This window comes from Morchella sextelata (genome assembly GCF_020137385.1).
Source record: "Morchella sextelata strain SCLS chromosome Unknown scls_8, whole genome shotgun sequence".
NCBI lineage: Eukaryota > Fungi > Ascomycota > Pezizomycetes > Pezizales > Morchellaceae > Morchella > Morchella sextelata.
In genome coordinates this window covers 1,294,397-1,414,468 of record NW_025408623.1, presented here as the reverse complement: position 1 = coordinate 1,414,468, position 120,072 = coordinate 1,294,397, and the positions used below count along the sequence as shown (strand labels likewise).

The 120,072-nt window shown below is 48.4% G+C and overlaps 27 protein-coding genes across 27 annotated transcripts; 14 read left to right on the top strand and 13 right to left on the bottom strand.

The window, feature by feature from the left end:
• Positions 1 to 1,664: 1,664 nt before the first annotated feature.
• H6S33_012579 (uncharacterized protein) lies at positions 1,665 to 4,089 on the bottom strand (the record flags this gene model as incomplete). The annotated part of the gene is made up of 3 exons (XM_044843945.1): positions 1,665 to 2,084; positions 2,141 to 3,058; positions 3,160 to 4,089. The coding sequence occupies 3 exons, from the start codon at positions 4,087 to 4,089 to the stop codon at positions 1,665 to 1,667; spliced, it is 2,268 nt and encodes a 755-aa protein (XP_044695228.1).
• A 2,237-nt stretch (positions 4,090 to 6,326) lies between these two features.
• H6S33_012578 (uncharacterized protein) lies at positions 6,327 to 8,241 on the top strand (the record flags this gene model as incomplete). The annotated part of the gene is made up of 3 exons (XM_044843944.1): positions 6,327 to 7,004; positions 7,068 to 7,191; positions 7,298 to 8,241. 3 exons carry the CDS (start codon positions 6,327 to 6,329, stop codon positions 8,239 to 8,241), a joined length of 1,746 nt encoding a protein of 581 aa, XP_044695227.1.
• Positions 8,242 to 10,903: 2,662 nt separating this feature from the next.
• Positions 10,904 to 11,765, top strand: H6S33_012577 (uncharacterized protein; the record flags this gene model as incomplete). The annotated part of the gene is made up of 2 exons (XM_044843943.1): positions 10,904 to 11,387; positions 11,464 to 11,765. The coding sequence occupies 2 exons, from the start codon at positions 10,904 to 10,906 to the stop codon at positions 11,763 to 11,765; spliced, it is 786 nt and encodes a 261-aa protein (XP_044695226.1).
• A 421-nt stretch (positions 11,766 to 12,186) lies between these two features.
• Positions 12,187 to 12,663, bottom strand: H6S33_012576 (uncharacterized protein; the record flags this gene model as incomplete). The annotated part of the gene is made up of 1 exon (XM_044843942.1): positions 12,187 to 12,663. The coding sequence occupies one exon, from the start codon at positions 12,661 to 12,663 to the stop codon at positions 12,187 to 12,189; it is 477 nt and encodes a 158-aa protein (XP_044695225.1).
• A 2,313-nt stretch (positions 12,664 to 14,976) lies between these two features.
• Positions 14,977 to 15,732, bottom strand: H6S33_012575 (uncharacterized protein; the record flags this gene model as incomplete). The annotated part of the gene is made up of 1 exon (XM_044843941.1): positions 14,977 to 15,732. One exon carries the CDS (start codon positions 15,730 to 15,732, stop codon positions 14,977 to 14,979), a length of 756 nt encoding a protein of 251 aa, XP_044695224.1.
• A 4,699-nt stretch (positions 15,733 to 20,431) lies between these two features.
• Positions 20,432 to 22,246, bottom strand: H6S33_012574 (uncharacterized protein; the record flags this gene model as incomplete). The annotated part of the gene is made up of 5 exons (XM_044843940.1): positions 20,432 to 20,916; positions 20,983 to 21,407; positions 21,457 to 21,557; positions 21,611 to 21,690; positions 21,778 to 22,246. The coding sequence occupies 5 exons, from the start codon at positions 22,244 to 22,246 to the stop codon at positions 20,432 to 20,434; spliced, it is 1,560 nt and encodes a 519-aa protein (XP_044695223.1).
• A 6,899-nt stretch (positions 22,247 to 29,145) lies between these two features.
• Positions 29,146 to 30,502, bottom strand: H6S33_012573 (uncharacterized protein; the record flags this gene model as incomplete). The annotated part of the gene is made up of 2 exons (XM_044843939.1): positions 29,146 to 30,321; positions 30,377 to 30,502. 2 exons carry the CDS (start codon positions 30,500 to 30,502, stop codon positions 29,146 to 29,148), a joined length of 1,302 nt encoding a protein of 433 aa, XP_044695222.1.
• A 421-nt stretch (positions 30,503 to 30,923) lies between these two features.
• On the top strand, positions 30,924 to 31,544 carry H6S33_012572 (uncharacterized protein; the record flags this gene model as incomplete). The annotated part of the gene is made up of 1 exon (XM_044843938.1): positions 30,924 to 31,544. The coding sequence occupies one exon, from the start codon at positions 30,924 to 30,926 to the stop codon at positions 31,542 to 31,544; it is 621 nt and encodes a 206-aa protein (XP_044695221.1).
• Positions 31,545 to 34,244: 2,700 nt separating this feature from the next.
• H6S33_012571 (uncharacterized protein) lies at positions 34,245 to 36,436 on the bottom strand (the record flags this gene model as incomplete). The annotated part of the gene is made up of 5 exons (XM_044843936.1): positions 34,245 to 35,097; positions 35,158 to 35,288; positions 35,364 to 35,567; positions 35,632 to 36,164; positions 36,256 to 36,436. 5 exons carry the CDS (start codon positions 36,434 to 36,436, stop codon positions 34,245 to 34,247), a joined length of 1,902 nt encoding a protein of 633 aa, XP_044695220.1.
• A 327-nt stretch (positions 36,437 to 36,763) lies between these two features.
• On the top strand, positions 36,764 to 38,044 carry H6S33_012570 (uncharacterized protein; the record flags this gene model as incomplete). Its single annotated transcript, XM_044843935.1, has 1 exon — positions 36,764 to 38,044. One exon carries the CDS (start codon positions 36,764 to 36,766, stop codon positions 38,042 to 38,044), a length of 1,281 nt encoding a protein of 426 aa, XP_044695219.1.
• Positions 38,045 to 39,348: 1,304 nt separating this feature from the next.
• On the top strand, positions 39,349 to 39,916 carry H6S33_012569 (uncharacterized protein; the record flags this gene model as incomplete). The annotated part of the gene is made up of 3 exons (XM_044843934.1): positions 39,349 to 39,357; positions 39,418 to 39,705; positions 39,773 to 39,916. The coding sequence occupies 3 exons, from the start codon at positions 39,349 to 39,351 to the stop codon at positions 39,914 to 39,916; spliced, it is 441 nt and encodes a 146-aa protein (XP_044695218.1).
• An 840-nt stretch (positions 39,917 to 40,756) lies between these two features.
• On the top strand, positions 40,757 to 42,259 carry H6S33_012568 (uncharacterized protein; the record flags this gene model as incomplete). The annotated part of the gene is made up of 4 exons (XM_044843933.1): positions 40,757 to 40,850; positions 40,917 to 41,221; positions 41,286 to 42,031; positions 42,082 to 42,259. 4 exons carry the CDS (start codon positions 40,757 to 40,759, stop codon positions 42,257 to 42,259), a joined length of 1,323 nt encoding a protein of 440 aa, XP_044695217.1.
• A 1,386-nt stretch (positions 42,260 to 43,645) lies between these two features.
• On the bottom strand, positions 43,646 to 44,693 carry H6S33_012567 (uncharacterized protein; the record flags this gene model as incomplete). The annotated part of the gene is made up of 3 exons (XM_044843932.1): positions 43,646 to 44,118; positions 44,219 to 44,336; positions 44,460 to 44,693. 3 exons carry the CDS (start codon positions 44,691 to 44,693, stop codon positions 43,646 to 43,648), a joined length of 825 nt encoding a protein of 274 aa, XP_044695216.1.
• Positions 44,694 to 49,095: 4,402 nt separating this feature from the next.
• H6S33_012566 (uncharacterized protein) lies at positions 49,096 to 51,374 on the bottom strand (the record flags this gene model as incomplete). The annotated part of the gene is made up of 4 exons (XM_044843931.1): positions 49,096 to 49,384; positions 49,445 to 50,875; positions 50,969 to 51,068; positions 51,248 to 51,374. The coding sequence occupies 4 exons, from the start codon at positions 51,372 to 51,374 to the stop codon at positions 49,096 to 49,098; spliced, it is 1,947 nt and encodes a 648-aa protein (XP_044695215.1).
• A 7,671-nt stretch (positions 51,375 to 59,045) lies between these two features.
• Positions 59,046 to 60,405, top strand: H6S33_012565 (uncharacterized protein; the record flags this gene model as incomplete). The annotated part of the gene is made up of 3 exons (XM_044843930.1): positions 59,046 to 59,586; positions 59,668 to 60,133; positions 60,195 to 60,405. 3 exons carry the CDS (start codon positions 59,046 to 59,048, stop codon positions 60,403 to 60,405), a joined length of 1,218 nt encoding a protein of 405 aa, XP_044695214.1.
• A 3,108-nt stretch (positions 60,406 to 63,513) lies between these two features.
• Positions 63,514 to 64,100, bottom strand: H6S33_012564 (uncharacterized protein; the record flags this gene model as incomplete). The annotated part of the gene is made up of 3 exons (XM_044843929.1): positions 63,514 to 63,572; positions 63,649 to 63,737; positions 63,817 to 64,100. 3 exons carry the CDS (start codon positions 64,098 to 64,100, stop codon positions 63,514 to 63,516), a joined length of 432 nt encoding a protein of 143 aa, XP_044695213.1.
• Positions 64,101 to 69,396: 5,296 nt separating this feature from the next.
• On the top strand, positions 69,397 to 72,982 carry H6S33_012563 (uncharacterized protein; the record flags this gene model as incomplete). The annotated part of the gene is made up of 6 exons (XM_044843928.1): positions 69,397 to 69,697; positions 69,766 to 69,901; positions 69,970 to 70,187; positions 70,271 to 70,489; positions 70,563 to 71,701; positions 71,816 to 72,982. 6 exons carry the CDS (start codon positions 69,397 to 69,399, stop codon positions 72,980 to 72,982), a joined length of 3,180 nt encoding a protein of 1,059 aa, XP_044695212.1.
• Positions 72,983 to 75,308: 2,326 nt separating this feature from the next.
• H6S33_012562 (uncharacterized protein) lies at positions 75,309 to 78,108 on the bottom strand (the record flags this gene model as incomplete). The annotated part of the gene is made up of 2 exons (XM_044843927.1): positions 75,309 to 77,887; positions 77,952 to 78,108. 2 exons carry the CDS (start codon positions 78,106 to 78,108, stop codon positions 75,309 to 75,311), a joined length of 2,736 nt encoding a protein of 911 aa, XP_044695211.1.
• A 980-nt stretch (positions 78,109 to 79,088) lies between these two features.
• H6S33_012561 (uncharacterized protein) lies at positions 79,089 to 84,327 on the top strand (the record flags this gene model as incomplete). The annotated part of the gene is made up of 4 exons (XM_044843925.1): positions 79,089 to 79,394; positions 79,465 to 79,564; positions 79,627 to 81,785; positions 81,841 to 84,327. The coding sequence occupies 4 exons, from the start codon at positions 79,089 to 79,091 to the stop codon at positions 84,325 to 84,327; spliced, it is 5,052 nt and encodes a 1,683-aa protein (XP_044695210.1).
• Positions 84,328 to 86,176: 1,849 nt separating this feature from the next.
• On the top strand, positions 86,177 to 86,877 carry H6S33_012560 (uncharacterized protein; the record flags this gene model as incomplete). The annotated part of the gene is made up of 4 exons (XM_044843924.1): positions 86,177 to 86,186; positions 86,310 to 86,446; positions 86,506 to 86,694; positions 86,782 to 86,877. The coding sequence occupies 4 exons, from the start codon at positions 86,177 to 86,179 to the stop codon at positions 86,875 to 86,877; spliced, it is 432 nt and encodes a 143-aa protein (XP_044695209.1).
• Positions 86,878 to 90,830: 3,953 nt separating this feature from the next.
• H6S33_012559 (uncharacterized protein) lies at positions 90,831 to 91,524 on the bottom strand (the record flags this gene model as incomplete). The annotated part of the gene is made up of 4 exons (XM_044843923.1): positions 90,831 to 91,004; positions 91,080 to 91,250; positions 91,319 to 91,404; positions 91,476 to 91,524. The coding sequence occupies 4 exons, from the start codon at positions 91,522 to 91,524 to the stop codon at positions 90,831 to 90,833; spliced, it is 480 nt and encodes a 159-aa protein (XP_044695208.1).
• A 2,190-nt stretch (positions 91,525 to 93,714) lies between these two features.
• Positions 93,715 to 94,206, top strand: H6S33_012558 (uncharacterized protein; the record flags this gene model as incomplete). The annotated part of the gene is made up of 1 exon (XM_044843922.1): positions 93,715 to 94,206. One exon carries the CDS (start codon positions 93,715 to 93,717, stop codon positions 94,204 to 94,206), a length of 492 nt encoding a protein of 163 aa, XP_044695207.1.
• A 2,980-nt stretch (positions 94,207 to 97,186) lies between these two features.
• H6S33_012557 (uncharacterized protein) lies at positions 97,187 to 97,564 on the top strand (the record flags this gene model as incomplete). The annotated part of the gene is made up of 1 exon (XM_044843921.1): positions 97,187 to 97,564. The coding sequence occupies one exon, from the start codon at positions 97,187 to 97,189 to the stop codon at positions 97,562 to 97,564; it is 378 nt and encodes a 125-aa protein (XP_044695206.1).
• Positions 97,565 to 100,841: 3,277 nt separating this feature from the next.
• Positions 100,842 to 106,123, bottom strand: H6S33_012556 (uncharacterized protein; the record flags this gene model as incomplete). The annotated part of the gene is made up of 8 exons (XM_044843920.1): positions 100,842 to 101,034; positions 101,089 to 101,333; positions 101,391 to 101,557; positions 101,609 to 103,087; positions 103,137 to 104,943; positions 104,994 to 105,449; positions 105,502 to 105,750; positions 105,815 to 106,123. 8 exons carry the CDS (start codon positions 106,121 to 106,123, stop codon positions 100,842 to 100,844), a joined length of 4,905 nt encoding a protein of 1,634 aa, XP_044695205.1.
• Positions 106,124 to 108,434: 2,311 nt separating this feature from the next.
• Positions 108,435 to 109,921, bottom strand: H6S33_012555 (uncharacterized protein; the record flags this gene model as incomplete). Its single annotated transcript, XM_044843919.1, has 5 exons — positions 108,435 to 108,504; positions 108,559 to 108,882; positions 108,953 to 109,496; positions 109,561 to 109,826; positions 109,878 to 109,921. The coding sequence occupies 5 exons, from the start codon at positions 109,919 to 109,921 to the stop codon at positions 108,435 to 108,437; spliced, it is 1,248 nt and encodes a 415-aa protein (XP_044695204.1).
• Positions 109,922 to 111,942: 2,021 nt separating this feature from the next.
• H6S33_012554 (uncharacterized protein) lies at positions 111,943 to 113,841 on the top strand (the record flags this gene model as incomplete). The annotated part of the gene is made up of 5 exons (XM_044843918.1): positions 111,943 to 112,352; positions 112,482 to 112,611; positions 112,688 to 112,865; positions 112,950 to 113,143; positions 113,209 to 113,841. The coding sequence occupies 5 exons, from the start codon at positions 111,943 to 111,945 to the stop codon at positions 113,839 to 113,841; spliced, it is 1,545 nt and encodes a 514-aa protein (XP_044695203.1).
• A 450-nt stretch (positions 113,842 to 114,291) lies between these two features.
• H6S33_012553 (uncharacterized protein) lies at positions 114,292 to 119,396 on the top strand (the record flags this gene model as incomplete). Its single annotated transcript, XM_044843917.1, has 5 exons — positions 114,292 to 114,363; positions 115,406 to 117,205; positions 117,259 to 118,117; positions 118,178 to 118,275; positions 118,329 to 119,396. The coding sequence occupies 5 exons, from the start codon at positions 114,292 to 114,294 to the stop codon at positions 119,394 to 119,396; spliced, it is 3,897 nt and encodes a 1,298-aa protein (XP_044695202.1).
• Between the last annotated feature and the right edge of the window lie 676 nt (positions 119,397 to 120,072).

Here is a 120,072-nt window from a genome sequence, read left to right as displayed (position 1 = left end):
AGATGTTATAATTAATAGTAGCTGTGGGGTTAATGGTTGATGACAACGGTGGGTTGGTGGTTATGGGCCCAGTCACCCATAAGGCTACCGAACAAGCTCCCCAGTAGTTCTATTCCGGATTTTAGTTCATATGTTTCAGCCGCTATATACAGATATCGATCGTATTTGCCCATAAAGATACGTCTATTAGTGGGGTATTAGCTAATCTACCAGGACAGAGACCTTCGTTCTGAGGGAGGGAGATGAGGACTGCTTCCGGTGAATTTCAGCGGGGGCTCGCCATTTATCTCCTCATACCTGACTCGTTGTGCATGTGCAATTATGTGCTTAGCAGTAGTTAGTTGACTTGTTCTGTTTACACTTACCGACAGAAAGTGGAGATTCAAGATTGCGGGTTTACACCTTGGGGAGAGGCGGGTTGGTGGTGAAGTGACTCTTCTTGTTTGGTTAGGCGAGCAGTTGGGCAGCTCTTAGTTGTGGTGGGGGTTTGGGGGGAGAGGGGGGCGAAAGCGGAGCTGATATTTGGCTTAACTCCTCTTCGGTGTCCTTTTCGGTGATCGTTTTAGGCAGCTTATATTTCCTCCCTACATAATCCGGTCCCAGTTTGCAAGTGTAGTCTATGAGGCATGTCATCAGTATCACCCTTCCGTAGTAAACATGGCACCAACAAACATACCTCGATTCCGGTTCACCTATTGGCCCTTCAAGAGCCACTACAGTGCTACCCAGCTAGGCGGGTAGGTAAAGCACTTGCAAACACAGCAAGAATACTAGCCTCACGACCATGTGTTTGAACGGGTCACATTTAGCTTTGAACGGCGAGCGACTGTACCAGGTCAAAAACCTGGTTGCGACGCCCTATTTGCTTGTGTTTGCCAGTGCCTTGTCAAGTTACCGTGGTTGATATTTACTGCGGGTGCGTAGATTGAGGTCGTGGGTAAATACTTCCTTTCGTCTTCATCTATGGTGTTGTTGGTAGTTAATGGGAATGGTGGTGGGTGGGAGAGGGGAGAGGGGAGAGGGGAGACAGGTTGTAGTTACATTGACAGCCGTTCCCTGCCACCCCGCCCTCATCGAAGAGGCATCACAGAACATCACTCGAGTGCCAAGAAACCACATCACATTGACAATGGGCTAGCTTGGCAACATTCGAAAAGGACAAGTGGGACACAAGAGGAAACCTAGGAGTGAGAGGATAGGGCATAAACGACAGCCAGCGTGAGACGATAGACGGAGATCAGGAGTTGATGGATGAAGGAAGAGGCGATAAATTGATGAAGATGAAATAGAAGCAAGGGTTAGTGGGGTGGGGAAAAAAAGACAAAAAGGGTGCTTAAACACGTAAATAGATAGCTAAAATAAAGCTTTCCAGCAGAACGAATTAGAGGGCAATTTACAAAGAAACTGGGGACACGTGCATGAACAGTCGTAGAACCATGAATCATGGGCAAAGATTTGTCATTTAAGTTTAGGTGACATCATATGATTCCTCTGCTATATCACGATCGAGCGTATCCCAACCCCATTTAAGTAAATTTCATATCCGTTGACGATATACTCATAGATTCACCTTAGCACATCACACTTCTCAAGAGTAGGGAATCTTAAATTAATCATCCAAGCTAACTATCATTCAAGCATTACACGACTATCCCGTCTACCCACTACCTCTCCAGCACGTCTTCAAAAATACCTCTACATGGCACTCTACTTCCCAACTTCGCGCACATCAAGAATGCACCGCTCAACTTCCTATGCAAACTATATGTCTCCTCCGGCGGGGGGGTCAACCGCTCCTTGATCATCAGTGGAATAAACTCCCTCACCCTGTCCGTCACTGTCTGGTCCCTGAAATCATAGATCTCGGGCGCGGTGTGGCTAAACGGTTCTGCCAGGGTCAGGATCGACCCAACGTGGGCATTTAGCATGGCCTCGGACTCGAAGCCAGTCAAGTATCCCAGATCCTTTGAAAGCTCCGTGACAGCAGCAGTGTCGTTGCGGGCCGCAGAGGTGAGGAGAGAGCAGTATGTGTCCACAAATGGAGCATCGAAAGCGCGAGAAGCACCAAAGTCGAGGAGTTCAATCTGGAAGGTGTGTTAGTGGAAACGACCGGGAAGGCGGGATAGTGTGAGAAATCGACCTTTCTATCCTTTGCGTTCCAGAGGAAGTTTGTCCAGTTTGGATCCGTCTGCATGAACTTGAAGTCTTTCACTTCCCTGAAGCACAGCTTCAATACCTGTGTGCCGATGAAATCTCTCTCCTCCTGGCTCAGGTCGTTCATAATCTTTGTCACGCCCACACCCCACATCCGCTCCATACACAAAACTTGCGGGCCGCATGCCTCGTCAATGACCTTTGGTACACGGAAAACGTCTGTGTCATCTTTCAGCAGCTCGGCAAACCGCTTTGCACATTCTCCTTCACGCACATAATCACACTCCCACCCAAGCTCTAGCCGTGCATTTGCAATGGTCTTATCAAGATACAAGCCCTTTGGCAGCAGTCTCGACGCAGTCAGGAGCACAGCAAGATTGGAAAGATCACTGGATATACTATCAGCCACTCCCGGATACTGTATCTTGACTGCAACGGGCATCCCCGTGCTGGCAAGAGTGGCAGCATGGACCTGCCCAATAGACGCAGCAGCCATAGGCACCTCATTGAACTCGGCAAACAACTCTCTCCAATTCGGGCCCAGGTTTGCAGTAAGAACCTGGTTCCTCTGGGAGGCAGGCATGTAATCTGCACTGTCCTGCACCCGAGTAAGGACCTCGTGAATGGCAGGCGGTAGCATTTTGTCCTGGAACGACATCATTTGCCCGAGCTTTAGCGCGGCCCCACGCATTCGGGAGAGTTTCTTGACCAGACGTTCAACATTGGCGGGCGACATCATGACGCCGCTGCCACTGGAGGAGTCGCTGAGGCCTGTAGCACGCTTGATGGTTTCGGTTGCGGCGCCCCAGGCCATACCGGTTGCGAGGCCGCCATAGTGGAAGAGACGGCCAATGCGGGAGGAGGGCACACGGGAGGCGTTCATTTGGAAGGCAGCGGTTTCAGGCTGTTGCGTGAGGGAAATGTTAACTTGACCATGTTTTTACAAGGGTGTGGACATCGATCGAAGGGCTAGTAAAGAGAACCACACATTTGAGATGAACTTGCCTGCTTCTCAGTGATGGGTTTGGCACTCTCTTCGGCATCTCTCGCTAGCTCTGCAGCTAGGTTTGCTGTCTCTGCATCTGTTGCCTTCAAATCGGAGGCAGCATCAGCAGCGACTGGGTGAGAGGAGATGGAGTCCTTGACATAGAAAGTGTCTTGATCCCTCCCCTCTGTCAAAGGAGTGTTATCCTTCGGTGTCTCTGCCACCGTTGGCTTCAATTCCTCTGTACTCTTGGCTGGCGTTTGTGCCACTATCTTCCTTGCCCTTCTGCTGTGAAACAGCTCGCTGCTCAAATCTTGCACCTCTCCTTCCTTCTTCCCTGGTGTTTCATAAAACACATCGCCATCAATACCCGCTCCCGTCACCGGCTGTGCGCCCTCCGTCATTCTCGGAATCTTCTTCCTTGGCAGGTTACTCAGTACACTGGACACCCTAGCTTGGCGAAGATAGAACACATCGTTCCCCGTATCGTCCACCGAGTCTTCCGCCGTCATCTCAGGGATCGACGACTCGGACGCATGCTGCAGCCGCTTTGCATCCTCCGGGGATAGGTGGTGCCTCGGCGTCGGCGGTGTAGATGCTAGCGGCGAATCAGCGGGCGGTATCGTACCGTCGGGGAGCGGGTTTGAGGCAGCCTGTTTCTGGGTAACTTTGAGCGAGCCTACTGGCTCGGGATCGACGACTGTGGCGGCGCCGGGGGTGTAGAAATGGTCCTGCTCTATTCCCTCTTCTTTTGGTGCTGCAGCTGTGGCAGAGGCGGCCTGTTGTCGAGCATTCTGAACCACGGGGGGCTTGTATCGTAGGGTCTTGAAGATGCTGGAGGAGGTGGTGTAGATTTGGAGCTGCTGGCTCCGGAGGGCGAAATGGCGCTGGGCGATTGCGGAGGAAACGTTGGCCAGAGCGATCAGGTCCACGAGGCGTCGGCCCGCCATTGTCGGAGCTTGTATCTGTATTTTTTTTTCTTTCTGGATAAATGGGATGGGGTATCGTGAGTTTGGGAGAATTGGGTTTGTTGGACTCAATTGCGGGGTTTGGGCGGCGTAGACGCTGTCTGGCTTTCGGAAGGGTTGTCAGTTGTCTAAGACAGGTTTGATGTCTTGAAGCGCCGCTGTAGATACTATGTAACTTATGACGGAATTCACTGATAGGTTGCAATTGCTGGGCGGTGATCGACAAGGGTAAGGTCAATATATGGCGAAGCTACATGTTGAATCAATCAAAACCATCTGTAGGCATCCCTCACTTATATTTACAGGCATAAATTGCATGTAGAAAGAGTCTATTTTCAATTGCAATTCATGATAGTTAATTTGTCCTTGGGCCATATATGTATCCCTTCGTCTGGCAAAAAATGCTGCCCACCCCCCAAAAAGCAAATTTTATGTGGCTTTACTAACAGATCCCGTTATCTCTCTTATCAAATAATAGATCTCCCATACAAATCTGATTCCTGTGTTATAGGGTGGGCAGCATTGCCAGACGAAGGGATAGCCGTTTCACTCACATGGGAAATGTCGGATGAGACAGCATGACCCTGCACTTACCCGGTCATTCGCCATTGACCCATGCCAGGTTCGCCGTTGACTTGGCGGAGAGAAAGCTAGAGGACGAGTGATGAGTTGTGAGTTGTGTTTGTGATTTTCCCGAATCCCACATACATACATCCGCCATTAATTCGATTCATCAGGGCCCGTGACTTTACTCTATCAATAACAACGGCCGGCCTCTTGGATTCAGATACGGCACATACATCTCTAGAGTAGGCACTCTATCTATCCACCCCACCCCACCCCACCACCCGAGTACCTAGTATAGTAGCACATCGTATAACGTACCTGAGCGGGTCGGGAGTCCCTGCAGATCAATCAAGCAGCGCAGCTGAGCTGAGCTGAGCTGAGCTACATAGAAGCAGAACAACATCCCCCCCCCCCCCCCCCCGCCCACCCCGCCTATGAAAACTTATGATCGGAGAATGGAAAAGGCACGTGTTACAGAGTGAATGGCATACTGGCTATGGGCAGCACTGTATGGTTTCCTCTTTTTTTTTTTTTTTTTTCGCTCGGTTTTTTTTCCTGCCCTTTACGATCCCGGTGCCATGGATCGTACCCGTATCGGCGTGAAAAAAAACTATGATGTGACTGTGCAGGTAGGTAGGCCAATGGGGGATTTTTCTGCCCTGGTTGGACTCTCCTCTTTGCCTACCTAGCTAGTTACTCGAGCTGGGTATGCTCTAGCTACATAGCTGATCATGACCTATATGCTAATACATCTGACAGCTCGATATCCGCAGTACTACATGTATGTAGCTTGTATCCTGACCACGACTACCCATAGCATAGCTACCTACCCAGAGGCCCGGAAACACAATCCCAGAGCTCGCAATGCCGATGCTACCTAGGGGTATGCGTCGTTTCAAGAGCTCGAGCTAGGGCCATCTCTAAAAATGAAATGCTCCCGCGAGAAAGCAGCTGTCATCGATTCGGATGAGCTGTTTCCACAGAGCTCCCGGGAAAGGTGCTGCTGCCCCAGGTCGTGCCACGCAGGAAGATCGAGGGGGATTAAACGGTGGCCACTCATGCCCTGTGCTTGGCGCTGTTATGATGGGGGGACGATGGGCCATGGGGGGAGGGATGCTTGTGGCCAATTATGACGGGGGGAGGGGACAGATGTGTTTGTGGACTCGCGCGCCTACGGGGTGGTGAGTGGAGGAGCGGACTTTTCATGGGGCGTGTGGGTGGGTGGATGCTTGCCTGCCTGGCCTGGGTTTGGAGCGGAGTGAAACTGATCTGATCAGATCAGATCTAGCTCTCTGGGGTCTGTGGTGCTGTGGTTCGTGGTCTGTGTTTTTCTGTGTCTCTGCGTCTCCAGCTGTGTTTATGGCTGGTCTGTCTGTGTCTGTGCTTGCTTGCTTGCTTGCTGGGGGGATGATTAGAAAAGAGTACAAGTGGTAGAATATAAAATACCAGCACTGCCCTGCCTGCCCTGCCCCTCCCACACTTGTCTCCGGTTTCTCTGTTCTGTTCTATTCTATTTATTTATTCTGCATTCTTATCCAGCTCTCTTATTCCTCCTCTCTCACTAAACAAAACAAAACCAGAACGTCTCCATAAACCGAAACAAAGGCTTGTTGTGGTGGTCGGTTGCCTTATAACTATTAACACCCCCCACAATGCCCTTCATCCCCAACACCCCCGAGTCGCTGTCGACGCTCCTCTCCCGCGTCGACTCCAACACCTGCAGCGGCGTCACCAACGCCGGCAAGCCCTGCACGCGCACGCTCAAGACCACCCCCGGCAGCACAACCCCCACCGCGGGCATCGTCGCCACAATCGCAAACACCCGCGTCTTCTTCTGCGAGGCGCACAAGGTCCAATCGCAGAATGTGGCCCTCCGCCACACGGCCTCGTTCGCGCGCCGCCGCGAGCGCATCGGCCGCGGCTCCATGGACACGTTTATCGAGCAGGTCGAGGTGCTCGTCGGCGCGCCCGGCGGCGGCGCGACGACAAAGACGAGGATAACGGCGAAGACGAAGAAGGTCAAGGGCAAGGACGACCCGTTTGCGCAGCAGCAGCAGCAGGCGCCCGCGCCGCAGGTGCGCCCGCCGAGTCCGCCGGGGAGTCATGCGCGGCCGCCGCGGAAGGAGAAGAGGAAGCAGAGTCTGCTGAGGAGGCTGCTGTGCTTCTGTTTTGGGAATGACGACGGCGATGATGATGATGTCGAGTATGGGTTGAGCGCGGGGAAGAAGCAGACGGAGGCGGAGCTGAGGGCCGCCGCGGCGGGTGTGGTTGAGGGGGGTGGAAATGGGAATGTGAGGCCCGCGAGAACGCAGGCTGCGAAGGATTCAAAGGTCTTGTTTGAAACTACGCCGCCGACACCTCCCTTGCCTAAGATGTATCCTGACCGGAAACAGGTTTCGAGCGCGATGGCGAAGAACGGGAAGGCGGCCACTGCTGCGACCGGTGGACCGCCTGGACGGACGCCCGCGAGTGATTTTGATTACACGCCGGTCTTTGATCCGAATAGCACTGTAAATCGTGAGTTTCGCACTGCTCTCTTTCTCCCTCTCTCTCTCCCGGAAATGATTGATATGCTGGGAATGATATGACTGGAAATGATACTGACTCGATATAACACAAACAGCATTCTTCTCCTACATCCCGCCCTCGCTCTCGCCCAAAGGCCAAGCCCGCCTGCAGCAAGAGCTCTCCAAGCCCTTCTCCGACGGCGACGAGCCCGGCTATATCTACATCTTCTGGCTCACCAACTCTCCGCTCTCGCCCAGCAGCACCCCGGGCGCGCCCGGCGCCACCGCCGCCGCATCCGCCCTGCACCGCATCGCCTCGGGCCCGGGCCAAAAGCCGCGCATCCTGCTCAAGATCGGGCGCGCCAACAACGTGCAGCGCCGCCTACACGAGTGGTCGACGCAGTGCGGCTACAACCTCAGCCTGGTCCGCTTCTACCCGCACGTGTCTGCGACCGCCACGCCCACCGCCACGCCCACCGCCACGCCGCTCGCAGAGCAGGTCGGCAAGAAGGTGCCCAACTCGCACAGGATCGAGCATCTGATCCATCTGGAGCTGCGCGACTACCTGGAGAACCCCGAGATACAGTGCTCCGCGTGCGGGAAGACGCACAAGGAGTGGTTCAGCGTCGAGGCGTCGCGCGAGGGCCTGATGGCCATTGATGCGGTCGTTAAGAAGTGGATGGACTATGGCGAGCGCAGCGGGATGGTGACGGGCGTGAATGCTGGGGTGGCGCCGATGGTGCCGAAGAAGGGGGGGAGTCCGGGCGCGAAGGCGAAGAAGACGGCGGCGAGGCCGGATCTGCAGGCGGCGCCGGTGGGGCCGAAGAAGACGGGTGGGAGTGGGGGGTTGACGCCGGCGTCGGCGGCGGCGGCGGCGGGGAGTGGTGGCAGGGGGAAGAGTCCGGGGAGGGGAAAGAGTCCCGGGAGAGCGAGGGGGAAGAGTCCGGGCAAGGTTGGGGGCGCGAGTCCCGCGAGGAAGAGGGCCGGGAGGGATCAGAGTTATGTGGATGATGATGGGGATAGTGATGGCGAGGAGCCGTATGTGCCGGATAGTGACTAGGTGGGTTCCTCTTTCTCCTTCCCTTTCTTCCTCCTTTTCTTCTTTTCTTCTTCTTTTCTTTGTTGGGCCTCGGCGGTTGGACCTGTGTGTTGGGTTGGTTGTAGATGGACCTGCTTTTTCTTCCTTTGGAACTTTTGTTTATGACGTACGGATTAATGATGCCTTGTGTTGTGATTGTCGATGACGGTCTTACGTTCGTTTTATACCCCCTGATACCCTTTCTTTTGTTGTATGATTATTATTATAAGTAGTGTTGTGTAGATAGTTACATGCATACATAGAACGTAGTCCCGCCACGAGCTGGGCCTTTGAAGCGGTTTGACTTTGTGTTTCTTGCGATTTCTTGAGTAGTGTTTGTGCGTGAATTCGGATGCCAAAGATGGTGTGAGATCGTCCGGCCGAGAACCTTCCAGAAAATAAAGTCCCGCAAGAAGAGACCCATGAGCCGTGATGCCAATCTCCCCGGTTGGTGCAGCAGAGCAGGAAACAATCAATCCTTCTTCCTAGATGTGCAGCCTCTCATGCACGATATTTGGCGGGACGTTAACTACATACATGTATAGCCGTCGGTTGTTGTGAGGGGTCTGAGGAAGGAATCGATGTGCGGACGTGAAGAAATACAGCTACATAGTCAGCACATGCGCCCAAATAACGAGCAGGAATTTCCGGTAATTGGCGTGGGTATGTCAGTGTAAGATTCCCAGCGATTGGTCCCCGTCTACCTTTTTTTTATGTAGGTAGACTTGATGTGCATAATATGGTAATCACCAGATATCACTCGACACTCTAGATTCACCAACCACCCAGGACGCGCCCAAAAAAAAAAAAAAAAACAAGGTCCACCCCCAATAAAGCCCTAACCCGTAAGAAGACCTTGGGTGGACAGAATACCTTAAGCTCCAGAAGCTAGCAATAAATCTACCATACTATAAAAGAATATGGTCTGAAAAAGTTTTGCTAAACCCTAATCCTACATCCGGCCCTGACCATGGGGGGGGGGGGGGGACATTGTTCAAGCTCCGGTTACGGGCCAGAGATCTGATCGATACCACATTTAACCTACGGGTAATAAGCTCCAGAAAAAAATGTCAATAAATTTAAACACAAAAAGTCTTGCCGAAGAATATGCTTTTCAGGGGAGTTAGTGCCCATTTATTACACACAACGCCGGTATAGACTCCCACCCCTCGGGGTTGAACCCATGACCTAGTGATGGTCATGGGGACTCAACCCACTCGGTGTCCTCCGTTGACGAGGCGTCTACCACTAGACCACGCTCGCCCACACGATTGTCGGTGGCCCGGAAGTAATATTTAAGGGAGCGAGGGCAAAGTGAGCTAGCTAGGGGAAGTCCTAACCCTGCAATCACAATCTACCACGACGTACATCATGTCCCACTGGCGACCCTCTTGTGAACAGTAAGAATACAAAAAGTCCTGTAGAGTATTTTCATACTGTACTGGACTCCCACCCCGGGTTTGAACCCATGACCTCCTGCAGCTGTCATGGGCTTAAACGCTCGGTGTTCCTCCTTGACGAGCCGTCTACTAGCTAGACCACGCTCGCCCACACGACTTTTAGTGCGCTGGAAGTGGTACTTAAGGAGGTGAGGAGAAGGTGTGATGAGGATACCTACATAACCGGTACCCTGGAAATCTATCATGTCTTCGAGGTACGTCGTGGCCCATCAACCTCTTGTCTACATATAGTCGGGCATGATTTCTACACGCCCGCGCCCTCGTTAGAAGGAGTACAGTCACTGTATTCGATAGCATTGTGGACCCATCGTATCGATGGGGGTTCATTTTGAGTCCTCTCCCTGGACTTTTTTTCCTTTGCCCCCTCCCCTCCCTCCTCCCCTCCCACTGTTCCCCTAGCTTCTCTCTACACACGGCTGTCTTCTTTAAGAGCACCTCTTTCCTCACTCTTGTTGGATAATAGATAGAGTATGCTCTGGATATGGATCTGCGAGTTCTCTAATTTCACGACTTCATGCCGGGGGTGGCTCGTTTCTAGCGTGCGTACGATATGGGACAGTATTGTTCTTTATTCCATAGGCTATCTTCACAGCTAGCTAATTTTAGTTCAATCTACTTTTACCTGGGAAAACACCTGCTCCTATGCCGTCGACTTATGAAGATTGTGCACGGGAACTTCTTTCCAGTTGTATATAGCCGATTTCGAGTCCACATATCTCTGGATCCCGTGGATATTTCCTTACTCCTGATGGCCAGAGTACAGTTAGGGTTAGATATCCCAGACTTGATGACATAGTGCTGCCCTGTTCACTATGTCTGTGACCGTTACTGGAGTGCTAGCTTGAATCTCGACGGCATATCCGTCCGAGTGATAGTCTATGCAGATATGCAGCTCCCAACACAAACGCAAACCGCACCCGCAAAGTAAGCCCTACACCAAGTCAGCACCAAAAACCACATAGTCCCCATCTCTCCTCTCTCCCCTTCTCCCGTCGCCCCAATACCTAGTCCACAACCCTAACCCACCACAAGAAACCCCACAACTAAAGAAAACTCTTGGCACCCCACCTCCCCCCAAAAACCCCACAAAGATCATTACCACCCGCTACAGCCCCAGCAGTACAGCCCCCAACCCTCCAATTCCGCCCACAACCCACAAGCCTCCGCCCCGCGAGACCCCCAAAATGACCAAATTCCGCGGCTGCATCGACATCCACCGCGGCGTCGTCAAACAGATCGTCGGCGGCACCCTCTCCGACGCCTCCCCCTCCACCCTCAAAACCAACTACACCTCCCCTCACCCGGCCAGCCACTACGCGCACCTCTACCGCACGCACGGCGTCGCGGGCTGCCACGTGATCCTGCTCGGCGCCGGGTGCGACGAGGCGGCGGCGAGCGCGCTCGCGGCCTGGCCGGGCGCGCTGCAGGTCGGCGGCGGCGTGAACGGCGGGAATGCGGCGGCGTGGGTGGAGAGGGGTGCGGCAATGGTTATTGTGACGTCGTGGCTGTTCCCGGAGGGACGGTTCTCGCTGCAGAGGTTGGAGGAGGTGGTGGCGGCGGTGGGGAGGGGGAGGGTTGTGGTGGATTTGTCGTGTCGGAGGAGGGAGGGACGGTGGGTGGTTGCTATGAATAGGTGGCAGACTATGACGGATATGGAGGTTAATAAAGGTATTTCTACCCTCTTGTTTTGTTGCTTGTTGGTGGTGGCTGTTGGGGTGGGGTGCTGATGGGCGCGGTGGGGTAGAAACACTCGATATGTTGTCCAACTACTGCGCCGAGTTCTTGATCCATGCGGCGGACGTCGAGGGCCTGTGTAAGGGCATTGACGAGGAGCTCGTGGAGGCGCTGGGGAAGTGGGTGACGATCCCGACGACGTACGCCGGGGGAGCGTATAACATTGCGGACCTGGAGACGGTGGAGAGGTTGTCGGGCGGGAAGGTGGATCTGACGTATGGGAGTGCGCTGGATATCTTTGGTGGGGAGAAGGTCAAGTTTGAGGACTGCGTGGAGTGGAATCGCAAGAAGGACGCGGAGGTGGCGGTGTAGATGGGTTTTTTTGTTTAAATAAAGTGTTTTTGTTTATTATAGATGGAATGGAATGGAAATGGCATTGGTCTGGTAGTAATTGGGTGGGCTACTAATTGGCTGGGCCACCAATATAATGGCGTGTGGGCTACTAATCATTACGGTTTGGCTACTACTAATCATTGCGGTCGGGCTACTAATAATTAACCAAGATTCGGCTACGAGTGATGTGCGGTGCGGTTGGCTGAGACTACATGCTACTGAATCATTGGCTTCAACGAGTGATATGTGTGATTCCTCATGATGCAAGTTCCTGGTCCTGCTATGTGCCTATGCTCAATCCCTCCATCTAGTACCGCCTCGGAATCTCCCAATTATTAACCCCCCACCACCACCGTCTCACTCTCGCTACACCCCCCAATCAGTCAGCCCACCCACTCAATTAACCACTCCCCACTCCCTCCCCCCAACACCCCGCCCCCGTAAAAAAACAAAGAATGAACTCACCTCCCACCCCCGCGCCCGCAAACTTCGCCCCCCGATTCCACGCCCTAAAGCCCATCACAAACAGATTATACCCCACGCCCTGCAGCATGGGCATCAGGCACTGGTCCTTGAGCGTGATGAGGGCAATCTTCCACCACACGCCCTCGGCCGCCGCAATGCTCGCTAGGTAGCTCTGCTCGAAGCGGAGGTCCGGCAGCGTCGGCAGCCGGCTTGCTGGCGGCTCGTCGATGAGCGAGGGGGAGATGGAGGCGGCGTCGTCGTCGCCGTCGTCATCGTCGTCGTCGATGGAGTCGTGGCCGACGGCGAGCTTGGGGGGGGAGTCGGCGGAGGTGGGGGGCGCGGTGGAGGGCGTGGACGTGAGGTGCGTGTCTTGGGCGAGGGTTTGGGCGGCGAGGGGGGCGATGTCGGCCATGGCTGTTTTGGTGGAAGCTCGTAGCTGGTGAGGTACGTAGTGGGGGGAGTTTGAGATTGCTAACAGCCTAACTAACGAGAGTACCTCTCTTGCAGGGCAGACGGGGGAGACAGAGCGACGTCCGTTACACCAATCATCGACCACCGCCAAGGCTCCACATGCCGGCCACGTGAGAGAGAGGGTCTGTGTGCGTGCGCCTGGCTGCTGCCCTGCTAGCCAAATTCCCCTCCCCTCCCTCCCCCCCCCCCAAACCCCCGGTCCCAACCCAACACGCTGGGTTCCGGAAGCTACGCTGCTTACTGGGGTCAACCTCGTAATCTCCAGCATTTTATGTAGGTAATATGCAGAGGGGCCCGTGAGAGACCTTTTGATCTGAATTTGATGGCCGTTTCATTTCACGATTTGGGCGTGGTCCTGTAATCTCAATCTCCGAGGTAATAATTACTGCCAGATTGCGGTTTTGAGGTTTGAGATTGGGGTTGGGGTTTGGGTTTGGGTTGGGGTGCGGTGGGGATTGGAGTTTGGGGATTGAGGATTGGGGATTGGGTGAGGTGGAATGTACTACTGCTGATGATGGGTACAGGTACAGGTACAGGTGGTAGAGTAGGTGCAATGTAGGTAGTAGGTAGAGCACGAAGACATATACGTAGGTAGAGCTACACAATCCTACCTACCTACGACTGTAGAACAGACTGTAATAGTACTCTATCGCAGTGCGCCATACCACCACCGTACCACTCTACAGATACACTACACTACAGCTAGATACACGACAACTACACCCATCCCATCATATCTCTCTCCGGCCCTATATCTCTCCCCCAACCCATCGCAGCTCAACCCGCTATCTCGTACACCCCCCCGTCCTCAAAACGGCTTTCCATTGCACCATGCGCTGCACATACCCGCCCCATTGCATTACATATACGAGCTAGATGATCGAAAATAAAAAAAAGCGTTAACTGCCCGGTTCATCCGTTATCGAGTGTGACATGCAGCTTATTTACTCGAGGTGTGGTGGTGGTGGTGAGGTGAGCATAAGCTCGAGGGTCGTATTGATTTCTCTGAGTAGAGTAGGGTTGAGTAGAGTAGGCCGAGTGATCGAGCAAGCAAGCAAGCAAAGCTTCCCCCCAAAGCCCCCCACCCCAAAGCTCCCAAAACCAAACCAACAAACCACCCCCACAAACGCAGCAAACACGCTAGCCGCTTCGTCATAGCCAATTCCCAAAAAAACCCAAACCAAATCCCACCAAACGATCATTCCCCGAGCGCAGTACCGGCCGGCGCACACCCAACATCCACATACCGCAGATCCCATTTCCAGCAATATCAAAACTTAAGATAACTGAGACACGCCTCTTTTTTTCACGCGCGCGGACGGATCCGATCTATTTGCCGTCCTACATACATACATACATACACACATACACACAATATCCCACGCGCTAGAAAAAGGAAAGAAAAACGCAAGCTGCACGACTCAATTCTCCGGACGAAACATTCTGGTAAGCCCGCAGGCAGGCAGGCAGGCAGGCAGGCAGGTAAGAGGAGTGGGGTCCGTGCCGTGTGGTTCTGGTTACGAGAGATCACTGGTAATTTGTACTCTATTTCTATTATTGATATAGGTATCCGTTACGACGTGCGTGCATGCATACAACGTGGAATCACAGCTGGCTGGTAGAATAAGACGTAGCAATGTCATAGAATCCGTAGTATGGTGGATATGATAAGGTTTTAACTTAACTACATACACATCTTTCCTTCCCTTCGCTTTTCCCTATCTCCCCCTCTCGCCCTAGCTAGATCTCTCCCGGATCCTATCCCCCCCCCGTTCCACAAAAAATATGCTGTACAAGAATGAATATATCCGAGAAAACCGTCATGATAAAAACAGGAATTGCGCTACATCAGTAATAGTACAGTACACCACACATCACACACACGCTCTAAAAAGCAAGGAAAGAAAAAAAAAAGGGAAGGACAAGATAGGATAGGTTTTGTGTGGAAACACCATGCCAGTTGATAGTAGGTCATGGTCTGTTTTCCGACAGATCGTTGAAAGTAAAAAAAATGGTTAGTAATGACAAGAAAATGAAAATACATAAAGCCCACACATACACAAAAAAACCGGTGTTCAAGAGAAAGTAAAAAAAAGGGTAAAGCAGATACATGAAGATAAAACCTAGAAAATAAAAACCCAACCGTTTTTTTTTTCTGACAAAAAATGTTACACCAGTAAAAGTAAGGAAAATCCAAGAGTCCGAAAGTCCGAGAGAAAAAATAGACAGAAAATGGACAAGAACGCGAAACGATTTAAACCCGCCTCCTCTTCTTATCCTTCAATCCCACCTTCCGTGATGAGATCAATCCCTCCCATCGCTTTCCGATGCTCTTCGCATCTTTTCGTCCCCCTAGGCTCTTTGCACACTCCTCCCAGTCGTTCTTTGATAGGTTTAGTTTGCTCAGTACCATCTCCACCAGTAGCTTGTCCTCGTCTACCGACCACTCAGCATCGCTTGACTCGTCCTCTTTTGATACCCGAAGGTTTCGGTTTGGTGGTGATGGCGGTGTCGTGAGCCTTACGCGTTTATTCCTGGGTGTTGTGAATGGGTCTTGGAACTCGTGGTCTGAGTCATCACTCTCCAAGCTTTTCATGCACGTATTCTCGTCAGACAGAATCGGGAATGCCACATCTCTGGCTCTCTTATTCTTTCCTGCAATTGGCGTTCTTGGTGCCGGCCTTCGCGGTGTGCTTGGTGCGAGTTGTGCTTGCTGCTTCCGCTTCTGGACGCTATTCTTCTTGGGGGGTGTTGCAGCGACAGGTGGTGGTGGAGGCGGAGGTGTTGAGAATCGGTCAACCGACAGGGCCTTCTGCAATCGTCTGCATGTTTGAAAAAGGCCTGCAGGCGCGCTCGCAATGAAGGAAGGTGCCTCCTCTAGAGGCGGGGAACGATATGATGAGGACGATATTGCTGCCTGCTGTACGTGTCGCGACGAACGACGAAGAGGACTGGCGAGGGATTGAGTAGTTGCGCGGTACTCGCAAGGAATTGCACTTGGAAGAAGCATGATAGGCTGTTCGATTGTTTGGTTGAGAGTGTGGGGGAAGCGAGGTTATTGTGAGTTATCGAGAGCGATTGAGTATGGGGGCGGCGAGTTATATGATCTTCCTTGCAGGACAAGCAAATCGGTAAAAACACGACGTGCAAGACAGGTATGTATGTGTTTATGTATGGGTGAGGAAGACGCGGTCGTAGCGGGGACGCGGTGCAAGGGGGAAGAGAGATGATGATGTGGAGTCGCGTTGTTTATACAGTATTGATCCGGATTATCTTTTGAGGTCGTGTTTCCAGGAGGCTGGAGAGAGATTGTAAGAAGAAAAAAAACGGTTTGTTGATTATTATAGTGAGCAGGGGGAAAGAAGGAAAAGTAAAAATGAAGGTGGCGGATTGGGGGGGGTGGTTGTGTGTGTGTGTGGGCGTGTGTGTGTGGGTTTGGGGGAGAGGGAGGGGGGGTGGTTGTTTCTTCTTAGAATGGGGGATAGACCAAACAGCCAGCCGGACGGACCAGAGACGTGCTGCTACCTACGTGCTTGTGCGGGTATGTGGTAATAGAATCAATCTGCGGTGGTGGGAGATTGTTATGAATATGGAAATCTCTCAAGGGGGGGGGGCCGTGACATGGCAGATGACTGCGCAGAACCAGGGTCAGGGCCAGGGCAAGGGACATGGGTGTACGTGGCGCCTTTCCCGTTCAGGGCTTCTTGGTTGTTCCTCGCATCTCTTCCCCTCAGGTGTGTAACGCTGTGAGTCCCGTTCTGGTAAGGTGCTCAGTCCGCTTTCGACTCAGAATGTCTGCTTTAGTCCTTTTGAGACATGGCCAACTTTGTCTCTCTCAGTCTCGCTGCACCCACTACGGAAAAGCGCCAATGCCCTAAATAGGAGATTTGCCCTGCATCCTCCCTGTCGTGTACCTGTCAACCTCTGCAGGGTGCAGAAAACCTTGCGGGACCGACCAAACGAGACGAGCGAGGCACAAATATATCTGCCTTCGTTCCCCCCCGCCACAAAACTATCCAAAAATGACTCGCAGTTTCCCCTCCCCATTCTGTCGGTAGGCAATGGATAGAACGCGATAAGAGATTTGGCACATCTCCCTCATCTCGACGAATTGTTTATATAAACGAGTCCCTAAGATTGGCCCGTGTTCGGCTACGGGTTGTTTGTTCCACGAGATTCCCCAAAGGTACGACGTTAGAATAGGGTACATCCACAACAACAACAATTCCGAATAGGTCTCATGCTGAGAGAGAGGGCCCTGCTTTCCCTCTTCGGTATCTCGTCTCGCCTTGTCACTTCACTCGCTCGGTATTGCCTGGCAGAACGGTTGGTGGTGGTTGTGGGAATTTCGTTTTGTTTGTTTAATTTCGTCGATTGAAATTTGAAATCTGAGGGGAAACATCGAATGTTCCGATAACCCACTGGGATCTGCAGCACCCGTTCTCTGCATGACATACACACCAAGTTGGCCCGTTCGGAGCCCACTCCGAAACCGACTTTCTATATTTGTCCCCATGTCGTTTCGTTTCAAACGTAAGCCTCAAAGCCAAAGCGTTACACAAAACATGCGTGTCGTGGAAACCTCCAGTCTCTATATATAATTGAATAAAACAGACAAACGTGGAGTGTTGGTAGTGGAGAACACATCTGTCCCGTCTTTCAAGTTGATTCTCATATGTGTAAATCTCCGTACCCTTGACTATCTGCTGGCAGGTTGGGATCGAGCAGATATAGGTAGACGAGATGTCTGATCAGCAACGCACGTAGCAACAAGCAATCCAAGTCCAGGGTTCCATGACAAATTTGTAGATGGGGAAGCATGAAGATGCATGCACTGATGACGCTGGAGCCGTAAAACCGAACGTTAGATATATTTGTCCAAACCATCCCCGCAAAATCGATTAGTCGTTGAGATCTCAACGTCATCTCTGCGGGGGGTTAATCCATCCGCCTACGAGATTGCTGTGGGAGGCTGTACTGTCCTTATGATAAAACGTTGAGTTAGTCTGACTCTGAACAAAGAAAAAAGCCAGGAGAATAAGCTGATTGGCTTTGAAAGTGGGAGATTTGTAACAGTTGACACCTGTTGTGATCTCTATCAACACCACTCATTTCCACTAGCGCCTGGCTAACGTACACCCCATGCCGTATCGCTGATGAGGATACGTCAGTGCCGTCGTTATTTTCTAGAGTCAAGCTTTTCTCGCTCATCTAACGCACTCGCTTAGTGTTGATCCCGAAGGTATACCCACACACCAAGCGATCATGGGGTATCACTCGTTTTCATGTTTGTTTTGACAACAACGGATTTCACGCGTGACGCGCCACTGGCGATCATCATCTGTCCGACCTTTTAGGTTTACCAAGAAGCGGGGTTAGGTTCGGGTTTCAGCACTAAAATCTTAGTTTTAACTAGGTCCGTATGTACCTGCATGAACCTAGCTGAAACGGGAATGGTGGTGAGTTTCTTTCGCTAAAAGACGCCGCTCCCAAAAGTTTAGATAAGAGTGATTATTAAATTTACCCTTGGTTTTATTTTATGCAACCTCTTATCACCTCCTAGTCCTCTCTCAAGATCGAGCTCGCGCTCCCATGGGTGATTATTGCTCACTAGGCTGGATAATCGGCCTCTGGGTAAAGGTTTTCCATGGTGTCGACTAGTTGTAAGGGATCTATACCTCGATACTTTGTTCTTACAGCATCTCCTTTGTCATGACGTTGTGAAGGGCGGGGAAGATAAACTGCAGTGATGTTTAATTAAAGTGGGGAATCTCGATCTCGGGTTAAGAGTTCGTATATGTCTAACGAGTTTACGGAATGTCTCTACAACTTGAACGATAGTAAGTCACGGCCATATATATTCATTTGACTGGCCGGGGGGGGTTGGCAGCTTCAACATTAGGCTCGCTCCATAATACCAGAGATTTCAACCATGACGATCGCGAGCAGGTTCTCTCCTCAATCTCTCTGAGACAATAAGCGGAGCTCCTCTTTGCGGTAGACATGAAACTCTATATGCGCAAACCCTGCACTCAGAGTGGCCGGGTATGATTACATAGTAATCGATAATCAATTGGATCACAGTCGATCACTCGCTATAATGTGTCTATGAGCGGACGGGTGAAATTTCGAGTAGGCCCTCATCGGGACTGGGGAGTCTGACCCCGGTGTGTGAAATCACAAACTCAAATGGCTATAGTATCGATAGTCATCTCGAAGGTTGGTCGTGGAGTAATACTACTCACTGTTTTTTTTTTTAAAAAAATAATATCCTTGGTAGTTTTGGACTACTCCTTCCCCCCTCTTGTGTATTGAGCCGAGGGGAGAGGCATTGTGTCGCCGCTACATTACTCCCAGTTTTAAAGAGTGTCTATCTATACTATAGACCTATAGCTATGGCTTAAAAGCCTTGAAATCGGCTACATATAGCTAGGGACCCGCCGGGAAAGGTTCCGTTGATCTCTATAAAATGGCATAGCGGCAGGAACGATTCCTCGAGCTCTCTTCAACTTGCATATATATACTGAGAGGATTACTAAGTATCAACAAACCTAAGTCGTCGGGTTATAACCCGGTCAAGAGTTATTATTGCAAGGGTGTCACTTTTATATCCGAGGCACCTCGGCGCAGTTAAGCGATCCGCGGAACTGGCTGCTTCAGGATCTTCGTATCTGCTGGTACATACATATTTTGAATCCAGTTATTATGCCTGTTGCTATATGGGCGGCGGTTTTTTTTGCGGCGAGAACTGGAGGTGAGAGCCCGTTTCGGCAGCTTTATTATAGGTGCTTCCTAGTGGGCTAGCTACCTGGGTAGATAGCCTATGAAATAAAGTACAATACTGTCCCATATTGTACGCACGCTAGAAGCAAGCTAGCTCTAGTAGTCTTGAAAGCAGAGTATTCCTCAGATCCAGATCCGGAGCATACATACAATTAATGAAGTAATCAATAAATCAAAAGATTAGAGCATACATATACTCTATCGATTACCCATTCCTTCCGCCTACACTGCACCGTCCTTCCACACTCCTTCCATTCCAGAAGCACGCACACGCGCTCCCCGGTATTGCGGGAAATCATGCATGATTCAGATACAGTCGTAATTTCCCGGGAAAGCAAGATGTAATACCGGATGGCAGGGGTATCCTGGAATGCTTCTGGAATGACGGCACTATATGTGAAGCACGTTTATAAAGAAGACAGTGGGAATGTGTTGCGATTTGACCTGACGTGACGCGACGTGACAGGTGTGTGGGGAGCGGCTGTGGGGTGCGGTTGTGGGGTAGTGGCGGGGGCGGGGGTGTAGGGAGAGTGATATTTCATGATCCGCTTTTTTTTCTTCTTTTATTTTAAGGAAGGAATATTCACTGCGTATTGGGTGTTTGAGTTGTCGTATATACCACTAAGGACGTTAGGTGTTCTTTGCGGACCTGAGGGCGGTGTTAGAGTCATCTTTGAGGGTTTAATATTGGGCGTTAATGCAGCGAGAGTGGGATACGTATATATTACCATCACCACCGCCATCACCACCGCTATCACCACCGCCATCACCATCGCCATTATTATCGCCATCGCTATTACTATCACATAAAGATTTCAGCAGAAAAGAAATTCGTTTATTACTTAATATGCATCTATCATATAGTTACTGGATGCCGAAATTACGATTTTAATACAAAAGAAAACAAAGCATGCAAGAAGCAGTTACTACCCCTTGCTGGTCTTATTTCGACCGTTATAATCATCCTCACCATCGTCATCCTCACCATCGTCATCCTCACCATCAGTATTCTCACCATCAGTGCCCTCATCATCTTCATACTCCTCCCAGCCATCACCGTAATGCTTGTCCTGCATCCTTACCACAAACACGCCCCTCTCAATGGTATTGATCACAATCCAGCCGCTCTCAAACAATGCATAGCTACTCCACGTACCCACAAACTCGATCACCCCACCGATTGCATCATCTTCGGGGTATACATCGAAGAAGCCGACCTCCTGGACACCGGCACCTGTAGGGTGCTCTGGAATACTCGATACATCCAGGACACGCAGCCCGGCTCCGTAGTTGGACTGGAATGCGAAGCCGTTCTTGATGTACTGGTTGTGGTCGATGGAGCGTGTGTCGGACTTGTAGTAACCCGTCTGCAGGGGTCTTTCGAGGGAGGAGATATTCCAGATAAAGGTTACTATATTACAGCCAGCGTTAATATAAAAAATTCGATAGTAGACTCAAGGGGGAGTAATGGACATACCTGGAAGTCCATCTGCCGCTAGGCCAGACTCTTCGAACTCATCATACTCGTCGTCCATCAACAAAAACTCCTGCCATTCAGTGTCCAGTAACGCTCCTTGATGGGTGTACATTGCGCCCTCGTACGAAGTTCTGGAGATAATGCTCGAATTCTTCTTGTCGGTCACGTCATAGATCGTGAGTGTGTCCTCGTTGTATCCGTAACAGATATCGTGGCCAAGATATTTTGTGTCGGGGCCCTTATACTCGAGGCACTGAGCATCATGGACGTAGCCGTCCTGTGAAGCACAGCCTGGGCTGGTGGGGTGGGTGGGATCGGATAGATCGATGAAGATGAGTCCGGATGCACAGGTGGAGTTGCGAGGGCGGGCGCCAACACTTACGGCATATCCGAAGTCCTCGTTGATGACAATGTTGTGGGACGCACTATCTGAGGGTTAGAAACGGTTTGAATAGTGGAAAGGAGAGATCTTACCCAAGCGGCAGGTCTGTGAACATTCCTGTGACATCTGTCTCGGGGTCAAAGACTTTTGGTGATGTGCAGGGCTCGTCCCTGGAAGGCTTAAGCTCAATAAGCTGGGCTATATGTCAGTATAATTTTTGACGGTTGGTTTGCTTGTCAAGCCCACCTTTTTCAAGTCGAAAATCTGGACACCGTGGTATTCTGCCTCCGAGCCAATGATCGCATAATGCTTCAGCACACGAATTTCTACAAGTTCAACCAATATTAGCAAAAGAAAATCAAAAAATCAAAAAATCAAAAAAAAAAATAGGGGTCCAATTCCCCAATACATACCCCTCCAAATTATGGGATCACTCCCCTTCGTATTTGGCAACCTCCCGATATAATCCAACGCCCCGTCCTCAGTCACTTCAGCGAAGGCTGCACCATCGGCCTGTCCAATTATAATAAATTCTCTACCGTCGTCCGAGGTCCATCCCCACGAGCTACTACCCTCGCCTGTCGCGCTACCAAGCTCGACATGAGGGACAAAGTATCTTAGGTCAATATTATTGCACCTAAAAGTGGTGTTGATCCCAGAACCTGCATACCCGTCGACGCAAGGCGTGTAGGTGTCGATCTTTGGGTATATTGAAGAATTGAATAAACCTTCAGCCCGTGATTTGTCGAAACTGGTGTTCTTGTTCTTCATAATGGTGCGGTGGACGTCACCGGAGACATATTTGGCCTGGCGGGCTGGGTTGCTGATTTCTTTGCCAAGTACGGCGGTGAAAAAGAGGAAGGATAAGGAGAGGAGCTTCATTTTGGGGATTGGAAAGAGAGAGCACGGAATGGGGCTGTACTGGTTGGGGAGAATTCTCGAGGGAGAGGATGAAGTTTATATATGTGTGCAGAAGGAGGGAGTGTGGGTGCTCAGTTGGGAATTTGTGTATTGGTAGTAGGCGAGTAACTACCAAGCCCCATAGGAAGGATCCAAAGAATATTTTTCTTAAGCACCAGAGGAAGGAAAACAGTGTCTTTCTTGGGTTACATGCCCACAGCCTAAGCAATGCATAACTTGAAGTTGCGCATCTCCGAATAAGTAATCTAGTAATACAATAGGGGGGAATACTTGGACAGCCCACACTTCCCCCATCGGAGCAAACGCCGAAAAAAAGGCTATAAACGAGTCCTATCGACTACATGCACGAATACTCTACAGCACCAGCTCTGCCTACCGAATGCTGTTTTGGTTCTCACAGACGTGTAAAGTGCAATATCATCAGCCCTATCGGATGTTATGAAAAAGTAGCTGCAATATGGCGGAACAGATGCATATGTGAGTACCTACTCGCGACAGGCATGAAGTACCCGAATATGCAGCTGCAAGTTTTTGGTGTATTTTTGACTTCTACTCCAATGGAAATTGCAGATTAGGACGTGCATTTTCGGGTACTTGTTACCTGCTGCGAGTACATGTACTCTAGAGTTTGTAATAGTTCGAGACTAAATCCACACATGGGCCAATTATATCCAGTTATGACAATCTTAAAATAGCTTGCATATTTGTTCGCAGAGGTTGCATACTAAACTAAACCCCTGTTGGCCAATAGTAACTACGCCCCAGGATCGTCGCCAAGGCTGAACCGATAGGTCGGTAGAGTAGTACTTTAATTGAACCTCCCGTGTCGTGTTAGAAAGGCAGTGTATGGTACCTAGATCGAGTGCCGCGGCCAAGCTTCCGGCCAGGCTGTATTTGTGGAATGAGGCCTAACTAAGAAGGGATCTAATGTGCTTAAAGTAGGTACATGTATGTACTCTAGTTCTAGTCTAAGCATTTTATTTTCTCTTGCCTCCTATGCTAGTACATACACTTCAAAGCCTCATTCTCCTATACGCTGCGCATGGCGAGCTGCGTGGATTCGTGGACTCATGGGGATGACAGCAATGCTTATGTCTGGCTAAGCTGATCTACTAATCTTTATCGTACGCAAGGTGGCAGCTATCATTGGAGCTTGACATCAAGGGACCATCGATCTGGGAACTTCTGGAGCCGGAGCTTCAACCGGCTGGTAATGACGATTTCTGCAACAGCGTGAAGGTGTTCGCGATGGCCCCCACTCATTGATCTCACTTGGCACTGATGCAAGATCATGACGGCTACTGCAGGAGGGAGGAAGAAAGGAAGGAGGGAAAGAAGGCTGCGGAAATGTCTTCTGAGACTCAATCAGATGTAGGGATGATTGCGTTCTTGATTGGGATCAAACCTACTCCATCCTCGATTTCCTGGGTACCGTAAACCTGAGAAACTTCGTTGCGATGCAGCAGGGATATTCTACACCAAAACTTGCAGATTGACGTTCAAAGACTGCCTCTGGTTGGCCTATACCCCTGCTGTCTCGCAACGAATATTCTCAGATTTTGCGGTATAACTCGCCGCCTTGGGCTGTAAGTTCGAGACCTAGGTATAAACTTTGTAGCCTTGGCTACCTATTCTACCCACGTACTTACCCGTTGGTTAAAGTTCTTCCGTATTTCTTTTCGCAACATCCGCTGTGTGATCACGGGATTGGGCAGGTTCTGGTAGAATGCCAGCACAATGTATGTCTTTAGGAACAGCGGCGGACGTGTTTACATCGGTGCTGCGGCCCAGATCCATGACTGGGCTGTGGATTGCTAGTACGTACCTATTAGGGGTGTGCCACCTCGCGACCGCGAGTTGTTGCATTATGAGTATCTATGGGTATTAAATATTGATATTGATGGAGGAGACTCCTTCCACCTTCCCCCCTTTCCCGCCCCTCTACTTCCCACCATCTCCACCGCCCTTCCGCTGCCCTCTATCCCCCCCCCCCTCCCCAACCGCTCTCACCCTCCTCCACTGCTTCGTTAGATTATTTAATTAGATATATTATTTAATTATATAGGCCTTTTTAAATTTTATTATGTGCGCCGCAGATACAGAGTTCCGTCAGTATCATTGAGTATCATTGATTTTGCAGCGTGGTTATTTAATTAGATTTATTATTTAATTATATGGCCTTTTTAATCCAGTATCATTGATTTTTGGTGGGATGCGCTGGTTGCTACGCAGAGGTCAGAGTCAGGGTCAGGGTTCAACCGAGCGCGAAAAGACTGTATCGTAGTACATATTAGATGGGAAATCATGCCTAGCTTTGGACTAGGTCTCAAGATTTTAAACCCCCGCGGCATCCTCTTCCTTTGTTAACCAGAAATGCTGGTCATATTATATTAATACGAACTTTAACAAGGCACTATTACGAACTTAAAGTATTCAAAGTGCATAAACGTGGAACTTTGTAGCCTGCTAGCAGAGAGTTTACGCTGTTTAGAGGTTTGGTGAGATGTCTATCTGTCTTGTATGCCTTGTTCACAGAGTGAGAGTCCTCGAGCATCACTGATCAGAAAGTAGGTGGTAGATTACGCATTTTCTGATCTGCATGCTTTGAATACTTTACTCGATAGAGTTTCCTTGATGTGCAATGGCATATCTATTAATCTGCAGCTGTAACAGTTCTCATTAGCTATCATGTTACTATACCATATTCACACCAAACTACGTACATCAATGGGATATATTTGTGGCCGCAGTCATTATATTTCCATAGAACAAAAATCCCCAGATGTCAGCTGTGAAACCACCTGCATTAATATCTAGCTACCTACCACTGCATGGTCCACCATAAATCTAATCCGAGACATACCTAAATCATCTCCCAAGCACCGCTCATCATCACGATGGGGGAACAAAACATACATAAAGACACACGTGAGACTAACACGCAGCTAAGCTTTCTCCCAAGACAACTAAGACAGCCCCAACTGCTACGGACAGCTCTGTAGCACCGGTACCGTTAGTTTAGAGTATCCAGAAACAAGCTTCTATCACATGACCGGTTGTAACGGACCGAGAATGTGTAATTAAGTTAAGGAGGCGCAACTGTAGATGGAAGGAGGCTGTAGTTGGGATATCTGGGGCAATAAAGGATGAGAGATGATGGATGGTGGATGGGATGGATTGGTGTTGGTGAGGCATGTATCGTGGGTTAGAGTGGGATGTTTTGTGCCCCTCCATGATTGTTGCAGAGGATATACATGTGCAGTAATTGAGGTCCCGTCATGGACACATAAAGTATCTATACTTGATGATTCCTGGTGGAGCTCATCCTCTATTTTGGTCGGTGGGGCTACAGTTACCCCATAAGCGTTCACACAGAAGTATTGATAATTCAAGAAGAATTATTATAGGGATTTTCCATCTATTACATAAGACGTAGTATATACCCTAATCAGAAGTGTACTTATAGTAGTCAGAAATAATTGCACATAACGAGCCGTAGCCGAGTGATTAAGGACACACCGTGTGGGAGATCGGATTTGCATTATACCGTTAGGTTGCAGGTTCAGCCGCGCCCGGGGGGTGGAAGTAGAGGAATTGTTACCTGTACTTTTTGTTCTTTTTTTGGAGAATTTTCTGGGCGATTGTTTTACGGCTAGATCTTTTTTTTTGTGAGCTTTAAGAAAGCTTTCAATTGGGGTGGTGGTGGGAGGGTTTTTCTACGACGATTGTGGGGCTAATCTGTTGAACATTTGCTACTTGTTATTTGTACTGTCAAGCCAACGAGTTCAGTGTTAATAATACGTGTTTTGTTACAACGTCTTTATCACTATAAAACGAGCTTATTCCTTCTACTCTTGTAATAACAATCATACGATACGATTCTCTCCAGTCTCTGATAAACTGCACTCTGAATAACATGCTCTAATCTTGATCTTGTAATTAAACGTCCAAGTAACGTTTTTTTTTGAAGATTTGGTTTTCGCCCTTTCGATGGTTTCACTGCATGCAGCTGGCGCCTAGCTATCGGCGGTTCATCCGGGAGCCGTGCCATTGACAACCCTATGTGACACTGTAAATCTTTTCTTTTTCTTTTACTCTTTAATATTTTCTTACATAGTAACAACGCCACGATATTTTACACTTGGTATCTGGGAGTTACGAACACCAACGCACATACATACTCTCTAAAGAATGAGATGTGATTTCAATCTCCACTCTCACTAAAGATATAATAGTCGAACCACGAACACCGCTGGACGCAGAGAACTGTAGCTACGCATGCCGGTACGTCCTCCACTTCCTACTCGTATTTTCCTGACGTTTTTTAGACTGGACTGCATGCATGGTATGCAACAACGGCCTGGTTTTACAAACGTCAGGAAACTACGAGTAAAGATATATCAACTGCATACATCTAGCTAGAGGTCGAGATTATCAAACCACGGGCATTGGAGGACGCAGTCTCGTGCTCATAGATACTATTACGTCTTTGGTGTGGTCTTTTGAAGTGTAGGATTATTTGTGGTAAAATAATATCCAGCCACCACTAACACCACCGAGCAGATACCAAGTGGGTCTAGGACTGGGGGCGAGACATGTAGACAGAACGTAACTGCACATACTGTACTACATCCCAGCCCGTACTTCCAATTCCACCCTCTAACCACCCGGGGAGCTACGATCTCTCCATCAACAAGGACCCCCAACCCTTCAGCCTACATCGATATCCACCACCAAGGTACTCTACTCGGAGTCTACCTAGCCTAGCCAGCCTAGGGTTCGCCCCCGCACCCTGTAACCTCTCTCCCGCCCCCTCACTTTTCCTGCACTTTGCAGGTCCCATTCCACTCTGCACGGCTCAGCTGGCTGTTTGTGCACTTTGCGAACGTACATACAGTACACTCGCTCACCTGGTGACGGTGGATCCTGTCTGATGGTTGTGTTTGCAGTAGTTTAGTCTTGGCTTCCCAAAGTTAACTCTACTATTGGCCTCAAATCCTTGGCTGCCATCAGACAGGACCACCTTCACATACACACATAAACCAACCGCTTGTTTACCCAGTGAGTGGAGAATCAGATCTTGCCACCGAAAAACGGGTGAAAAATGCACTTCCGGAGACGGCCCCGCAGTTGTTTATTAATTGGTCATTGGTGTCTCAGTTGCTGTTGTGGGTTTGGGTTGTGGGGTTAGTCAGCACATGGGGCGCGAGTGAGGGACTGTGATTGTGGTGCGAAGGTGATGCTTGACAGCGCTCAAATACCCCCAAGTATCACAATAAAGTACAGACCTTAGATTAATATCTCTCTACTATGTAGAAGAATTAATTTTGCGGTACATAGCTGCGTAAAATATACACCTACCAGGCAAAAAGTTAGAAAATTACAAAGGAATAGTAGCTAGCAAATTACTTGAAAAAAAGTGCACACACATGTAAGCTGACTGGAGGCACTACTACGAAGAGCACCTTCATGTAATCTCCAACTACCAACTCCTATAGCGGGTAGGAATCACTCCTGCAGCGGGTGGAATCACGCCTGCAGCGGGTGGTGGAATTACTGTTGTTGTCCCTTCCAAGCTCCCACCCAGATCACTGAATACATGGAATTTAACAAGGCCGGGTCTCCCGCGCTGGCTAATTCCGTAGCCATTTAATTAATTAATCGATTAACTGATTGGTAGAGTATGTTTAATTGAGCTTGGCTTAAGCCGTGGACCTAGGCCTCCTGAGCTGGAGTGCTGACTATCATTTTGCCTGGGGAAGGGTAGCTCTAGATATAGGTGCGTGTTTGTGAGAGATTGATGATGATCGAAATAGTTGGTAAGGAGAGCTGGTAGTACTACCGACCCGGGCCCCCCCGCTGAAAGAGTCGGCGTTTGATGCCACAGCCAGCCAGCTTAAGGGATAGTTTCATTAGGGGTATGCTGAAAGCACTAACCAGATGGCAATCAACCATAAGGTGTGGGCGGGCGTAGGGAAATAATCTACACTCTGTTTAACATACAGCGGCCACGAAGATCTTCTACAGCCCCCCCCCCCCCCCCCCCTCGCCTCACCTCGTCGGAAATTAAATAGTATATACACTCTGTTCGGCATACACCACGAAGGTCTTCTACAGCTCACCTCACCTCACCTCAGCTCACCTCACCTCGCCTCAGCTCACTTCACTCCACCTCGCCTCAGCCTATCCCAATTGACACCACAACGGTAGGCCAACGCGTACGAGCACCCCGCTATGGCCACTCCACGCCGAGTCACGGTATGTCACTCGCCACCAACACACTCACACACACACACACACACACATTGACTGATTGATTGATCGATAATACTCTAGAGTACACACACACATACAAAATCCACGTCTCTCTCACCCCCCCCCCCCCCCCCCACATTGTAGACCCATCACCCGTCACCCCGTCGCTATAACAATATAAATGCAATGGCAACTAACTGCTAACCGGCCCACTACTAACTGCTGGCCACTGCTACTAAGCTGTGGATATCTATTTGCCAGCCGTGTAAAGAATAAGAAGAAGAGGGGGAATGATGGCCATGGGGGTTGGGTTGGGTTGGGTTGGGTTGGGTTGGGTTGGGTTATGGAGGAGTACCCGTACCGCGGCGGACCGGGAGAATAAAAAAAACAAAAAAAAACAGAACAGGTATAGAAACGAAGCAAAGATAAAGCGAAAGAGAAGCAGCAAGGCAAAATCAAAGTGAAGTGAAGCTATGGCCTATGCTCCCCACTACTAAAAAAAGGACTATCTAAACCACCAACCAAAAACACAAAAACAAAAAAAAAGCCAACCCACACCCCCAACTCCACAAAATAGAAAAACCCCAATAAAACCCCACACACACCTACTTCCGCTTCACCAGCGGCGTCGCCACCCCCCTCCCCACCCTCGGCGTCCCCACCCACCCCTCCCCCCTTCCCGCCAAACTACTCCACAGCCTCCTCCCCGCCGGCGTCAACCCCGCCCCTCCTGGCGTCTCCCCCCCCTCGCCCCTCCGCGGCGTCACCGCCCTCCCCACGGGCCGCTTATTCTTCGCCACCCGATCCACCATGCGATGGTGCAACAGCTCCCTCCTCGGCGTCGGCGCAATCTTGAACGGCGCCGGCGCCCCCGCCCCGCCTTCCCCCTCCGTCAGCGCCGCGATCGACCCCCACGTCAGCGGCGGCGCCCCAAGCTCGCTGGGGCTCGGCGACGGCGCGTCCTTGACGAAGCTGTAGCCATTGACACGGGGCGTGTCGGCGCCGCCGAAGCCGCTCTCTGACGCCAGCGGCCTTGGGCGGCCCGCGATTGCGTCGCGCACCGAGGAGAAACTGGGACTTTGCGGCGGCGCGGGGAGCGGCGGCGGCGGCATGCGCGTGTTTGCATAGACGACCGTTTTCGGCGGCAGGTCTTTCTGCGTGTCTGCGGGGGGCGGCGGGGGAGGTGAGTCGGGCCCGTCGGGGGCGAACATGAGTGTGTTTCGCGGCGCGGCTTTCCACGTGTTTGGGACGGCTTTGCGGTCGTCTTTCCAGGCGATTGATTTTGTGGGCCCGCCGTTAGCGGCTTCGGTGGCGGCGAGGTGCTGGAGGCGCTTTGCTTCGGCGGTTGCGCGGAAGCCGGGGATGCGGTTGCCGGCCCAGAGGAAGGCGTAGGCGTTGCGCTTCTTTTCGTTTTGCGCGTCGAGGAGGGTGTTGAAGGAGGCGTTGTCCTCGGAGGTGTATTTGGCCTGGAAGGCGTCGAGGGAGAGGTGCTTCTCGTATGGTTCTGGAGCGGCGGCGGTGGGGGTGGTGGTGGTGGTGGAGGAGGAGGAGGAGGCGGGGGCCATGGGGTTGCTTTTCAGGGGCGTGTCGGAGGGGCGGGTGTGCAGTGGGGTGGAGAAGGAGGTGCCGCGGCGCAGGCGCGGGGTGGTCATGACTTCGGTGAGGCGGCGGGAGGCTTCGGCGATGCGGGAGGGGTCGTGGGAGGCGAGGGCGGAGAGGTATTCTTGCTGGTGCTTGGTCTCGAGGAGGCCCGGGAAGAAGTCGCGCGCGATGATCTCGGACTGGAGGGGGGATGTTAGCTAGAGGTGATGGAGCGGTGGGGGGAGGGGCACGTACAAGGGCGTCGGTGTAGGTGTCTTCGTCGAGCACCTTTGGGGGCCGTTTGATCCGCTTCGCGGGCGGCGGGGGCGGCATGAGCTCCATGTCGGCCTTGCGCGTGAGGGCCTGCGAGCTGGAGGCCATTGTGGGCGGGGTGAGTGGGGGCTGGCGGGTGTTTGTGGAGCTGTGTGGTGGTGAGAGTTCTTCTTCTTCTTCTGTGGTGGTGGAGAGAGGTGCAGTTGATGTTGTTGGAGGAGAGTTGAAGCTGTGCTGCATCAAAGTTGCCCGTGCAGTCCAAAAGAGGCTGAGCAAACCCTGGCCCTGGCCCTGCGTCGTGACAAAGCTGCAGGCGCCACAGCCACAGCCACCGCGAGCTGCACAAGTGTCCTCTCCGCCGCCATCACACTCAGCCCGCGAGAACCGCTCAGAGCATCCACAAACCTCAGAGCATCACAAACTCTACAGCACCCTCCACCCTCAGCCCTCAAACCAGTAAATACACCTCCCATTAAACCTCCACCTCCAAACAAACAAACAAACAACCCCCCCCCACAAAGCACTCACCATGGCCGCCACCGCCCCCACAGCCCCCGGCACCTTCCTCCTCCTCCCCATCACCATGGACGAAAAGACCAAGGACGTCACGGCCCTCTCCCACTCGGACCCCGCGCTCGACCGCGAGCTCGAGGCCCTCAACGCGCTGCACCGCGCCCTCAAGCAGCCCGGCATCACCGACGGCGTCCCGCCGCCGCCCGTCCCCGTCCACCCGCAGCGCACCGCAATGATCGAGAAGATGCGCAACACCGGCAACGCCGCCTTCCGCAAGCAGGACTACAAGGGCGCCATCGACATGTACTCGCACGCCATCCTGATGGCGCTCACGCGCCCCGGCTGGGAGCCTGCCCCGCTGCTGCGCGATGAGCTCCAGCAGCTGTATTCGAACCGCGCGCAGGCGTATATTGGGATGAGCAGCTGGCCCGAGGGGCTGGCGGATGCGTGCTGTAGTATTGATTTTAAGAAGGCCGGGAATCAGAAGGCGCATTGGAGGAAGTGCAAGTGTCTGAAGGAGATGGGAAGGTGGGAGGAGGCGAGGGATGGGCTGGAGTATGGGCTGGAGTTTGGCAGTGATCCGGAGTTGAGTAATATGTTGAAGGAGGTGAGGGAGATGCTGGAGAGGAGGAAGTAGTGGTGGAGGGGGTTGTAGTATTTTTTTTTCTTTTTCTTTCTTTCTCTTTCTAGCTTCTTTTTTCGCTTTTGTTCTTGTGTATTTGTGGGCTTGATCATGTCGACGTGAGGGGTGCTGCTTCTTCTTTCCTGAGTAGATTTTTACGGGAGAAAGGTGTTTACTTCTAATGATATAAAAAAAAGGGCGTTTTCTTTTTCACTACTACAATTCGGTGATCTTGGAACTATGATGGTAGAGAGGCAAAGATACATATGTATACTTATACTTACCGTAAAATACGTGGAGGAAAATATATTCCTGTTATCCGCATAGTAATCGTATCGTTATCAATATGGGCTTGACTAAAGATACCGATATCTGGCTGTTCGGTTTGGGGCGAGAGGTCAATTGCAAAGATACATGTACTAAAGCTCCCTCGACTCTTTGCTGGAGAGTTAATAGTGAGCTGGGCCCGGGAGCTTGGAATTAGGGGGATGTAAATCAATGCTCTGTGATAATACTAGGAGTCTCAGTCACGTATCGTAGGAGGACTAGCATCGATTGAGCGCTATGTGATTTCTCTGGAACAGGTACGTCGGTGTATTGAGTTATCTCGGCCCTCAACTAAGAATAACGGTAGGACGGCGAAGGCCTAATGACATTCCCACTCGAGGTTACGTATCAAACAGAGCACGGCTATTGTCAGCTGTATCATACATTTCTATCTGCTTCTAGGCCAATATGTCGACTCCAGCATACCCTACAGCATTGTATCCATCGACAATTGGTCAAACACCTCGAGCTCGAGGCATCGTAGTATAAGGGTAATGCGTAGTTACAAGAAGGCGGGGTATTTGTTTCTGCTCAGCTAACATATGGAGGTCGTTAATTGAGCTCTGGGTAGCTTACTCTGGGGCAGATGGGTTATCGTGCAGGGTTTGTTACAGGTATGCAATTGAGGCTATCCCAGGCTTCAACTGAGCTCTCGCCCGGTGCATGGTTTCTCTAGCTAGAGTACCGTAGCTGTTGATTCATAGTATCTGTCACGGGTATGCTAGACTAGATATTGCGTTATCCCAGGCTTCAATTGAGCTCTCGCTCGATACTTAGATATATATCGATAGATTACCAGTAGCTACATGTAGATTACTGTCTCGTCCCAAGTAGATATCACACAGTCGACGTCCATTGCTCACCCACCTACATCCCCAGGAGCAGACAAATCCCACGATGTTTCTATTTATAGCCCACCCATTACTCTAGACTCTCCACTCTAGAGTCCAAAACAGCTAGCCAGGGGATCCAAATATCAAAGACCGCGCGCGCCGAGCCCAGGCAGCCTATGCTCACCTCAACGCACGCCCTACGAATCTCCAAGAAACGAGCGCGAGGGTGCAAGTTGTGTGTGTTTCGAGGCGATTGGCCAAGGGCAAAGACGTCACACCACAGGCGATTTTTTTACCCCACACTTTGCGGGCCAATTTACAGGATTTGCGATTATTTTTTTGAGGTCACGAAGAATGGGCATCACAGAAGAACAGCACAGAAGAGTACAGAAGAACAGAAAATCACCAGAGAACAGTAGAAGTTGCAAAAAAAAAAAAAACCTTAATTGTGATGACAGACTGTTTTCCCCGACGTAAAAAAAAAATAGTAAAAAAACACCCATCTTTCCCCAAACCCCCGCTTTTTTTTTTTCTCCATTCCTATTGCCCCACCGAAAGAAAGAAAAAAAAAACAACCAATTTTTCCATCAAAACCTCCAGCTCCCAATTGGCGAGGAAGTCATCGACATCGTTGTAGTAGTAGTGTTTTCGTCGGCGTGCAAAATCGTGAGGGAGAAACCGCTCAGAGGGAAAAGGTCAGACCGATGCCGGATCGGAGTGAGAGCGAGTCATTTATTTGCTATTTTTTCGCCAATGACGTTAGTTATGATAAACTAGAATAGAAGAATAATTGATGATGATGAAAAACTTACCTTCTCGCTCTAGTCTTTCTTCTCTTTCGCTTGAGTCTCCTGACTCTCTTCTTCCTCCACTTTGCTCTCATGTTGTCGAGTTTCTGAAAGCGTGTGTGGTGGGGTTTTGTTTGTAGTTGGGTGGGGAAAAAGGGAGGGGAGGAGCCGGCAGCACCTAAATACTCTTTTCTTTGTGCTGCCCTTCGTTTCTGCCAAGTCTCCGCGCACACAGTGAAGTGGGGTTGGTGGAAGCAGGGCTTGCCCTAACCGCCCTGGGCTGTTTTTCGTTGATATGGGCCCCCGGGGGGGGGGGGGGGGGAGCGAAGTGACGGCTGCTACGCACAGGGGGGTGCAAAGCAGTCCGGTAGAGTATTGTTGTACCTAGGGCAGAGATGCAGTCTACCTACTATCTGATAAGATAATCGTTTGGCTGGGGATGATCAATTTGATGCCTTGCGGTACGTAATTGTGGGAGCAAACGATTTTGTGGGACTCTGAGCAGGAATTGGATAGAGACGACGCCTATTTTTGTTTTTATTTTATCTTATTTACTTGAGCATCATAGATTACATATATCTCAAGGCCTACAATAGCGATTCAATTCGATCCCAGGGCTATGTATCGCAATTCCTACAGCACAGCCCTTCACTGAAAATCACTCGTGCTCACCTCACTCTCACCACATCAACTAGCAACATCTCATATATTTCAACCGACTCAACCAACGAAACTACACCCAACTAGTACGTAACTTTATGATGTACTCAATAAAAGAACCTACTCCTAATAGTCTCCTCACCACCCTCCCTCAACTCTCTCATCCTCTGCTCCCGCCTAGCCTCCACCTCCCTCGAGAGCTCCATAGCACTCCTCAACCTCCCATCTCCCGCAGCCGCATCATGTAGCTCGTCCTCCTCCGCTGTATACAGCGCATTGTCACGCCACTCATCCTCCTCTCCATCTTGGGTCTCGTCGGTGCTCTCAAACCCTGGGCTGAGATGATGTGGACTACCGGGCGTAAACTGGTCAAATAGGAGCTCTGGAACATCAGACATTTCCTCTTCTTCTATAGCTACTTCACCACTACCTACCCCCGCCCTTTCAAGACGGGCAAGAGAGCTTCCAGGCTCAAACCCAAAATGACTCGGCGTGAAGCTGCTGTTACCTCTTGCAGCACGAGCATGGCTCTGCGCGGGATTGAAGTTCTGTAATGGGACAGTGATTTCCTCCTCTGCGGGGATAGAGCGTCTTCTATACCAGTCCCCAACAGCACGGCTATAGACTTCTTCAAGCTCTTTTGCGTGCCTACCTAGCCAATTGTGCTTCTTTGCCTGCTCCAGCGTCATTCGTTTCCTGGGGTCAACGCAGATTAGGGACCTGATAAAGTCCTTCGCCTCGCCGCTGACATCTCTCCACTCGACGCCAGTTTCCAGACGCCGAAGGTCGCCAGAACGAGCTTTAGCAAGGACTGCATCAGGCGGGAGCGTAGGACCGCTCTCGGCGCCAAAGGGGGAGTAGCCAGAAAGTAGGACGTAGACAACGATACCTAAAGACCAGAGGTCGACTGCATGCGAGTATCCACTACTGACCATGCCTCTGGTTGGCGGGATGACTTCACTGATTGTTTTATTCGTTCAGTGGAAGGAGGTAGAGAGGTTAGTTTAGGGGGTTACTGACGGGGCTAGATACTCCAGGGTGCCGACTGCACTTGTCATTCTCGTGGCGGGGGTGAAGAAGCGGGCGGAGCCAAAATCGGTCAAGACGACTCGTGAGCCGGCTACGTTGCTGGTGCAGAGAATGTTGTCGGGCTTTTAGTTTTTATATGTGAGTGATTAACCGTGATCTAGAGGGTCCGCGGGGGGGGGGGGGGGGGGGGGGTGCACCTTGAGATCTCTGTGGACAATTCCCTTTGAGTGCAAATACTCTAGCGCCTTCAGGATCTGCCACACAACAGGCATGGCCTCAATCTCATCAAGGCAGAGCTTCTGCCCAAGATGCGAGAATAGATCTCCACCCGTAATGAGCTCTTCAAAGATGTAGATTCTAGAGCTCGTAGAGAACGCTTTATGGATGCTCATAATATTGGGCTAAACCCATTTGACTCAATCAATCAGCCATACCAACGAGAGAAAGGTCCAAAGTGGGACTCACATGGCTCAAGCTTCTCAAGACCTCTACCTCCCTCATATACATCTCCCTCAACCTAGCCCAATTCTTCTTCTTCCCACCCTTCGCATCCGGCCTCAGCTCCATAACCTTACACGCAACCTGTCTATGCGTCTTCACATCCCACGCCATATACACCCTCCCATACCCACCTGCGCCTAGGATTCTACTCGAGAGCTCATACGAGTTTGCAAATGCCCGTTTCTCACCTTCGGCAATGATGTCCTCGGGGGCAATTTCACCAAGCACTTGACTAAACCTAAAGCACGCAGCATTCCTGATGTCGATTCTATCACCGTTGCTCAGGAGGACGCTATTACCCTTGCCGATGAGACGGCCGTTGAGGAAGGTGCCGTTGAGGGAGAGGTCCTCGCAGTAGATCAGGGGCTCGTAGCGGGACTCGAAGATGACGGAGTAGATGCGGATGTGGGTGTTTGAGCAGGAGGGGTGGGGGACTTTGAAGTTACAGAGGGATTGACGGCCGATCAGGGTGTCTTCGCCGGGAAAAATGTGGATCACTGTGGAGCGTTATTTTTTTTTATTTCTATGTATGTAGTAGAGATGTGATAGTAGAAATGTGATAGTTGTGCATAAGGAGAAGAAGCTAACCGGAGCTCTTTCCGTCAGCCATTGAGGCCACCAAGGACGCTATGATGCCAGAGTCAATGGCATCATCTTTGATACTTGCAAAGGGGCTCATGAAGTCTTCGGCTCTGGGATCCTGTGTGGGTAGAGCACTAGAGGACGCCTTCTCGGGCTGCCTGTCTTTTTTCCACGCCGTGGCGGTCATCGGGAGGCTTCGAACGGGAAACGAAGAAAATTCACCAAAAGCACTCACGAATGACGATATCTCAAACCAGACGTCTTGTTTCACGCTCCCGAGCTAGCATTCATGCAGGGTCAAAAAGCACAGGCCAGCATTACACAAGATCTCACTCGCCCGCTAGCCATACATGTAGTCATGTGACGTGACGTGCGGCTCCCCGACCAGGCGACCGACCAGGCGATTGACCAGGGGGCGATCCAACGGCATTCTCCATGAAACCCAAACCCGCCGAATTAACCTTCCCCCCCCCCCCACATATCCACAGACACACCCAAAACGACACCTGAAACGATGAACATCCCCGGCGAAAGGTTTACAATCCCGCTCGAGAGCGACTCGGAAGATGAGTCACCGCGCGGGCCTCCTCCTCCGCAGCTTAATGCGGGCCTCGGCTTCATCAGAGATATCGTCGAGAAGCCCGTCTCGTCGGCTCCAACTGCCCCAGTCCTGCCACCAAACGCCACATCGACCGGTTTCCCGGCGCACAAGAAGAGGGGCCCGTCAAAGTTCCGGCAGCGTGCACAGCAGGATCTTGAAGCACAGAGGCGGAGACAGGCAGCAGCCCCCCCGCCACCGCCGCCACCACCACCACCACCTGCATCTGCATCTGCATCTGCACGGGGTGGAGCTTCGCAGGATGAGCTTACGGAGCGGCAACGGATCAGCGATGAGAATGACCAGAGGATTGCAGCCATGAGCGCCGAGGAGATTGACGAGGAGCGGCAGGAGCTTCTCAAAGGGCTCTCGCCGGCGCTGATCGAGCGCCTGCTGAAGAAGTCGACCCTGAACCACGGCGCCGTCCACGGCTCCTTCAACGACGAAACAGAGGCGACGCAGGAACCCCAACCCCAACCCCAATCCGAGACCCCCAAACCTGCTCCCTCATCCAAGAAAGTGAGCTTCGACCCCACGCCCGCCACTGCACCCCCAGCGCCTACTGTAACAGGCATCGGCGAAGACGCCCTCCCCCCACCCACCCACGTGCACTTCCCGCGGCCCCCCACCTCAAAGGACAACGACGACCTCGACCCCAGCGACCCCGAGTTCTTCACCCAGCTGCACACCAAATACTTCCCGTCCCTTCCCGCCGACCCCTCCAAGCTCGCATGGATGAACGCGCCGACCGCCGCCGAGGACCTCTCCTACCACCCGTCGCAGACGGACCTCCCCGTCTCTGCCCTGCGTTTCGACTTCCGCGGGGACCTGCTGCCGCCGCGCAAGTCCAGGGAGCTCCCGGCGAACTTGGGGCTGCACCACCATGCGGATGCGCCGAATGCGGCGGGGTACACGGTCCCCGAGCTGGCGCGGCTGGCGAGGAGTGCGTTCCCGACGCAGAGGTGCATGGCGATGCAGATGCTGGGAAGGATCCTGTATAAGCTGGGGATGGGCCACTATGGCGTGGAGGATATCACGCAGGGGCTGTGGAGGTGCATGGAGGAGGGGAGGGTCATTGCGGGGTTGGAGGAGGCCGCGGCTGGCAGGCAGGGGGGCCATCTGAGTGTTAAGGCGTATGCGACGGATGCGTTGTGGCTTTGGCAGAAGGGGGGTGGGCATAGGTGGAAGGCTGAGTAGAGTGTAGTGAGGGCAATTGACGTATACCTGACTGCAGAATAGGGGAGTTGTGTAGTCCCGCGGATTTGATTGGTTTTGAAGGCGCTTTGTTCCTAACTATCTACAGTTTCCGGTAGAATTATTGCGAAAGTGGGTTCCCCGTGACCCGATAGTCCTATTGGCCCTTAAAAGATTTTTGCTATGAGCACAGACCAACAAAATCCACTCTTTTAGCTCTGACTTTCGCAATAATTCTACCGGAAACTGTACTGCGTGTGATATTCAGTTGGTCACTCTTAAAAGTGTTTCGTGATTCGGAATAATTTTTTTAATCTATATAATTACCTGCATGAATGCCCTTTGAAATGTCCCTATGACCTGGGAGGAAAGATTATGTCCCCAAAAAGACCAAATTATTATAAGTAAGAAATATACAAAGAGACCATTCTAGATACGTCTACTCTAGACATACACATAATTTAAGCCCTTCTGGCGAAATATGCAACAAGTACTCTAGCTAAGAAACCGCTACCTGTACAGCCAACCAGGACCCATTTCCTCTACTACATGTAGGTCATGACTATGGTCACTTTTAAAAGTTAGATCTTCTCGAGTCTCTTACCCATCCCCTACTTGCAGCAAGCTGCTCACCAGGTTGGGGGCGAGCCTAGATCTTCTCTCATAAAGCGCTTATTTCGATGATGCCATCCAGCCAAACCAGCTATGTTTTCATATCTCTATAGCCCGCAGGGATTCACGAACCGTCACTCGACCACCACAAGAACCCACAAGAACCCACAACCTCACCTCCAACCCTCAAATACCAAGTTCCCAAAGATACCTTCCCCCCCTCTACAGTATTCGGTAGAATTATTGCGAAAGTCAGAACTAAAAGAGTGGGTTTCTTGGTCCGTGTTCACTGCAAAAATTCCTTTAAGGGCCAATGGGACTATCGGGTCACGGAAAACCCACTTTCGCATTAATTCTACCAGAATCTGTACCTCAATCTCCCTGTACCCCCACCTCACCCCTACTCGCTTGAGTTAAAAAAAAAAAATCACCCCATGAACCCACCCCCACAAAACCCATGAACCCACCACACTGCAGGGTTAGGGTTCTAGTCACATGGCAAAATTTCCGCGCGCCCCACGAACAATGAGATCATACCGATCTTTCCTCCCTCCCGGCCCCCTCCCCCCCAACCACCCATTGCCGCGCCCCAACCCAAAACTCCCCTCCCACGCCCGCAAATTCCCCAGCAACTCAATTCACGACGCTCAAAAAAAAACCCGAGTGACCATAGAGACTACCTACCTGCCTCTGCAATGTCCGCCGTACGCCCCCTCTCACCCTCACCCATCTAGACGCTGCGCAGGTACTAACAGCACCGCTAGAAAACACTCCTGCACAAACAGTACCGCACGCTCGCCGAGCTGTGGCCCACGGACCCGCTGCGCCCCAACCTGTCCCTGCAGACGCTTCTCCAGCAGCGCATCGCGCGCCAGTTCGTCCAGGCGGTTGAAGGCGACGAGGCCATTCCCACACAGAACCACTCGGGCCCTGCTACGACGGGGAGTGGGAGTGCGGGGGAGGGGCGGCCCGTGGTCAAGTTTGATGAGGGTAGGGCGGCGAGGGAGATCAATGCGTTGGGGAGCTTGTTGGAGGATCGGTATCGGAAGAAGGTATGTGTTGCTTTTGAGGGGGGAGGATGGGTGAGGAGAGGGCTAATGAGGGGGTGTGTGGGGGTAGTATCCGGTGTCGGATAGGATCTTGAAGCCGAGGGGGAATCCGGAGTATTATGACAACCTGATAAAGGAGCTTGAACAGGCGCCGGGAAGGTCGTGGTGGGAGACGAAGTTGAATGCCTGGAAGGGGTATGTCAGGATGAAGTAGGTTTTGCTATCCCGGTTCCCCAGCTAGTTAATTGATTGGTTGGGGGGGTTGTAAATATTACTGCTGCTGTGTTTTTGATCGCTGCTCTTTTGATACATACATACTTTTCGCTGTGGTTTTTTTTTTTTTGTAGATATGTAATGGGAACGTGTGGGCAGATGGTGCTGCTGAAGTGAGGATATTACTCTTTGGGAATTACTAGTGTGGTTTGCAGTGTTATTAAGGATACGATACCTAGTGCGAGTGTTTTACGGTTGCTGTACTCTGGTATCAATGATTTTTACACCGTATTTGGCACTGATTAGTAGATGCTCCCCAAATGACGTGCTATGTGGTCACTGCCTGACTCTGACAGACCCGCGAATTGTGGCTCGCTAGCTAGCGAGACCTCCGAGCCTGCCAAGCAACTGTGTTTCTATCAACCCTCAATCAGTGTTGGGCATACGGGCTAGTAGCTATAGTGAATAGGTCTGAGTGATGTCTTATGATCCGACAAAACTACCAGAAACCAGAAACCAGAAACCAGAAACCAGAAATACAACCATACCGATCCATAATAACAATCCAATGGCTAATTGAGATTTACCAATGTCCTTAGACCTCGATTCCGACACTCCTAGGTACTACTACTAACTAGTACCGGGGATTCCAGAGCCAAGATTTTAGGACATCCGTGTGTCCCCCCCCACCACAATGCGGCTCAAGTGCATCTGCAAGGGTAGGTAAATTTTTCCCCCACAAGCAACAAAAAAAGCCATCCTCGAAAACCTCAACACCACGCTGCTCTTCCTCTGATACCCAATTCACCACCACCCGCCCACACATCAAATCACCATCACAATGTCCTCAGACAAAAAGCGCAAACGGTCCTCCACCGTCCTCCCCGACATCAAGATCACCACCGCACCCACCACCGACACCCCCCCCATCGTTGGTAAATCACACCACCCCCCCCCCCCCAAAAAAAGTCCAGCCAGTAGCTAACCCACCCCCCTCACAGCCACCACCCACGGCATCACCCTCCCCCCCACCCTCCCTTTCACCCCCTACGCCCGCACCATCACAAACAGCACCAAAAAGGCGCGCAAGTCCGAGCACCTCCTCCACGGCTCCACCCAGCGAATCGACTACGAGGGCCGCGAGCTCCCAGAAGACTCCGACTACCACCGCTACTACGTCGGCATCTTCGACCCCGCCACAAACACTGTTGAGCTGCATGCCGCGCCCAAACTCCACTTCTCGCGCACAATCAAGGCGCACGCTGAGCGCGACCGCGAGATTGACGGGAAGGGCATTGTGCTGAACGTATATTTTCTGCTGTACCTACACTCAATGCCAGGCTAGTACTGAAATACATGGTGCAATGTAGAATGAAGATTCCCGCGCCGCCCTCGGCCGCCAATTCGGTACCAAGAAGGCGCAAAAGGCCCTGTTGTCCCGCGAGATGAACAAGATCGACATCAGCGACATGGACAAGACTGTGACCACCTCCATCATCTCACAGGTCGAGGAAAACACCAAAGACATGCCCACTTCTGCGCAGCTCGGCACGCAACAACTCGACCTACGACCTATCCCGCCCGCAAACAAGGACGCAACCCGCCCAGAGGACGTCTACAACCTCGACGACATCATCCCCAAGGATGAATGGGGTGTCCTGTGGGTGCGTGAGTGGGAGAAGAGCACCGGTAGCAGCGAGGATGTAAAGAGTAGCACAAAGTCGCGCTTCGTGGCTACGCGCGTTGCAAAGCTCCTCGCCGCTGCGGCGGCGACGGGGCGAAGTGGGGGCGCGGCATTGACGCGCAGCTTGAAGCTGCTGAAGTACATTGGGTACATGATTGAGTTCTACCTATTCCAGGCGCAGAGTAGGGGGCGGCTGCCGAACATGACGAAGGCGAAGAAAGCGCTGGGGCTAGATCAGGTGCTGGTGGAGGGGCTGTATAGGAGGTTTGCGGAGACGACGACGTCGGGCGAGGGCGGTGAGGCGAGATGGGCGGTGAGTCCGTCGTTGTCGAATAAGCTGCTGTACTATCTGGCGGTGCTGTGCTTGATGGCGGACTTTTGGGAGGTGGATTTGTATGAGCTGAAGATTGACTTGGGGATGCAGATGCGAGAGTAAGTCTCCCCCTCCCCATTTACCCTGGCACTTTACTAACAAACGGCAGAATAACGGTGGCATTCAAAGAAGTTGGGTGCAGCGTCAAGGAGTACTCAAAAACTCAGTACCTCGACATGAAGATGACCAAGGCCGAAGCCACACAGCACAAGCGCGCCGTCCTCAAGATCCCACTCGAGTTCCCCAGTGCGCCGCGGAGACGGGCTGCTGGCGGGTCGAGGAGGTAATTTGCATGTAGTTGTAGTTGTAGATTTTATATTTTTTGTTCTCTTTTTTTTCGCCCTTTGTAGTCCTCTATGGGGGCTTTTTCTTTCTTTCTTGTGTGTGCCCGTGTTCTAGCAATCACACCCCTAGTAGGGGGGCTAATGTGGGGAAGGAATGTGTTTGTTCTGCTGTGAGTGGGGTGTAGATATCTGTGGTAGAAAAAAGTTTGAGTTCTTTGGGGTTAATTGTGGTTGTGTTTTGGTGTTGAGATGATCATTACCATGGCGCGGGTGATAGGTTATGATGAGGCCAAGGGTGCCCCTCCAACTATGGCCTTGGCCCACAAACTCAGGACTTGGTTGATGATTGCTTGACTCGGCCCACTACTGCTATAGAGACCGACTGCCTATGTAGTTAGTCCTGTAGACCTTCAATGAAATAGTACAAACCACAAACCACAAACCCTAATCCACCTTTAATTCCTTAGCGGTGCCTCTGCACCCGAGACTCATTACCAGCTATTCAGGGGGCTTGTGTGTCTTCGTTTGACCCTGGGTACCGATTCTCATGATGACTGCAGAAGCTGGCCACCATCAAATAGATATTGGCCCATCAGAAAAAAGGGCCAACTAACCCTCTCCCGTGGAGAGCTGGTCCTGTAATAATGGAATGAACGTAGCTGATGTGCTGCTATTGATGGCCATACCATAACGTGGTATATGTAGGAAGATTTAATACGTAATAGGATGGCTGGTTCTGTTACGAAGCGGGATGGAAGCTATCTACTTATACATACAAAGGTGACACGTCTAGTTAGGCTAAACTGTAGACACCGTTGCTAAGACCATCTTACAGTATACTAGTCCGTGAAAGCTGCAGTCTTAGATATATGAATTGTTCTTCTGTTTATTTGTCTTCACAGGATGTAGAATCGATCTCTTCCGGGGTTTGTAGATACTGTAGCTTGAGGAGGTTGGGTGGTATGATGGTGACTTTTTATTATTGCTCATTTGCCCTGTATTCCTTTGCACGGAGATGGATGTCTGAGCATGATTATTAGAAGGGCCGCTTGGTGGGAAAACCAATCTTTAGGGTAATGATAGTTTGGTCAGTCAGTGGTAATGATTGTGCTTAAGTTAATTAATCAACCAAGACAATTACAACCCTGAGACAGCCATTCCCAATTTTTTTTGTATCAGCACCGTAGTACCCTTACCTCTAGTTGCCGAGACTTCTAAAACCCCAACTGCATGTAGAGATATCAGTGCAAAGATAAACTACTCATAAAAGATGCATTCAATTTATTTTGAGTCCCACATGCCCGTGTATCAAATCAACCAGGATTTATGTATTTAAGCTCCACCACAGTCTAGTCAACCTTCCCCAAGGACCTGCCTATCCACCTCCGCTTATTTCAAGCTACGCTCAATATCCCTCCTCATCTTCTCCGCATCCGACATGATCACCGGCGTATACGCCGCCTTCAGGTCCTCGCTCTTGACGCGGTTCGTATACTGGCTCAGCTCATTCGCATCATATGACGCCAGCGGCGTCATACTGTCCCCATCCCCCTCACTGCTCGTGTCGGTAAGCGCGCCATAAACTTTCTGGTTTTCGTCGTCTTCGGGCTCTTCGGTCTTGATTGGCACTTCTGAGGGGCTTCTGTTCTCCTTCTGGTCGTAGGTGCCGTTCTTCTCAGCCTCCACACGCTTTTGGCTGGTCTCCTCTTGCTTCTTCTGCGGGGTGCTGGGACTAGTGCTGGCAGGCGTCGACAGGAAGATGTTGATGCCCCAGCGGAAGAAGAGGAGGGTGGTGATGAGGGATGCCCAGATGCAGGTTGCGATCGTGGCAGTAAATGCGAGTGCGGAGAGCATTATGCATACTGCAGAACTATGTCAGAGGTCATGTTACTCTAGCTATCGCTGCTATCTACAGCCTGATAAGGGGTTGTGGGGTAAAAAAAAAAAAAAACAAGGACATACATCCAACCCCGACCCAGAACGCTATGAAGCCTACTGCAACACCGATGACGCCCAGTGCGAAGCCTAGCAACCCCAACACCGGAAGGATACCGAATAGCAGCTGGATCGCGATGAACGACTATTTGCATATATATATCATTTCTACACATTAGACCAATATCCAATACCACTCAACTACTGAGGGCAGACAGCAACGTGCAACAGCAACAACAATATAACGACGACGACGATGGCCACGTACAGCGAGGAAAGGCTGATGTCTTGAAAAGACCACCGCATTCCGATAAAACCTCTCTCGGGCATCTTGATCCGCGACCTTGTTATCAAACTGCGCACCCATGTAGGAGACGGCGGATCGCATGTAGTTGGCCATCGCGGGGAGATATGTCTGGATCGTGAGATGTCTGATGCGCACCGTCGAGTCGAACTGGTTCGTGGGTGGGCGGTCGATGGATTGGTAATGAATGAAGCTCATTGATGGTTTGTGCTGAGAGGTAAAAGAGGTAAGACGCACGGATAAGGTTATGACGTTTGTCGTATGTTGTCGTGCCTCTCACACCCTGCCTAGGCTTGTGAATTGCACGTGCGAATTGGCTTGGCTCATTCCAATTCACCCATTCATCCACTGCTTATTTTGGGATGGGGGGTACTTTATTTGGGAGCCTTGGTGCTAATCTCCTCGGGCTTCGTGGGATCCGCGCAGGGGGCGCTCTCACGGGATTATGTTTTTGTTGCCCTCCTCACGTACCCTCCCTCCCTCGAGTCCTCTGTCCTCGCCGCCGGTAATTGCTTTAGGGCTTTGAAGCAAAACTCTTGTTTTCGGGGATTACTTACTATTAGGGTGCTACGGGTAATAATAAATGGTACGACTTTTGGTGGGTTAGTCTGGGCGTAGACCCCACGTGGGTTGTCTTACTTTTCCAGTATGAGCTTTGATTTGTCATTTGAAAACGATGAATTGGGAATAGGGGGAATTTAATTAGGGGGGGTAATGATTACGGTGTAGTCAGCTTGCTTGGGCGCTCATGTAGTAGCTACATGTTAGCGAAATCTCCGAAGGGCAGAGGTTTAATCTGCCCACGATCTGTGACCTCTGCAGATCTGGCTCCGACTACCTTTTTGAATCTCGTTGTTTGCAGGGACAGCATTATTCATGTAGGTACATGTACGTATAATCACAGGATGCTGTTCCCGTCTGCGGAACCGTGTTATCAAAGTTACATCCCTACTGTCAGTAGACGATTATGTAGATAATACTACCACCTATCATTAGACGCAGTTTTCCACGGCAGCTGCACAGGCCTTTACGGTCTCAAGTTGTAACCAGAACGGGTTTATCAAGGATCAAAGTAGAACAATTCCTTGAGATATCTGGTCGTTGGCGTTTCTCCTTTCGTACGTGTAGCTTCATTTGGTGGCCCATCCCTATTCGATATCTATAAATTTCGATCGACCGTTAGTAATCCAAGCTCACAGGGCTGTTGAGGAACAACTGGATAAGGAAACTAGAGATCTACAAAATATAATCAATCGAGAAAAAATGAAATTGCAATCCTAGGGCCCAATGAGACAGCATTCATAAAGCTTCTCGCAATGTTACACATATGTCCGTGGGGTCAGTTCATGGCATGATAATCATTTCCATTCTGCTGCCTTTGTCTTGAACCTCCCTAAACCCCCCACCTCCATCCCGGTCCAGCCCGAGGCATAAACACGGGTAGGCTCTGGATCAAACTAATCCGGCAGTATCGTTCCCGAATAATCCAAGCGTAGCACAAAGTCATACAAATAGTGACCCCCAAATTTCAATCCAGTCGTCCACCTATCAAACAACAGTAAAGCACAGACAACAACTTCCTTTGACATTTAAGTCAAGTTAGGTTTTCAATACACATATACCGTTGACGTGCAGCACGTACCAGCTTTTGCAATTGGCCGATTAAAAAAATCTGATATATGAGATGAGCAACCAATGCAGAGGAAACACATGAGGTGTGGGAAAAAAAAAAGGAAAAGTTGTGCAGACGTCACTGAAGACTGTACCTACTATCGTGATGTGTTTGTTATTTTAATTCTGTATAAAGGGTCCCCCGGAAAAAAAATTCTTGGGTGGTGGTGGAATTGGAGATCTAGCTGCGATTGAGCTCGCAGAAAGGACATGTAGTGCTTTGAAAATCGGGATGCGAATGTAACACCTACCTAGTTAGAGTAGAATAAGTACATGTACTCTACCGCAGAGATACTCAAATAGATATGCATGCAGGGTCTATTCTCTGATCATCGACCCTAACCCACTTGCTTTTTCTTCATTCTTCTCGGATCCTCCGTCACAGATCTAGCGTCAAGCTCGGACGAAATTTCGAAAAGAAAGGTGGCTTCCACGAGAATCCAGAAGGTCGAGAGTCGAGACTACTCTATTTTACCGAAGCAATGGTAGTGGTGGGTATCTATGTACACCACGAGAGAGGACCTTGAGGATTTGCATATGTGTATGGTTCGGAACTGGTCCGAAGAGTGTAGAGTATCGTCACCTCGAGCTAGGTAGGCCGGGGGCGGCAATGATTGCTAGAGCTACATACTAGTACTCTAGAGAACCTAGTCAGTCATCATTGACGCATATAATATGTGCATGAGACCCGGTAGTTAGACGCCATTTTATACTCATCCTGAGGTCGCGCTTAGTTTCTCCGCAACTTGATCATGTAAGTATAACTACTTTTTTTCGACAGCATCAACTCCATGTATGGTGGACTGTGAACGTTCGAACCACGGTTTTGACACCGAGGTTTCAAGTCATGATTTCTCCCTAGCTGGGCTTCCCACAAAAACCCTTTGGAGGGAAGGCAGGGAGGGCAAGGAGTGTGAGTGAGCGTGGGAAACACGTGTAGCCGTACCAGGGGTAACCATGGATCTATTGGATGATCCCGCGTTGAAGTCCTATCTACACCGGCATATAATATCGTGGCTATTGCATATTACATGATATGTAGAGTACGTACACGCTAGGTAGAGTAGGTACTCTCCGCTAAGACTTGTACGCACGTATTGATTAATACTCTGTGCTCTCTGTACGTCTGTAGAGTATACATACATTATACATACATATTAATGTAGTTGTAGACTTTTATACGCTGATCGGAAATACCCCAATAGATCATCCGGCAGTCAGTCTGTCTGCCTTTGCAAGCCCGGAATGCTTCCTTTTTCCCCTGGAGGGCATTGCAATACATTCGTATTCAGCTCTGGGGCCGAAAGAGAAAAAATCCACCGCCACGAATCAGAGACGGTTGATAAGAAAAGCATTCTCAGGCACAGGATATGAAGTTTTTTTTTTTTCCTCCCACCTACCAGGTCGACCGAGCGATCATAAATCGGAACGTCATAGCTGCTCAATTTTTGTCTTTGATTTGTCAATTGACGAGATATGCACAGCAGCGGCAGGCAGGGACGTCAGGCCAAAACATGGAACTTGACCCCTTGAGACGTGCGCAGCTGGAATGTTTGATCTTGTAAGGTGTGAATTTTGTTGAATGCGTGCTCACGTCCAATTAATTACAAAAGAAAAGAAGAAGGAAAAGAAAAGAAAAAGGAGGGGGGGGATGAAGTGAAGGAATTCTGTGGGAGGGGCGGGGGAGTTCTTGGGCTCTGTCTAGTAATATTGGAATAATAGAGCCCGCCTTATAATTCTCAATCCCATAGTAGTAATGAGTAATAATAGTGGTGGTAGTACTAGTAGTAGTGGTAGTAGTAGTAGTAGCGTGACCAGACACAGAAAGAAAGGAATAGCGATAATGAGAAGAATAATAGTAGTTGAAAATTGTATTTCTTTCTCCCCGCCGTTTTGCCCCCTTCCTTGTTCCCATTGCACCAACCCCGCGTGCACCAGAGAATCCATAACCAAACCAAAAAGCCAAATCTATGTAGCCATATGACATAAGAAAAAAAGTAACGATAGAAAGATAGAACACCCTACAGCATAAAAAAGGGAATAAATAATAAAACATAGGAAACATAGGAAACATAAAGAGAGGTGAATAGTAAGAATAGAATAACTAGAAAACTAAAAACGGGTATATCGCAGCAAAAGATATCATTAACCACTAGTATAGTTAGCAGTGAAATCGACCGGCCAAATGTTCTTTTTATCATCTTATTCCCGTGTAGCGCTGTATCATTAATAAACCAAGTGAGACGACGCCATCGCTACAACGACATGCGTACCACATGACAACCAAACAAACAAGCCAGCATATCAGTGAATAATCGAACTAGGAAAGACAAAGGAAGATCCCAAGACTGGAAGGGAGAAGTGTATGAAGACCGGCCGACGAACTGAGCTCAGTTGGTCAAAGAAAAGAAATAGAAATGGGGAGTTATAAATAATCCAAATGAACTAAAAGCAATCGTACAAACCTATTCCCTTGTCCATCCTGCTAGTGGGTCAATCAGAGAAACAGCATGCGCCGAATTTCGCCCCCATAGCCCAAAAAAATGAGTAAAAGGAAGAGGGTATGATAAAAATAGCACATGAACATAAAAGAAAAAGAAAACAAGAGGTATCAGACAAAAGAGACGATTGATGATGGGTATACAAAACAATATTTAAAAGGAGGTTGAAAAAAAAAGCCCGCCCGTCCCTGACACAAGGAATATCTTCCCCTTTCCCTTTCCCAACATGTAACCCACTGTGCACCAACATCCAAAAGAAACAAAAGTAAAAACAATGAAACCACATAAGATCTTTCCTCGAAATATGAAAGACGCCTACGTAAACCCAAATCGGCCCAATAACCCAAAACCCCTGAAAATAAAAACATTCTCGCAAAATCAGATATATTCGCAAGATAACGTAATTTAAGACTCGTCCAGCTCGTCCTTTAGCTCAGTTGTTGCATCATGGCGCTGTGCATTAAGCTACTGGGCATACTCATGGGCATCTGATGATGATAACCGCCATGGTCTGATGTTTCTGAGACATCTTCAATTGTCTGGAGCTGGTCGTCTTCGTTATCCTCCTCACTGTAGCTGTTGTAGTTCTCATTTGGGCCGGCAGTGCCATCACGCTCATGAGTGCGCTTGTGTTGAGCAAGGTTATCAGAGCGAGAGAAGGCCTTATTGCAGTGATTACAAATATACGGTCGCTCTTGGGTATGGGTGCGCACATGTCTAAAGAGTTTTTATTAGTATCAAGAAAACGAACCAATGAGCGGATGGGGAACGACATACCTCTTTAGATGTTCTAATCTCTTAAATAGCCGCCCACAAGACGGGATGGGGCATGAATGTGACTTCTGTGGGTAGGGGCTGACTTCCATGACAGTTGCGCTCTTGGCACGTCTAATTGCGGTCGGGCGCTTAACCTCGGATCCAACACCATAATCTGACTGGTCGCAATTTGACATAGGGGGCAATGAACTCTCTTCATGGTGCATCATCGACTGGTGTGGTGCAGGGCTATTGTCTTCAACCAGCGATAGTGGTGTTCCATGTCGCGATAGATCCACAATTTCGCGGGGCTGCATGTGCCCCATGTTGATTGGGGGAGACTCTGAGTCGCTGTGGTCAATGCCCGACGCGGTGGTTGAGCGCCTAAGCTGTTCGCTTGTTCGTCGAACATGGCCAGCGGCAGCGTTAGTGGCATTGGCCAAAGCGCTGATACCAGGCGTGATTGACGATCTTCTACGACGCTGTTTGTAGGTCGGAGATCCTTCAATGACGGAGTAGACATTGTTGGTGTATGCGCGTGGGGTTGATGAGAACGGAGGAGCGTTGCTCACAGGTGGCAGCGGGAGGATCATGCTACTAATGGAATGCCCAGCATGACCAGACATGGTGTCGTAGCCATCATTTGCCAAGTAGTGGGGCTCAGAGATCTGAAGCATCTGTTGAGGAGGGGTTACTGGCTCGTAGGAAATTCCTCGTGCACTGTAATCCTCAGATGGCGCAAAAGAAGGAGCTGGTGAATACTCGAGATAGCTGGGCATAGAGATAGTCCTCTGGTGTTGGTGCATCGGCCTTGAGAGCGGCAAGCCGTTTCTCTCAGGGTAGTATGGCGCCATACCATAATCTTGCTCCTGTTTTACTGGAGCAGGAGTCATCTGCATCGGAGCATACGACATTGGGTGCATATCTTCGGGCACAACGGGCATGGAGTGGGGAATTATTTGGGGTGGTGGCATCGAATCCATCGCGCGCATTACGGGTGAAGTTGAGGATGAGTAAGAAGCATGTGCAGAAAATGATGACGAATTTGCCTGCTGCGCCTTGGTGAGCTGCTCGAATAGCGACTGAGATGAGTCGAATTCGAAAGAAAGTGCCGGCTCGCTAACAGCAACGGTTGTCGCTTCTTGGCCCATCTTCTCTCTCTTCAGGTCACGCTCCAGAGCGTCCAGGAAAAGGCGATCATGGGGAACGCTGTACCAGTAGAATACCTTCTGCTTCTTCTGGGTTCTAATGCAGTTGTTCTTGTAGAGAAAGTCAAGAAATGGGCTCTTGGGCTCCTCAAGCGACGCATCCGTACCAGACTTCAGATTTCTTAGGTCGGAAAATATACCCTCCTCAAATTTCTTGGAATTCTTCACCGGTCGTCCGAACGCCTGGAAGCGGAAAGACAGGCATCTTACGATGTCTGTGCCAGAAATATGGAAAAGGTTATTCCTGCAAGGTATTTTCGTTAGCGAGAATTACAAAAAAAATCTTCTGAATTTTCTTTTTTCTCTCTTTTTCTTTACACAATCAGGAGCCTCTTACCATAGAACACACGATACGTATTCGCCGGTTGGTAATAAAAATCTTCTAATGTATTGTTCCGGGGCCCAGTCGACTGGGGCAGAGATGAGAAAGTATTTTACTGTACCAAACCGTTAGCACAAGGTAATTCAACGCTGTAGCCCGATCTTCCGAAAGTTCGCGAAGCTCGCGATATTTCTTTGATCGAATCACGTAAATATAAAAAGAGATATTTATATATATATATATATATATAAAAAATAATGTATATATATATATATATCCAAAGAAGGCGCTTACAGTTATCGACTTGTTGAAGAGCAACCTGGACTTCCTGAGGTAGCGATTGCTGAGCTTCTGTTGAAAGCATAAATGTTTCGGGCTTTTGGTTCACAAGTTGATGCTGGCTGTACATTAGGTGGGCCATGGCTGCGATAGTCGCGCTATGAAGCGACCGGCACTTTATTGATTGGGAGAAAAGGGCGAATGGGGGTTAAGCGAATTCTGCGTGCAGAACTGTCGTGGGGTCGCTGTGTGCTAGGAGGTGACCAGCAAATAAGGTGGGTTTAGGGCAATGTTAAACGTTCTCAGAATGATCTTCTCAAGCCGCGGTTGCGCGTGTATGATTCCTTTTTAGAAATGGAAAGGACACAGATTGTAGGTGGGGGACAGAGCGAGAGTGAGGAAGGATTTGAATGAACGATGGGGTTGAGGGTCCTGCCTCTGTAGTCCTGCGTAAAGAAAGGCCAGTCTTTAGACGCGTGAACGTTGAAATAAAAAAATAAAAAACAAAGAAAGCGTATGAAGCACAGGAACTTCAAGAGCCTTTTTTGGGAAGAGGGGAAGGTAAGTAGGAGGAGGGGGGAGGTAGGGTAAGAAGAGGGAGAAGCGGCGAAGGAGAGAGAGAAGAAAATCTGGGACGACGAGGGGGAAGAGAGGGGAGAACGGGGGAGAAGGGAGATGATGCACGGTGTATATGAAGGGATGTTTGTGGTGGGAAGGGGGTGGAGGGCGCCTAAGGGGGGGGGACTGAGTGGAGTGCGCCCTGGTTCACTTTTTTTACTGTGGAGGGGCGTTGGACCTTGAGGGGGAAGAGAGAGAGGCGAGCAACTTGCAGTGAGGGCGGGAAAGCAAGCGGGCTGCTGGCTGACTTGGGAAAAACGGGTGGATGGATATGGATATGGGTTGAGAATTTCGATATGGATGTGGATATGGATACGGAGGTGATCCTCGTCTTTGGTGGATCTGGATGCTGGTCAAAAATGGGAGCCCTGCCTCTAGGTACGAGGAGGTTTTTTTAACAACCCTCTGCAGTTGTTGTCGTTGGTTGGCGGGTGGAGCTGGACCTGCTTGTTCATGGATTCGTGGATGATTTCTGTGTGTTTCTCCTTTCTCCACTCTTCCTCTGCTTCTATTTCTTCTTTCTCCCCCACAGTGACTTTGGTTGGGTCTCTCGTCTGGGGTTGGTTATCTTGGTTGTAGTAGATATTCCCACTCTGTAATTAATCCTAACATTCAAATACCCGAGTTGTCCTCTATGGCCTCTTCCCTGAGTCTCTATTCCCAAGGTATATCTCTCGCGCTTCCTCCACTGCTCTGGTCTAGGTTTATTATCTTGCCCTCACTGGATCAGAGCACCGTTTTGTGTGATCCCGGACAATGGCCACTTGATCCCTTCCCCGCCCAAGGAAACGAGAAATGCAAGTGGGGGTGTATCAGAAAAGGGGTATTCCCAGTATACATTGTTCTTTGCCCAACGGTCACGGTTCTTTGGTGCTTGCTTGCTACCTCTTTCCATCTCTACCTCTTCTCTATTATATTATTAACCCCCCGTCGACATACCCACCTACCCACCTACCCTCCTCTCTCCTTCTACTACTCCTCTTTTGCCTCTCTGCCTTCTCCAAAAAAGTCTGCCGCTGCTTCCTGGCTGTGCCTTGTCCGATGGAGATGCCTGTTCCTGTTCAACGCACAGTAATGCCTGTCCTGGCTGCTGATTCGGTACCTACTTTTTCGAAACCTGAAACACGCGCTTGCGACCCCTCGACATCACCCACCCAATTCCTATCCATCTGGACGTCCAACGTCCAGGTTGTTTTTTTTGTTTTCTTTCACTGTAATTTTCCCTTTCTTTTACCGTCCACACACTCCATCCCTCCGCTGCAATGCAAAATACGTAGAGAATGAACAGTGGCCACTCAGCGCATTCGGAGCTTTTGTAATCCAATACACGAGACCGGGCTGTGAATGACAAAAATTATTCTCGTAAAGAGGCCCTATTGGAACCAATTAGAACATCGACGTGTGACCGCCTGAGCGTAATCTCGTGGATGTGTTGTCTTGGTTCGGCTTTTTTTACTTACCCCCTTGGGACTCTCCATTTTGATTGGTCAACCGGACGATTCTTACTAACGAACGAATACGCGAACGACAAACGTCCGGGCCTAAACTCGGTGGCTTGCAGGAAGTGGAAATAGGCACTAAACCTGTTCCTGACGTCGCTCCATCGACTGTTGTCTCTCCATCATTTCGCGTGAGGCTAATCTCCCCAAGAACAACGACAGAAGCTGTCGGATGATGGCTCAACACCAGCAGTAACTCTTTCTTGATTCTTGCGCAGCTTTAGCAACGTTGAAAGCGCCAACGATTTATATAAAGTAAAAATCCCAATTTTTTATTTTTATAAACAAGTCAACTGCACGAGGATATTTAGAGTGAGCACACAGATTATTTAATTGCCACCTGGCGGTTGAGAAATTGAGAGTGAGTAGGTTCCTCTTTTTCTTAAGACCTTGTTCATTCCAATCAATGGCCCAATGAACCTCATGGACTAATTGGGATCAAAACGTCGTGATGCTTGAACTCATACCTGTAAAGGGACTGTACAGACCAAAGAGCAGGAGCGCTTTGTCCGGATTACTCCATGCCTATAAACGTTTATGTTCAGGCTTATGGTTTGGAAAGCTTACAGAACCAACTGACCTGAACCGGTTAGAGAAGGAATACATATTTGGACCCGCTCAGTGAGGCACATAGGTACTCCATGTATCTAGGTACAAACGCCTGGTATAACGCAAGATAATTCTCCGAACGGCAGCCTCTCGGAGTTTTTCCGGTTCTGTTCGTTTCGAATTGTCTTGCTGTCCCTGTAACTCCTGTTCCTGAAATCCTGCTGCCGCCATGCCCAGTTTACGGTGTTTCCCGATAGTTAGCAACAGCGGCACATTGGCCAACAGCTATTTCGTACGAGCAGAGGAATTTCTTTGAGTTGTTTGGAGAGTATACTATTTCTAATCCGCCTAGCGGTGAATCGTGATCCTCTTCGCCGATATTATTATTATCAGCCAACCGTCGATCTCCCAGCATAATTTAACAATACTCGGGTCACCAGGGGTTTAGACGCGTACCAAAAAGGAACTATTTAGGCACCTTAACAATAATAGCCAGCCAACCAGCTGAAGATTATTCTGGACCCCAATAATAAGTAATGGGCGCCAAAAAGTCACTAATCCGGCGAAAATGAATCGTCATAAATAAGACATAGATATGCCCATAAATAAAATAAAACCGAATATTCTGACCCATATGTCAGGATATGTTGCTGCTATTAATTATTTTTCTTTGTTCCCTGAACTTGACTATCAGGCTAGCCATCTAGTTCCTTCCTAGGATTACATGTATTCATCCCCTTTTTGGACGTAAATAATAAGATACTTCCTTTCACGGTACTATCGATCCTCAAACTCTGTTTTCCCTTTTTCAACTCCGTGTGCTGTGTTTCAGAATTAGAATCCCATGCCTAAGTACTGGTTGTGAAGCAATCGAACAGGGGATCTGCCTTCCACGACATATGGACCACCACCACCAAATGTCTAGCGATGTTATCCAGAGCTTCGATGGTAGTCATTCATTAGTCAGTATTCTCGATGATGAACACTTCGCCCCTTTTCGCAGTGAGCATCTAATTTCTTATACTCTCCCTTGTCCCCTTAAGTGGAGCTACCCCACGTACATTACATATGCAGCCCTCTTCTGCAGCATGGATCGTTTTCCCGTCATCACAATACCAACGGCGATGTAGACGAAACTGGATGATTTGTGCGAGCCCACTCTTCGTGTCCCCATCCGCTGCCGTTGATGTTACTGCAAACCCTAGCCTGTTGAAAGAGGGACCTGCATATGTCACTGCGACTTCTTTTTCCGCTTCAGAGAAGACTTCCAACGTACCACTAAGAGGCGATTGTTTCCAATCCTGTAGCCGGGTAAAGGAATATTAGTTGGTCGCGATGAGAGTCAAGCGAGTGAGGCGCAGCATTGTAGGCCCTGCATCTCTTTCAAGTGGAAATCATATTGCGGAGAAACCAGTAGTGATAAACCACTCTTCGCGCACATACATATTGAACATGAACCTATTCTTTGACTTTTAGCGAGAATCGTCCAGAAGCCGAGGTATTAGAGATTGGTGATTGTGCTCTTTTGGTCTGTGCCCAATGGACGACACAAAAAAGAGCAATATTTCCGGGGGAAGTAGGCTCAAAGGCATGAGACAAAATAGACACATTGGTACCAATAGTCGTCTATTTTCATCGATTTGTAGTCCGTGTAGTTCTTGTGCTAGGCAGCACAGAAAAAAATCTAACAAAGCTGTGAGCTCAAGTTCCAGAGTTTAAGACCTCAAGTTCATACCGTGTTGGTATTTGGCTGCTTTCCAACTCCATGTGCAACATGAGAAACACGGATAAACCGACCACACCAATACATACAGCCTCGCTTGGGCCAGTGAGCTAGTCTGTCGATTCCTCATCGCGTTTCATCCATTCCATCAAGCTAATATTCGCGGTTGCATGCCTCCATCCGATGATTGGTATCGCTTAGCATCAGATATCTCAAACGAGCGTTTCAACCAAGAACCTGGGGATCCTGTCAAGCACGTCAATCACCCTAACCTTAAATCCTTCAATCGCCTAGCGGTTCCAGAAGACGGTTATAAACTTGAGACAGCCGGTGATTCGAAAACGCAGACTGATAAGTGTGATAACAATAAAGGTGGGGGTTGGATAGAATGGTAGTATGAGGGTTAGTTGGTGACAATAGACTTCTGTACATGCATGCCTTTGTGTGGCTTTTGACTGACCTCGTGATGTATTAAGAAGGCAGGTAAAAATTCAGGGGGTGTCCCAAAAGTCTCCCACTCGTCTATCCAATTCAGCCTGCAGAGATCATCCTCTCAATCCGAAAATCTCACGGGGCTTACTAGTAGCTTGTTTCTCCATTCCAAATCCATATCCATTGGATCAAGATTATATCTCTTACAAGTCGATATTTTTAGTACTGCGGGTGAGCATATTATTGACTGGTGCAATCAATAGAGTGTTATCCTAAGCCCAATCGAGTCCTTTGGCTATCGACTTTCCAATAATTTATTACTGTTCGCTTCCCGAATCACTATGGCTGTTGATGTAGTGCCATTGAGCTTTCCAAACATGTGGGTTAGAACAGTTTGCGTGGGTGCATTGCGGCTCGTCCTGCTTGATACTTCAATTAATTGTACACCCTCGTATTCGTCATTGTTGACTACTGATCTTCCACCATTTCTTGTAGGATTGGAACCATTGGTCAAACTCATTCTCGATGAGTTTCCAAACTATCATCCCTGTCTATAGTTCTCTCGAACAAGCTAGAAAGCTATATGTCGAGTGATATCAACTATGAAACAAGTGCATCTGTACCGCCGGTTTTTTCCGGGCACTTAAAACCAATCCATATGATTATTGGAGATTTTCTGGAAAGACTTCAAACAGAGAGGATTTATTCGGCGCGTTTTCTTAGGGAATGAAACCGGAAGCACAACCGCGCGGAGTAAAATCTAGATTATCGTAATTATGCATTGCCGCCACCACGATCAACTGGCGGTCAGAGGCCGGGGTAACGCCTTGAAACCGTTAAAGTTTGGCAGCAAAGCTTGGTTATGCACTGATATCCTGGGAAGAACGCTAGTCATCATAACGGCCGTGCTTAACATCCGCGGCAGATGTGCATTGAAGTTGTCAAAAAGGAAGCTTCGTGGATAACCGTTGAACCTGCGGCGAGTAACGATTGATCTGCACAGAACCTCAAACAGATATTGAGAACTAGTCTTCTTTAGACACAGTTATGACCTTCCAAACTGAACGATAGAAATCGAAGTAGCTACACGTGTGGCGGTTAAGTGTAAGTGTAGGTGGATCGAGCTGCTTGAAAATCCGATGCGCTCATTGAGAGTATACGTTATAAACACCGATATTTTCACTGTGTTAGAGGAAACCGCTACCAGTTTAGCAAGCTAAACACTATATATTTAGACCCTTACCCAAAATCAACGATGAAATCGGCGCGCGTGCTTATCGTTGATTTATCATCCGCCTTGTGAGTTGAGTATTAAACTGCACGTTTTTCATTGAACTTCCGTATTGATGAGACTTGGAACTAGCTATAAAAAGCTTCCAAAATTCTATAGAAATTCAAATTGAGCTTCTTTCTCTTTCCCTTGACGTATCAATTCGACCGATTATTGTAGAAGTGTTCCGTTCGATATTTATGAGTAGATGGAACCCGGGTAATGGTTACCTAAACCGCGTTTGGATAAGTTGCTGCCCTCAAAATTCCTTGATCGTCAGTTCAAACATGCCTAGTTTCTGGAAGGGGAACTCGTGAGTTGCATGATCCTTCTATAAGTACTTAAGTAAATTCGACTGCTGAAGTTCTGAGCAGAGCATCTTTATAAGCCGATATTTTTCCTGACTTTGTGTGAGTTATGTAGCTTGGATAGTGGCGAGTAGCAGTTTTGGTCTATGGAATGGAGGAGATGTGGATATAAGAGTAAAATACGTGTTCTAAAATCGGAATTTAAAGAACTGACGTTGAAATTTCACTTAGATGGCGTTGGTAGTCAGTGTTTGCTTGACGTCACGGTACAGGAGTGGTGCAACTCGGCACCCTTCGTCGAATCCCCGGCTTGGCAAACGACAGGACGACATCTCATGCCCTAAGTGGACACAACACGATTAAGCTTTTGACTTTGGTGACGACGCCGGTCCCCAAAGTCAGACTAAATTGACCGACTTCACACAGGTCGCAGGATTTTACAATTGAAGACCTCCACGCCTGGCGCCGATAAAATTTCCCCACGCAAGAACATTAAACCCATTGTGGTGGATACAGCAGGATTTTATCATACGTGTCTCTGTATCTTTACGTTTTTGGTACCACACGATAGTTCAATTTTGAAGAGGCATCTCCAACAAAATTCATTTGCAGCGCGCGATGCTTGGCATGCGTTATACCTAGGGGACCGGCAAGCATGCCGATTCTATAAATTTCAGTCATCATATCTCTAATTTCTGTCCCGGTCTGTAGAGAGTCATGACATTCTGTCTTTGTAGGATGGTTACACGCTATGAGTTGAGACCTTTATTGAGGGCCCGAAAGGGTAAGTAATATCCTATTGAGAGCCCGTTGCAGCATAACGCAGCATCACAACCAAACATATTCCTTTGAATAGCATTTTCAGTTCTTTCAGTGCGACTTCAGGCAATATCTAATTGGTCTACAATAGTTGAGATTCATTTCTGGATATTATTTGAGGCGTAGATCGTTTAATGTTATACCACCATGGCCAATCCCACCCAGTGCCAGTAACAAACCACTATACTATAAACTACACTTGCACCACGCTTTGTCTAACAATATGCTGTAAATAGAGAATGCAAGCTTCCACACATACACTTTTAAGTATACAGCAATTAGAATGGCATGAGAGAATGCTTGGTGCCGTTGGCCTCTACTGATCATCCGAGAGTTTCGGATTCCCTTTACAACTCGCCATGTTTGAATCACATGAGTATGAGACTTGTATATTTCTGAAGAGAAATCCAGTGTTCTTACAAGGCCTCTACTCATAAACCATCGTCCTCTCGATATCTCGTGTGCAGGATATATTGCCCTTTCCCGCATGTTAATCAGCCTATACCGTATACCTCCAAACACCTATTCTTCAATATCTACGCCGTACAACCACATACCTTAGGAATATCTCCCGGTCGGACGCCGCAGGGAGGAGATGTCAGTCAAAATATTCTTCCTGATCGTCTGCTTTATAGCGATCATCCTTACACCAATACCTCTTACATGGCACATAAAACTCAGAAACGTTCCTGCAGTCTGTCTGATATGCTGGATTACCATCTTCAATATGATAAGCTTCGTAAACGCACTCATATGGGGTGGCTCCGAAGATGAATTCGAAACCGCCTGGAATGGAGCCGTTTTCTGTGATATCGAGATCAAGTTCATCATTGCCGCCTCAGCAGGAATGATGACAGCCACAGCAGCGATTTCACGCAACCTGGCCAGAGTCATGGAGCAAGTTGGTCCTGCACACAAGACCAAGGCAATGCGGAGGAGCGAGTTGATCCAGGATTTACTCATCTGCTTTGGGCCGCCGATTTGGTTGATGTCTGCCCACTACATCGTGCAACCTAATCGATACTACATCGTTCGTTACGTTGGATGTACGCCGAGCGTGGATAATTCCTGGCCAACTATACCGCTGATCTACATATGGCCTCCGATAATTGGTTTTGTGGCGGCATACTACGCAGGTAGTACCCCGATCCTCTTCCTGTTTTTCTTCTTTCTTTCTCGCTCACTCTCGATCCCATGAGTCCACTAACAATTGCCAGGCCGCGTCATTTATCTTCTCCGCAAGTACCAGAGACAGTATTCAGAGAATGTCAATAGCACTCTCTCCGACTCGACAAAGTCACGATTCATGCGTCTTTTCGTAATCAGTACTTTCATGGTTAGCGTCAACTTTCCAATCGTCCTCTACATCTTCTACCACAACCTACAGTATCCAATGGTGCCCTATTCATGGAAACTCGTACACAGTACATTTGGGTGGGACTATGTCCCTTATGTAAAAGGCACATCTATCCAATTTGATCATTGGATCCCTGTTCTTGCTGGGATCGTGTGCTTCATCTTCTTTGGAACGGGGCGGGAGGCATCACAAATATGCAAGGAATGGTTCGAGTTTTTCGGGCTCGGGGCGCAGTTTACAATCCTGGAGAAAATGGCGCCGAAGAAGGCTGAAGGCAGTTCTTCCATGAGCAGTTGGATTTCAGGGAAGATGTTTTCTTCCACCTCGTGAGTGCTCTCCTGGCCACTCTACCCCTTCCTTACGTACTGACTACCTACATCTTTCCAGATCGAGAGTCACAAACTCAACCACCGACAGCAACGCCTCGAGAAACCACGATTCTTTTGGTTATCCTGAGATGACCTCCGTTGCCACGGCTGAACCTACCCAGATTGGGTCTACAGCCTCTGTTGGCATCGTGAAGAGACACAACCAGGAAGGAATATGGGTCGAGAGGGGTCTAAATGTGGCTATTGAGGACGATGGGAGGATTGTTTAAGGTATAGTTCTTGGACATAAATCGCCGTCTTCGCGCCAAAACACACGCCAAAATGGGAAACCTCCCTAACCTTCAATTCTTTATCAATTACCACAGAACCTTCAGGATAGGGAGATACACTATAGAATGAGATATATTTCAAAGCGTAAGTTTGTTCAACAAATGTGTGGGAAGTTATGTAGCTTTGACGCAGTCTTGGTGCATTTCCTGAAAATAACCGAACAAAATTCTCTGCCATCAATTCTACAATGAATATTTTTGAAATTCAAGACTGTCAAGTGATTCTCCTAATAATTAAGCTATATTAAACTAATTGGTACAAGTTATATCTTAAAATGTTAGACTGGGATTACGTTTTTCTTATTGATAGGGATAGTGCACGTGCTTGGGTTCCAATGTTGGTTCTTCTATACAGGGCTTTCGAAGGTGTGGATAATATAATACAGTGGAGTACAAGTATTCTATCTAGAGGTATTTAGTTTACAATATGCAACTCGTATCGTGGAAACTGAAGGGCACTAAGGGGTAGGTGTTACAATGATCATGGATAAATGTAATTTCTTGCAACCTTGTAACAGGTATACCGAACCAAACTGAATACAATCACAAGCTAATGATCTTAAGCGTACATACTAATTGGCTAAATTCTTAACACATCCCAAAACTCAACAGTACTACAGATACTTTTTCAAAGTTCTCAGATATTAACGGGCCTAGTACTCTCGCCCCGGACTTAAAGACCAGCTTTTGGATAATTGTGTATAGGCAGGCACTCGAATACTCTGGTAAAAGTGTTAGTAACGTGGTGGCAGCTTAATTTCTCCTCTATGCAATACATAGGGGGGAGAAAGTAACGGTCCAGAACCACAAGTACAAGCAATAATATCTTTTTTTGGAAAAGAAGTTCTTAATAGCGTTGTTTAAGATAATTGTAAATTTTCTTGTACTTTGTGGTTTAGACCCGGCACTTCTGCCTTTCGAAAAACAAGTTATTATTTGGCTGTCACTATTATTGGAGAGACCCAACTAACTCAAAAATGACTTCAAATGAAAACAGTAGTACTCTACAATAAAAGACGGACGCGCCTGGAAGCCTCTTACTAGTAGGTCACTCATTTTGACCCCATATTTATGCAATATTTGTTTTAGTTTTTATTATAGTTTGCCCAGTTTTTGATCCATGGTATGTTTGAGTACACTGATTTCTTAGTGTACGAATATCAAATCAAAAACTCAATTGCTCTTGGCACAATAATAAAAAGTCAAATCCACACCAAACCAAACTAAAATCTCTCTCTACCTTTACTTCGTATACTTCCTACGCATCTTTTAACTTCTGTCCTACGAGCGGCGAGCCCAAAAACCCCACTACCCCCGCGCAGAAACCGATGTAACAAACAAACAAACAACAAACAATCCCAGAAACTGCGGATAATACGTAGTGCGTCGCCATAAGCTTCGGGTTACATGCGAGTACAGTCGACTCTCGATATATATAAGGATACGGTCGGAACCGAAAATCTATGTCCTTATAAGGCGAGTATCACTCTCTCACTTCCTCACTCTCTCCTCTCCTGAGGCTCTGGCGATCTTTCTGCTTTCTTCACCCTCCATTTCATATGGCACTGGACAGGATTTCTTTATCCTCCACTCTTTTTTTGCCGACTCTAGCTACCATATTCGTTACACACACTTTCTCTGTCCGTACCCTCCGGCCCACGGTAGATGATCTTCAGGGTCTTGTGGAGGTGGGCTCCCTTCCAACAATCACGGAAAATGTTCCTAGAAACATGTACAATTCGGAGAAAATCTGTGTCCTTATAAGGCGAGTATCACTATCAGCAGTAAGGAGGGACAGGCAATTGCTATTCTTATAACTAAATTATCATTATATGCACTATCACTATAACGGGAGTCGATTATAGGACGGATTGTTATTATAATTATTAGCCTAAAAACCGGCGATGTATGCGAGTGATAATCCGTGACGAAGCCCCCCACAACCCTTCCTACGGGTTTTACTTCAATCACCTGCGGCTACCCATCAATTCAAGATTTCTAAGGAATTGCGATGCCGGATTAATTCCGCTTCTTGTCTTATTCAAGAGATTTCATGAAAGAAAAACAATCCTCCGAATCCGGGTCAAGCAGTGACTAGCACAACCCAGACCCGAACCCAAGCCCGGGCCCGCTCCGCAGACCGTCCCGCGGCCGCAGCCCGCTGGACACAAACACTCGCAAGCGCAAGACCACCGCACCACTGAACCGGAAAAGTCCCGACCGCGGCCGGATATTCCCCCTCCCGGAGCATGTAACCGAGTGATATCTCATGACCAAAACACCAATCCACCACAGCAAACATCTCAACATCCCCAACCCGCCCAGATAGCCGCCCCAGTTCCAGACCCATCCAACACCCACATCCATAACCACCACAACTACAACAATAACAAAAACAACTCGTGCTCTTGTTTGTTCACTGATGTTGATTACACTCCCAACCCCACACCCCGTCCACTGGGACCGGGACTGGACAACACTCCGGTCCGGTCCGGCCTGGACAATGCAATGATATATCTCCGGTCCGGCTTAGAAACAGAAACAACAAAAATAAAATAAAAAACAGTGACGACGATGCTCCGGTGTGGGAAACACTACACTCGGATGTATTTCCCAAAGCGGGATAACACAGTGTTTCTCAATTGGGAATTCTACCCCACCAGCTGAACTGAACGGACGGACAATACCTCAACCCATCAATCATGCAAAGCTACATAACTAAACTACTCAGGCTACTCAACTAGAGTACACAATCGATTCAATCGGGACCGGCATAGCACAACAAGCAAGTTCGAAATAAATTCCTTAGTTTTTTTTCCCAACCACAGCAATCTACTAATAGAGTAAGAGCGATGAGAGGAGGTTTTGGGGGGGGGGGGGGGGGGGGGGGGGGTGATGGTGAAAGAAATACTGTACATAATGGGCTATCGAAAAAGAAAGCAGAGAGAAGTGGTGAAGAAAAAAAAGAAGGAAAAGCTCACGCGTCCCATGGACATCGTCGGCGGCCCCAACTACACAGCTCTAACTGGCTACTTAGTAGGTAGTAGTCTACTCCTCCGCCTCCTCGGTGGTACGCTCCTTTGGTCGCTTGAGGGCCGTGATGGAGCCTACACATACATCGTTAGTTTCCCCGGCCAGCCTCTAGATCTCCGATGCAGGTTTGTGTGGGGGGGGGGGGCATACGCTGGTAGATATTGTGATCCGTAAACCTCTTCCCATCCTCAAGCTCGCGAACAGACAAGTTAATATCGCCCTCAAAGAAAACCTGAGTTCTATCCCCCACAAAAAGCAATCCCAATTAGCCCACTATCCCTCGATTCAATTCAATCCGATTCAATTCAAGCCACTCACCCCTTCGGCATAGATGCCAAATATTCCTTCCCTCCGCGGCCCTCCAGATCGAAATTCGCAACCTTGAACCACGATACGGGCTTTCCGGGGTACTTGGACACGCCGATAACGTAGCGCATGACCTCTCTGCCGTCAGGCAGCTGCGCAATCTCGGGATCGGAGCCGAGGAAGCCGACGAGCGTGATGCGGGCAATGTCTACGCGCGCCTGGGACGTTGAGAGTGTGCGGCGCGCAGCAGCGGCCGCGGTGAAGGTGAAGGTGTTGGTGCGGAGGAGGGAGAGCATTGTCAATGCAGATGCAGATGCAGATGCGGATGTGGGTGGTTTGGTTGGTTGGGGGGAGGGGTGGTTGTGGGAGGGTGGAGGGGTTTGGTGGGGTTGTGGTTGCGGTTGAGTGAGGTTGGTTTGTGGGCGGAGGAAAAAAATGGATAGTGCTACTGTTGCCAGGATGGGGTGGGAGGGGCTTGGCTGGATGCGGGAAGGATGGGAATGGGATGGATGGATGAGATCTCAGCTGTTGTTGTTGCCCTGGTGCTGCTCTTGCGTCTGCTTCGGGGATGGCAGCCAGATACTCTAGAGTAGATCGGCATGCCGATAATCTACCCCATATCGATATACTCTACACCATATTCTAACATAAATGTAAATACCTCCTACATCATGTACACACTTCTAAATAAGTACACAGTATCGATAATTTGTCTTGCATGCTACTCTATGATCAATGCCCGGACGAATCAATGCACGCTGAGAAACGAGTGTCCCAGAAACCAGAGATCTGGCGCTGCACTCCCCATAACCGCCGTCTCCGTTCTGTATGTAGAGTATATATCCAGATCATCAAACCGGCATCTGCAGTATTGTTACAGTTGTAAGTCATGTAGGAAGTAGGTATATACAATCCAACAATAAACATTTCATGCGACGGGCACAACACCCATCCACCCACACTTGCACCCAACCCAACGCATCCAATGATCCAGAACCAGAATCTCAAAAAAAAACCTATCCATGGCTGCGCTCGCTGCACTGGCTGAACGGACGAGCGAACGAGCGAGCGACGGCTGCAAGAAACATGTTTACACATCCACCGCATCAACGTTTCACCATCCACGCCGACCGACCGACCGACAGAGAGACCGATCCGCTTCGAGCAGGTGTATCCAAACCAACCACTCAACCCACTCGCTGCACTGTACCAATCGGTAGACATTTTCGCTGAGACACTGTTACTCTAGTTAGAGTTTTCGATTATTCCCCTCTCCCGAGCCATTCGACGCAGGGCAGCGCAGAGCTAAAGGTTAAAAAAAAATAAAAAAAATATACGATGGAACGCGCGCGCCGGCAAGGCTTTCTTTCTTTATGCAAGGGATAGTCCCTCCCCCATTGAAGAAGCTTCGCGGCGCCATGGGGATCCTCCTGAGACACATTTTCAGCCCATAGCAGGATCCGGACGTGAGAGCAGGTGCGGTGATAGGACATGCTGTTGGGGCAGTTATGTAGGGTACTTACACCTGCATAAATGGGGTACCTTATGTATGTGCTTTTCAGCGCTCGTATATCAAGACAGATCAGTTTTTGCCGTAAGGGCAGAGTAGGTAGAGTGCTCTAGAGTAGAGTGGTGCGCGCCGCGCCGGAGATGATACATAACTCATCTTCATGCAGTGTCACTCGATTCCTGTTGGCCGGACGGACGCGCACTCGGCTCGGCCGGGTCACGTCAACAGCAAGGACATGTGCTCCATAGGTAGGTCGCCGTCTGGAGGAGGTGTACCGGGTGCTCTGCTCTCGTAGAGTAAAGTACAGTCGCACCTCGCTATGTCGTTAGCGCGTTCGAGGAGCTCAGTCCGTACGAGATAGCAAATATACGAGACAGCAAATAATAATTCCCAAGCTGACAGGGGTATGGAATCAAAAAATCTTCATTTTTGGATGGAATTTCATGCTAAATCTATCTAAATAACTAGAATTCGAACAGGTACCAAATTAGAGATAGATACAAGTATCAGTTGTTAAAATATCCTGAAATTCATATAAAGGTTATTGAGAGGTTTAACTCCTATAAATGAGAGATGGAGCGATCCTCTGAGCCTACTCTGAGCCTATGTACAGAGCAGTGCAGAATCCTCCTTAAGCTCACTTCTCTATTAGAATAGCTGCTCCCTCAACCCCCGCTATAACTGCTTCCAAGACCTAAAAATCCGAGATAGCAAATATTATTTGTATGGAGACAGGGGATATCTGTTCTCAATTTTCCGTACGATCCGAAAAGTGCCAAAATACGAGATAGCAAATAGGTTTTGGTGTGGAAAACAAGTAGCAGGCCAATTCGTACGAGACAGCAAGAGATCCGGGACATCGAGATACGACATAGCGAGGTGCGACTGTACCTACATACTCAGGTACGAGGGTTAGAACGAGAACATGCAATGAGGTTATTTGTATGGCAGAGCGGCGCCACTCCATACAAATAATCCCTGTCTCTTCACTTGCATGTTCTGGTTCTTATTGCTACACCCGAGTACTCGCAGCAGGTAACAAGTACCCGAAAATGCACGTCCTAATCTGCAATTTCCATTGGAGTAGAAGTCAAAAATACACCAAAAACTTGCAGCTGCATATTCGGGTACTTCATGCCTGTCGCGAGTAGAGTATCTGCACCTCAACTCAATCTGTGTATGCAGGTAGGCAGGCTAGCAGATAGGCTGGCCGGCTGGCTTAGACAGAGCTACTGAGCTAGATAGAGTATGTACCAAAGACCCGTCTCCCCTCGCGCTGAAGGGCAGTCTAGAAGAAAATAACACAGGTACCGAAGAAAGAAAGTAGCAGCGCAGGTGTACATACACCGGCGCCGGGTAGGGCGCTGAAACAGTACTCTAGAGCAGGTACATTATGTATCGGGGCAGGCAAGAAGAACCTGAAAATGACTTTTTATGGTAACGACCTCTGATTCGCGGCTGGCGAAAAGCTACACCAAATTGAGCCCCTGCTTGCAGCTTGCATTTTCAGGTTCTTATTGCCTGCCCCGAGTACCTAGGTACACGAGTCAACTGTGCTCTACTGTATCACGACGACGACGACCACGACTGTCCTCGTGTGTAACCTACATCGATAGCCATCACCACAGTCGATCTAGTTAGACGCGTTTTTTTTTTGTCAATTTGTCGATGTTCAAACAAGTTGGTCCCCGGGCCTTCCGGAGGGTTTTCGCGATAGCCTAATCTTCAGACGGGGGTTATCCCCGGTTCCCTCCAATCTGGACAGCCACATGGCGATTCGCTTGTAATAAACACTAGCCAAAGGAAATTATCGAGAGACAATCATTACGCAAAGGTGTGACGCGCTTTTTTCGGCTCTTCATTCCAGGGGACAGGCACCTACAGTCATACGACTGTAGTAGCTACTCTACTTCAGACCAAGTAGAGTACTAGAGCACATACCTACTCTAGAAGAATAGAGTAATGTACGATGTCAGAGTAGATAGGTCACCGCTAGGCCTGTGGGTAAATAACATGTAGTGGTCTTGTTTTTTTTTACTTATTTGACTTTTGATCAATGCTCCGAACCCGTGGGGCCAGAAGAGCTTTTTTGGGGTGCGAGATCGTACTTCTTTTGATTCTTCAGCAGCCTCGACCTCAAAGGGCAAAAAAACGGGAAGCAGATTGATCCCCTTTGGTCTTTTGACATCGCATGCCTGCGCCTGAACGGAGCAGCACGGCAGTTGCACAGAAGGGGAGGACAACCAGCAGGTCAATCATAACTTTGTCATGAGTTGTTTCGTTTCTTTTCTCCTCCCTAGCTGTTTTCTCTCCCCCCACCTCCCTTTGACTTCAGCTGCTCCCGGCGAGGAATTTAGGTTTCGGTGCCGCTGTATGTAGATTCCCACGTAGATTAAAAAAGTAAAATAACGTAAAATACCTAGAAGTAGGAAGAGAAGATGAACAACTCACTTCCAGGCAGGCTAGAAGAGGCAGAGGCAGGCATCACCCTTGCCGGGCGGCTTTTGGTCAATCTAACGAGTGGGAAGCAGTGGAGAGTACTGGGTGAATGATCATACTTACGTACATGTAGCTACACGTAGTATTCTACCGTAGCTGACAATCAGGTACCTAGAGTATGGTATGTATGTATGTATGTATGTATGTATGTAGGTATGTGCCTGGAGCTATTAATTGTCGGCTGCAGTGATTGTTCCAGCGAGTCGAGCCCATCACCCAATTGCGTGGGTTCCTGAGTGACAGGCACAGTTACTTACTAAATGACTCTGGTGCCTGAGATTAGTAAAGCCTTGGCATTAAAAACACTTACTCCTACACTACTGCGGCCCGGATTAGGGCCCAGCGATCTCGAGCTGTGTAACATTGCGACGGGATCAAGCGAGTGGGCGAAAGGCTTCTTGAATAAAATCCTAGGCTGGCGGCGCTGGAAATCATGGTAATTTCCCCTTCCACCGGGGGGTGGAGAAAATGGCGGGGGTTGCATTGGCTTGCGTTCGTTAGTGGATGCCTCTGTTCCTGAAACTTGGTTGATTGATGATGATGGATAAGAATGTCTGTGCAGAAATCAGAGGGGAGGGTGGGTGGGTTGTAGTGGCCTTCAAGGATAGCTTGACTTGCGACGTCTGTTGGTTCGGACTGCGAGAGAGGAGGAGGATGGTGAGCTTGATGCTGCATATCATGTCGCTTCAACCTGGAACGAGGGTGAGTGAGTTCTGGGGAAGGAAGGAATGAAGGAAGGGAAGGGTGGGAGTACTAGCGTGCTCTGCTCTATTGTGGAGTGCTAATACTGTACTGCAGACTGGTTTCAGCAAGTATTACGCTTCACGATTGGGTTCCACCCATACGAGGCGGGGAACCCATTGATCAATACTGTTGGGTAGAGTTACCTTCACTACTCTAAAAGCAGATGAAAACAATGATCTGATAGGCCTTCTAAAAATTGTTTTGCCCACCCACAATCATGTAAATAATTCTGTAACCAAATAACCCTTTTATGCACCTGTGTTGCCGTTACAATTGGGTTGAAGGGGGTGATCTAGCTCTGTCTCTGTATGTAGGATCCTGGAGTGCCTGTTCCTTCCACCATTGCTTCTTTTTTTTCCCTTTCCCTTTTCTCTCTCCCTCCGCAGACTGTTGTTCATCCTGCATGATCAACCGTGGACCGGGCAGTATTCTAGGTAATTCTTCTCAGCCGTTCGTTCCTACTATTGTCACGTCACTGCATTGAAGCACAGTACCTCACACGCTTTTTTCTGCCCCATCTCGATCCATTCCCGTCACTCGACTCGCTCAACCAACCACCAATTCACCGTAATCCATTCTTTTGTTGTCTTTTTCAACTGTCTGTTTACTCCACATTACACTCATTCACTTGCCCACCCTCTTCTTCCTTTTTATTTTCTTTTACAATCCCATCTCACCGCGGAGCGAGCGTACGGCTACTTCCTGGACACATGTTTTAGTCGTCTCTCGACATTAAAGTTACCTACCTAGAGATCAACTTGATCTCCCTACCCCTCCACTCCATTTATAATATAATATTTGTCCCTTTCCCTGCAGCGTTTTATATATCCGCCGCGGCCATGCGTTTTGGCCGTCTGTTTGTCCTGTTCGCAATTGTTGCGCTATCACTCCTGGAACTCAATGGGCTCGTGTCCTCGAGGGGAGTAGGAGTCGTGCGTCGACAGGAACAGAATAGTGTTTCTGCTAGCACTTCTTCCGAGAATAACGGACCTTCTTCAACATCTTCCTCTGCCACGTCCTCGAGTACGGGCGAGAATGAGATTTCTTCAACATCTAGCAGTGTGAGGCAGACAGCTTCTGCGACAGCTTCAAATACACCTGAAGGGACAACTGTTGCGAGTAATTTTGGTTCTCCAAATAGTGCGTGCTTGGACATTTGTTTTGTTGCATTTATGAGGAGTTTAGAGAACTGACGGCATATTGTATAGTAGTAAATCCTGAAGATGAAGTCTACAAAGGTGGGCTCCCCATCAAGCCTAAAGTCACCCCAGGAATGGCTGTTGCAGGCGTTGCCCTACTGCTCACTGGAGTTCCCTATTGCCTAATTGGCATAAAGATAAAATTGTATGTTTTTCCAAAAGAGAAAAAAAAAAGAGAATATATGGTTGTGCTAACAAAGATGAAAAACATAGTCTACAAATATTCTTATCGACGTTTTTCCTATCTGGACTCGGCGTCACGGTCTTAATCGTCTACGTTATGAACCCACCAGTCGTAGACGCAATTCAGGGCGCATACGTCACTGCAGTTATTATAACAGGGATCCTAACGGGCGGCCTCGCTGTTGTTTTTCCAGAGGTTACAGAGGCACTGGGTTGTCTTCTTGGTGGTTTCTGTGTTTCCATGTGGTGTACGTCCAGTCATATCTCGCCGATAGACCCCAAGAGGTCACCGCATGAGACAAGCTAACGGGTAGTTGCTGCATGCATATAGTTCTTGTGCTCAAGCCGGGTGGGCTTGTAGACTCGATTTATGGAAAACTGGTGATTGTTGCGGTTTTTTGTTTCCTGACATTCTCGCTAGCGTTTCATCGGGTTACTAGGCCATATGCGTTGATATTTTCGCTCTCGTTCTCGGGGGCCACGGCAATCGTGTTGGGAATTGATTGCTTTTCTACGGCTGGGTTGAAAGAGTTTTGGATATATATCTGGGGTAATGCTTATTCCCAACAATAACGCGGAGGTTGGTAATGTGTTATTTGTTTGGCTAACACCTGCGTGGATAGATCTCAATGATAATATATTCCCTCTTGAGACTAACACCTACCCCCACACACGTGGTATCCGCGTTGAGATTGCCGTAATAATTCTCATAACCGCATTCGGAATTATGTCCCAGGTTAAACTCTGGAAAATCCTCAAAGAGCGCCGTGAAGCTAAAGACGCCGAGAAACGTCAACAAGTAGCCGACCTTGAAGCACTTGATGAAGATGTTGGCCGAAGAGTGGAAGAGGGTAATAGGGAGGAACGTGCCCAATGGGAAATGGTTTATGGCGGAAAATCCTCAGAGGAAGTCACTGTGAACGAGAGACCGAACACCGGTAAGATGAGTCGCACAGATTCTGGAATTGGAGACGATGATCTCAGAAAGAAGAGCGGGGAAGCCAAGAACGGAGAAACAGAGGAGTTCATAGAGACTGAGGAAATGAGAAGAGAACGAGATGAACATATGGCAATGGAGAATGGAAACCAGTCGACTGAGGTTCCAGGCCAACAAGCCGGACAAGAAGACCAGGATAGGATCATGCCCATACCGGTAGGCACGGACGAGTCCACCAACGAAGTTGCACACCATTCCGAGGAAATCAAAATGCGTAGGTCGAGTCAATCTCAGAGAGTCCCACCCCAGCCCGCGTCTCTGGCACCGGAAACACCCACCGACAGGAGAGTTCTCACACCAACACCCGAGGTCATACCCCTACCAATCCCGATACCTATAGAAGACGATGAAAAGGATGAAGACGATATCTCTTCACTTGCTACATGGGCAGGAGAGTCTAATAGGAGCGATATGCAGGAAGGTCAAATACTTGTAGACATCATCACCACACCCAGGTTTCTCAAGCGAGAGCAAGAAGAAGAGGAGGACAGAGCTTCTAGTCTGGCTGCAACTTTAGACGAAGAGGATGATGCAATGGCTTCCCAAGTAGACCTACCTAGTCTCAACGAGGCGGAAGATGTAGTATCTCCATTCTCAGCTGATGATGATACAAGTCCTACCGTCACATCAGCCAATTTCGCGACCAATCTGAATAGTCTGGAGATAACCCCAGCAACAACTCCAGATACGACCCCCAAGAGGGAAGACCCACAGTATCTTCCGCTTCTTGGGCTGAGGACCTTTGAGGGTGGCAAAGACTCGATCGTAAGTTCGTGGGATAAGGGTATATTCACAGGTGATCACTCGAAAGCGAACTCGACTCATCCGACCACACCTACTGTTACATCGCCTCCATCAGTTGCTGATACATCATTGAAGGTTCAAAAGTTTCCGGTTAACTTGGCACCTGCGTCGTCTCCTAAAGAAGATGAACCGGAATCTTCGACAGTTGGTGTTCCCCAACTACCTGCAAAGTGCTCTAGGGTTGTAAAAAACTACCGTACAAATGAATGGGCAAAGCATTTGGGCGACGCCGAAAAGCCAGATTTGGATGAGTTAGCAGAGCCAGTTCAGGATGACACCAATGATATCAAGATTGAGGTTTCGGCCCCGGTTCATATGAGAGAGCTCCAGGAGACATCTGATGTTCCATCTCTGCCAACCTCGAGAGCTCCGTCAAGGATGTCGTTGGCAGAGCAATTTGTTCCGACTTTGGAGTCGTCAAATAGCTTTCCTTCGACAACAACTCCTCCGATCGTTCGTACTCAACGTTTATCCTCCACGTCGGAGTTGCCACAGGACGAAAGGTCATACACATCTTCTCCTGCTGAGCGCTGTATCTCGCCTACTGAGCGTTGCATCTCGCCCGCCGAACGCTGCATCTCACCATCAGGTCGACAAACACCTTCGCCGCTACCGCAGCATACCCTTATAGGGAAACGAGAGAGTATGGTCCGTAGTCGCCAAAACTTTACTCCTCTTCCGGAATACCCGGAGTATGGCTCTCCCTATACAGCAGAGAACCAAGATGGTTTCAGGGTGAAAACACCAGGTCTCATAAACCATCCTTTCATGAACCAGCGTACATCCACGCCTCATCCGGCAATGCTTCCCGCTACCGACAGTGCAAATTCTCCAAGTCACCAGTACCGGGCTGCCGTTCTCAATGATGACATGTCTCTTAGAGACCGTCGCAATGAGCTCATCAATTCGGGCTCTCATAATGTGTTTAATCAAGGGCGTCGAGCTTTCTCGCCTGTACAAAAGCCAGCGGATAAGCGTGAAACAATGCTCCAGACGTGGAGGGATAATCTTAAGACCGATTCGAGCATCCCCAATAACACCATGCGCGTGGCCTCAGGAGAAAGGGGTGAGATCCCGAGTGAACGTCAACAACGTGTGTTGGCAGTGGCGGCGGAGAGGGTGAAGGAGACTATCGTTGATGATACGACTGATGAGAGGATGAGGCAGAAAGATATGCTCGAACTCCACAGGGAAGCGATGAGAAGGATGCAGGCGGGTGCTAACAAGCACATCAAAAAATGAAACAAGTGAGGTTGTTTCGTTGATTGAGAAATAAAATAATAGGGTGGTATTGTCATTTTGCTACTTTTTATATTTTTCTCTTGCTGGTGGCGTTTTTTCTTTCTTTCTTTTCTTTCGCTTGATTTGTGAGTATTTAAGCTCGGCAATCTTTTTCTGCGAAATTCTTGAAGGCAATTGCATAGGGATCTTTACGGGAGAGGAATTTTTATGTCGGTGACGGATTTCAAGTTTCTTATGTCAATATTTTTTTTTTTATAGTGGTCGTAATGCTTCTTTCCCCCACTACAACTTTGCATATCCAGCTTTCTTCTAATCTAGGGCTTTCTTTATTCAGGGGGATTTACTAAGGCGTTCAGTAAAAGGTCGTGGCCTTTTACTGAACGCCTTAGTACATACATTATACAATGCATGCTTGGCTTCAATCGCCCAATCACTCTCGTTTCTTTCATTTCATTTGGGGCTGGCTTTGATTAAATACTTCTGGTTATCAAGTCTCCATTTATTTAGGTTTTTATATAAAAGTGTGAGAATAAGAGGTCTTGTTAGTTTAAAGTTCAGAACAAAGTTATAACTAGTAGTAATAAGAGAAGTTTTGTGTGACAAGCAAATACCCTTTTAGTTTGCACTTTCAGGAAGACGCGTTGGGCTCTGGTGTGTATGCGTGACTTCAATAAAATAATTTAAAATCATTAAAAGCAGGGGAACGCAAGCTCTGGACGTAAACTTGGGACTTGACAATATTCGCTCAAAGCATGTGGTACCAAAGATTATATAAATTGGGTCTAAAGTCCTGTGAGCCTATTTCGTTGACCTTGGGTTTGTCAAACTTGAGTGGTGGTTAAACATGTCGTGTTTGCCTGGTTGTAAAGTTTCATGCCCTTGTTTATGCGCAAGCAGCAAGGCTATGAAATAAGGCTAGCGCGACGCGGGCTACCACAACTTTACGGGGATGTGTATTTAATTCGGGGCGTACATATACTGAATAATATAAGCTTCCCGCGACAGCATACTAGCGCAGTATGGGCACAGGGTTAGTCAAAATTTCAGAATGTGGCGGCGGCGGCGGCGGAGCACGGGTGCTGCAGGTGCTGTGTCACTGCCGAAAAGTTAAATCGATCGAGTGATACCTCATGAAGGAAGCGGTTTTTTTTTTTTTTGTTTAATTCATTAATTATGAAGGAAGCGTTTAATAGGAACAACGCAAAAGAGTTGACGTAGATTATGGGATTGTAGGCTTCTTTGATATATATACACAACTCTCGACGGCAATGTCAGTGTGGGTGGTTGGCTCGGAGCCAAGTAGCGCTAAGGGACAAATATTCTAATCGTGGGTTCTCACTCGGATGATGACTAAGGAAATAGTTGAAGTATCCGAGCGTTTATGGGGAACTCCATGGAGGTCCGAGTTAATACGAACATACATGTACACATTTACATGTATGGGTGAAAGTTGAGAATATTTATTTATTTAAGACAACCCACTTCGTCTTTTTACCTCAACCAAAAATCACTGTGCCATAATCATATTTGCTCTGAAAGCTTTCCCCATAAATCTCTTGTGACATTTCAAGCACCGAGGTAATTGAACTGTTGGTTGGTAGAGCATAAAATTTACTAAAGACATAGTTTGACTGTATAACCGGTAGTACTGTTTTGCACAGTTGCTTTTCGGGTGTGTTCGTGGCTTAAGTTTGGTAGACGTTTCACACGTTGGCTTTTCGTAGATACGAAACCAAGTCTTTGTCGTAGAGTGCTGCGCTACCATCAAGTATTTTTTTTAAGGAATATGTGGTTTTGGACCGCTCCATCTTCCACATTGCCTAATGCGTTGGGGTATTAGGTCGCCATCACATCACTAACACTTTGTACCTCTTCTACCTAGTCCCTAAACGCTTACTATCGCAACACACTCCTCGCGAATTCGGTCAATGAGAAGATATGTATGGAAGAAGGGTAGGCGGTAGATTTCCGTACATACATGCAATCAAGAGTAGAACTTTATTTTTAGAATAAACAAGTAAATATTCGTTCACTCCCTACTATAATTACAGCATCCTCATAACATTATTGAAAAACGTGACGAAATCAGGAAAGAAAAAGGGAAAAACACCATATTTCTCCTGTTACCAAGGAAAGTTAAGCAAGATACCCGGACAATTCAGAAGAGGCGGACAAAAGAGCAAGGAAGAAAGAAAAAGCAAAGATGGGGTGAGATCAAATATGGATATAGGAGATTGGAAACCCAAAATGAAGAACGGCTTTTATGAAACACGATGATGGGTATTTAGTCTAATAGCCGATGAAAAAAAGAAAAAAAATCCTTGGATCAAGTGTTCTTTGCAGTCAACTTGGCCCTCTTTCTATCTGCAAGTCTCTGCTCCGCTGCCGCCTTTCGTGCAGGATCCATGCTCAGTCTGGAAGAAGCACCACCACTCGTAGCCCTTCTCGTGACAACTTTTCCAACACCAGAAACCTTTCGTGTAGATGCAGGAGCTGGAGGAGACATCGGCATGTGAACAATCTTAGGCCTAGGACTCTCTTTTTGGCGGCGGTGCGAGTAGAACTCATCCACAGTATTCTCAGATGCCTTGGGAGTTTGCATAAAGCCAGAGAGATCTGGTGGTGTTGCCATGATGTCAGTGTTTTCTTTCTGAGAAATTTCATCAGAGTACGATCTTTTCTGGCGGTTTGCGAGAGCCGGAACTGGAGGCGAGTTGAAATTAAATGTTGAGGCTTCCGTAAGATGGTTCTTAGCTCTGGGAGTAAAACTAGAAACATCTGCGATAGAATCCGCGCCCGCTTTTGCCCAGCGATCGAAACTACCATCAACTGCACTGTCATCGCTTGTGTTTTCAATTCCCTTGGTCTCTGCCGGGGTCGAGGTTGACTTCAAGGATAGGCCAGGCCTAGTTTCCATCCTAGCTTCTTTGAGGGTCTCTATCTCTATTTTCGCATCCTTCAATCGTTCTTCCACCTGCGCTTTCTGAGTTCTGAGTATTGAAGCTTCTTCCTTTGCTCTTCTTAGCTCTTGCAGTGTTGACCTCTGTTTCATTTGCCATTCTCTCGCACCATCATCCTTGGCAGGGGTATCACTGAAGAGCTTTTTCTTCAACTCGTTGTTCTCCTTCTTTATGGTTTCTAGCTCTCTCTCTAACCTTGTCGCGTATTCCTTCAAGTCCTTCACCTCAAATTCTAGCTTCTCCACACTCCACCCGCTCCCAACCTTTACTCTCAATTCTGCCAACTCTGCCTTTAGTTGTCTCTCAGACTCCCTCCTGTCTTTGGCATCAGCGAGAGTCTTTTCCTTCATTTCCGCCCTCAAGTCCCTCTTGGTTTTTTCCAGAACTTCAATTTGCTGCCTTAGGCGATTTTCAGATTGTGAGCGTTTGGCTGCACCCATCTCACCTGCATCTGCCCTAAGCCGTTCTAATTCTTGTTCCATCTCCGTTTTCTCCTCTGTAGCATTCATAAAACCACGTTCCAGGCTATCGACCCTGCCCCTCAGGTTGCGTGCTTCCTGCTTCACTATGCCTAGCTCTTTGACCTCCTGCTTCGCAGCCCGAAGCTTCTTTTTCAAGTCTATTACGACCTGACCTAAATCTTCATCCTCGTGACCAGTGTACATGCTCATAGACAGTTCCGTAATCTTATTCTCCCTGTTATCAAGCATCTCCTCAAAGGCCTCCAGCCTTTCCTTATATCTTTGGATAACGTTCTCCATGTGCGCCTTCTCGGCCATGTCGGAGGCGATTTGTGCCTCTTTCTCTTCTATGGTATTCATGGCCTCCTCAAGTGCATGACTATGACCGGTAGCCCTAGAAGAAGTGGTTCCGCTGGAGGCATAATTACCTGCAGTGCTGCCAGATTGTGCACTAATTCGTTTAAGCTCTGCTTTCAACCTTTTGTTCTTCTCCATGACCTCTCGCATTTTTTCGGCGAGATCAACACAAAGTTCATCCTTCTTCTTGGCGTACCCAGTAGCGATCTTGCAACGGGCTTTAAGTTTGTCGACCTTCTCCAAGGCAGCAGCTTCGACTTTCTGTGTACGCTCTTTCCAAAATTGCGCAGAACTGGACCGAGGACCACCCATATCAGTGTTGATATTTTTATTAACTTCGTGCATCGATGTTTCCATTTGTAATTGCTGGGCGGCTCTCTCATCATCTGAGTCTTCTAGGTAGTCTGCGATACGACTATCCTCTCCGACCTCGTAATAGCCGGTTGGATTTGAGGCAGTGGATCTCTCCGGCTTCTTGCCTTTTGATTTTCCCTTATCCAGATTCAATGGCCCCTCTTCAAATGTAAGAGTGCGAGTCGGGCTTTCAGGCCCAGGAATAGACATAGATCGTCTGTGCTGCGGAGTGTTTTTTTTAATCCAAGGGCTTGGAAACTTCCCCGGGAATTCTTCCGGAAGTCCAGACCGGATATAATTCTTCGGTGGAGGTGTGGTTTCGCCAATTGAAGGATGAAAAGACACGGCCTTCTTCCTTGCCAATGCAGTACCCGGGGTCATCAAAATGCCCTTCGAGGGTGAGGAAGGCTGAGCAGGAGTGGGCACATCAAATATTGGCGGGAGGTGTGTGTTTGATGACGACGATGGGTCAAAGAGATTGAGTTTCGGGGAGATTCTGAATGGAATTGGATCCAGGCCCTTAGAATTCCTCAAAGGCCTGGTTGATGCAAAGATACCCTTTTGCTCAGCAGGCGATGGTTCCTTCTTTTTTTCCCGTTCCTCCTTTGCTGCAGTTACATTTCTTTTGGACCTTGGCGATGCCTTTTTCCTTCGGGCAGGACGCTCTCGAGGCTTTGGTGGGGCTGGTGTACCCCATACTACCGTTCGGATTGCCTTCAAGGCAAACATGGGCGCTGGAGTTTGCTGCGGTTGTATGTCATCGATAGTAACATCTGCGCGGCCTGTCAGGATTTATTCTTCGCCTCCAGAAAGTCATGGCAAAGGACAAATGGTTACGACCTTCATCGTCTTCTGAAGACATGTCTGTATAGGCATCCTCGTCCTGCGGGGTACCCGAGTTTCTGCTTCGGAGGTCTTGGTGGTTGGTAGAACCGAACATGTTCGCGTCGTGTGAAGCAGAGGCAGCTGGACCGCCTTTGAGCCAACTGAGCATGGTAGTAATTGCGAATGGGTCCTAGATGTAGCCAGACAGGGGAAAATTGCTGGATGTTGTGTATTGAATTCCACTACCTTTGTGAATGTAATGGAATTGTTTGAGTGACTACCAATTATTACTAGGATGGAGTCTCCGGGAATGTGGGCAGGTATGTGGTGGGGGTGGCAGCGGGTCGGGCAAAACTAGGGGGTGCTAGTGTCACAGGAACGCACTGCCGTGCCTGTGTATGCGTGTTGGTGTTTATGGGAGAAGCAGAAAAGAAGGAACAAAGAAAAAAAGAGCCCCGGTACATATGGGTACAACATGTATAAAGCTCATCCGGACGCGAACGCGTTGCTATAACAACGCGATGAGATTACATACGATCATGCAGGGTCAGCTGATGGTCACCCGAAACTGAGGTTGGAGGTGGGCATCCAAAGTGACGGGTCACTCACCCAACGGTTTAAGGTGTCATAGAGTAGCTACATGATGATAAAATCACCTAGCCCCTCCCCCGTTTCCTGCATGGAGCAGAGTCGAGCACTTGTTTGCCTGAGTCTTGGCAACAAACTAACCTTTCCCTATCATAGGATCAACAACTCACTACCCGGCTAGCCAGCGTTTCGTATCGCATTGCATATAAATCTCTCTCACCCCTCTTACAATAAACATCAATCCCCAGATACAACACAAAAACAATACCCGCCCCTTTTCAATAACGTCCATGGCTTCTCGCTGCTTCTAGAGCCCACGGCTTAGAAGCTATTGTGATATCTCAGAAGAGGAAGAAAAATCCTCCTACCTACCCATCTCACCTTCGCCTCTCTTGAATGATACGTACCTCCCCGATCGATCGAATAAAAAGAACATAACCATCCCCCACCAATCAAGGAGAGAGGAAGAAAGCTAGAAGCAAAAGAGAAAAGTATAACAATAACTGTGTGAGAATATTAACTCCCCTCCTTCCGGGATTTTATCCAGAACTATATCGCAGCATGCCGGCTCAAAACAAAATACCACGAACTCCACAAACAAACAAAACTAACCCTAAGAAGGCGTCTCAAAACAACGGTGGTCACAACCGTACTCCGTCCGCAGCAGCGACACCACTGGGAAACAATACCGCAAAACGGAGCTCTGTGAATATCCCCAGACCGCAGCTTCAATCGATGGCACCTACTGCTACCCCCGCTGCCGCTGCTGGCCTTGGCTATGATAAGATCCAGCGGGATGAGGTGGAGGCGCTTAAGGCAATCTTCGGGGATGACTATGAGCACGTAGAGACGGCGAGTGCTTGGAATGTGAGCCAGCCAGAATTTTGCTTTGAAATAAATATATCAATCTAATACGACATTTCTGTACACGATATAGATATCCAATATCTCCTTTAAAATCCGCATAAAGGCTCCATCAGATAAAGAAGTTTCCTGTGTACTCTCTGCTACCTTGACCGCTACTTATCCAAAGACTGGTGAGTAATGTTACTGTACAATCAAATACAGTAGGGCCTTACATGCTTACAATATACATTAGCCCCAAATTTACGCCTGACTGAGTATAAATCTATCCGCCCATACCAGCTTGGGACGCTCGAGTCAATCATCAAGGAGACCCCAAAAACATTACTCGGCGAAGAAATGATACATGCTATTGCCGTAGCAATTGAGGATGCACTTGAGGATATCGTTAGATCAAGAATAGCATCTCAAGAGAAACCTTCTCTAGATGAAGAGCGGACGCAAAAAGCAAAAGCAGCACAGCTACAGGCCCAGCAAGAAGAGGAAAGGAAACGAAAATTGAAGGAAAAGGAAGAATTAGAAAAGCAACGCCAACTCGAAAGACAGATTGCCGAGGAGCTCAGACGACAGAGGGAACAAGCTCGAGAGTCCCACGAGAAACATAAGCCGTTAGATCTCGAATACGAGGATGCCGATACAACTGAGGACTATATTCTGTTCGACCGTAAGGTCGAGATCAAGCGGGGAGTTTCGGGTACTTCATATGTTTTCCGCAAAGTTTGCGGAATGGTGAAGATAGCTACAGGGCCCACCATGTCCGTATACACAGTCCGACCTGTTCTCCAATCAAGCGAAGTAAACGATCTTCCACTTGTTCTCAAAGAGGTAGACATACACGACCGCTATATAACAAGTGTAGATGGCAAGCAAGAAATCACAAAACTAGAGGTTGAGCTGGAAGCTCTGAAGTCCCTAAAACACAGTAGTGTAGTCGAACTATACGAGAGTAAAGTCTCCCGCACCACAGAACCAGAAGCAGGATGGAGGATTTCTGTCTTGATGGAATATTCAAATAGAGGAAGCCTTCACGACCTGCTGGAAACCGTGGATACTGTCAATGTTGCTACAGCCCGATCCTGGACAATTTCTCTCCTAGAAGCGCTCGACTATATTCACAATAGGAATGCAGTCCATAGAGCAGTACACGCCGGAAATATTCTACTCTTCCGTCAAAGCATTGGAAATTCAACTATCCCTAAATTCACAGATATAGGTTATACTGCGTCGCTTCTTCACATAATAGACCGTGTTGACGATGTATCCCCCACTGCATCCTCTCTATCCTCCCCCAAATCAGCATTCTGGTTTCCCCCGGAACTATCACACGAAAAGAACTCTCGCCCAAACCGTAAGACCGATATATGGAATCTTGGTGTCGTATTCCTACAAATGATTTTTGGCTTGAACATTGTCCAGAAGTACAACTCTCCTGGGGCTTTATTAGAGTCTGTCGAAGTGTCGGATTCACTCTCAGATTTTCTTCAATGTATTTTTAAGCACGACCCCAAGAAGCGTCCTACCGCATTTGAGCTCTTGCCGTCCGAGTTTCTCCGTAATGATGACCCTATTTACCCTCCAGAGGCCCCGCCTTCACCTATGACTTCGCGTGCGCGCATCTCATGGTCCAATTCTGGTTCTGGTGCCAAGAATAACGGTAAACACCGCCGTGATTCTATTAGCGGTCCCGTGGGCGGATCAAGTAGGTACGAGAACGATTTCACCGAGCTTGGAAGCCTTGGAAAAGGAGGATTTGGAAAGGTTGTGAAGGCTAGGAATAGGCTAGATGGAGGGGTCTATGCGATCAAAAAAATCACCCAAAAAAGTGGGACGATGTTGACTCACATCCTACACGAGGTGATGCTGTTAAGTCGTTTGAATCATAAATATGTTGTTCGCTACTTTACGGCATGGCTCGAGGAGGAATATCAAGGCACAGGAAAAAGCGGACGTGGGATGAAGGGCACAGAGGAAGAAGAGGAGGACAGTGAAGACGATAGTGAAGACGATAGTGAGGAAGATAGTGAGGAAGATGATGATGATAGCAATAGCCAAGCTATCAGCTTCGGGGAGAGTTCTGATGCAGCCGAAAGGCAGGGAAAGAGCAGTCGTGCTAGCGATGGCGGGGTAGAGTTTATTGCGAGTAGTACCGGTGGGTTAGATTTTATTTCCAGCGGCGGATACCCAAAAATTCAGTTTGGGTATGATGACAGTGATGAAACGGAAGAATCCGAGAGCTCGGAAGAAGGGACCCCACCGGGAGGGGATGCGAAAAGCAGTAGTGGATCCGGAACTAGGAGTCCTAAACATCGGGTTGTCCAGAGGAGGATGAGTAATGATAAGAGCAGAAGGTGCAACATTACGTTGTACATTCAGATGTCTCTCGCTGAACGCCAGGTACGTTCATAAAGCTCTTTCATATATCCTGCGGTTTGTCTAATTTCTCTCCTAGACTCTACGTGATCGTATCCGTCATGGTCTAGAGGTTGATGAGGCGTGGAGGTTACTCCGCCAAGTCCTAGAAGGACTGGCTCATATCCATGGGCTTGGGATAATCCACCGGGACCTAAAACCGGAAAATATATTCATTGATCTTGCGGGAGACCCCCAAATTGGTGACTTTGGGCTTGCTACGACTGGGCAGGTCACAAGTAAACATGGTACCGGTAATGGATCACCGGACAATATGGATTCGGAAGACTTGACGACGAATGTTGGAACAGCATTGTACACCGCGCCAGAATTGAGGGAGAAAGCTGGGAAGTATAACGAAAAGGTAGATATGTATTCCTTAGGCGTTATATTTTTCGAGATGTGCTATCCTCTCAGGACTGGCATGGAGCGCGATGCTGTGGTCCGCAAGCTACGTGAAAAAGAAATCGAGTTTCCAGCAGAATTCTGGACGGAGAAGAGATCAGTACAAGGGTTGATCATCAAATCGCTATTGAATCATGATCCTGCTGAGCGTCCATCCAGTACAGAACTTCTCAATTCAGGGAAGTTGCCACTGAAGGTTGAAGACGAGACCATCCGATTGGCGTTACAAAGTCTTTCAGATCCTGGTACACCTTATCACCAACAAGTCATGTCTGCACTTTTTTCACAAAGCACAAAGGAGTATAAAGACCATACATACGACCCGGGAAAGAGCAATCTCACTGCTCAAGACTTATTGCTTCAGAGTATGGTCAAAGAGCGCTTGCGAACGATTTTTCGACATCACGGCGCTGTCGAGACTACTCGACCATTGCTTCTTCCAAGGAGTAAGTTCTACAATCACGATGTTGTCCAGCTCCTTGATTCTAGTGGGGCATTGGTGCAGTTACCTTATGATTTTACATTGCCGCATGCACGGTCACTCGCAAGGCAGGAAGCGCCAAGTCCAAAGACATTCACTTTTGGGACAGTATATAGAGAAAACATCGCAGGCGGACAGCCGAAGAGTCATGGAGAACTAGACTTTGATATTGTCTCGTATGACTCTTTGGACTTGGCTCTTAAGGAGGCAGAGGTGTTAAAGGTGATTGACGAGATCATTGATGCGTTTCCGAGCCTAAAATCGGCACAAATGTGCTATCATATCAATCACGCAGACCTTCTCGACTTGGTAATGGATTTTTGCCGAATCAATCCTGTTCATAGACCTGTTGCTAAGGAGATATTGAGTAAACTCAATACGGGACAATGGCAATTGCCACGCATTCGGAGTGAACTCATTACATCAAAGCTGGGGATTTTACCCACAAGTCTTGATGATCTTGCGAGATTCGACTGGAGAGACGAGTCGGAAAAGGCGTTTCAACGGTTGCAAGCGCTATTCGAAGAGTCTCACTTAGGGAATAAAGCAAAGGCTGTGTTTACGCACATAAACTCTGTTATTCATTATATGAAACGCTTCGGCATCAGTCGCAAAATCTATGTCAACCCTCTTGGAACTTGGAACGACAAATTCTACCGTGGTGGGATTGTATTCCAATGCATTGTGGACTCGAAGAAACGAGATGTCTTCGCAGCAGGTGGGAGGTATGATAGTCTAATTCAGAGCCTTCGTCCGAAAATGAGAGGACTTGGAGAGGAAACCCATGCGGTGGGATTCAACCTTGGATGGGAGAAACTTACTATATCTATGTCCCGATATCAACGCTCATTTTCAAAATCTCAGAGTAAGAAAGGCGAGGATGAGAATATTGGTACCTGGGCTACTCGAAGATGCGATGTTCTCGTTGCATCCTTTGACAGCACTACACTCAGGACCCAGGGAACAGCGCTACTCCAGGAGCTGTGGTCGAATGGTATTAATGCCGAATTAGCAGGTGATGCAACTTCAAACGAAAAACTTGTGAATATGCATCGAGGCGATGGAATCTCATACATCATTATCATCAAGCAAGGCCTTGTTGGTCCTGGCGAAAGAAATCTCAAGGTTAGAAATCTCTTCAGAAAAGAGGATATAGAACTTCGCACCACAGACCTCATCACATATCTTAAGAGCGAGCTCGCGGAACGTGATCGCAAAGAACGCAGCAACCCCAATTCTCGTCTACCTCGCCACAACAGCACCAATGAAATCCCTCGCAGCAGTGGAGTAGACGATGTTGACATGGATGTTCGCATCCTTACCCGCGATAGGAAAGGGCGAAAGATCACTCGAAATACAATTATTGATGGAGCCCAAAATGCAGCACAAGAACAAGTCAAAGGGTTCCGCTCAGCTCCTATCGTGGCTGTTGACATCCGCGATGATCTTCTAGAGGCGATCAAGTTCACAACGATGAATGGCGAGGTCTGGAAGAAGGTTATACAGAATGCACCCGCAGCAGACAGGCGATATGTGCAGCAGCTTCATGAAATGCTAGAAAATCTTGCTACGGAGGGCGAAAAAAGCTGTTTCATCTATAACTATAGGACGGGGGCTATGGTGTTTTATTATCTGGCGTAAATGATTTTAGTGTCTTCATTGGTTTTGTTCAAGTCACCACTTGCGTTCTGCAATTGTCATTCCAGTCACGTACCTGTTTAATTTGTTTTGTTTTGGTGTGTGGTCACATATTGGCGGTCGGTCTGGAGGGGTTACTGGCGTACTATGCAAACTTTGTTTAGGTGTTTCCTGTGTTCACTGGATGTCATAATCATCCATATCCTTGTACGGGTTCTTTTTTATCTTTTCTATCACAGGGTCTCTTCTCTCATATGTATCGTGAGTCTTTTTTAATACCTAGCACCTTGTGCTTCTCTTCTTTCATCAAGTACGAAAGTACCAAATTTTTGGGAACCGGAGCTACTATCACCACTAGCGTTCCAACCTAATTGCGTTATTTTGAATGGACCAAGAACTCCAGGATAAACGAAAGACAGGTGCACGTTTATGTGATGTACAATATCAACTAAATCAGCCTAAGCGGCATAGCCATTGAACGGAATTCCCCAGGTTCATAGCACGCATCTATGACCTTTACACATACATGCACCTAAGCTTACTCAAACGTACAATGCCTCACTGCTCCCTCTCCCCAAAGCGACTCGACTGGCCCTGTCAAAGTATTCCGTGCCATGCCCTCTTTTCTCTCCAAATACCCCGTTGCCTTCGTAATCCCTTCCTCGCCTCTATCACTCCAATACCAAAAACAATTGAACCCCTTCAGCTTAACTTGTTTGCCTATGAGTGACTTCAGACTCTTGCATGTGGTTTTGTCCTTCTTGTTGCCCGACTTCCAGGCAATAGCGAACCAGTTCTTCTCGGCTTGGATAGTCTCATAGCATGTTCTAAGGAGGCTAGGGTCCATGGAGCGGCGTGTGAAAAGGTCCGGTAATGCGGTGGAAGGAGCTATGAGCGCAGTTATAACTTTGGGGACATATATAAGTCAGTAGCTATATCAGCAGCCCTGGACCGGGGGTGTAGGGTGTAGGTACGTATACATAGTGCAATGACGAGAACATACACTACCCTCATTATGACATGCAGTAGTAGTATATATATTGAAATACATATAGCCGTGAATGCCTTATCCTGTCGTCTTGGGGAGGCGTTCGCAATTGACGAAAGACCTCGAGCTCCAGTGATGGCACGATTGCGTTATCTCATATTCTCCGTGAAAGGTGAGATGTGTCAATCTTTACATGGCCATGATCTGTCGGGCCAAGTGACTTATATTCGATGACGAAGCTACAGACAGGTAGGTATGTTTCGAGAGTTGTTTCAATGTGGCAGTTCATGAAAGATCACTCGCAGTCGGATCATGGACGGATTACATGTATTCATCCTTGGCCCCATGCAAGCTAAGTACATACCCACATCCATATGCCTACATGTACTTTACTTGAGAACTAAGCCCGTATTCCAATGAACTCTAGATATGATACAAGGTGTTTAAAGATAACGCGGAATATACTAGTGCCGGAGAGGTTTGTTAAATTATAGCGGTATTAACTCTTTTACGATATTTCTGGCAGTATGTGGAGTTTATCCCGTATTCTCACACAATGCCGCGTGACTAACGATGCGAATTACATCGCATTTTTCCGTATTGCAGTTAATCTAAAAACCTACATAGTTGTTACTGAGGTATCTAGAAGAGAGACGTTGATAGTTTCCATTCCAGGACAGCCAAGACATTCCATAGCGGCAGTCCCAGGGCTAAACCCTCACCCGCCCACACACCCCAACTGCAACTTTTCCAATCCGCAAATTCGAGACCACCACGAAACGGCCGACGACGACGACAATCCTCAACCTCACCACCACCACTTACCGAAACTACCCCCTTTCAACTAAATAACCATCATCAAAAATGGGTCGCGGTACGTTCAGTTCACACCATGGGGCGGGGGGAATTAAAACCTCCCCCTTCTCCAAAACCCTGGTCTCCCCTTAACCGGGTTGTAGGCCAAAGTAGGGTTAAAACTGATCAATCGAATCTATAGTTCGCACCAAGACCGTCAAGAAGTCCTCCAAGGTCATCATTGAGAGGTACTACCCCAAGCTCACTCTCGACTTCGAGACCAACAAGAGGATTTGCGATGAGATCGCCATCATCGCCTCCAAGAGGCTGAGGAACAAGGTCTGTTTATTTTTGCATAAAGGCCTCCCGGGAAGAATGTATTCTGACAGGCGGTTTAGATTGCTGGGTACACCACCCACTTGATGAAGCGTATTCAGCGTGGACCCGTCCGTGGTATCTCCTTCAAGCTCCAGGAGGAGGAGCGTGAGAGGAAGGACCAGTACGTCCCCGAGGTCTCCGCTCTCGACACCAACGAGAACGGTCTTGAGATCGATGCCGACACCAAGGACTTGTTGAAGAACTTGGGCGTAAGTTTTCCCCTCCTCTTTATATATCTTGCTTTGCGGAAATGGGGAGTTTGGAGATGCTGACAAGGTTCCTTTTTATGCAAACAGTTCGACTCTATCCCCGTCACCGTCGTTGCCGTTTCCCAGCAGCAGCCCCAGGACACCAGGAGGTTCCGTGGTGACCGCCCCCCAAGAAGGGATTAGATAGCGCCTATCTAATTTGGTCTGTGTGTGGTGGAAAATAAAAAAACAATCAAATGTAACACCTTCGTGGTCCTACAATTTAAAAGTTCGGGATATCTTTTTTTTTGTTCTTTCTTTAGGGAATTGGGTGGTCTGGAGTATCGGGCTTTTGAAATCAGGAAATTCTGGAAAAACAAATATCATCCCCCTTTTCTCTCAGAGTACGCGGTTGTGGATCCCATGGGAATTGTGGAATGTTGAAATCCCAGTATCGAGGGATGGGCTATGCCACTGGATGGATCTTTAAATGCCGACCTTTATACGCCTAAACTGCCTAAACATGATCTGTTTATAAAAGTGATAATAGATCTCCCTATGCACGTTCCCATAGTGCCACATCTCAAAAGTAAATACTATTCAAGAATTGTTCCAGAAACCGAACTACATTTTGTATGCGCCGAACCCAGCCCGTAGATAGCTATAATCCCTTCCTAAATACGTCCCACATAAGTGAAACCGACAATTTTTTTTACTAAACAGCCCTCCAAAGAAAGAGAAAGAAAACGAGGCGGAGTTTTTTAGTGAAATAAGACATCCCATCTATGTCAAAAAAACCTCTATCACGAGGCGCTTTTGGTGAATATATATTCTTGTCCAGTTTCAAAAATGCCACAAGCTCGATCATCCCCAGTCTATGCTAAACGATTTGATTGTAGGTACGCGGGTTCCATCACAGTTAATATCCCCGTGAGTGATAGTCCATGATTTAAATATAGGACTAACTCAACGGTTGATATGCGTAATAGAAAACCACACCCCACTCCCTAAAACACAGAGAGCGAAAAGCGAGCCTGTACCTGCATGTCTTCTTTATATCCCGCCGTACCTACCGCGGCTTATAGTAATAGTGCTTCTACATTAATCCTGGACGTGCTCTCTTAATATTCCTTTTTTTTTTTTTTTTTTAAATAGGTTACGACCAGGGCAGTTCGTCGAGTGAGATCGTGTGATCCGACTCTAGATAGGCTTGCCTGGGAAAGAAGTCGAACGTCTTATCAGTCTTGCTGCCTCTGCTACTATCGAGAGGTGTTTCCCACGCAGAAGGGTCTGACGCGTCGATTCGACGGTGGAGTAAGGTGTGCGGTTGTGTGTATGTGAGTCTGGGAAACTTTAAACACTACCTCTGCTAAGGACAGAGGGGATGATTTTCGCCATGACAACGTACGTATGTAGGTACAAGCACGTTTCCAGCCCCTGTGCTGCAAACTGTCCAGAGGAGATGGATGGGTACGGGACTACGTGATCAAACCTATCGTGTCCCGAGAAGCCACTCCCCCCCCCGGGCGACCGGGCAGGCGCGAGCCGGCCAACACGCCGAGCGGCCGCGCCCACGCAGAGCGCCGCAAACCCCGAATCTTTCTCTCGGATGATTCCGCTGGGCATTATAAACGTGAGTTTACCTATCCTGGCCATGGCTCAACATTTCCCGCCCGAAAATAAAAAACAGCACCGCCGAACGACCGCCCAAGCTGATGCTCCTAAGGAAGAAGGTCGGGATCTGTTCGTGTGGACTATCTCGGACGCTTTACCAATCCGTTATAGTGAGAAGGGGCTCTTGCGCTGACTATAGCCTTGGGGTTGGGGGTCTATACGTATGTTCTTTTCTCAAGGTGGATGTATATATATACTAATATCGACGGTTTGACTACCACTAGATATGCGTTTGAATGGATCAATAGACTGTTGGGTGAGAGTGGGATCATAACCACGAACCGTTAGGACCAGATATAGTTGGGCATCTAGAACTATGGTCTCGATGACTGTGCTGATATGTCGAGAATCGGGTTCCGAATGGGCTCCTATGTATGCGGTAGCCATGGGGCATGAGGACCACATCCGACACACAATCCTCGAAGAGACAGCCATAGTCTTATTACTAGTATCTTGAAAACTTACACCAGCTGTGCCTTTGTAGTAGCTACGATCCAATGCATTATGGCATGCGAAAGATATTGCTGAGCTGTCTCGAGGTGCCGCAGGATAATCGATGCCTTGATTTACTTTTTTTTATATATCTATACGAGAGGTGATTCCTCAAGACTAGCAATATAGGTTTCTGTAGTTCAGGTGGAGCTGAGGTCGTTGGGGAGTCTCTACTCTAGCACTTTTTTTTTTTTTGTGTGTGGATATAAATAACGTTGCTAACATGTACCCGTGAATATATCTATGGATGATATCCATCAGTGTTTTTCTCTGGTAATCGCAAGTAATTGATTGGCTTGGGGACAACTATATATCTACCAATCCCGACAAAGCTAGCATAATACACATCTCTATTCACAAATACCCCAAAAGCTCAACTAAGAAACCCACGCATTCTGAGTGTTTCTGGAATACTGATCTGTCTGGATTCTGCATTGTGGTAAATCTAGTATTCACTATCTGAAGGCACAAAGAGCAATAGTACCCGACTTATATGATTATGCCAGCACCTACCATTAAAAGAAGGCTAGATTATTGAGCGGGAAAGTAAACTGGCGGAGTAGTAGCTTTGGTTTAATATCATGAGCCACCTAACAAATAGAGTTTGTGTACGTACATACTAATGGTGCCGGAATATAAGATGATATCTTCACCACGTCGAGAGGATTGGTTTTCATATAGGACCCATTTCAAAATCAATTTGAATGTGTAGATTCCCTTTCACAACTGTTATCAATGATTTTATATCCAGGCTCTTTACTAACTACATGTGCGTATACCCACGTACCTCTAGCTCTACTTAGAAGTGCTCTATTATTTGGGTCATGGCCTGTCTACGTACTACGTACATGTAACGTAGCTGGGGACTATAATCCGCGGATCCGCCCATCTATGCAAACCACCGCATGCCAACAGAAATCATCGTCTTTTTGTATTATTTGCCCCAACCCAACTGCAATATAATAATTCACAGATCATTCCCAGAGTATTGTGCACTACATACATGTATGTATAAAACCTTAGTATCAGTAGTATACTATATCACTCGAACCTAGCCCTATTCAAGGATGGTATTATTGAACGAGCCCTAAATGCAAAGGAGGAGAAGGAAGCACCTTCAAATATCTACTTATGTACTTAGTAGGTGGCGGGTTCATCCAAGCGAAAATCTTGTAATTTACGTGACGGCCCTTATGGTTTGTATTGACGCTTACATCAGTTTTATATCACATTAGTAATCTACAAATTATCGATCGATGATAAAGGCCTAACTATGGCGTTTCTTTTTTGGGGACAATCAATTATTTCATGGGATTATTGGGAGGCTCAATGTATACTACAATCAACGAACGGTATGCATTGATAGGGCAAAGCGTTATGTACCTCATGAAGCTGAAAAGAGTACCTACATGTTCATGATACAAAATTCCGAAAGAGCTAAAGAATCGTGGACTGATTGGACTCATGGGTTGATTGAATCTTTGCTCGTATTAAAAATACGCGTTTCCAGATCTAAAATACCGGTTGAATCATTGTATCCTCTAGCAAAAACTACCCTCACGGCATGAGAAGTGAGCAATACTAGTTGACCAGTGGCAACCCAGAATAATGATTCACAACGCCGTCATATTTAAAGCAAAAGAATCCTAGGAAAAGAAACATGGGTACATGCGCATCCCTCCACCAAAGAAAAATACAAGAGGCAGAACCAGAAAGAATCGTAATCGTCGTGAACTCCATGGCCCTTACTTTACGACGTGTCTTTACTAAACAAATAGCCGTCCTGCTACCAACAAAAGAATTACCCCGCTATTCATATGACAACCTTCCACCTCTCCATTGAAAGTGTAACATGGTTTCTATGATGATGTTTGTTGGAGGTTGAATTCGGATTTGGCATTTAGTTCGGCATTTAGCGGCTACAAACAAACTTGGTCAATATCACTGATCAAGAGGAAATGACTTGGCATTGGTAATAGGATGGGCGGAACTTACTCCTCGGCCCACTCGTTCTCACGCCTAATCTGCTCCTCCTCTTCAGGAGTGAAATCATTTTGAATGTTGAAGGTCTTTCTGATCTCGTCGGGGGACTTGCCCTTAATCATGTTGGCGACGGTCTTGCAGCCGACGTCAAGAAGTGGCTTGATGTCAAGGTAATTGGCAGCCTGTAAGACAATGTTAACATCAATGAAACATTAAGCGAGCACAATATATGAGCAAAATTTGGAGGCGCGACTTACTAGAATGATCTCAAAGAGCATCTCTTGGTCGACTTGCATGAACTTTTGGTCCCACTCGTCGATGTCTGTGGATTTCTTCCGACTGTCGGAGTCATCATCGGCTTGCGCAGGCGGGTCGCCCTTGTGGTGCTCACACCACTCAATAACCTTTTTGAGGACAGATTCGTTCACCTTTTCAATATTAGTAAACCGATGACGAGGGTATTATAATAAAAGACACAAGCCAGAGTGAAATATACATTAGGAATGGGAATGGCCTCGGTGACTTCACCGACATCCTCAAGCATGTTCTTGATAAGGATGGAGCGCTCGGCAACCTCCTTCTCTATTCATCACGAAGTAACGGGTATTAGCAGAGTAAAGCAGGATGGTGTTGATAGAATGATTGAAACTTACGGACGGTGATTGTCGCTTGATCTGAGCTGAGAAGCTTTATTTCAGACATGCTTGTTGTTAGTTTCGTGAAAGATTTAGGTAGGATAAGTTGTGAGGAGTTGTTATTGATGGGAAGGAGGTTGGAGTGCTGTGGTTGTTCGTTAAGAAGAGATAGATGGAGAAGAAGTGGTGGGGGGGATGATGGAGAGGAGGAGGGGGGTTACCGCTACCTTGCACATTTATGAGGGCTTAGCCTCAAGAGACGCCAAGATAGGTTTAGAATGGATGACTCCTCCATCATCCTCTTCGCCGTAAATACTGACCGGATTACCTTGTTTCAATATTCTACGCTTCACTCAATCCCTTCAACCAGCATCTTTGAGGCCATCAAGCTAGCTCATGCATATTTTTTTTGTGTTTTTGAGGCTTCTTACCCAATTCTATTATCTTTGGTGCCAAGCCTAAGCTTCCAGAGCTCTGAGAGCTTCGTTGGGCGCACATCTAAATTTAGGCGTTTGTGACCCTGTAAACCAGATGGCTCACCCCAAAAATGTATCATACATACTACATTTACGTAGATTCAATGTAGGCTTTGTACGCATTTACATACTACAGGCCCGTATTCGTCGTTGAAGACTTGAAGTGTTGCTTTAACCTACTTGTATTTATGAGCCCCTCATGATCAGTTGTCGCCAAATTATTGTGGTTGCACAGACAATATTAGGTCACAGAAGTCTGCAGATCTGCCCTTGCCTACCGGTGTATCAGCTGTCTATCGATAGCACATGTAGCTAGATGTATCTATTTTGCGTAGGTAGCCATTTTCTCATCCGTTCTTTGCACTTTCTCCCTTGCCCCTCATTCAACACTCTTTTTCGCTTCTCTCCTCCGGCGACAGCATCATAATCGCCCAGGATGTGGAGGCGCGTCTATCTTTTTCTCGCGCTCGTGAGACTTTACTTTGCCCTTTCACCGTCCTATATTCATCCCGACGAGCACTTCCAGGGGCCTGAAGTGATAGCTGGTATGTTTCCGAACCCCTTTGTATTTCACCGCGCCGCATCCTTAGTCTTTGAAATTAACCATACTGCGCACTGCAGGCGATATATTCGACTGGCGCATCACTAAAACCTGGGAGTTTACTTCCGCAGCTCCCATACGAAGCGTCTTTCCATTATGGGCAGCATATGGCATCCCTATGCATTTGGTGCGCTGGATAATGCCCGGAGATGAATCGCCCAGTCCAATACTTGTTTTCTACAGCTTGCGCATTTTATTCTTCTTGATATCTTTCGTTTTAGGTATGGGCGTTATTTCATATTTATTATGGAGAGAAAAGGAGTGGTTGATAGTTGATGGTGGGTGGGTTGGAGGTGTTATAGAAACATGAACTGACACTAAGAAGAGGACTGGGCTATTCAAGAGCTCATCGCATCGCCGAGAGGTCGACGCATCAGCCTTTTATTACTAGCCAGCAGCTACGTAACATGGACATACCAAACTCATACCTTCTCCAACTCGATCGAGACTATTGGAGTGGCATGGTCATTGGTCCTGATTCGGAGAATTTCGTCCTCAAAAGTACATTTGACTCAGATAGAATATATCGATTTCCTAAAAGCGTATAGGACTGATTCACATACTCTTTCAATAGGATGCTGCATGGCTGTCGAGCGCGGCACTAGGATTTACAGTTGTATTTTCCATCTTCAACCGCATTACATTCCCGGCCTTTCTACTGCTTCCAGGGCTCACGCTAATACCCCACTTCCTCCGACATCCAACCACTGTAATTCCACTTGTCGTTTTTGGCCTGGGAGCAACGGGGCTAGCAATATACCTGGACACTGTGTATTACTCCTCATCTTTGGCACCATCATTATACGCCCTCTTCTCTCATCCACTCTCTCATCCGCTCGTGATCACACCCCTTAATAACCTCCTCTATAACTCCAAATCCTCGAATCTCTCTCTCCATGGCCTCCACCCGCGATATACTCATATACTCATCAATCTACCTCAGCTTCTAGGCCCTGCGCTGATTTCGCTCTTCACCTCATGGACGTGGCCTCTCCAGCTTCCACTTCTCTCAGCAGTCTCTGGAATCGCGGTACTGAGTGTATTCCAGCACCAAGAGGCTAGGTTCTTGATACCTCTTGTACCGTTATTATTGTCAAGCATTTCCTTGCCAAAGAACATCATCTTGCAAAGACTCTGGATAGTTAGTTGGGTGATGTTTAATGTGGTATATGGAGCCCTTATGGGTATCTTTCACCAAGGCGGGGTGGTACCTGTCCAGCTCCATATGGGAAATGTAACAAATGCAGCAAATGCGGTTTGGTGGAAAACCTACCAGCCTCCAACCTGGCTCCTCGGTGAGCCATCAAAGAACGGCAATATTCCCCAACTCCTTACTATAGATCTCATGGGTGCCAAGATCTCTGTTCTGGTCAATACCCTTCAGCCACTGGCACAGTGTGATACGGGTGAGCAACAGGCAAACAACTATCTTGTTGCTCCGTTGTCTGCTGTCGATTTAGACGAGTTTGCTCTAGGGACGAACAAAAGCCTGCCCTTTTGGCTCAAGAAGGAGTGGGAGTACCAAAACCATTTTAACATGGATGATATGGATTTTGGTGATGATGGGTTCCTCCCAACGATTGAGCGAGTGGTTGGTAGGAGGGGTTTAGGAGTGTGGAAGGTCGTCAGGACAGACTGTCCGGAGAAGGATGATCGAAAGATGAATTCGTAAAATGTTTTCTACATACATTCGATATTAGCATATAATTATCTTAAATTTTCTTGTGAACTACAGTGGAGTCCCGATAGTAGCATTCTCGATAATAGCATATCTTCGATTGTAGCATATAGTTGGGCAATCCCAAACGAGTCGGTACGGGCAAATTTGTTCTCGATACAAGCATATTCTCGATGTAGCATACGAAAATCCGTTCCCGACCATATGCTACAATCGAGACTCCATCGATCCACAGTATTTATATATGGGGCTCATCTTTTAGAGCGTATATAAAGACAAGAACCTACAGTAGTTCTTGACGGGGGAGAAAAGGTTATCAGTATCGATAATCAAACTGGCATCTCCCCGCTTGTCGAAACTGTCAAAACCGTCAAACATGTCTGGCTGGTGGGTGTATCTGATCTAGCTGGTTTTTTCCTTCTTTTCTCTCTTTTTCCTTTGGCTAATTCGGACGATAGCTGCCGTCTCAAAAGCTACATGTAAGCACCACTCTACCTAGAGTACATACATGTATACATTACCGTATAGCTCCGAACGAAAGAATAAAGTTTAGTATGTCACGTATATACTGGTATGCAAGGACCAGAAAGAGGCCCATTAGCCTCGTCCCTGGATTTCTTACAGCGTTTAACGAGCCGAATTATTTGTGAAATAAGGAACAAGGTTTGGGCAGACCAATACTCTCCAAAACTGGCCAAAATCGGCAACTTCTCTAGCTTTCAACTTGTTCTCAGATACCATGAATTCTTCGGTATAGATGTACCTAAGCGTAGTAGTACATATCTCAAGACATATTTCTATTCATCAAAAATATAAATTTGAGGTCTTGGCACGCTTTCTAAGAACAACCCAACAAAATATTGGACCATCAATTGATTAATTGATAATTCATTGATCGTATGCAGCCGTTCTACCACATCAATTCTGCAGTGACTAACCCCAAGACCCAAGACTTACAGGTGACTTTCCTGGCTGTTGGGTTGCTGGTTGTGTGTGCTACGTTAAAAGACTGCCTCTGATAGGTCTACTCGCGCGTTAATTAAAAGGTCGGAATTTTGTGTGGGGATTTGGTTGCAACGACTTCCGACCTTTTAATTGACGCGCGAGTATATGCGCATTTATCCCTGCTGCAGCGCAACGAAATTTCTCAGATTTTACGGTATTTATTAAGTCGGGTTGAGACCTCAGTGTAACGTCAAATATTATGTCATAGGCTGGAGTAGAGTAGATTCCTTTCTGTCTGTGATAGGCCGGCTCTGACGAGGCTGACGATATTTGGTGTTTGGCTGAGCTGGCAAGCACCAAACTCAATCCTCCCCGCCCCAGTGTAGGTATTAGATTCTCAGTAACACAGCACTGTCTATTTTCTTCTCGATTTTTTGGGTATGCAGAGACTTAATATCTGGAACTACAATGGAACACAGGTATGTGGGGTTCCGATGCCACATCATTGATCTAATCTAATTACAATGACAGGAAGGTTCCAAGCCGACTAGCACGACGTCTTCAATCTCGGACGAACTCCCCGAGCAACTACCAACCATAGTCCGTAAGGACTATGTAATTCACCCAAAGAGTCAGATAAGTTGGTGGGGAGCGAGAGACCAGGAGAAATGGGTGTATGTTAAAGAGCTCGGACGAGGCGGATTTGGAGTTCATCTTGAGAGAAGCAAAGACAAATGAATTGAGGGCGATAAAGAAGATATTCACATACAGAGGTTCGAAGATAGAGTATAAACGTGAACTGAGCATCTTGATTGCACTAAAGGACGTAAGTAACATCATCTTTGTCACTTTTAACCTTTCAAATGTGGCAAGAGGTAGGATAGGACAGCTAAAAGAAAAGCATATTACTAGTATAGAGATTTATTTGTGCAATTCCTCGGTTGGTACCAGGAGGATGGTTGTATTTCTCTTGCTATGGAGTATGTTGAGCATGGCGACTTGAGAGGATATCTTGAGAAATTTGGGGAACAGTCAGAAGAGAGCACTAAAGAGATTGCAATGCAAGTTCTCGAAGGACTTGTGATTTTGCAAGGACGGAGCATTTGTTATCGCGATTGGAAATCTGAGGTTAATTTACTCCCTTGTGATGTGCTATTATTAGCCAGTCACATAATACTGAGCGGTATATTAGAATATCCTTTTGTCTTCACTCTCTCCGATTCACATAAAACTTGCGGACTTCGGAATCTCAAAAAGTACGGCAGACACGCGATTAATCACCAATGTCGGTACTCATCAATATATGGCACCTGAAGTGTGGGGGATGCCACATCCAAATCTTCTAAAGTCAAACATAGAGTACTATAATTCAGTTGATCTTTGGTCGTTTGGGTGTCTTCTACATGAAGTTATGAGATTAAAGTCACCATTTACGACGGTAGAGGTAGACTCATCACGGAATGATGATAGCGCCACCATTACAGGAGTTACTTCAGCTTGTAGAGCGTTCGATCTAAGTGCCTTCTCTGATTTCTGCCGTGGGGATACGGATCTTCCAACAGGGACTTTACAGAGATTCAACATCAGCGAGAGGGGAATAGAATTTATAAAAAGCTTGTTAGTTCCTAATCCTCGGTCCCGACCATCTGCGGCAAATGCCATGAAGAGCGAATGGTTACTCAAATTACCTCAACTCTCCAATGGAGTAATATCTGACCAACAAAGGTCCAAATCCGAGATTCTACGGACTCAGATGTTACACTTTGGCATAGGAGTCAGTCATCGCACTGCTAATACCTTATTGAATGATGGGGGAGGATCGAACTCTAAAACCCTTTTTAATGAGCTATTTCCTTCATTAAAGACTAGGATTAACGATATTTTACAACGTGCACTCAAAGAGGGATATAGCCTGTTCGTATTAATAATACTTAAACAGGAACTTGACATTGACCGTAGTCTATTTGTTAATTTTTTTTATACGGCCTTAGTAGCCGGCGATTCAGGGACTATAAAAGCTCTGTCTCGGATGAGTTATAGCAGGGATGTTCGAATTCTCTATGCAACAGTAAAAGGTGGGCATGTTGAGATAGCCAAGTTGCTTCTCGAAAAAGGTGCCGACGTCAATGCGAGGAATCGTTCTGGCCGAACAGCGCTCTACGTGGTAGCGGAACGCGGGCATGACGACATGGCCAAGTTGCTTCTCGAAAAAGGTGCCGACCCCAATGCGAGGGATTGTTTTGGCCGAACAGCGCTCCAGGCAGCGGCAACAGGCAGACACGCCGGCACGGTAGCGCTGCTTCAAAACAAACAAGGTATCCGTGATCACCGAAGTATCCGTGACCACCAAAGTATCCATGACGACCGGCACATTACATATTTCCTTTTTAAAACAAAACACGATTAATGTAGAAGTCTGATCAAAGAGATTCTGTCTAGGGTCTAGGTTCCCTCATTTTCCTTACTTCACTTTTTGCAAAACCATGAATTGATATATTGATGTCATTTAATTTTGATTTCCTTTGTCTACTTCTTTTTGTCTTTCTTTCTGTAGTTTGGGTATTGGAAAGGGTGATGGGTTATGGATTTTTCCATTGTTGATCTTGTATTCCTTCTGGAATGAAGCCAGAGTACACGTGTCTGTACACATTTGCACGTAGCGATTGCGATCGAGGGCAAATATAGTAGAGGAATAGCAAGGAGAACATACATCAAATCTTAAGTCAGAAAAGCTTTTATTATGATAAGGTTACCAAAGCATGAAGCCACTGTCTATAAATCTAGGGCTCCGTCACTGACGGGTAAGTATATTGTACTTTTGGTGTTGGGATACAGCCATGGGCCGAAGTTGGATTGTAGTTTGCACCTTTACTCCAAAGAAACAGTCCCTCGGGTCATGTTCGCTCACTCGGCCAAGCCTGGTATCTTGGCCATGCGCCTTGCCCGTTATGTAATAGTTGCTCACGATCGGGCTTGCTACTACTAGTAGAGACTAGAGTAGTACGAGGTGCGTCGACGGTCAATACTACGTTCTCGTAATAAACAATAACAACTACAGACACATGCAGATGGTAAATGAAATTAAAGTATACGGTAGAGGCCAGGTACTGGAGGATGGCAGCATACAATTTTCAGAATAGGTATGCTTATACTTTGATACTAGTAGTGGCCCACCTCGCGACCGCGAGTTGCACCTTGGATTATGGGTATCAAGTGTTCAATAATTGAGAAAGGCTTTCAATGGGCCTTCGGCCCCCTTCCACCCCCCCTTCTACCTCTCTCTACAATTATGGGGACCTTCGGTCCCCTGTCTCTGTCGACCAATCAAATGCTTGGGAATTTAGAAAAGTCGAGTTTCAAGATTAGCTTCTGTGGTAAAGGTCGTTTATTCGTTGATGACGTCGCGATAAGGTCTTAGTAAAGAATACTCTACTTTGATTCATTGAATAAATTTGAGATATTTAAGAAACCATCCATACGATTTGGAAGCCTCGGCTGAGTATTTATTTGGAGTTGAATAAAGTGCGAAATGAACTGGAAATATACTGCAAAGGGGATAAGGAAGCAAAAGTGTAATCTGAGAGAAAAGTCAACACTTGGAGAATGTTTTAAGTCATAATTATGATTTTTCTTTTTCTACACAGATATGGTGGAATGGTAAGGTATCCCTAAAAGATGGCGCAGAATCAAACCCAACCCAGTACAAGACTCTCATATTGGAACCTCAAACAACGCCTACCCCAGAACGATTTCAAGAAACGAAGCACCGGAAACAGCTTGCAGGCAGTAGACTTGAAATTTCTCTAATTTTTGAGGTTAACATTTTCGCGAGCGGCAGACAGAGAAGACAGAGAACAAAGTCTCCCCATCCCCTCCTCCGCCCGAGCTCAGATCTTTTTCCCCCTTCCTCCCGTCCTATATTCATGCCGTTCCCCCCATTATTGCAAAGCCCGACCGCGAGAGAAAAGAAAAGCAGAAGAAAGCCCGACCGACCGACCCGTAACCCCAAGAGCGAAAAGACAAAACCAGCCGTTTGTTGTATGTTTTTTTTTGTTTCCGCCGGTAAAGAAAATGAGACAATGGGAAAGAAACGAGCAAGGGCGATCCGTTTAGATGCCGATGCGGGTCTTACGCCAATGCCTGCGCTTAGCGTTGTACCTATTTTGCCGAAATAGCCTCGTCAGTATTCCATTCCAAGTATGATCCAACGGCGGCCGTAGGGCGGGAGCGAAGAGGAGGGGAGGGTCTATCGGACGGACCTAATGGTGTTTCCGGTTCGGAGACGGATCCATTGGGGGATGGGACGGTTCTGCTTCTGCGCTTTGGCAAGCTTCTGCTTGGTACGGAAAGATTTGTGACTCTATTATTGAAGCAAAAACCCGACCATCAGCAAATCAAAATCCAGACCTTACGATGGAGATAGCTTTGACGAAATCTCAGAGGGGAGCAACATACAGGCATGGCTAGACTATTTGGGTGTGTCGCTCGATCGTTGGGTTTCGAGAGTGTTGTCTTCGGTCGTGATGTTGGAGTGTTCAATTTGGTATGATGTTGCTATGCGAGGTGGGCGGGTCGTGGGTGACTAGGGTTCGTGCCCTAGAAGCAGTCTCTGATTTTGTGGGGAAGCAGTCTTGGCAGCACCGATCATGTAACCTCACTCGAACAATTCTGGAGAACATCTCGCGAGGGAACTCCTAGACCGCTGTTAGGGGAAAAGGGGCGAAAGTTGACTGAGATTCTCTATTGCCGCTGTGAGAGAATACTGCTTATATCTAATTCAATGCCTATGAGCAGAGCTCAGGGCGCTGTAAATTTGGTAAAAGACTACATGAACTCAGTTGACTATACGCACCCAGTAACAAGTAACTGAAAGTCGCAAGATAATGCTTGTGGCCCTGGGTAGAGAGTAGATGGCTTGAGTGCCGTATAAGTATTATGGTACTGTTTAGGACAACACGTATTCTTCCTCCCCTTTAACGATGTGTAATTGACACAGTGTCTTCTCTACGTGTCGTTTTAGCCCGTCTCGGATTCTTCTCTACTACGATGGACTCTATTGAAGGCCTCCGATTGAAAATTCCTGGGTTCGCCTCTAATGGGATTTCGGTAAATCGATCATTGACATCTACAATAAACGCTAGTGAAGGCTTGGCAGACACACCCACCACTTACAGAGCAGATCCTCCAATAGGTTCTCACATCATAAATATGCCAGATGAAAGAACCCTCAACTGCAGAAGCCGATCCTGGTTCATCGGTTTCGAAACCCCAACATTATACACTATCAATGTCACATCATTTCCATTCTGCAGTTATCCCAGCACCACTGGATATATATTTTCCAAGCCAGCGCCTTTTACCTGTACAATACACTAGCTCCATCCTATCAAGAGCCTTTTGACGAGAATCCCAACCATGATACAAAGGGAAACAGAAGAAAACATTAGAAATAAGAACATCGGGGGAGGGGGGACCTGCATGCACCATAAAGAGGAAACGACTACCAAATGCCTAGATAGTTGAAGCCCGACCACCGTAAGGATCACTAAAAAAATAACCACCCTTTTCCAATAAAACAGAGTAAAAGAAGTAACGGCGAGAGTGGGCAGAGGGAAAAAGGAAAGATCTAATTTACTTCCACCAGCCTTCCAGAAAAGAAAATACTTTACAAAAAACACCTAGAATTACGCATTATCACCGTTTCTATTGTTGGTCGTAACCCCATCGATCATATTAAGTCTTTCTTGGGTGGATTTCTTTTTGTTGCCACCCTTCGGCCCTCTTTTTTTCGACGAGATGGGCGCACCTGAAGCAGCTGGGGTTCCAGCTTCACTGGGTTTTCCGCTATCGTCAAATCTTCCTTCCCCTTCGTGATATCTAATAAAGCGTCAATAAACCATGAATGGATTATGGGAAGTCTAAAGAACTTACAGATCCTCAAGATCTATCGCTTTAGTACCCTCTATAGCTGATGGGGCGGTCTTCTTTTTCTTGCCTCTCTTCGCACCTCCCTTGGCTTTAGCCTCCTCTGCTTCCCTCTCTTTCTCCGCCAGGGTCTTCTCTAGTTTTTCGGCATCATCATCATCAAAGAGCCAAGTGGCAACTTCTCGAGTGCCCTTGAAGTCAACATTCTTCTTGGCACCTGGGTCACCACCTTGAATGACGACACGTTGAACCTACACCGATTTGTCAGCATGGGTGATCAATCATGAGAGATGTAAGAGCAATCCTACCTCTTCTTTCTGTTGAGCGCGCATTCGAATTCGCTCCTCAATTGTTCCCCGAGTGATGAGACGGAATACACGAACTTGTTTGGTCTGACCCAATCTATGGGCACGATCCATAGCTTGACTATCGATTGTAGGATTCCAATCGCTGTCGTAAAAGATGACAGTATCGGCTGTATCAAAAATTAGTATTATCTAAAGATGAATAAGGGAAGCAAACGTACCAGCGGTAAGATTGATACCCAAGCCACCAGCACGAGTACTCAAAATGAAGATGAATATCTCTGGAGAGGTTTGCCAAGCCGCCACCATGTCACGACGATCCTCGAGCTTTGAGGATCCATCTAACCTAAGATATCTGTGATGGCGATAGGTAAGATACTCCTCACAAAGATCCATCATTCTAGTCATCTGAAAGTATAAGAGAACACGATGACCGCCAGCCTTAAGCTCTGTTAAGAGAGCATCTAGCTTTGCGAGTTTCCCAGAATCACTAACAAAGCGCCTCATAGACGGAACCTGGATACGAGCATAGCCTGCCTTCTCCGAAGACGGAGCTGGCAATGCCTTAGAAAGAGGATAGTCAGCGGGCTCAACATGGTTCTCCAAGAGATGTTTTTCCTCAGGCATCGATGGGCCGTAGAGGATCTTTCGAACGCGCGGGTTGAAGAGGTGAGTTTCCTGTTCAATCACAGCGCCTTGGTTCAAGCAAAGTAGGGCTATCGGTGGCGCAGTGGCGGCCGGGTATGATAACGGCTCCATGCAATGCATTCTGGATTCGTGGAATACATTGGTGGACACATTAAGTAACGCAGCCATATGACCTTCTACGGTAACATCCGCTGCAGGTCTCTTGTCTGCTAGTTCTGAGATGAGGAACATCGCATGAGATGGAATCCATGGCTTCTCTTCGTCGTAAACGGTAGAAAACTGGCTTAAATTTCGCCTTGTCCGCAAAGTTAAAGAGTTGTCGAATTGACTTTTGTGAAACGCTGCTGATGCTTCGCTTGCACTGGTGTCGGCAAATCGAAGCCATGAGAAGGCACTGTTCCTATCAGACCTAATCGATTTATGGATATGGTCTGGCTTCCAGATATTAAAAATGTTAGATAGCTGGAACTTTCGGCTGCCATGATTTGAATCGGGTCCTGGCAAATCTAGCCGCCCACCCTCGCGATAAACCAGTGCAGGAACACAGTAGGTAATCATATTCCTTGATGTATATGCAACATCAATAACAGGACCTTCCCGCAAAAATGAGGCTGTTTCGGCCCATTGCGTCAAAGAAAACGGTGACCTTGTATCTGCCCTCTCGAAAAGATCAGGGTGATTGCAAACCTTTCGGAATTGCATGACAAGGTTCATTAAAGTTGCAGTATTTTCGTCTCCGCCGGAAGCAGCCTTCTCTATAAGGTCCATTATACTAATTTTGTCACGCAAACCCTTGTAGATTGCGCGCTGACGATATGTCAGGTCGCAAAATACGTCAACTTCAATCTTATCCCCTAGTTCCTTCTGAACATGCTTCTTGACACGGCGAAGCATGAAAGGCTTAAGAATCATATGCAGACGGCGTAGTTGAGACTCATTCAACTGTGTATTACTCTGGGCGTGACTTTCGATATCTTTGGAGAACCATTCGCTAAACTCGTCGTGGGAGTCGAAAAGACTTGGCATGATGAAATGTAGCAGCGCCCATAGTTCTAAAAGTGGTTAATATCCAATTGAATATAAAGCGAAAAGGGAACATACCCTGCATAGAATTCTGAATTGGGGTACCAGTTAGTAGCAATCTATTACGGCAATGGAATCCCAACAGGGCCTTCCACCTAGAACTAGAAGAACTCTTGATAGCTTGTGCCTCGTCCAGAATCATATATTGCCATCTCATTCGCTGGAAGTATTGCGTATCTTGGACAACAAGCTGGTATGATGTAATGAGAACATGGAACGGGGAGTCTTTAGTATAAGTGAGTTGTTTTCGATCCCAGAACTTTCTCAAAACCTTTCTATCCTTCGCACTTCCCCAGTATGGAAGGGCTTTAAGCTGGGGTACAAATCGTGCAATTTCTTGCTGCCAATTATGAAGGGTTGATGCGGGTGCGATGACTAAGAACGGACCCCAGATGTTGTGAACTTCGGCAAGATAAGCCATCACGGAGATAGATTGAACGGTTTTTCCAAGGCCCATCTCATCTGCGAGAATTCCGTTGATACCTTGCTCATACAGATTGCAGAGCCAGTTTAAACCCTTCAACTGATATTCCTTGAGCTGACAATTAAGCATCTTTGGTTGTTCAATATCGATATCACCGAGACTCGTAGGGTTCTGGAAATTCATTTCGCCATCATCCAAGTTGAGATTTGCAACGTCGGTCCCTTCAGGGTTGTTGAACGCACGGGCCTTGTCCTGGGCAGTTTGGATGGCATGTTGTGCATTATTCATTGCTGCCTGGTGGAGTGCCTCGTCACTTTCCGCATCGAAATCCAGATCTTCAAAGTTTGTAACCGCAACGGCCTTCCCGGAATTATCACCAGCCACAGGTGGCATTCCGGGTGTCCGGACTGGCGGCTTGAGAGTTTTGGCACTACCTTCCGCCCCAACTGTGTCTGTTGATCTCTCCACTTCATCTGTCTTAATCTTTCTTCCAATGAAATGGGAGTAGAGTTCGGTTTGAGAGATCAAGAAATTGAGCTTCCTTGCTTGTCGTTTGGCCTCCCTCATCTCTTCCTCCTTCTTTGCACGTTCGATTGCTTCTTTCTCTGCGCGACGACGCAGATCTCGTTCCTCCCTTTCGTTACGCTTCCAGAAAGACATCATCTCGCGCATACATCTTTTTGCACGAGCCTGGGTGTCCTTGACATTTTTGTTGGTTCGAAGTTTCCACCGCTGAGCTTCTTTCGATGCAAGTTGAGCTGTTTTTCGAAGGTTTGATTGCCTGGTAGAAAGTGAGGTCTGTTGGATCCTGTGTACCTTAGGAATGTCCTTCTTGGCAATATCCTTCCAAATTTGTTCGTAAATTTGAACATAACCCTTAGAGGCATGCGGAACGTATTCTTCTTTAACCACCTCTTTAATCGGTTTTGGCTCTTTGATTTCCTTAATTTCCTCCTTGTTATCCTTTGATGGCCGTTTCTTCGCGATCTTTCTACGTTTCAATTTCCCTCCATCTTCGTCAATGATCATAAAGGCGTTACTAGCATCAGAATCTTGAGCGTCGAGACCAAGTGCCCCATCCAATTCCATCTGTGCAGCTCTCTCAGCAGACCTCTGCCTAGCAATTTCGTCTCTATGTTGTTTCTCGTTGGCCTCTCGTTCCGCCGCTTCCTGTGCTGCTTTTGCTGCTGTTTCTGCCTTTGCCCGCTTCTCCACCTCAGCCTTCTCCCTCCGGCGCTTCCTCTGCTGCTCTTTCTTGCGTTCTTTTTCATCTTCCTCCTCCCTCTTCATTACCTGCTCCATTGCTTCTTCGTAGAATACTTGGCGTGCGCGGTCACGTGATGATTTGGCGTGGCTGTCGAGTTGGAAGTGAAGCTTGTTTTGGTAAATAACGCGACGTCGCTATAATGGTTAGCGCAAAGCTTGCCGGAACAAAGGGGAACAGTATCAACCTTTCGCCTCTCTGACTCTTGATCTTCAATTTCTAACTGCCGCTTTCGCGAATTCTTTAGATATTCCGCTCTCTCGGCCGCGAAAGTATCATCATCATCAACCTCGGTATCTGTTTTATCCGGATCGTTATCGACTAGATTCATTGAGTCATGGTACTTGAAGTCCCTAAACGAACTATTTTTCTTGCCGCTACCCTTGGTCCCTGGTTCCATATCCACAGCCTCGTTGTCTATAGAATGGAAAGAAGTTGAAGTGGTCCGAGCAGCTGGGCCTTGTCGTGCGATCGATTTTGCGGTTAATTCAGGACTGTGCCTGATGACCCGATCAATAGAATTTGTTTTAGATGGTTGAGGTGCGCGAGCGTTTGTGTTGTGATTATCGTTGGCAGGTTCGTCAGCGTTGGAAAGGAGGGCAGATATAGACATTGCGCCGCCGCGCCGCACAGGGGTAGCTTTCTGTTATTTATGTGAGTAGTCATCTTTGAGGATTGCAAGTTGGCGAACCTACCGTTGTGGGCGAACTTGGTTCAGGCTGGGTTCCTGCGTAGTCGGAATGATGCACGCTAGATGCCATAGAAGTTCTCCTCAAATCAGATTGAATGCTCCCCGTATCCATTCGTCCTGTAACTGGTGATGGTGACGGGAGGGGATAGCTCAGCCTTGAGCTTTGATCGACAAGATGAGCTGGCGACTGCGGGCCTCCGTGAGAGCGATCGACCGTAGAATCACCACCGTAGCTATAACGTTGTTCTCGCGTCTTTAAAAGTCAACAAAAGTACGGAATGCTTGACACCACACACGAGGCGCCAACGTTTACTTACAGGTTGAGATTGGATCGAAGGTCTCCTATCGTATCCGTTGTTTTGGTAGGCCCAGCTATTAGAGTTCATATCCCCCGAGCGGTCTACCGGATCATAATAGCCAGAGCGAGTCCCAGTCCCGTACGTGGAGTTTAAGGGTGGTAAAGGAGTGGTGGAATGACCGTTTGTGGGTTGATGTGGAGGGGCGTGAAGGGCAGGACTCTGGTACGGAATCTGGTGTTGTTGTTCCGTTGGCGAAAAGGAGGGCCGGTATGGCAAATTGGGGGAAGGATTGGAGTTGTAAGGGGAGTGATGCTGACTTCCCGACATGATTCTGGTTTTACAATGAACGACAAAACCCCATAGAAGGCCAACACAGAAATAACACTGACACCACTACCACCCTCAAAGTTTGCTGCTGTTTGTAGCGAAGGGAACTGGCGCGTCTTACGGTGGGAGGGACAAAAAACCGGCTACGTGAATTCTGCAGCGAAAAGGCAAACAGAAAGAAAAATATGAACGATAGCTACTAAAGATTGAGAGAAGAGAGTAGCGGTTTAGAGTTCGTAAGAAAGAGCGGGGGATTCAGAGACCGAATCCTTTTTTCCTCTCTTTCTTTGCTTCTTTTCTCTTTTTCTTCTGGATGTGAAGATTGGGGGGAGGGGGGTGGTTTGGGGGGGTACCCTCGGAGAGAGATTTTTTTCTTTTTTTCTCCCCGAAGCTCGATTTCTTTTTGGCTGATACACCAAATACGCAAGATATGATGGTACGATGGGGTATGAAAAGGGCGATGGTGGTTTAGTGGGGGGAGGTTCTCTGAGATGAATATGAAGAGAAACGATGATGAAGAATGACGATAATGAGGGTGCGGACAAAAGGCAAGGAAAAGAAGAAAACCAGCGAACAAGACAGACCAGGCCCAACGGCGGGTTGCAGGACGGTTAACGAGATCCCCCTCTGGGGGAATTTTGGGGGTGGGAACTCCACAGAGATGGAACGCAGCCGCGAAGCCCAAAGTTTCGAGATAGCCACACACCCACACTACTGCACTACGTTACGTTGTATGGGCTTTGCGTTCCGGCCCAGGGCTGCTGCTGGGGAGCGCAGAGCCTCAACCACGGGTCCTCTCCCCCAGAATCAAGATCGCTCTCCTTCATGCAGCGACGTCTCCCCTTGGCTGGGTCGTTGATATCAATTCTCTTCAGGCTCATCCTGTCAGATACTTGTGTAGATATAGATACTTTAAGTTCTGACAGTCTTTCTGGACCTCTAGTTCTATACTTTTATTTTTATTTTGGGGGATTTAAATACAATTTAGATTCCCTACATGTAGTTGTGGTTGTCTTACTCTCATTACGATACCCTGTCTGAGCTTATGATACCTCCCCTATCCAAGGCGACTTCGGCTGCAGAGAACCTAATCTCCAAGACTTCATGTCAAAATTCCGTGATGGCGAATTAATGCACCGGCGAGTGATCACGAGTTTAACAACCTGGTAACTGGAAAAATTACACCCTCGGAATCGGGTATTTTTCTAGTAAGGCACTTGCAGCGAAAATCATTCTCCTTCCTTCCCCCCACCCCCCCCCCCCCCCCCCCCCTTTTTTTTTTTTTTTTCTGCTGCTGTTTGCTTTGATTTCCCTCTCTTTCCATGGTCATGTTTAAATATCAGGGGACAGCGTATCGGAGGGGCCAGAAAATCGAAATTTATGGTAACTGCATGTAGGTACATACGTGTATTTAGTCAGTCACGAGAGCTCTACCTGAGGAATATCAGGGCAACCATCTCTAAATCCTGCGATATCTCTATCATTCATTACCCTTGAGGCCAGTTGGCAAACTAAAGGACACAGATCAAAACGATTTTGAATTCTTTGGGGTTAAGTGGCTTTTGGAGGTGAGGTGGAAGGTTTCCTAGGATGAGGAAAGTGGATCACCTGGCTCGAACGCAACTTCTGGCGCAACAGCCGAATTTCTTCAAAACCTCCTTGCGCATTTTCTTTTTTCGAGCAAACAAGAGATCCAAGCACCATCTCTTATCGTTGAATTCTCGTGCTCGTCACTTCAACAAACCATTCTCTTATCCTGCCTATTCATCATCTCGCATCGACATGTGATGTTAACCTTTTGTGAAGAAAAAGATCTGATGATATATATGTGAATTTATTATTGCTTGGTCTTTTTATCTACAGGTAAATACAAGAACTCACGATCTGCCTTGCAGACTTTTTGGCGGTGAGGAAAAATCTAGATTCCTGGGATTGTATCACACGTCCTCCCCTAACCCTATCGATGGGCCGGAGCAACACTCCGCATGCAACACCAGTCAAGTTCCTAATCTGCATGGATTTTTCTATGGGACTGCTGGGACTGGGCGAAAAGCATTGTTGTCACTAGTAAACAAACAGCAGAAAATATGAGAGTAGTTGCTGGCAATCACCAGATGTTCAGTCAGAGGCTTGTGGGTCTCTGGCTGATAGGAAATGGGAAGCTTCAAAGCATCATAGGCGAGGTGAGGTAAAGGTCGAATTGGTTTCAGCTCCATTACAAATAAAAATACAAAATATGTCATATGCTAGATAAACCCGTAGGTATAAATGAAAGGAAGAAAGGTAAATGCTAGAGCCCAGCTCTACGTAGCTACTCCGAACCCGAGCTTGACAACTCAGAATCCTGTTCTTCATAGACCTCGATATACTCATCCAACATCCTTTATACAATTAGTATTGTTTCTGCCAAATAAGGATTGAACTTGGGGCCATACTTCAAAAACTCTTTGCGATACCTAGTGGGCTCAGTTGTCACCGTCTGTTCTGGTAATGCCGTACCAGCAACCTTGATAATCTTCGGATGCAATTGCTGCACATTCCAGAAGAAATCAAGTATACACATTTTATACACCCACTTTCCATCCGGACTTCTCACCCCGCGAACAAAATCGTCTTTTCCGGGAACCACCAATGGGTCGGGGTGTTTGTGCGGGTCAGGTTTGTCGTGGAACATCTCGATTGGGTACCGCCCTAGAAGTAGACTATAGTCGATCGTTTCCATTTTAGAGAGAAATTCGGTATCGTGTTCCACGAGATACCTATTGGCGACGGTAGTTAGAAAACCAGAGTCGGATTCTCGAAATGTGGGGATGGAGGGAGGGGTCTTACATCAATTGGTCCTTTTGTGTCCGGCTCAATACTATTTTCTCATCCAACTCATCCGCTAGCCCGCTCTTTGCGGCTTCTGTCTTCAATTCATCCGGGACCAGGTCTCGTGTCGGTTCAAAGAAGTTCTGTGGTTTCAAGTCCCACTGTTTACACCCCTTCTCCTTGTCGAGGCCCCCAAGCACGTTTGTCATGACGATATAGTGTGAAGGAGATACACCAAAGTAGCTACCAAGGCGGTGTTCGAAGCTGTAAAGAACATCCGTCACTTGGGATAGCAAAGTGTTGGGTGTTTCACGGTAATATTTTCCAAGTGGTTCTAGTAAAGTCTCGTAGAGGAACATATATTCGAATCGTCGGCCAATTGACTTTACTATAAGGCTTCGGTCATCCGTGTAGAAGAACAGCGAGCCACTAAAACCGAGACCATCAACTGGTCGAAGCTTCTTGGTGAATTGTTTTTGGTAGTGCTCCTCTGATAGTTTGAACACATTTTCACGTAGATCCTGGAATAGCAATGGTGCTGCTCTCTGGAAATGTGCATGATCTAGAAGGAGAAGTATTTAGCTATCAAATATGCAAATATCATCTAATTGAAGCTAGAGGCATACATAATGAGAAAAAGCTATCAAGCCTGAACTGTCTCTTGACCTCTGGTGATGACCAACCGTCACCTTTCTGTGGTTGGTGACGGATTAAGGACTGGGATTCCTCGCTATGAAGCTGATGTTCGTCTTCTGTATATACAGAGGTTGAAAGCGCCTTGAGAAGACAGTGGATTGTCACATCTGTCTTGTATTTTGTGGAGAAAAATGGTAAGACTAATCGAGCCATGATGCCTTTATCTGATATTTGGGCCCAGTCGTAGGATTGAGGCCTTGTAGAATTTTAGAATCAGGGGCAATAAATAAGGTGGAAACAAACCTACTCTTCTACGCCCTGAGGATGATTAGGGTTATGGTGATGAACCATGATGCTATAATACTGTGACGAAGGTGGCGCTTGTTAGTTCACGTTCTAAATTCTTTGGTGGATTTTGAGATGTAAGGATTTTGAAGATTAAGAGGAGGAGAAGCCATCGTAATTTATATCTAATAGTTCCTTATCCGGTATCGAAACCGGAAGCAAGAGTTATTATCGTCAAAGTTCAAGTTTTTGCAAAGAGTTCAGTTGGAGTCTGGGCAGTCGTAAAGTAATGGCTATGACGTCACATGGAGCTGTCAAGCATGGAGCCGGTGGCTTGTGAGACACTCTCAGCCACACACCACACCACACGATGGTAATTTGCCAAGCTCGTCTTCTCCAACCTCCTTCGTCCATCTCACTACTCAGATTTCGCAGACGCGCCTTCCACCGGCCCTCCGTTGGACTCAACACCATCAGCTCTCAACGCTTTCAATTTTAACGTTCAGTTGCAGTCAGTTAACTATGCGTTACAGTCAAATTTGTGTCAGTTGGCTTTGAATGTTGGCGATTTGGACCTCCATCCCCGGATAAGATCGTCGGACCTGAAACTGGGGTTCAAATAGTGGGGTTAACTGTCTGCCCGGATTATAATGTTAAATTTGACAGCTAGAAGCTTCGTTGACGGAATTACGTCGTTTCCGCTCGCGATAGGTCTTCTCTTGGCTCGTCTCACCACATTCCTGCGAATTGGACAGCGAGAGCATGGCGACTTTTCTCCCCTTGCCTGGATGAGAAATGATTCCTTTTGGCTATGTTCTGGTGATGTGCATTTTCCCAGTGAAGATGTGTTTTTTCAGTGGCTTGTGAGCTCGATAGCTACCGCCCGCTCGGACCCTCAGCCGCTCCAAATGTTCCTGAAATTCGGGATTCATTCAGTGAATTGCCAAAAATTTGGCGTTATAAGTTCCGCGTCTGAGAACAGAACAGCTCTGTGCTTTGCTGTCATTCCAGATTTGTCGACTGTGAATATTTTTGGTGAGAGGGTCACACTTTCTTTTCTTTTCTTTCCTTTTTTTCGTTCATCCATTTCGAGCCCTGCCTATGATGTTATTTTGTTTCTAATGACTTTTTTAGATTCGAAGTTTTGGGAAGGCAAGGAGGTTTCATAGCAAGGCGGCGATATGGAAGTGTTCATGTTGCAACGGTGATTCGGTCAACCTAGTTCCAGGACTTCCAATTGAGGTTTGCGTTGTGCGACAGAATCACACTTCTTGGAATCTGTTCAGTTCGGTTCACTTTCTGCGTTGGCACGCCATTTGGAGTAGGGCACTCAGGCAGCTCAACTCAATAGCTACGAGTTCTACAAATGCAAAGATTCCATCAGTGACGATTGCGCACCACTTGCTCGCCGCAGCCTGCCCTTCGGGGGTGTTTATCAGTAGATTTGGGGTGTTGGTTTCTGGGAGCTCCGGTAGGGTTTTGAAACCCTGACCTTAAGTGTCTTGGAAGAGAAAGAGCAGAAGGGCAACTTTACGGATCAAAGTTAGAACTTCATTAGAGGAGAGTTGTGGCCTTGAGTGTTTTGTTCATACCTAGAAGAAGAAGATGATGAAGATAATAAAGGGGCGGTACTTTCTTTGCTGGCAGGAAAGCATCCAAGATACAAATTGTGATTCCCCTTGTGGTTCTGATCGGCCGTAACCTGCAACTTTTCCCCTCTTGGTAGGCAGTGTTGTCATCGCACACTCACTCGCTCGCTCTAACTCTCGCCCTCTTTCTCTCAAGTCCCTGCTCTTCCGCGTGAACATCATCACTTGTCTACTACACTACCACTTTACACAACCAAACCTCTCCACGGGCCAGATTTCTTCACAAGCAGATTGCACTCCTTTGGCCTCCCACTGACGAAAAGAAAAAAAATAAAGTGGGAAAAGCACAGAAACAAATACCTGCGCGTCGATATATCCCCCGAGTCACATCACATTACCTAGCCCATTCACGTCCACCCGCCCAATCGCTTGCAAAAACTAAAAAAACAGAAAGGACATCGGCTCTCTCCCCCAAGAAGAAGAAAAAAGTAGGCCCTGATGAGTCTCTCCGACTCCGACAGCCCACTCTCGTCAGTGCCATCCAGCGGCGACGAGGGAGAGGACCAATCCTCTCCCGAAATCCCCGTCAAGAAGATTTCCAAGAAGAAGCAGCAGCAACAGCAGAAGAAACAGCAGCAGCAGCAGCAGGCTCGGAAGAGTTCCACACCACCGCCTCCCCGAAAACCGCGACGCAAGGAACAGCCTCATGTAGCCACGCTGTCGGACGCCCCCGAGCTGGCGTTCATCGTCATGTTCCGCTCGCGGTTCGCGGACGCGTTTAAGGGCGTGCCGAACCTGGGGTGTCAGGACATTGAGAGGGGCGTTGTGGACTCTACACCGAGCGAACAGGTTGAGGTGCTGCTTTGTCGTCTGCTGGGCCTGGTGCTGAATAGGAAGAAGCCTGTTGAGTGAGTTTTCTTATTGTTATTTATTATTATTGTCCTTTCTTTCTATTCATGCTCTCTTTCTTTCTTTCAACCCTTGTTTTTTGGGAGCGGTCGGGGGTTAGGTGCTGACTTTGTGTGGTGTGTGTGTAGGCGCGGCCATTATCAACGTCCACTCGAAGAGGCTGTACACGCTCATGTCACCCAATGGCCGAGATCATGGGATGGAAAGAGCCCGTTTGCGGGAGGCCGCCATTTCAGCGCCTTGGATGCACCGCAGAGAGTGAGTTTGGTCGATTCGGGATTTTTTTTACGCACTCGCCCCCGCAACAGGCTTACTAACGAGGGTGAACTTATAGTTGTCGGTTTTGAAGGCATTGATAAACTGGGCCTTAACCTCCTCAGAAACCATTCGCGCGCTCGTCGCGGAATCGTACAAATCAAGCCGTCATGAGGACGATCTTAACATCCCTATATCCGTCCAGCCGTGGGGTCGGGACGGCGATAAAAGACGGTATTGGCTAATTGAAGGACGAGGTTTTTATTCCCCCTCTCTTCCCATCCTTCTCTATTACAGCTTCTCGCGCACAGAACGTTTCTCTAACAATACGGGGGCTACAGAGGATACTCCATTCAGGTTGTACCGGGAGAGCAATCCTGCGCTCAAGACGGTCTCGTGGATTAACGTCGCCGGCACCATCGACGAAGTCCGCGCAGTCGCGCAAGAGCTCGAAGATGAGGACGGCAGTAAGCACGCACTCGCGCTGAAGGAGAAGATCCTCAGCGCCATTCCGCGCTTCGAAGAGGGCGAGATTGTATGCCTCCCCACCTCCGGATTACCCTCTACTCTAACTAGCAAGGCTAACAAGCGACCATACAGAGACGGAAAAAGCGCGAGTACCGCCAGTCGCGAAAGGCTTTTTTCAAGCAGCCCAACGGCACCTCCCTCTACGAAGGGCGCACGCGCGGCAAGCGCATTAAGTACACCTTCTCCAGCGACGACGAGGACACGCCTGCCAGCGCCAACAACACCAAGCCCGGCTCCGAGACCGAAGACCACCAACCCCGCTTCACAGCGAGCGGAAGACAGATCCGGAAGCCGGCGATGGGCGCATACGGCGAGCTCAAGATCAACGGGTCCAACGGCACGGCGACGGGCGATGCAACACCGCACGCCGGCAGTGAGCGCAGCTATGGCGGCGATGCCACGCAGGATTGGGACCACGAGTCGGCGTCGGAGGATTACTCGGACGAGGAGGACGAGTGGCCGCTGCAGGAGGAGGAAGAAGAGGGCGCGCCAAAGAAGAGCCTCAGGATCATCCTAAGGGTCAATAAATCGAGATTGCCAGAGTCCACGCCTCAGCCGGCGAAGAGCGGCGCCGAGGAGGAGGTCAAGGCGAACGGATATGTTGGCGGCGGTGCCGAAGAGGCGAATGGTGTCCATATACAGCAGAGAACTGAGATTGATGTACTCCCGGACGCGCCGGAGGTCCAGGTCAATGGGAAGGGATAGTGGTAGCAGCAGTTACAGCAGGATCGATGGTCTCAGTAGGTGATGATGGTTTTGATGATGGGGAGGGAAAAAATATGCCCGCTTTCTTGATCTCTCGTTTTATTCCCTTTTCTACATGTTTGGGACGGAGGGGAGTATTATTACTGTTGTGGTTTCTATCAGTCCCAGTCTTTACTCTTTATTTTACTCTGTATACTCCTCTATCTACCCATCTACCTACCTAACTTTACCTACCTTTACCTACCTTTACCTACCTTTACCTACCTTTACCTATATGACCTAAGTACTTACTTTAAAGTCTTATACTCAATATTGTCATTTCCACCACCCCCTCCTATCAAGCACCAATTATCATCACTGCTTATATTGTACGATAATTCATCTTCTTTTTCTTTTTAAAGGATCACTAGCCTTTTATACTTTTTTTTTCTCCTGTGGTCGTTTTCTTTCATGGCCGGGGTGAAGGCGGAGAGGCAGAAGCAGAAGCAGAGGCTGAGGCTGAGGGCGGGGGAAGATATACAGGTGAAAAAGAATGAGACACCAAAAAAAAACACAAAAAGGGCGCGCTGCAACTAAGATAGAGCTAGCTACATATTAGTGTCATGTATGTAGTACTTGGTAGACAGACACAGATCGATTGATTGATGCGGGATATGGATAAACGCGAGCTGTGCTTGTGGGTATGTAATGTTTAGCAATGTGGGGGAGCTTGGTTATCGATGAAGGAAAAATTTAAAAGTATGCGGACCGGTGAAATGATCGTGTGTGGATGCTTTTTGGGGGGGTGGTTGTGAGAGTATGTCCGCTGCATTGGCCTAGCTAGGTAGCTGGCTATATATTGGTTCTGCTCTATCGTCCGGATCCGTTTTGATAGAGTATTCTAGAGGCAGGCTGCTGCATAGGGTTTCGTTATGGTGGTGAAGAACCTGCGGTACGGTGCTGCCGTATAGGATGCGTGTTCAATATTCTAGAACCGTGTCCTGTATTCTAGGCCCGTGTCCTGTATTCTAACCGTGAAGTTAGAGCCTCTTTTGGTCTCTCTGACATTGCTGCATCAATCATCTCGTTCTCTCGTCATCTCATGCTTAAGCACTGCCGCCCACGGGCGTCAGAGGGGCTTGAACTAATGCTTCTCTACCTCCGTCTTCACGCTTCCCCCTACTCGTGGATGGTGGTAGTTAATTTGGCCTTGTGTCAGCCATTGAAGTACCGGCACATGCACAACATCATGCCTTACCTTACTGTATGTCTGTGCTCTACTCTTATGCACACAGCTTGCTTACTCTGCTCTACTCTATGTACTCTACGTACAGCCGCCTGCTTGCATTTGCACCCATAGCCCTATTGCAGCTTTGAGTTGACTGCTGCGGAGTTAACGAGTAGAGAGTAATATTCATACCTTGATTTGATACCTCGATACCTCGAAATCAATCTCCTTGTTCAGATAAGCCCGCGATAAGAGTCGCCAACCCCAACACAGCTAGCGTGCCCCTCCACTGCGGCTCTTCCCAACCCCTGCACCTTGGCCCCCAAAACCCAAAAACCACAAAAAAAAATATCACAGTTCCACCAGCAGCAGCAGCAGCAGCAGGAATCCCCCACCATGGTTTCGAAATACAAACCGACCCGCGACCGAAAGCAACGGCACAGAAAACCAAAGCCGAACACCACTTTCGATGATGCAGACGCCGCCCCACAAGACCCCAATGCCGCCCTCCTCATCCCCGAGTCCAAAAGCGCCAAAGAGCTCCGCCGCGCCGAGCTGCGCGCGGAGCTACAATCCCAGCAGCAGCAGCCAAAAATGAGCAGCAAGAAGGCCAAGCGTCTTGCAAAATACATTGAGAACAAGCTGCGCAAGGAGGAGCGTGTGGATCTGATCCAGAAGCTGGCGGACCAGCCGCACAAGGTCGACACGAGCCTACTACGGAGCACAAAGACGATGGGCACTGCACGCGAAAGCAAGCGGGAGACGATGCGGCGAGCGCTGCTGGAGGAGAAGTTCGGCATCAATGTGGAGGAGAATAAGAAGATCCTCTATGAGGAGAGGACTATACGCGATGCGGACGAGCTGGAGGTGGAGGTGCCGGAGGTACTGGTGGAGGTGCCGGAAGCCCCCGTAGAGGAGAAAGAGGAGGTCCCGGAGCTAGTGGTGATAACGGTGGGGTCTGGGCTGAAGAGGCCGTTGGAGATTGATGACACGGGGCGGCCGATATTAAAGAAGATTAGGAAGTCGAAGGAGGCCAAGAAGGAGCGATTAATGGCCTTGATCAAGGCTATGGAGATCGAGGAGGAGCAGAAAGCACGGGTTGCTGCAGAAGGCGCATCTTCGGACGAAGACGAGGATTCAGACGAGGAAATGGACTCTGACGATGACGGTAGTGGCGCAGACGACTCTGAAGGAGAAGAGTCTGAGGAAGAGTGGGGTGGAATCCAGGACACCCCCAGTGAAGGAAGTGTCGCCGCAGAGACCGAAGCCGACGCAGAGGCGGATTCTGATGCCAGATCTGAAGAAGAAGAGGGCTCAGACTCAGACCCAGAGTCAGGCTCAGGTTCTGGAAGCTCTGGAGAAGAGGAGTCCGGCTCCTCCGGCGAAGCCGAGTCCGTCCCCCGCATGAAGCGCGGCCAGTCCGACAAAGCCAACGCCTTCAAGTCATGGGCCCTGGCTCAAGTCAAAGCCGTCGCACAAGAAAACGACCCCACCGGTGCCGACACTAGCATGCCCGACCTCCTCAACATGCCTCCCAGCGCCGTCCATATACATATCCCGCGGCCGCGCGAACAGGACATGACACCGCCGCCCGAGCTCCAGGGCCCAGCCGTGGAGCGCAAGGCCTACTACATCGCCGTTGACCGCAGCCCCGAGATCCAGCAGGCGCGGCTCGGCCTCCCCGTGGTGGCGGAGGAGCAGCGCATCATGGAGGCGATCCACAACAACTCGTGTGTGGTCATCTGCGGTGAGACGGGAAGTGGAAAGACGACGCAGGTGCCGCAATTCCTCTATGAGGCCGGGTATGGCTCGCCCGGGAGTGAGACGCCGGGGCTGATTGGCGTCACGCAGCCAAGGAGGGTTGCGGCGGTGTCGATGGCGAGCCGTGTGGGCACGGAGTTGGGCACGGGGGGGAAGGATAAGGTTGCGTACCAGATCCGGTTTGAGGGCACGGTGGGCAAAGATACGGCCATCAAGTTCATGACGGACGGTGTGCTGCTGAGAGAGCTTGCGGACGACTTTCTGCTGAGAAAGTACTCGGCGGTGGTGATCGATGAGGCCCATGAGAGGAGCGTCAACACCGATATCCTGATCGGTGTCATGAGCAGAGTCTTGAAGCTGAGAGAAGAGATGAGCAAGAAAGACAAAGTCACAAAGGTCAGGAAAATTAACCCCCAGAGTCCTAAAGAAATGATACTGACATCCGCCAGCCTCTAAAACTCATAATTATGTCCGCGACTCTCCGTGTCTCCGACTTTACAGAGAACAAGCAGCTCTTCCCCGCCCCCCCACCGCTCCTCAAAGCCGAGGCCCGTCAGCACCCCGTCACCAACCACTTCTCCCGCCGCACCCCCCACGATTACGTCGAAGAAGCCTACAAAAAGATCTGCAAGATCCACCGCCGCCTCCCCCCCGGCGGCATCCTCGTCTTCATGACAGGCCAGAACGAGATCACCACACTCCTCAAGCGCCTCAAGACCACCTTCCCCTTCAAAACCTCCGAAGGCGCACCCAAAATCAAAGAAAGCGCCGCCCCCGAAGTGCGCATCTCCGCGCGCGACGCCGCCGTCGAAGCCGAAGACGTCGAGTTCGGTGCTCGCCCAACACAAGAGGCTGGCAGCGATGATGATGATGATGATGACTCCATCCTCGACGAGGACGACGACGATCTCGGCGATGAGATGGCAGAAACGGACACGGAGGCGCCGCTGCACGTGCTCCCGCTGTACTCGCTGCTGCCCACGAAGGACCAGATGAAGGTGTTTGAGCCCGCGCCCGAGGGCAGCAGGATGTGTGTTCTTGCGACCAATGTCGCCGAGACGTCGCTCACGATCCCTGGGATCAGGTATGTGGTTGATTGCGGGCGCAGCAAGGAGCGGAACTTTGATAAGGTGACGGGGGTGCAGAGCTTTGATATTGGCTGGATTAGCAAGGCGAGTGCGATGCAGAGGGCGGGTAGATCTGGGCGAACGGGGCCCGGACACTGCTATAAGCTGTACTCCAGTGCTGTGTATGAGAGGGACTTTGACGAGTTTGCGGAGCCGGAGATTTTGAGGATGCCGATTGAGGGTATGTTTTAGGTGTCGAGTGATGACCTGTGATTGGGAGTTGTGCTGACTAGGAGTGTAGGTATTGTGCTGCAGATGAAGAGTATGAACATCGACACGATCACAAATTTCCCCTTCCCAACACCCCCGGATAGACCGAGTCTGCAGAAGGCTGAAAGGGTTTGTTATACTCCATGGCCCACAGTGTATTCGTTGCTGACACATTCTGCTAGTTGCTGGGATATCTTGGAGCTCTAGACTCCAAAGGCGGGCTTACAGAGCTTGGCCGCACAATGAACGTCTTCCCTCTCTCCCCGCGCTTCTCTAAGATCCTCATCATCGGCCAACAGCACAGCTGTCTCCCCTACATCATTGCTATCGTCGCCGCCCTCACCGTCGGCGAAGTCTTCATCCCCGAACACCAACTCGACATCGCCGACCCCCCAAGCGACGACGACGCCCCCCCCACAGTTGAAACCGCGCACGAACGCAACCAGCGCGCCACCCGCCGCAAGGCCTACAACCGCGCTCACCGCGCTTTCTCCGCCCTCGACCCCACCAGCGACGCCCTCAAGCTCCTCTCCGTCGTCTGCGCCTACGAGTACGAGCCCTCGCCCGCGGCCTTCTGCGAACGCAACTTTGTGCGCCTCAAGGCCATGCAGGAGACTCGAAAACTCCGGCAACAGCTCACAAACATCGTCCGCACAAACTGCCCGCCGGGCGTCCTCGCGCCCTTCTCGCCGCAGATTCCGCCGCCGTCACAGCTCCAGGTCAAGGCGATCAAGCAGATCATTTCCGCGGGCTTCATCGACCAGGTGGCCATCCGCGCGGACCTATTCCCGAACTCGACGTACAAGCTTGGCCAGGCGTCGCTAAAGCGGGTGATCGACGTGCCGTATATGACTCTGTTTGCGTCGTCGGTGGCTCACGGCTCGGATAACATGGCGGAGGTGGCAGCGTACGTGCACCCTGGCTCGGCGCTGGCGCAGCAGCAGAGCTATCCAGAGTATGTGGTGTATAGCGAGCTGAAGAGGGGCGCGGCGAAGGTCAGGTTGAGGCCGCTGACGCCTGTCACGGGGACGCAGCTGGCGGCGCTGGCGAAAGGCACGCCGCTGCTGTCGTATTCGAAGCCGTTGGAGAGCGTGGCACCGAAAGTGGTGGAGGGGTCCGGGGGGAATAGCAGGGAGGTGTGGGTCATACCCAGGATGGGGGGCGCGGTGGGGAGGAGTGAGCTCGGATGGCCGCTGCCGGCGAGGAAGGTCGTGCAGAGGAAGGTGGCAGGGAAGTGGGTGGTGGAGTAGAGGGTGTGTATAGTAGACTTGTACGTTAGGTTAGTTAGTTAAAAGTTTTACATTTTGGATTTGGGGGGGGGGGGGTAATATAGTGCGTGGCTTCTTGCTTTTTTGTGGTTGGGGATTGCTTTGTGTATAGAAGAACCAGCTAATAGCGCTAGATCTTAAAGATAGCTACATTTAAATACACCGGAATAAATCACACAGTACTGGAGAATAGACCAGGTACAGAGAAATTCTCATACAATTAATCCGCCAGTACACCAAATACTTCTAGAATAGAAAGGCCACGATACCTCTCTTCTGATGTTTCCACGCAGCTCCTCCCAGTTTCTCTAGGAGGAAAGGGATATCCAGCTGTCACATAACTTGGTAGAACGAGTGATCGTCCATGATTGAATTCAATCTTAATCGCGTTTTTGTTTTTTGTATCTTGGTAAGTGCACGCTCCTCCCTTGTGGTCTATCAGAGTATGCCTTGGAAGTAGAATAAAGGTAGGAATAGATGAGCCTTATGAAATCCATGATTTCTTTCCGTGCTCTTTTTTTGCGTATTGGGAAGAGGGGATTGGTGGTTCATTGTGCTGGTGATGGCTTGGTCGGTCTCCATCCCCCCTCATCTTCTCCCCTCACATTCGCTTTCTATCTTGGGTTTCTTTCTACTAACCAGTATCACAAACCCGCAC